The 133839-nt window shown below is 44.3% G+C and overlaps 4 protein-coding genes across 4 annotated transcripts; all 4 read right to left on the reverse strand.

Moving 5' to 3' along the window:
• Positions 1 to 10796: 10796 nt before the first annotated feature.
• Positions 10797 to 23362, reverse strand: LOC144497801 (granzyme K-like). The gene is made up of 5 exons (XM_078219240.1): positions 23293 to 23362; positions 20698 to 20860; positions 18917 to 19058; positions 17089 to 17364; positions 10797 to 11123 (listed from the first exon to the last, which is right to left on the reverse strand). Exons 1-5 carry the CDS (start codon positions 23351 to 23353, stop codon positions 10914 to 10916), a joined length of 852 nt encoding a protein of 283 aa, XP_078075366.1. The 5' UTR covers positions 23354 to 23362; the 3' UTR covers positions 10797 to 10913.
• Positions 23363 to 36467: 13105 nt separating this feature from the next.
• Positions 36468 to 45791, reverse strand: LOC144497841 (granzyme A-like). The gene is made up of 5 exons (XM_078219286.1): positions 45697 to 45791; positions 43682 to 43826; positions 42243 to 42396; positions 39636 to 39908; positions 36468 to 36978 (listed from the first exon to the last, which is right to left on the reverse strand). Exons 1-5 carry the CDS (start codon positions 45752 to 45754, stop codon positions 36832 to 36834), a joined length of 777 nt encoding a protein of 258 aa, XP_078075412.1. The 5' UTR covers positions 45755 to 45791; the 3' UTR covers positions 36468 to 36831.
• A 4878-nt stretch (positions 45792 to 50669) lies between these two features.
• LOC144510895 (transmembrane protease serine 9-like) lies at positions 50670 to 98248 on the reverse strand. Its single transcript, XM_078240985.1, has 16 exons — positions 98181 to 98248; positions 97827 to 97974; positions 95622 to 95775; positions 92481 to 92753; positions 88381 to 88562; positions 85796 to 85941; positions 83671 to 83882; positions 79246 to 79327; positions 79022 to 79166; positions 77209 to 77359; positions 73366 to 73638; positions 68757 to 68949; positions 61733 to 61877; positions 60213 to 60360; positions 55505 to 55768; positions 50670 to 51490 (listed from the first exon to the last, which is right to left on the reverse strand). Exons 1-16 carry the CDS (start codon positions 98242 to 98244, stop codon positions 51341 to 51343), a joined length of 2730 nt encoding a protein of 909 aa, XP_078097111.1. The 5' UTR covers positions 98245 to 98248; the 3' UTR covers positions 50670 to 51340.
• A 15292-nt stretch (positions 98249 to 113540) lies between these two features.
• Positions 113541 to 120305, reverse strand: LOC144497832 (granzyme K-like). Its single transcript, XM_078219276.1, has 5 exons — positions 120229 to 120305; positions 119939 to 120083; positions 118391 to 118538; positions 117034 to 117291; positions 113541 to 114553 (listed from the first exon to the last, which is right to left on the reverse strand). Exons 1-5 carry the CDS (start codon positions 120290 to 120292, stop codon positions 114386 to 114388), a joined length of 783 nt encoding a protein of 260 aa, XP_078075402.1. The 5' UTR covers positions 120293 to 120305; the 3' UTR covers positions 113541 to 114385.
• Between the last annotated feature and the right edge of the window lie 13534 nt (positions 120306 to 133839).

The following is a 133839-nucleotide window of genomic DNA, read 5'->3' on the forward strand; positions in this document are numbered from 1 at the left end:
GAAAATGAGCAGTTTCTTGTGGGCACAGAAAACCTTGCAGATATTGGACGCATTGCCCAGAAGATCTGAATCATTATTTTTATTAAACCTATTTTTTAGGCCTCGAAAATTACTTTGAAACAATCCTTGGATCATAAATTGTCCACAATATTGCATAATTTAATTTGATATAAATGATGTTGATAGACAGAGAGAGCTCAGAGACTGAATCAATGAGGCCAACAAGTGGCTGGAGCTTCCAACTGCACTGGGATCATTGATACAGCAAAACTGAACTGATCACTTAAGGGTCATTCCTCCTCCACCTTCATTTTTTTAGGCTGGCGGGAGGAATTCTAGGATATGGAGGAGCCCTAAAATAATTAGAATCAGGCCTCGGGCAGGAAGAGTGTGGTACCTCCATCAGTAGCCTCCAGTAACATTGCACACCTTCCCCCGCAAGGTCTGGTAACTGCAGGATCTGCGTTGTACCCGCTCATGCCCTTCACGCCAGCCTCTTCTGAATCCTCCACTGTGGACACCCCTAATCCTCCCCTACCCTCCCTGCCCTGCGACCCCAAGGTTACCCCATCCTGGAATCTCAGGAGTTAGCCTCTGGGGACTGTACGCAGTCCCAGCCCTAATCACTGCAGCTTCTGGCACTGCCAGCCAATCAGATTTTTCAGCAGCTCTCTGAGGTGGGACTTCCCCCCCAGGGAGGGATATAAGTCCCTGCCTCCAGCCAATGAATGCTTGTTGGAGCATGAAATTCCAGCATGCTCTTTGAATGACGGGAAAGGAAACCCCAAAATCCTAAAAACTTGACCCATGTCCCTACTGTCACTTTGATTCCATGAGATCTAATATTGCTCACAAGTCTATTGTGCAGCACTTATTGAATGCCTTTTGGAAGTCCCTATATACCACATCAGCAGCATTACCCTCCATGCTCTCTGCTTCCCTCATCAAAAATGTTCAGCAAGTTTTTCAAAACAATTTTCGCCTTTTCAAATCTATGTTGGCTTTCCTGTCGTGCTTTCCAGCATGGTGGTACAGTGGCTAGCACTGCTGGCTCACAGCGCCAGGAACTCGGGTTCAATTCTGATCTCAGGTCACTGTCTGTGTGGAGATTGCACACTCTCCCCGTGTCTGCGTGGGTTTCCTCCGAGTGCTCCGGTTTCCTCCCACAGTCCAAAGATGCGCAGGTTAGGTTGATTGGCCATGATAAATTGACCCTAGTGTCAAGGGACCAGCAGGGTAAATACGCAGGGTTACGGGAATAGGGCCTGGGTGGGATTGTCGTCAATGCAGACTCAATGGGCTGAATGGCCTCCTTCTGCACTGTAGGGATTCTATTCTATTCTATCCTATTAACCCACATTTGCCCTAAATCATCATTTCTAGAAAATTCCCCACCACATCAAGGTTATATTGACTGGCCTCTCTTTGATGGGCTTATCTTTAATCCTTTTTTGAAGGGTGTAACATTTGTAATTCTCCAGTCCACTGTCTTTTCTATGATGTAGCCTGATTTATGGCTGACATGATACAGCCCTTCATATATTGAGTGGTCAGTTTACCTGTTGATTATACAGGGCGGCACGGTAGCACAGTGGTTAGGGCGGCACGGTAGCACAGTGGTTAGGGCGGCACGGTAGCACAGTGGTTAGGGCGGCACGGTAGCACAGTGGTTAGCATTGCTGCTTCACAGCTTCAGGATCCCGGGTTCGATTCCCGGCTCGGGTCACTGTCTGTGTGGAGTTTGCACATTCCCCTCGTGTCTGCGTGGGTTTCCTCCGGGTGCTCCGGTTTCCTCCCACAGTCCAAAGATGTGCAGGTTAGGTTGATTGGCCAGGTTAAAAAAAATGCCCCTTAGAGTCCTGGGATGTGTAGGTTAGAGGGATTAGCGGGTAAAATATGTGGGGGTAGGGCCTGGGTGGGATTGTGGTCGGTGCAGACTCGATGGGCCGAATGGCCTCCTTCTGCACTGTAGGGTTTCTATGATTTCTATGATTCTTTGACAATTGTAAAAATATATGAAGTGTGTGGAGAATATCTGGAAATGTGAATTTTTGACAATGTGCTGACAAAATGCATTTGCCTTCTGTGTATAGTATCGTCTATCAGTAAATGGCTTTTTGAAGAGGCATTGTTAACTTGTCCAAAGGACTATCAACATGGCATTTGTTACATTAATTGACAACAACATTTATGTGGCTCCTTTGACATGGGAAAAAACATTCCAAGGAACTTCACAGAAATGTAATTATGTATAACAAAAAGTTGATGCTGAGTTACATACAGTGAGGCTCTAAAAATGTGTTCAACCATAGTTTCTATCAAGCAACTTAGTTTAATGGTATCTTTTACCAAGCTAGTGTCTGCTTGGAAAACGCAGAGACTTTAAACATAACCAGCAAATTGCTTGAACTACACTGCACATCTGCTGCCACTGAAGGAGAAAGATGAGTCACCTCTTTGGTTGGAAAACCTCATCAAGTTGTTTACAATGTTTCTCACCCAATAAAATATCACTTGGTTAAATTGACATAAAAGGTGAGGCAGCAAGTGGTTTTCGATACTTTGTCGAAAAACATTTCAGTTATATAGAAACCCACCAAACCAATGCTGCAGGCCTTCGTGAGTGAGTCTTAAACAACTGTGGTCAGAGATAATTCAGTCCCCCCCACCCCGCCACTGCTGCCAGCGAGAACAGAGAAAAACTCGGATAAAACTCCATTCACAGCAGCAGGACTGGAAAATCCCAGCTGCCGGCGATGTTGGAGAATTCCAGCCTTAACCTTTTAACTGTTGTTAGGAAGATTTTTCTAACCATGTTCACGTTTTCCTCATAACAGTCCCCTCAGAGCACGGATGAAATCTATATACCTTTATGGAGCTTAGAATCTTCGAGACCATTCCATTGAAGGCCAGCATCAGACTTACATACAAACATATGAATTAGGAGTAGGAGTAGACCACTCGGCCCCTCAATTGCCCCTTTATTGAAGAAGATCATGGCTGATCCCATTTTAACCTCAACTTCACTTCCCTGGTGATCTCCAGATAACCTTTCACTCCCTTACTTATCAAGAACCTTTGTCTTAAAGATAGTCAAAGACACTGCCTCACCCACATTTTGGGGAAGAGTATTCCAAAGACTGACAACCCTCTGAGAGAACATTTTTCCCCTTGTCTCTGTGTTAAAGGGGTGACCCTTTATTTTTAAACAGTGAGCCCCACCTCCATATTCTCCAACAAGTGGAAACATCCCCTCTACATACACCCTGCCAAGTCCTCTCAAAATTGTATATGTTCCAATCAAATCGCCTCTTACCCTCCTAAACTCATGGTCACCATGGTGTCCCTCTGGAATTTATTGCAGTGCCTCAGGTTTTTTCTGTGTTTATTCAATATTTTTATTGAAGTAATAAGAACATAAGAACATAAGAAATAGGAGCAGGAGTAGGCCATCTAGCCCCTCGAGCCTGCCCCGCCATTCAATAAGATCATGGCTGATCTGACGTGGATCAGTACCACTTACCCGCCTGATCCCCATAACCCTTAATTCCCTTACCGATCAGGAATCCATCCATCCGCGCTTTAAACATATTCAGCGAGGTAGCCTCCACCACCTCAGTGGGCAGAGAATTCCAGAGATTCACCACCCTCTGGGAGAAGAAGTTCCTCCTCAACTCTGTCTTAAACCGACCCCCCTTTATTTTGAGGCTGTGTCCTCTGGTTTTAACTTCCTTACTAAGTGGAAAGAATCTCTCCGCCTCCACCCTATCCAGCCCCCGCATTATCTTATAAGTCTCCATAAGATCCCCCCTCATCCTTCTAAACTCCAATGAGTACAAACCCAATCTCCTCAGCCTCTCCTCATAATCCAAACCCCTCATCTCCGGTATCAACCTGGTGAACCTTCTCTGCACTCCCTCCAATGCCAATACATCCTTCCTCATATAAGGGGACCAATACTGCACACAGTATTCCAGCTGCGGCCTCACCAATGTCCTGTACAGGTGCATTAAGACATCCCTGCTTTTATATTCTATCCCCCTCGCGATATAGGCCAACATCCCATTTGCCTTCTTGATCACCTGTTGTACCTGCAGACTGGGCTTTTGCGCCTCATGCACAAGGACCCCCAGGTCCCTTTGCACGGTAGCATGTTTTAATTTGTTTCCATTGAGATAGTAATCCCATTTGTTATTATTTCCTCCAAAGTGTATAACCTCGCATTTATCAACGTTATACTCCATTTGCCATATCCTCGCCCACTCACTCAGCCTGTCCAAATCTCTCTGCAGATCTTCTCCGTCCTCCACACGATTCACTTTTCCTGACTTTTAATGACTGTACACCCAAAATTACTGAAGGTACCAGGCGGGATTCTCCAATCTTGTTCGTTCCCACCCTGCTGCCAGAAAGAACGGAGAATTTGGCGCTCAGCCAAATCTCTATTCGCTGCAGCAGCACTGGAGAATCCCAGCTGCAGATGCGGTTGGAGGTTTTCAGCCACTAGGCTAGTTGGCACTGTAATTATTGTAGATGGGAATTGAAGGTTACAAGGAAACATTCATAGTTTCATTCAGTGGGGAAACTTTGACAGTTGAAGTTTGGTGCGGGAAGGTATGAGATCATCCACGTAGAGCCTAAGACAGATAGATCTGTGTATTTTCAAAGTGATGAGTGTTGTAGGGTTTAGGATACAGTTCAGTTAGGTTTTAATGAAGTTGTCATAATCTTATGACTAACTGTATTCATTAACTACAAGAACTATGTACAGAGTTCAAGTTAGGAGCTGTCCCATGAATGCTTGTGCACATGGCTCTGCCTAACACTAGACTGATCCCGAGGTGTGGGCCATTTGTTACCTTATAGCACTGCGTGGGCAGTACTCAGTCCCATATTAACACTATTGATGGAATTCTCCCATCTGGGACTAAGTCCCGTGGTAGAGAGAGGAGTGGAGATAGGGGCAGGGAATGTTTTCTGCTGCAGAGGGTTACAGGAAACCACACAATATCTTCCACCCCTGGACTAATTAATAATGCCTCTGGTGGTTTTGTGCCACCATCTGTGGCAGGGGTGGGGTGGGCTTGATGGTATGTCTCCTGCCGTCATATCCGGGCACTATATTTAAAAGGCGTCCAGAGATTCACAATGTCAGATCAAAGCCAGAGAGACGTCTGTGAGGTCACCTGCTGGCCCTGCTCCACAGTGTGGTGATTGGGTGATTGGGGGGAAAGGGGGATCTGGCGTAAGCACAGAGGGAATCAGCAACCTCTGCTAATCACATGCCTGTTCGAGCCTTCCCTTTGTATGTGGATGTGCTCAACGCTCCAGAGGGAGTTGGTCCACAATCTTTCAGTTCAATTTAAAGTTTAAGTTCATTTATTAGTCATAAGTAAGGCTTACATTAACACTGCAATGAAGTTACTGTGAAAATCCCCTAGTCGCCACACTCTGCGCCTGTTCGGGTCAATGCACTGAACCAGGACGTCTTTGGATTGTGGGAGGAAACCGGAGCATCCGGAGGAAACCCACACAGACACGGGGAGAATGTGCAGGCTCCGCACAGACAGTGACCCAAGCCAGGAATTGAGCCCGAGTCCCTGGTGCTGTGAGGCAGCAGTGCTAACCACTGTGCCACCGTGCAGCTGATGAGCTGCTTGACTGAAGTGGGCTATCTTACAAAGAGAGAGATGAAATTCCATTGCTCCAACCAATGTGACATACAACTCCCCTCAAACACGGTCTCTTCTTTGAGTAGAAGAAGCTTCGATACAATCGTGCTGACATCGGGAGAAGCCCGGAAGGGGTCGACCATTCCTGAAGGCTCTGACTGAATTTGAGTATCAGAGCTTACACGCGAGTGGAGTGTGGCAGAACCATTGGCAATGGAGAGATTGGCCTTGGATGTCCACCGAGTAAGGATTCATCCATTCAATAGAAACCTGAGGCTCAAATGTGCCTCCATGTTGGAGGCAGCTGATGCTGTCATTTGCCTCCCTTTTCTCATTTACAGGTGCCTCCAAAACTAGACCAAGTTCTGAGGAGGAGGAGGAGAGGGGGAGGAAGAAGAGGAGGGAGAGGAGGAGGAGGAGAAGGGGAGGAGGAGGAGAGAAGGAGGAGGAAGAGAGGGGGAGGAGGAGGAGCAGAGGGGGAGGAAGAAGAGGAGGGAGAGGAGGAGAAGGAGGAGGAGGAGAAGGGGAGGAGGAGGAGAGAAGGAAGAGGAAGAGAGGGGGAGGAGGAGGCGGAGAAGGGGGAGAGGAGGAGAGAAGGAGGAGGAAGAGAGGGGGAGGAGGAGGAGGAGGCGGAGAAGGGGAGGAGGAGGAGAGAAGGAGGAGGAAGAGAGGGGGAGGAGGAGGAGGAGGCGGAGAAGGGGGGAGGAGGAGGAGGAGGAGGTGGAGAAGGGGGACGATGAGGAGAGGAAGAGGAGGAGGAGAAGGAGGAGGAGGAAGATGAAGGTGAGATGGAGGAAGATGAGGTGAGGAGGAGGAGGCGGCAGAGAAGGGAGGGGAGGAGGAGAGGAGGAGAGGGAGGGGAGGAGGTGGAGGAGGATGAGGAGGGGGAGGAGGAGGAGGAGGAGAGGGAGGGGAGGAAGTGGAGGAGGATGAGGAGGGGGAGGAGGAGGAGGAGGAGAGGACTCAACATCCAGTCCCAGCGACAGCTCAGGGATGAGCCAGGAGGGAGCTGAAGAGGAGAGCTCCACATTTGTAAAGGTGTCACCCAGCTCACTTGCACCCTCCACCAGTTCAGGTACACACACCTTGTTAGGTATAAATGGTCATTCAGGCAGGGTCTCACATTCTGGTATTCACTGCATGAACATGTCTCCGCAGCAAGAGGAAGCAAGTTCAGCTGAGTTCTCCAATTTGAGGATGACTGCTGGGGAAGAGGCATCTGTGAGCTCCGGGTCAGATGTCGAGCCCATGGAATCAGCCTTCCAACTCATGGTGGAGAGTCAGCAAAATGCGGGAAACATTAGCAGCTACAGAGCGGCATGTGAGTCAGAGCAGTCTATCTGTCTGCTCTCTGGTGAAGTGGTGACCATGTATGCGTGCAGCGAGGTCACCAATGAAAGGATGGTGGACGTCACAGAGACACTCATCAAGAGAATGCCTAGACCTGCACTCCATCATTGTTGCTATGGGTGAGTTCATGGAGTGGCAATGGGAGAAGGGAATGGGGCAGATCAACATTGCACCACATGCCCCTTCCCCTCAAGGAGTTAGGCCGGTGCCCAGCTGGACACCTCTGGTCATCCACTCAAGACTCTCAGAAGTTGTCCACTCCCTCTGAATCCCCTTGGCCTGTGACTCCTTTAACCCAGTCCTCTGTCACCACAGAGGGAGTAGTTGACCCACCGATGATAAAACAAAGTAATCCAGGGCCCTCAGATTTCCAAAGGCCGGCTGCTGAAGTTATCAAAGACAACAGGGCTGACAACTGCACCGGCTGCTGCACCCCGGCTGCTGATGTCCTTGGAGCATCTCAGAGACATAATCGGCTACTTAAAAGCAAGAAATTACTTCTAAGTGGTTGCACGGGGAACGCTGTCACTGTATCATCTGTAAATATATTCACTCTCACTCAATAATGTCGAGTGTTGTCTTGCAGCATCATTATGTAGGCTTTGTGAGGCCTCTCGACCAACCTCCCCAATATTCTCAGTTCAGTTGCTCACAGCTGCTGATTGTGGAGGGAGATGTGTCTGTGGCCGGGCCTTTCAGAGCCTGGTGCAAGCATTCCCCCCCGTGCATGTGGGGCCTTCATGCATCACACACATCTGACTGCCCCGAGCTTTCCCAATGCTACTGCTGGGGTCCCCTTTCTGTTGTCCAGTTGAGCTCACCCACATCTCCACCCACTCACTGACTGAGCTCCCATGCGCCGAGGCACTTTTGCTCACTTGTGATTTCAAAGGAAATGGTCATCGTTCACTTCTTTGTCAGCTCCCTCCTCATTTCCCTTCCTCCATTCACCCATGTCCTTTCCTCAATAACTGTGGGCCTCACCCCTGCCAGCATCATCTTCCACCTCCTCACAGCTAGCCCCCTGCCTGAACCATTCTCCTTCAGGAATGTCCAGGTGAATGTACACATTATCTACCTGCCTGAACACCCCTCCCCATCCAGATTGATCACCCCAACCTCCTCCTTCCCACACTCCCTGTCTGCATTTACCTCCGTATCCCCACCAACCCCCCTCGCCATCCCTTCTACTGATACCAACACATCCTCACCCTCCCACCCTACTGACTCCCTTTGTCCCCCTCACACTTGCTACCCCATCAGCCCACACCGACTCTCAGTTCGCTCCCGGGAAGCAATCATTGACTCCACAAATCCTTCCCCTACGCATTCACCTGGACATTCTTTACATTGTAATGCATGCAGACACATATCATCACACACAGGAACAGGAAGTATTCATTTAGCCCAGGAACCTGTTCCACCATTTAATTAGATCATGGCTGATCTGCATCTCAACTCCATTTACCCTGTCTTACTCCAATTCTTAGTCGCTAACACAAATCTTTCTTGAAGATGGTCTCGATTATGACATCTCTAAGATCATCTGGCATGTTCTTCTCATGCAGATAAGGGAAGCAAGGCCATGTATTGGTGCCAATGGTTCTTTGGTGGGGATTCTATCTACTCCAGATCCCTTGCAGCTGTCGGGTGGCCTTTTCTACCACGTGCCGTGTTGGGGTTGTGCTGAGATGGTGTTTTTGGATTTCCAAAAGGCTTTTGATAAGGTGCCTCACAAAAGGTTGCTGAAGAAGATTGGGTCACACGGAGTTGGGGGTAGGGTGTTAGCATGGATTGGGCATTGGCTATCCGACAGGAAGCAGAGAGTCGGAATAAATGGGTGCTTTTCTGGTTGGCGGATGGTAACTAGTGGCGTGCCGCAGGGATCAGTACTGGGGCCTCAACTATTTACCATTTATATAGACGATCTGGAGGAGGGGACTTAGTGTAGGGTAACAAAGTTTGCAGACGACACAAAGATAAGTGGAAAAGTGAATCGTGTGGAGGACGTAGAAGGTCTGCAGAGAGATTTGGACAGGCTGAGTGAGTGGTCGAGGATCTGGCAGATGGAGTATAACGGTAACAAATGCGAGGTTATTCACTTTGGAAGAAATAATAGCAAATTGGATTATTATCTAAATGGAAAGAAATTACAACATGCTGCTGTGCAGAGGGACCTGGGGGTCCTTGTGCATGAGACGCAAAAACCCAGTCTGCAGGTGCAACAGGTGATCAAGAAGACAAATGGGATGTTGGCCTATATCGCAAGGGGGATAGAATATAAAAGCAGAGATGTCTTGCTGCATCTGTACAGGGCATTGGTGAGGCCGCAGCTGGAATACTGTGTGCAGTATTGGTCCCCTTATTTGCGGAAGGATATATTGGCCTTGGAGGGAGTGCAGAGAAGGTTCACCAGGTTGATACCAGAGATGAGGGGTGTTGATTATGAGGAGAGACTGAGCAGATTGGGTTTGTATTCGTTGGAATTTAGAAGGCTGAGGGGGGATCTTATAGAGACCTATAAGATAATGAAGGGGCTGGATAGGGTAGAGGTGGAGAGATTCTTTCCACTTAGATAGGAAACTAGAACTAGAGGGCACAGCCTCAAAATAAAGGGGGGTCAGTTTATCATAGAAACCCTACAGTGCAGAAGGAGGCCATTCGGCCCATCGAGTCTGCACCGACCACAATCCCACCCAGGCCCTACCCCCACATATTTACCCGCTAATCCACGCATCTCAGAACTCTAAGGGGCAATTTTTAACCTGGCCAATCAACCTAACCCGCACATCTTTGGACTGTGGGAGGAAACCGGAGCACCCGGAGGAAACCCACGCAGACACGAGGAGAATGTGCAAACTCCACACAGACAGTGACCCGAGCCGGGAATCGAACCCGGGACCCTGGAGTTGTGAAGCAGCAGTGCTAACCACTGTGCTACCGTACCGCCCTCTGTTTAGGACAGAGTTGAGGAGGAACTTCTTCTCTCAGAGGGTGGTGAATCTCTGGAATTCTCTGCCCACTGAAGTGGTGGAGGCTACCTCGTTGAATATGTTTAAATCACGGACAGATGGATTCCTGATCAGTAAGGGAATTAGGAGTTATGGGGCGTGGGTAAGTGGAACTGATCCACGTCAGATCAGCCATGATCTTATTGAATGGCGGGGCAGGCTCGAGGGGCTAGATGGCCTACTCCTGCTCCTATTTCTTATGTTCTTATGTTTTTATGTGACGGGTAGCATGCTGTGGGATGGAGTCAGGGACACTCACATTGAAAGCAGAGTCTCTGTTAAGGAGATCTTCAAAGTGCTCCTTACAGAGGGAGCTGGCTGCCTCTTTGCTCTTGATGAGTACATTTTTGTTCTTGGCCAGCAGTGAGGTGGGACCCTGGGTGTTTGGGCCATAGGTGGTCTTGACTGTGTTACAGAATGTCAGGTGTCAGAAGGAGCAACCACACTACCTCACACCATTTAGGATCTGGACATTAGCCCTTCGGTGTTTTGGAGAATTGTTAACCGCAGAATGGTAATTAGGCTGCTGGTGTTGAAAGCTTCGGCCTCTATTTAGAAGTTCAGTGCTTTACACGTTCTTTTGATGTAGAATCTCACAGCTTCTAACCTAGGTTGGGCTTTCTGTAATACAAAACATGTCTGCTCTGTTACTCAAATTTCACTTGAAAATCTCACTTACTCACAAAAACAGCTCAGCCCACTTTTACTCTTCATAACCTCCTGTGAGGATTAAAAGTTAATAAAGTATGACCCAATTCACAGTGAGAATTTCACATTTCAGCTGTTTATTATGTTTTATAACAGAATGCTGCACAATGTACTGAAGGTACGGGGGAAATCATGCTGAAACTTTCTGAGCAAAGCAATCCAAAACAAGTTATTAAAAGTAAAACAGAGTAGCAGGACTCTCAACATTCTCAACAGCCGTCATGTTGTAAGCTTGCACACCAATTGTTTTCTGAATCCAGTCCAGGTATTTCTTTGATATGAGAGTGTAAATCCCAGGCTTCTTGGGATCAGCGCATTCACGGCCGTATGACACAATCCCTTTGTACGCACCTTTGCAAATTAACGGGCCACCCGAATCACCCTGGAAAAGAGAAATGAGAAAGAGAGAATAATTAAGTAGAATTGGCTAATTAGTGGCGTGTTCAGATTGCCATATTAAACTGTGCACTGTACTGATGTACATGTCAAGACTTACAGGAATTTCAGTTTGTACTTGCTGAGAAAATACATCGTTGCAATTAATCTCCTTGGTCCAGGAAATATCATATCTCATCATCCCTCTCATATCCTACTATCAAACATTTTATCCAGTCCCAAACCAACCCACTCTTGAAATTGCTGCTAGAATTCGTCCTTACCACCCAGCAGTCCACTCCTGTTCCTCTCTTTTCGAATTTAGTGAAGCATAAATAATCTTTTCGCTACCAAAAGAGTGTTTCGAGATACAGGAAAAGAGGCTTTTAAATCAGATTTGAGTGGAAGATCTATCTCCATGATCTGGGCTACCCTGAACGTCTTCTATTGATTCAATTTCTAATCATGATTAGCTGCTACAAGCATGTGTCCCTGCATTAGGGCTTTCTAGAGTATCGGGGGAGCAGCTTGTGATAGAGCCTACCAGGGAACAGGCAATTCTGGGTTTGGTGACGTGTAATGAGGCAGACTTGATTAGGGAACTCAGGGTTAAGGAACCCTTAGGGAGCAGTGACCACAATATGATAGAATTTACCCTGCAGTTTGAGAGGGAGAAGCTGGAATCAGATGTGACGGTATTACAATTAAATAAAGGTAACCACAAAGACATGAGGGAGGAGCTGGCCATAGTTGATTGGAAAGGGAGCCCAGCAGGGAAGACAGTGGCAGGAGTTTTTGAGAGTTATTCGGGAGGCACAACAGAAATTCATCCCAAGGAGGACGAAACATGCTAAGGGGAGGACGAGGTATCCATGGCTGATGAGGGGAGTCAAAGACAGCATAAAAGCAAAAGAAAAAGCATACAAAGTGGCAAGGATTAGTGGGCAACCAGAGAATTGGGAAGCCTTTAAAAGCAAGCAGAGCACAACTAAAAAAACACTAAGCGGGGAGAAGATGGAATATGAGTGTAAGCTAGCTGGTAATATAAAAGAAGGTAGGAAGAGTTTTTTTCAATATATGAAAGGTAAGAGAGAGGCAAAAATAGCCATTGGACCACTGGAAAGTGAGGCTGGAGAAGTAATGATAGGAAACAAAGCAATGGCAGAGGAACTGAATAGTTACTTTGCATCAGTCTTCACGGTGGAAGAGGCCAGTGGGATGCCAGAACTCCAGGAGAGTCAGGGGGCACAGGTGAGTGTAGCGGCCATCACTAAGGAGAAGGTTCTGGGGAAACTGAAAGATCTGAAAGTGGATAAATCACCTGGACCAGATGGGCTACACCCCAGGGTTCTAAAAGAGATAGCTGAGGAAATTGTGGAGGCATTGGTGGTGATCTTTCAGGAATCACTGGAGGCAGGGAGGGTACCAGATGACTGGAAAGTAGCTAATGTAGCACCGCTGTTTAAGAAGGGAGGGAGGCAACAGACGAGAAATTATAGGCCGGTTAGCCTGACCTCAGTCATTGACAAGATTTTAGAGTCCCTTATTGAAGATGGGATCGCAGAGTACTTGGAAGTGCATGAAAAAATAGGACTAAGTCAGCACGGCTTTGCCAAGGGGAGGTCATGTCTGACAAATCTGTTAGAGTTCTTTGAGGAGATTACAAGGAAGTTAAATAAAGGAGAACCAGTGGATGTGATTTATTTAGATTTCCAGGAGACCTTTGACAAGATGCCGCATAGGAGACTATTAAATAAGTTAAGTGCCCATGGTGTTAAGGATAAGATCCTGGCATGGATAGAGGATTGGCTGACTGGCAGAAGGCAGAGAGTGGGGTTAAAGGGGTCTTTTTCAGGATGGCAGCCGGTGACTAATGGTGTGCCTCAGGGGTCGGTGCTGGGACCACAACTTTTCACAATATACATTAACGATTTGGAGGAAGGAACTGAAGACACTGTTGCTCAGTTTGCAGATGATACAAAGATATGTAGAGGACAGGTAGTATTGAGGAAGCAGGTGGGCTGCAGAAGGACTTGGACAGATTAGGAGAGTGGGCAAAGAAGTGGCAGATGGAATACAATGTGGAAAAGTACAAAATGAGGTTATGCACTTTGGAAGGAGGAATGGAGGCATAGATTATTTTCTAAATGGGAAAATGATTAGGAAATCAGAAACACAAAGGGACATTGTTCAAGCTTCTCTTAAGGTTAACGTGCAGGTTCAGTCGGCAGTTAGGAAGGCAAATGCAATGTTAGCACTCATGTCGAGAGGGCTAGAATACAATAGCAGGGACGTACTTCTGAGGCAGTATAAGGCTCTAGTCAGACCCTATTTAGAGTATTGTGAGCAGTTTTGAGCCCCATATCTAAGGAAGGGTGTGCTGACCTTGGAAAGGTTCACAAGAATGATCGCTGGAATGAAGACCTTGTTTTACGAGGAATGGTTGAGGACTCTGGGTCTGTACTCATTGGAGTTTAGAAGGATGATGGGGGATCTTATTGAAACTTAGAGGATACTGTGGATGTGGAGAGGATGTGGAGTGGATGTGGAGAGGATGTTTCCACCAGTAGGAAAAACTAGAACCAGAGGGCACAACCTCAGGCTAAAGGGATGATCCTTTAAAACAGGGATGAGGAGGAATTTCTTCAGCCAGAGAGTGGTGAATCTGTGGAACTCTTTGCCGCAGAAGGCCGTGGAGGCCAAGTCATTGAGTGTCTTTAAGACAGAGATTGATAGGTTCTTGATTAATAAGGGGATCAGTGGTTATGGGGAAAAGGCAGATGAATGGGGATGAGAAAAATATCAGCCATGATTGAATAGTGGAGCAGACTCGATGGGCCAAGTGGCCTAATTCTGCTCTTATGTCTTATGGTCTTACAGGTCTTTCACTACTCGCATGAACTATTACTTTCCAATGGTTGTAACAGGTTCAAGGACACGTGTTCTTTTATCAAATCATAGAAACTTACAACATGGAAGAAAATCAATCGACCATCATCACTTTGAAAAGGCAATTATGCTTAGCCCCATAACCTTGCTTTTTGTTGGTAATCCTGTCACTGCCTCATCGTTAAGCACCTGTCCAACTCCCTTTTAAAATTATTTATGGATTCAGCTTCCACCTTTTGAGTTAAAGCATTCCAGATCCTGACAACTTTCTGAGTGAATGAAATTTTCCTCAGCTGCCCTCTAGATTTATTGGACATGATTTAAATCTACAACCCCTGGCTGTACATCTACTTTCTCCACCTGATCTATGAAATTCTTCATTGTCTTGAAGACCTTTATTTGGCCACCTCTTAATGTTATATGTTCCAAAGAGAATAGTCTAATTTTTTCAACCTTTCCACATAGATATAAACCCTCATGCTTGGTAACATCCTGATAAACTTTTCTATCTCTTCTTGAGCCTTTGTAACTTCCCTGAAATGTGACGCCCAGCATTATACTCAGTACTCCGGCTCAAGCCTAACCAGTGAGTTATAAAGATTTTCCCTGATCACTTCACTTTTATATTTGATTCTTCTGCTTAGAAACCAAACTAATATGCTTTTTAAATTACCTTATCAACTTTCTGAACCGCCTTGAAAGATCTGGGCCCTGCTAGTTTACACTTTTCAAAATGATCTACTTTATGGAAGAATATTATCTTTCCATGTTAGTCCTCCCAATGTTTAATATGGAACATATAGTATCATAGAATGATTACAGCACAGAAGGAGGCCATTTGTCCCATCATGTCCATGCCAGCTCTCAGCAAAACCACTCAGCTAGTCCCACTTCCGTGCCTTTTTCAGGCAGGCCTGAATTTTTTACTTCTGAGATAATTATCCAATTCCTTTCTGAAAGTTGTGGTTAAATCTGCCTTCACTATCTTCTCAAGCAGTCTATTCCAGATACTGACCACTGATTACTTCACATTACTCTGCATTGAACTCCATTGCCGGAATTTTACCGGGGAGGACACGTCTCGCCGAATGGAATTCTCTGTTGGCCTCAGGCGGGATTTTATGAGCCTCGCCTGAGCGAGGTTGTAAAGTACCAGTACATCTGTCCACATTTTGGCCCATTTCACCATCCTACCTGTGTCCTCCTGAAGTTTACATCTATCTGCATCAAAAGCTACGGTCTTGCGAAGTTTTACATCTTCTGCAAGTTTTCTAAAGCGGTTCCATATGCCCAAGCTTATGTTGTTAATAAAAAAAATTTAAAAATAAATATCCCAAAATGCCTGGGGAACAATACTGCAAACCACTTGCCAGTCTGAAAATCATCCATCAAGCACTATCCTTTACTTCCTGTCACTGAACCAAATCTTTACCCATACCTTCCCCTTATTAACATGGACTTCAACTTCTCAACAAGCCACTGGTGATTAATGTTGTCTGAAAGCTTTTCAGGCATTCTTCTCGGCTCAGCTTGCTGTGTTGCCCTTTAGTGGGAGGTGTCACTTTGCTTGAGTTTTGAGTTGGGGCCATTTGAAACAGCCTAACATCTTGCCTTTGTTATATAGATCACAAACAATCCCTCTGGCATCCCCAGTAAAACCTTAGTAAGTCATTTTTAAATGACTTATTTGCTGTTGATCACTCACAGGCTTTAAATAAGTTACTCTGAATGAAATTTTAAGCATTCTGGATCACTGGGTCTTCGTCATGGGACTCGAAATCCAATACTTTTACCAGTGGGCAGTATCTACATCAACCAAAACTCTAATGAAGGGAAACCAACTTGATACAGAAGGCGTATGGTGTGCTGGCCTTTATCAATCGAGGGATTGAGTTTAGGAGTCCGGGGATAATGATGCAGCTATATAAGACCCTCGTCAGACCCCACTTGGAGTACTGCGCTCAGTTCTGGTCGCCTCACTATAGGAAGGATGTGGAAAAGATTGAAAGGGTGCAGAGGAGATTTACAAGGATGTTGCCTGGATTGAGTGGCATGCCTTATGAGGATGGGCTGAGGGAGCTCGGTCTTTTCTCCTTGGAGAGATGAAGGATGAGAGGAGACCTAATAGAGGTGTATAAGATGTTGAGAGGCATAGATCGGGTGGACTTTCAGAGGCTTTTTCCCAGGGTGGAAATGTCTGCTACGAGATGACACAGGTTTAAGGTGCTGGGGGGAAGGTACAGGGGAGATGTTAGGGGTAAGTTTTTCACACAGACGGTGGTGGGTGAGTGGAATCGGCTGCCGTCAGTGGTGGTGGAGGCAAACTCAATAGGGTCTTTTAAGAGACTCCTGGATGAGTACATGGAGCTTAATAGGATGGAGGGTTATAGGTAGGTCTAGAAGGTAGGGATGTGTTCGGCACAACTTGTGGGCCGAAGGGCCTGTTTGTGCAGTAGTTTTTCTATGTTCTATGTTCTATGATATAGGGCAAAGAGTTCCAGGAGCACAGGAAATACAGGGAGGATGGATTTTAAGTTTTTAAGGCAAAGGCAGATAGATTTTTGAATCGTAAAGGAATTAAGGGTTATAGTGAGCGGGCAGATAAGTGGAGATGAGTTTACGAAAGGATCAGCCATGATCTTATTGAATGGCGGAGGAGGCTCAAGGGGCCAAATGGCCTACTCCTGCTCCTAGCTCTTATGTTCTTATGGTTCTTCCACGATTAGGGTGACTTATATTTGTACAACTGTGGACCATTTGTTTATCATTTTAAAAAAATTGTTCTTGAGATGTGGGTGTTGCTTCCAAGGTTTATGCCCATGCAAGTTACCCTGAGAAGGTGGTGTTGGTGGGCTACCTTCTTGAAGCACTTTTATGATGCAACTGATGAGTGGTATCCCTGCCATTTCAAGGGCAATTAAGAGTCAACATTGATGATGATGCAAAATTGAAGGTGCATAGAGTGCATACTGGATAATGGCGGCAGATTTCCTTTTGTAAAAGAAACTAGTGAATCAGCTGGGATTTTAGAGACAATCCAAAAGCTCCCTAGTTACTGATACCAGCTAACACAGTATACTCACCAAGCATGTGTCTTCTCTGCCTTTGCTGTCACCAGCACAGATCATGTCCTGGGTTACCTCGGGTTTATGATTGTAATAATCCTTACTGTTGCATGTTTCACGATCTATTATAGATAGCTTCACTTCTTTAAGTGTGTCAGATGGAGATTTGGAACGTATAGTTGTTATTCCCCATCCCGCCGCTGTACAGCGAGTTCCGGGTTTCACATCCGCACCCTTAGCTTTCGGTAGTTTGTGCAGTTTCACAAATTTGTTGATCTTTGCTTCGTTGAACAGCTATGGGACAATAAGAATGAATTAATACTTTTGCCTTTCAAAAAGTGAAGACCTTGTAGGTCCGTAATCTTCTCCTTACAAGAAACCTGCTTTGCAAACATCTCCCCTCTAAGACTGAGTACTCTGACTTGGACTTGGATCAGTCAATGGCTCCATGGGCACTGACTGCTCTCTGCTCTGGCTCTCCAGATGTTGTTTATCATTTATGGGCCATGTTGGTTATTGCTGTTATCTGGAGGTTCACAACTCAGCCCAACCCAATTCACATCCAACACCCACACAGCAGCAATCAGCGGACAATCTGGAGCAGGATTCCCAGTTGATTATTATTGATTTGCTGTCAGAGGGTGATTGAAGCCATTTGTAGGAAAGTAATCGCTGTCCAAGCTGACAGTAATTAATGTGAATCTGGGATTTTCCTGACCTGTGTGTGTGATCTATTTACTCTCTTCATCAACATGTAGATATCCATGTGTATGACCACCGGAATTCTACCGCCCCATTCACCATGAAATTGGAGTGGACGAAGGGCTGACGATGCTCCATTAACCTCGGGCGGGATTTTCTGGCCTTGGGTCGAGCGAGCCAGAAAACCCCTCCCTTGTACATATCTCCCAATGGCACTCATTTTGCATGGTTTGAAGCATATACTGTTTTGTAATTCTTTTTAGACAACCAAAGAAGGGCTATGGGAATTGAGTAAAAAGTGACCAGGAGAACTCAATTTTAGTTAAGTTTCATTACATTTTGGTTTAAAAACTTAACCATATGGGCCATATTTTGAATGGGAGCAGGTGTGGTGCTGGAAAAGGGTGGAGGGGTTTTGTTCAGAGGGCATTAAAGGCAGTAATCCAGGCTGATAATGTGGTTAGAAAAATGCTAATAGAATTCTAGGTTCCATCACAAGAGATCTGGAAAATAAAAGGCAAGAGGTTATAGTGAGCCTATAGAAAACATGAATAAGACTTCAATTAGAGAACTATGTACCATTTTGAACTTCACATTGTCGGAAAAAAAGGTTTTGAGAGAGCACTTCATGTGGAGGAAAGATATACAATCATCCATGATAAGAATTCATAGCAACAGTCACTATGCTGGGAGTGTGATAGCATGGCACCTTTAATGGTGATCGTTCACGAGTCACAAGACCTGTCAGAATGAAGTACGCAAACCTTGGCCTATTGAGTGTTATGGAGTTCACAGGGAGGTGAAATCCTCAGTGTAAGCCACGGAGTCGGTGGGGCAAGAACCGTATCAGTGTTGAGCTTGTATATATAGTTTTTGCTGCTGTTGTTTAATAAATCACCATTGTTAAAGCTTCCTTGTTGTATTACCTCGCACTACAATGGGCGTTTAAATAGAAACTATCAATATACATGGCAAGAACTGTAGTACTTTGTGTGCTTAAGTCTGTTCCATAAACGTTATTCAAAGAGATTGAAGATGTGAAGCTGTAGCTTTTCAGTGAAATGATAAAACTTTTGCCTTTCTAAATTACAAGTTTCAAACATCACGAACAATCATGAATGAATGAAATAAATAAAGTTCATACTTCGAGCAGCATGATGTCATTTTCCTTAGTTTTTCTGTTGAAACCTGGGTGGGGATATTGCTCCTTCACCGGAAGCCTTTGTTGACTCTTCTCATTCCGTGAGAGAGAATGAGCTCCAAGAACTACTCGAATAGATCCTTTGCTGAGTTTCATCAGAAAGAGAGATAATTATTCTTTACATTCATTAAAGAAGACAATTTTCAGAACTTTGTCAACCAAATAACAACCAAGTTCACAAACAGTGGAAGAATATCAGACCAAACAAAATTAACCAAGCCCCACATCATTTGCTACTGTTTTCATTCCAGTCAAACATTGACTCTAGAATGCAGTAAAAGGCCACCTAGTTCAATTGGTTTATGCTGTGATAATCCTCCACATGAACTTGTTCCCACTCTAGCTCTTCCCATCCCGGTTCCATATATTCCTTTTTCCCTTCACCTTCATGAATGGAAAGCTTCTGCATTTGATGCAAACATATAGTAAGGCAGATTTTCCCAGTGGGCAGCATGGTGGCACAGTGATTAGCACAGCTGCCTCACAGCGCCAGGGACCTGGGTTCGATTCCCGGCTTGGGTCGCTGTCTGTGTGCAGTCGGCACGTTCCCTGTGTGGGTTTCCTCCGGGTGCTCTGGTTTCCTCCCACAGTCCGAAAGACGTGCTGGTTAGGTGCCTTGACCGTGCTAAATTCTCCCTCAGTGTACCCGAACAGGTGCTGGAGTGTGGCGGCTAGAGGATTTTCACAGTAACTTCATTGCAGTGTTAATGTAAGCCTACTTACGACTAATAAATAAACTTACTTATTATTCTATTAAGAAAAGCACAAATTGTGGGAAATCAGTAGCAGCTCAGTCAGTACCCGTAAAGTTGGCATTTTAGTGGAATATTCATCCTCAGATACTGACTGATCTATTTATCTACTCATCTGCTGTGCATTTCCAGAATTTTACCTCAGATTTCCAATCATTGCATTTGTTTATTTTGAACTCTAGTGTAACTACAGCAATTTAGTTATTTGTAAAGAAAAGAACAAACATCAGATGTGTGACTTTTAACAAGGGAATTAAAATAAAGTTCAAAACATTAGTAAGGTCTTCATTCCTGAAAACAAAGGGAGTTCTACTGGCGAAGGGGAGTACCTCCTGGCTAATAATTTGGCCATGGCTGTGAAATCAGATGGTAATTTTTTGTGCATATGGCACTGGTGCTCTGTCGCGGCATTAGGGGTGTACCTATGCTTAACCCATTCAATGCCGGATTCTCTCAGCTGTTGGGATCTTTCAACCTTCAGGCATGGTGCAAGACAGTGAGAATCACTACCGGTGAATCACCACAAGAGTGATGGCCATGCCGGGGGGCTCAGAGGCTATTGAAGCCTTTGGGTGGTTGGAGACATAGCTGGGTAGTGCCCATGTGGCAAGGCCGACTTGCAATACCTGCAGTAGATAGTATGGTTCTCTACTAGTAGGCCATAGTTAATAAATGAAATAATGTTTGCAACTGCAGAACTATACAATTATTTTCCATCTGACAACTAGATTGTATGAATGTAAATAATAATATATATTATAAATACACGTACATTGTTTTTATATCATATCAAAGATCATGCTGAAGAGATATATGCCAATAACACAATTCTGTGTGTAACAATAATGGTGTGGCTACAGTGTTTGAAACTGATTATTTCATGTGGGTTAGATGAGGGAGATAAGCACTTTATAAATTTCATTTAACAATCATTGCACAACTTCATGTAGACATGTTCACACGATAACTCACAATTTACAGTGTGCTGCAGTCAGTACCCATCTATTTCTGATCAAAGTCCCTCCACACACATGTCTATAGTTGTTTGTTCCACTGTCATATTTTTGGATAGACGCCATATAAGGTTTTGAATGGGGTTTAACTTCACGGCCTCCGATAATTTCCGCACCATAATCTGTATTTAAAATATGTAGAAGATGTGGAAAAACTATTCATCAGTTGAAACGAGTACTGAATTAGCATATGTAGATTTTTACATGTGTGAGTAACCATATATTTACATTTTATATAATTTGTAAAATAAGTAAATCATTCTAATGAAGATGAGATGATAGTGACTGCCCTTGACATCAAGGCAGCATTTGACCAAGTGCTGAAGTCTATTAGGAATCAGGAGAAAATCTCTTCACTGGTTGGAGTGAAACCAAACACGTCTCTGACAAAGGGTCATCCTGACTTGAAACTTTGGCTCTATTCTCTGTCCACAGATGCTGTCAGACTTGTTGAGATTTCCAGCATTTTCTGTTTTTGTTTCAAACACAAAGAAAAATGGCTCTGGTTGTTGGAGACCAATTATTCTAGCTCCAGCCCATTGTTACAGGAATTCCTTGAGATAGTGTCCTGGCCTAACCAGTTTCAGCTGCTTTATTATAGATCTTCCCTCATCATCAGGTCAAAAGTGGGGATGTTTGCTGCTGAACGCACAGTGTTCATTTCAACTCTAATTCCACAAATAATAAAGCGATCTGTGTCCACATACAGTAACGGCTGGACGCCATCCAGGCCTCCAGTTATTTCTAGGTTCCTGTTACATATCTAAAAAACAAACTATGAGAAGAGGCAGAAGAGCTCAGTATGAGCAATAGGAATGGTCCCTGGCAGGTGTTGTGGGAAATGTACCACTGAGTCAGGCTTGAAGGTTTCAAGAATACAGTTTTATTTTAATGAAGCTTCATGGAGTAAAGGCACTAACAAGCAGCAAACCTTCTCTCAATGAGACAATAGGAGCAGTCCATCTTTATACCCTTTACACAATAGATGGACCGGACATCTAGCCATTATCACATCGTTGTAATCAAGTAGGTGATTGATCGTTAACACATTGTTATAGACAAATACAGACAGATACAGACATGAACATGTTAACATCGCATTGTCTTATTAATGGTTACATTTCCTACGTCAGTGGCTATCAATGGTTTTAGTTTCGGCCTATCCATATAGTAATTTACAGTAATTGGTTTTCCTGCAGTTATGTATTCCCGATCCCACTGTAGCTAATCTCATTATCTACCGCTATTGTCCTTATCCTTAAGCCCTGGCTGGCTTCCTGTAGGATTTGATTCATGCATGTTTAACTTTGAATAGCTGTCTGTCCTTTATGTTTTAATCTCAGGTGGCTGTCTGTACTGAAAGTCAGTGCCTGCTTAATGTCTCTTTCCCAGGTGACTGTTTGTGTGCCAGGCAGCCGTCTTATGTGTACCCACCTGTATATTTTTCCCCCTTCACAGGTTATACAGGAAGGGGACTGGGGTGGGGATGGGAAGGGGTAACAGGAGTTTTTCCCTTTCAAATCTCAAAGGCAATCCTTTAGCAGTTCCTTGATTGCAATATAACACATATAAAGCTTTAAAAGAGCACATCTTAGAATCAGAGAATCCCTACAATGCAGAAGGAGGCCATTCGGCCCATCGAGTCTGCACCCACCACAATCCCACCCAGGCCCTATCACCATAACCCCATGCATGTACCCTAGCTAGTGCCCCTGACACTATGGGGCAATTTAGCACGGCCAGTCCACCTAACCTACATATCTTTGGACTGTGGGAGGAAACCAGAGCACCTGGAGTAAACCCAGACATGGGGAGAATGTGCAAACTCCACTCAGACAGTGACCCAAGCCGGGAATTGAACCCAGGTCCCTGGTGCTGTGAGGCAACAGTGCTAACCACTGTACCACCGTGCCGCCTGGTGGGGGGGTGATGGGGGGGGGCGGGGGGGTGGGGTGGAGGGTCGGTGGTTTGTGATGATCACAACAAGGGAAGGTGGGCACTCCTGACCCTCAAAGTCCACTAGGATTCCTAAACAAAAACTTAGCTTTTCTTGTCCTCGGATCCACTTTCTATATAGTTTGGCTTGGCAGGGAAACTGTCACAGCTCCCGGACTCTGGCCTCAGACTAACATTGCAGTCAGAGACACAATGATGAGACAAGGCTTTAAATAGGCTCCTAATTCCACATCACTTATTCTGCTTATCTCTTATCAGACACTTATTTTTATCAGTAAATATTATCAAGCAGATTAATTAGACTGTTTGGTAACAAAACATACATGTTTTCTCCACAAAATTACCTTAGATTTGTTACGTTAGTTAAAAAATGTTTTTGTGCAGCCTAAAGTGCCAAGGAATAACGTACATTATAATGCAGGAAGTAGACATCTAGTGTAATAAATACAGAAAGGGATAAATGTTAATATATTAACAATTAAAACATTGAGAACTTGTTATAAAAATAATTAAGACACACTGATTATTAATTCAATATTATTTATGATAAATGCTACTACAAACGCACCAAGTGTAAAAGTTACATTTTGTTACTTACAGGTTGGAGTTAAGGAGACAGCAATCAAAGAAATGAGCAGAGTATTTTGCAATGATTTCATTGTCGCTTCTACTGTGATTACAAGTGAAGTTCTCGAGTAATTTATAATAGGCTCAAAGGGATGCGGTCTGTTCCCTTTGATGTCATCTCTAAGGGGCTGAAACCTTTCTATTGTGAATTGATTCCATTTATGGAAAGCTACACAACAGCACCCAAGGCTGACCAGAGTATTGCGACAAATACCAAGGCATCAAGAACAGGGTACTGGGGTTTTAGTGAGGGTTCTTTCAGATTTTGGAATTGATAATTTTATATATAATTTGAATATTTCACTGTAATGTTCTGGTGGCACATATGCCATACGTATCAGGATTCTGTTGCTTATGCAAACTAAATGAAGAAATTAATGAGCACTGACTAAATCTGAGAAAATGTTAACCACTTTGATGTGGTTTACCATCAAATGACAGCTCTAACAGAAGAAAAGTCATAGATGCTAATAGTTTCAGTTGCATTCTGCTACATGTCTGCGTCAAACCATTGTTCATGTTCGCAAATTGAAATGGAAGAAAAAAAGTGTTAAGAATCTGGTCGGGGAACAAATGACCAAACCTATAGCCCAATAAGTGCCAGGTCATTCAGTGGTCTGCGGTGAATTAGTTGAAATTGTCTTAGAGCTAACAAAAAATGGTAAGATAATTGGCTCACTCTCAGGGTTTGGTTTCTGTTTGATATCCAATAACTCCAAGAATTAGGTCCACTATGATGCTGTGAACTATTTACATAACTAGTTGACTTAAAAATCAACATAGGCTCAATGGTAGCCTCAATCTGAGAGACTTTTGCATTTGTTGAAGGTAGCCTCTATTGGATGTAAGTTTAGACTGAACCTCTATCTTCCCTATCAGATGGTCATGTAAGAGCCAATGATACTATTCAAAGAAGAGCAATGGGGTTCTCCAGGTGTCCTGACCAATATTATGAAGCACTTTGGAACACTTTGAAATTGTGAAATGTGTTATCTAAATGCAATTCTTCCTTATGCTCACAGGTGAAGAGGTCACACTTGCAGCCAGATAAGTTAACAAGATTGATAGACGGCAAAAATGTTGGAGGCCGGGATCTTCAATCACCCATGGGCCAGAGGAGGGACACAGTGAGAAGTCTCACAACACCAGGTTAAAGTCCAACAGGTTTATTTGGTAGCAAATGGTATTTGCTACCAAATAAACCTGTTGGACTTTAACCTGGTGTTGTGAGACTTCTTACTGTGTTCACCCCAGTCCAACGCCGGCATCTCCACATCCAGAGGAGGGAAGCAGCTGTGTTTTGAAAATAGTGTTTCTGGTTGGCCTGTCAGTGTCCTGACAATTTCCAAACAGTTTTCTCCTCAGCTAAGCTGCAGTGCTTTGTAATTGCTTGCTTGGCCATTTCGATGCACCTTGAGACTGCTGGCCCTCCTGTTTGCATTCGTGCTGCCTCTTTTATTCAGCAAGATATCAAAAGACCCCCCCACTCCCTCATAGCTGCCATCTGTCTTTGGTGGCCATGCACAGCAGGCAATCCCCAACTCTTGGCGTAGCCTGACTCCACTAATTGTGCACTGAACTTGCTCAAGTGTGAGTGATGCAGGGATGCCGCAGGGTCGAGACCCAGGGGATTTCTGGCTGTCAGGTTCTCGCGCCTGGATTGAAGATCTAGCTCAGACATTCAATAGGATAGATATTGAAAAATTATTTCCTCTGGTTTATGGATTCAGAGTAACAAGAGATAACCTCAAAATTGGCGTGAGGACATTTAGATTTTCACTTTAATAGTAAGAACATAAGAACATAAGAAATAGGAGCAGGAGTAGGCCATCTAGCCCCTCGAACCTGCCCCGCCATTCAATAAGATCATGGCTGATCTGAAGTGGATCAGTTCCACTTACCCACCTGATCCCTAGAACCCCTAATTCCCTTGTCGATCAGGAATCCATCTATCCGTGATTTAAACATATTCAATGAGGTAGCCTCCACCACTTCAGTGGGCAGAGAATTCCAGAGATTCACCACCCTCTGAGAGAAGAAGTTCCTCCTCAACTCTGTCCTAAACTGACCCCCCTTTATTTTGAGGCTGTGCCCTTTAGTTCTCGTTTCCTTTCTAAGTGGAAAGAATCTCTCCATCTCTACCCTATCCAGCCCCTTCATTATCTTACAGGTCTCCACGAGATCCCCCCTCAGCCTTCTAAATTCCGACGAATACAAACCCAATCTGCTCAGTCTCTTCTCATAATCAACACCCCTCATCTCTGGTATCAACCTGGTGAACCTTCTCTGCACTCCCTCCAAGGCCAATATATCCTTCCGCAAATAAGGGGACCAATACTGCACACAGTATTCCAGCTGCGGCCTCACCAATGCCCTGTACAGATGCAGCAAGACATCTCTGCTTTTATATTCTATCCCCCTTGCGATATAGGCCAACATCCCATTTGCCTTCTTGATCACCTGTTGCACCTGCAGACTGGGTTTTTGCGTCTCATGCACAAGGACCCCCAGGTCCCTCTGCACAGCAGCATGTTGTAATTTCTTTCCATTTAGATAATAATCCAATTTGCTATTATTTCTTCCAAATTTCTTCCAAATAGTAGTGGGAACCCTGGAGCTCTCTCATACACAAAGCTGGATCAATTGAAATTTCAAGACTGAGATTGATTGATTTTTGTCAGTGAGGGTATCGAGGTGTGGGAAGCCACTGTTTTATTTTACTTTTTTTATGTAACATTTGTATAACATTTTCTACAGTATATTTTTGTTAACATTTTCACAGGGGATAAACCCCGCTGAATGCTGGTCATGTTACAATGTTACATATGCTGCTTTGCTCGTCATGTACTCACAGTGTGTGATTTCGCTAACCTTGGCAGAAGACCAATAACTCGTGCACAATGCATGATCAGAAGTCCAGACTAATCAGCATTGACCACCTTATGTGATGTGTTTAATTAAGCAATGAATGTAAATGGACGTTCTCTGGAATAATGAATAACAATACTGTGTAAGAACAAAAGAAAGGAGAAGATTGGTGACCATAAGACTGAGAGAGAGAGAGAGAGAGGGCGAGCACGACCGAAAAGCTGGTGTACATCTGTGTGGAAGAGACATTTTGAATGAACTCCTAATACACTTGTCCAAGACCACGAGGTGTCAGTGAACTCTTGAATCAGACAGAGGGATGTGGCTCAAAAGTGGATGAATAGACAAGAGGTACAGATCAGCCATGATCTGACTGAATTGGGGAACAGATGCAAGTCCAACGTGTTATATTTCTGGATAACTCAGTGACAGAGATAATTTCAAACAATTGTTTACCTGACAGATAGAGAAAAGTTAATGAATGAAAAAACTGAAATATATGAACATGTTTTGATTACTGCCTAACTCACTATTTATTAGTTTATTTCACATGATTCAGTTCTCTGCCATTTGCTATTAGGCTCATGGGTCATCTCTGCACCTCTTTCCAGAGCTTAGATTTTCACTTGTTTTGTAATGAGAACTGAATGCAACACACAGAGTTCAGGTATTCAAGTGGGACATAGGGCGGGTCTGGGAAAAATGCTCTTTCTGAGAGTTGGCGCAGGCTTGATGGGCCGAATGGTCTCCTTCTGCACTGTAGGGATTCTATGGCAATAAATGAATCCTTTGCACCTGCCTTTACCAAGGAAGAAATTGCTGCCATGTCATTGTGAAAGGGGAAGAAATTGAAACTAATGGGCTAAAAATGAATAAACTGGAAGTATTAATTGGCTGGTTTACGTAAAGTCAATAAATCACCATTGCATCATAGAATCAAACAGTGCAGAAGAGGCCCTTCGGCCCATCGAGTCTGCACTGACACATGAGAAACACTTGAATTCCCACCTAATCCCATCTATCAGCACTTGGCCCATAGCCCTGAATGTTATGATGTGCCAAGTGCTCATCCAGGTACATTTTAAAAGTTGTGAGGCAACCCGGCTCTACCACCCTCCCAGGGAACACATTCCAGGCCGTCACCCCCGCTGTAGATAAAAAAGTGTTTCCTCACATCTCCCCTCAATCTCCTGCCCCATACCATGAACCTATGTCCCCTCTTAACTGACCCTTTGACTAAGGGGAACAGCTGCTCCCGATCCACTTTGCCCATGCCCTCATAATCTTATATACCTCAATCAGATCACCCCTCAGTCTTCCCTAGTCAAACGAAAACAACCCAAGCCTGTCCAACCTCTCTTCATAACTGAAATGTTCCATCCCAGGCAGCATCCAGGTGAATCTCCTCTGCACCCCCTCCAGTGCAATCACATTCTACCAATAATGTGGCGACCAGAACTGCACACAGTGCTCTAGCTGTGGCTTCACCAAAGTCCTATGTAACTCCAACATGACCTCCTTGCTTTTGCAATCGATGCCTCGATTGATAAAGTCTCGTGACCCATATGCCTTTTTCGCCACCCTACTAACATGCCCTTCCGTTTTCAGAGATCTGTGGACAAACACGTCAAGGTCCCTTTGTTCCACAGAACTTCCTAGTCTCATGCCACTCATTGAATACTCCCTTGTCAAATTACTCCTTCCAAAGTGTATCACCTCACACTTTTCAGGGTTAAATTCCATCTGCCATTTATCTGCCCATTTGACCATTCTGTTTATATCTTTTTGTAGCCCAAGATATTCCGCCTCACTGTTAACCACCCGGGCAATCTTTGTGTCATCTGCAAACTTACTAATCCTCCCCCTCACATAGTCATCGATGTCGTTTATATAAATGATGAGTAATAGGGAGCCCAACATAGATCCCTATGTTATGCCACAGGACACTGACTTCCAAAACAGCCTTCTGTCATCACCCTTTGTCTCCAACAACTGAGCCAATTTTGAATCCACTTTATCAACTTACCCTGTATTCCATGTGCATTTACCTTCTTTACAAGTCTCCCATGTGGGACCTTGTTAAAGGCACTCGGGTTTGATACATCCAAGGATACTGAGTGAAGTAAGAGTGGAAATTGCAGAGGCACTGATCATAATCGTCCAATCCTCCTTTATTTACAGGGATGGTGCCAGTGGACTGGAGCATTGAATTGTTGCGAAAAAGGGTGTAAAGATACTCCTGGCAACTGCAGGCCTGTCAGTTTAACTGTGATGATGGGAAAGGTTTCAGAAATGATAATTCGGAACAAAGTTGGCAGTTACTTGGACAAATGTGGATTCATTAAGGAAAGCTAATGCAGATTTGTTAAGGGAATATCATGTTTAATAAACTTGCTTGAACTTTTTGATGAGGTAACAGAGAAAGTTGAGAGTAATGCGGTTGAACTTCTAAAAGGTTTATTTATTTACTAATGTCACAAGTAGGCTTACATTCACACTGAATGAATTACTGTGAAAATCCCCTCGTCGCCATTTGGATACACTGAGGGAGAATTTAGCATGGCCAATGCACCTAACCAGCACGTCTTTCCGACTGTGGGAGGAAACCGGAGCACCCAGAGGAAACCCACGCAGACACAGGGAGAGCATGTAGACTCTGCACAGACAGTGACCCAAGCCTGGAATCAAACCCGGGTCCCTAGCGCTGTGAGGCAGTAATGCTAACCACCATGTCACTGTGCCACCCCTAAAGCAATATCTGAGTTTCTGGATTAATAGCATAGTGATAATACCACTAGGCCATCGCCCCCCCCTTATAATTTAGGGATTAATACAATGCTAAACAACTGGTTCATCACGAGCCTATGTCCTCTTGAAATAGAAAATACACATTTATTGTCCTGTCAAAAATTCACTCTCCTCCTCACAGTTCACCATGCTTCCAAATTTTATATCGTCTGAAAATGTTGAAATTGTGCCTTCACACCCAACTCTGCAACATTAATATAAATCAGGAAAAGCAATATGAGGAGATGCTTTTTTAGAAAGCGAGTCGTTAGAATCTGGAATGGACTGTCTGCAAGTGTGGTGGAGGAAGATTCAAAAAAGGCCTTCAAGAGAAAATTAACTAATTCACTGAAGAGAACACATTTCCAGCCCTACAGGTAAAAACAGGCGAGTGAGACAAGGTGAGTTGTTGTTGTAGACAGCCGGCACACACACGCCAAATAACCTTTTGCAGTGCTGTAACCATTCTATGATTCTATAATACTCGATTCAAATGCTCACATTCTGAATGCTCCTTTTGAGAGTCAGATAGGGACAAGTTAGACATTCTCCAAATAAAGGAAATGAACACGAGGCTGCAGAATAATATAGCACATATTTTTGCTGCAGCAGATTGATATGTGAGCATCAAACATTCAACAAGACTGCAGTCATACCGCAGTTATATTTAGAACATGCTGCTTGAAGTCAAGTAGTGAGATGTACCACCAAAACAAGGATAAACTTCACTAATGTCAAAGCTTCTTGTGTCAGTTAGAGAGTTAAGCTATAGAACTAACCAACAGCGAGCTACACAGGGTGAGATGAATTGCAATGGGTGAAATTAGGCATTTGAAAATTTTAAGTAGTTGAATTTAATTATATTACCTTTCTGAACAGAAATGCAAATATGCTCACTGTTTCAATGAAAAAAATTTTTCAAAGCTAATACTTCTCTAGTAACACATGGCTTCAGGACATCTTTTTGGGAAGAATGATTCTGCGAGTCATTGACTAAAACCATAATTGTTAATCATATTCAAGTAGAGTAATTTGTTACATCAAAGCTCTGCTCCTACAAGTGTTAAATTCTCATTAATAACCACCATTTGCTTTCTGCCAAGAAAGCCACATATAGCTTTCCATCAAGAGAGACAACTGGGTTTTGTATGAGTCACTCATCCAGGGTTCATCATTTGCAGTCAGCTATGACAATTTGAGTCATGCTGCTCTCAAAGTTTTGTCACACTTTGGATGAATTCCGCATGCTTCCATTTTAATTATTCGGTAATTTATACAATTGTTATACATAATTGTTTTTCAGTTATTTGGGTGTCGTTCAGCGATATAAAACACACAGACAGAAGAGGAACAAGATTTCAGTGAAATTACAGAGGGGGGAATTTTACCATTTTGAGCCTAAGTGCCGAATCTGGGCGTCAAATTGATCCGCGCCTGGAATCCTCTTTCCAGCGCGCTCATACGCGTTTTGCTGATTCTGGTCCATTCCACGCTGTGGGTGGGGCTTAGCGCTGCCGGACCGATTGGAGCTCTGAACTGCGCATGCTCAGTTCGGAAAAAATCTGACAGAATGCGCCCAGGCTCGGCTCTCTGACGTTCATCGTCTGGTCGGGGAGGCGGGGTGTGGGGGGGGCGCGGGGGGGGGGGCGGATGTGTGTGACCGATCATCCTCTGGGGGGGAGGGGGTGTGACGTATCATCCCTTGGGGTGGGGGGTGGGGTGGTGGAGGGGAAGGGGTGTGACGTATCATCCCGGGGTGGGGGCGGAGGGGAGGGGGTGTGACCAATCATCCCCTGGGGGGGGGGGGGGGGGGCGGGGGGGGCGGAGGGAGAGGGGGTGTGATGTATCATCCCCTGGGGGGGATGGGAGGGGAGGGGGTGTGACCAATCATCCTCTGGGGGGGGTGGGAGGGGAGGGGGTGTGACATCTCATCTTCTGGTCGGTGGCGGGGGGGGGGGGGGGGGGGGGGGGTCGGCTGCCAGTCTGCGGCCAATCCCTCCTGCCAGAGGCCGGAGTGGACGTGCGGCCATGCCATCCCACGAAACCTTCAGGATGAAGCGATTCCTCGCTAAGAAGACCAAGCGGAACCGGCCGATTCCCCTCAACCAGAGGATGAGACGTCGCACCCCCTCTCCTCCCCCCCACCCCAGGGGATGTTACATCACACCCCCTCTCCTCCCACCCCACCCAGGGGATGAGACATCACACCCCCTCCCCTCCCACCCCCCCCCTCCCCCCAGGGGATGAGACGTCACACCCCCTCTCCTCCTCCCACCCCCCTCCTGCCCCGACCAGAGGGTGACCTGGGTCAGAGAGCCGTTGCAGTCTCTGACCTCGCTCTTCGGAGGCTGCTGCGGCGACTTCAGACTTTTATTCGGCAGGTCGGTAACAGCGCGGACGCGGATTGGGCCAGAAGACGGTAAAGTGGGATTGGGTGGTAGAGTGGGATTGGGCGCGCGGTTCATTAAGTTGGTTTAAATGCATGCAAATGCATTTAAATCGTCGGGCCGCCCGAGTCGGGCACGGGCCAGACCCGGGCCCGAATCGGGTGTCGGTAAAGGCACGATCTGCTCGGATTCGGGTGCAGATCGCGTTAAAGGCCTGACGCCCAACTTTACCGCGATTTCGCGCCCGTTTTCAGGCGTGAAGCTTTGGTAAAATCAGGCCCAGAGGTGCAAAAACTACAAAGTTGTTTTAATGGTGGACTTTGATTGTCCCAGTATATTCTGGAATAACAAGAGTGTAGAGAGTAGAGAGGGGCAAGATGATTTGAAATTTCTTCAGGAGAATTTTCTTGATCTGCATTTCTGGCCCAAGGAAGGAGATATTGCTGGATCTGGTTTGAGGTGATGAAATAAGAACACAACAACAGGAAAAATAAGAGTTAGAATGTACTATTCAGCCCACTCCTCATTCAATGAGATAATGGCTGATTTTCTGGTTCAACAACATTTTCCTACACTATCCCCATATCCCCTGGTGTTTTTAATCTATGGATCTCAATTTTGAACATACACAATGACTGAGCTTCCACAACCCTCTGAGGCAGATAATTCCAAAGATTCACTCCCCTCTAGTGAAGAAATTCCTCTGCATCTAGGTCCTAATAACCTGTCATTTATTCTGAGACTGTGTTCCCTGGTTCTAGATAACCAGGGGTAACATCTTACTTGCATCTACCATGCCAAACCCTGTAAGAATTTTGTATGTTTGAATGAGATCACCTCTCATACTTTCAAACTCCAGAGACTCAATCTATCCATCTTTTCTCATTGGACAATTCCTCCATCTCAGGGATTAATTTAGTGAACATTTGCTGCCCTCCCACCATGGTAAGAATATCTTTCGTGAAGTATGGAGATCAAAATCGCACACAATACCCCAGATGCAGTCTCACCAATAATTGCAGTCAGACAATTTTTACTCCTATACTCTAACCGTCCTTCAAAAAATGACAACATGCCATTTGCCTTCTTAATTGTTTGCTGTACCTGCAATTAACTTTCAGTGACTCATGAACAAGAACACCCAAGACCTTTGAAGGTCAATGCATTCCAGCTTCTCTCCCAGGGCCAGGGAGAGAAAGATAGAAACATGGAAGATAGAAGCAGGAGGAGGCCATTTGGCCCTTCGAGTCTGCTCCGTCATTCATTACAATCATGGCTGATCGTCCAACTCAATAGCCTAATCCTGCTTTCTCCCCATAAACTTTAATTCCATTCTACCTCTTGAATACATTCAATGTTTTGGCGTCAACTACTTCCTGTGGTAATGAATTCCATAGGCTCACCACACTTTGGGTGAAGAAATGTCTCCTCATCTCCGTCCTAAATGGTCTACGCACAGAAATTGTGGGTCTTGATGCTTCATCTGTTTCTTGACCACATTGTCACATTTTTAAATCGTTGAATTTAAAAAACTTTGACAATTTGGTTTCTTCTGGAATTCCAATTTCTTTGCTTACAATATCATTTTCTTGCAACTGAACATGCCATGTTAAACTTTCCATATATGTTAAATAGCAATGATTGTACAATCAGCTCATCAAAACACTGAGCAAGTAAATTCTCTTGAACAAATTTCAAAAATGATTCCTCCTCTCTACTCTTACTCAAAAGTCTTTCCAGAAATCACTTGAACAGCTAGATCTTTCATCTCATATAAAGAACAAAGAACAAAGAACAGTACAGCACAGGAAACAGGCCCTTCGGCCCTCCAAGCCTGTGCCGCTCCTTGGTCCAACTAGACCAATCGTTTGTATCCCTCCATTCCCAGGCTGCTCATGTGACTATCCAGGTAAGTCTTAAACGATGTCAGCGTGCCTGCCTGCACCACCCTACTTGGCAGCGCATTCCAGGCCCCCACCACCCTCTGTGTAAAAAACGTCCCTCTGATGTCTGAGTTATACTTCGCCCCTCTCAGCTTGAGCCCGTGACCCCTCGTGATCGTCACCTCCGACCTGGGAAAAAGCTTCCCACTGTTCGCCCTATCTATACCCTTCATAATCTTGTACACCTCTATTAGATCTCCCCTCATTCTCTGTCTTTCCAAGGAGAACAACCCCAGTCTACCCAATCTCTCCTCATAGCTAAGACCCTCCATACCAGGCAACATCCTGGTAAACCTTCTCTGCACTCTCTCCAATGCCTCCACGTCCTTCTGGTAGTGCGGCGACCAGAACTGGACACAGTACTCCAAATGTGGCCTAACCAGCGTTCTATACAGCTGCATCATCAGACTCCAGCTTTTATACTCTATACCCCGTCCTATAAAGGCAAGCATACCATATGCCTTCTTCACCACCTTCTCCACCTGTGTTGCCACCTTCAAGGATTTGTGGACTTGCACACCTAGGTCCCTCTGTGTTTCTATACTCCTGATGACTCTGCCATTTATTGTATAACTGCTCCCTACATTATTTCTTCCAAAATGCATCACTTCGCATTTATCCGGATTAAACTCCATCTGCCACCTCTCCGTCCAATTTTCCAGCCTATCTATATCCTGCTGTATTGCCTGACAATGCTCTTCACTATCCGCAATTCCAGCCATCTTCGTGTCATCCGCAAACTTGCTGATTACACCAGTTACACCTTCTTCCAAATCATTTATATATATCACAAATAGCAGAGGTCCCAGTACAGAGCCCTGCGGAACACCACTGGTCACAGACCTCCAGCCGGAAAAAGACCCTTCGACCACTACCCTCTGTCTCCTATGGCCAAGCCAGTTCTCCACCCATCTAGCCACTTCTCCTTGTATCCCATGAGCCTTAACCTTCTTAACCAACCTGCCATGTGGGACTTTGTCAAATGCCTTACTGAAATCCATATAGACGACATCCACGGCCCTTCCTTCATCGACTGTTTTTGTCACTTCCTCAAAAAACTCCACCAAATTTGTAAGGCACGACCTCCCTCTTACAAAACCATGCTGTCTGTCACTAATGAGATTGTTTCGTTCTAAATGCACATACATCCTGTCTCTAAGAATCCTCTCCAACAACTTCCCTACCACGGACGTCAAGCTCACCGGCCTATAATTTCCTGGGTTATCCCTGGTACCCTTCTTAAACAACGGGACCACATTCGCTATCCTCCAATCCTCAGGGACCTCACCCATGTCCAAAGAAGCGACAAAGATTTCCGTCAGAGGCCCAGCAATTTCACCTCTCGTCTCCCTGAGCAGTCGAGGAAAGATGCCATCAGGCCCTGGGGCTTTGTCAGTTTTAATGTTCCCTAAAAAACCTAACACTTCCTCTCTTGTAATGGAGATTTTCTCTAACGGGTCAACACCTCCCTCCGAGACACACCCGGTTAACACGCCCCTCTCCTTTGTGAATACCGATGCAAAGTATTCATTTAGGATCTCCCCTATTCCCTTGGGTTCTAAGCATAATTCTCCTCCTTTGTCCCTGAGAGGTCCGATTTTCTCCCTGACAACTCTTTTGTTCCTAACGTATGAATAGAATGCCTTAGGATTCTCCTTAATCCTGCCTGCCAAGAACATCTCGTGACCTCTTTTTGCCCTTCTAACTCCCCGTTTGAGATCTTCTGAAGACGGTGAATCCTCTGAAGACGGTGAATAGCAGTCCGTCTGTCATTTGTAAGATTTTGTGCCTTGTGATTTGGAGTCAGGAACCAGCCTTCCACATCGGGAGACATGCTGGGATTTCCCAGTCCTGTCAGCTGCAGGACCAGAAATTTCCGTCCAAAGTCAACAGGTCCGTGAAATTTCCCCTCCTGCCGGCAACTATTCCTCTGGGGGACCTGACTGGAAAATCCCATTCATGGAATCTAAAAAGTGGATAGAATAGTATAGCATAACAGGAGGCCATTTGACCCATCAGGTCTGGGCAGTCTTTTTCAAAGAGCAATCCAGTTGGTACCACCCTTTCCCCATATCCCTGCAAATTGTTTCTTCTTCCAAATACTTATCCAATTTCCCTTTGCAAACTTCTTTTGAACCTGTTCCCATCACTTTGCCAGGCAGAGCATTCCAACCATTCATCGCAAATACCTCTTTTCATGTCGCTTCTGTTCTTTTGTCAGTCACTTTAAATTTGTGTCATCTGGTTCACCATGCTTCACCTACAGGAAATAATTACTCTGAATTTTCTCTGTCTAAACCTTTCACATTTTTAAATACATCTATCAAATCTTCTCTTGGTATTTTCTTCTCTAAAGGAAACAACCCCAGCTTTGAATCCATCATCCCTGGAACCAGTCAGTAAATCTCAACTACATCTTCTTCAACATTTTCCCATCCTCCCTGGGGTGGTGTCCCAGGTGAATGCAATACTCTGACATGGTGGCACGGTGGTTAGCATTGCTGCCTCACAGTGCCAGGGACCCGGGTTCGATTGAGGCCTTGGGTGACTGTGTGGAATTTGCACGTTCTCCCCATTTAGCATGGGTTCTCTCTGGGTGCTCCAGTTTCCCCCCACAGTCCAAAGATGTGTTGGTTAGGTAGATTGGCCAGGCTTCATTGACCCTTAATGTCCCTAGATGTATGGGTTAGGGGATTAGAGGGGAAAATATATGGGGTAATGAGGATAGGACAAATCACATGGCTACAGGGAATGAGACTGATTGAGTAGCTCTGAGAGAGAGAGCTAGCACAGACACGATGGTCCAAATGGCCTCCTTCTGGTGTTATCATTCCACAATTCTATTCTCTTTGTGTGATCCCATCAACAAGGGCAAGGAATGTTTCAGAATACTTTTTCCTTTATTGGTCTCTTCCAAATATTATGTGGTTGGGCCCAGGGTCAGGCTGTGTTTTTCCTGATGTTCTAACTATCATGAATGTGGAGGAGACTTGATAGATCAGCTGGTCTTTTCCTGATCATCCGTTTTGTATGTTTGTAAAGACGACACCTCAACAACACTGAACTCCTATTGTCTGGTGTCTTGGAGCAGCATTAGCCGCAATAAGGAAGAAAAGTACAACTAACTCACTCAACTTGATACTTCAAATCAGACACAAGATATGATCATTTATTTATTGAAGCATTAAAGATTTGAACTGTTACGCGTGAAAATATTGTTCTACTTTGCTGTTTATACAAAGCACCTACAAATATTTCACCAATTCAGTTACACAGCTGTGAGCATTCACAATGTTTCAGTTTTTTGAACTAGAGGTTCTATTGCCTAACTTGCCTGAGCCTTTCGCAAGGAATACACACATGGTCCTACCTTAAATTTAAATTACAGCATGTTATCTTAAAATAATCTCAATATATTTAAATTTAAAATGTAAATACAATTTCTTTAACCGCCCAAGGTACAGCCATCCACAGAGGACAAAGATAATGCATAAAACTTATTATAATCTAAACATTTTGTTCGGTTCAATCTGTTATTTTCCGAATCCACTTAATATACTCATTTGTGATCCTTGTATAAATTCCAGGCTTGTCGCGAAGTCCACAGTTTTTCTCGAGAGATACAATTCCTCTGAGCTCATTCTTACATATCAATGGCCCACCTGAATCCCCCTGAAACAACAAGCAACATTGATTCATCTAAACCTACAGGAAAAGCATCAAGATTCCCGCTCAACGATTGTATGCATTAAAGAGTTATTAAGAGCATTCCCTGAAGGTTGTATAGAGAATAAACAAGGATTGAGATTCATCCTGCAATACGTAGGGCAGTGGTGGTGGATGATACATAAACCTCAAACATCATTACAGTCATCAGAATCCCAAGAGGGTGTTGCTTAAACTCAGATAGTGATGGACTGCAGGAGAGAACACAGAGCCTTGTCTTTATATACTTATGAGGTTGAAGTTTCTCGCCCTGCCCGCTGGTGGGATGTTCCAGACTTGCTGAATGTGACACCACCCCGCACCCCCCCATGGCAGATTCCCTGGCAGTCTGGTCGGTGAAGAATGCAAAATGCTGTAAACATTGGAGGGACTGAAAGATCTCACCAGTGACCAATGGCGAGCCACTTCCTATGGTGGAAGACCCACCATGGGGAGGCAGCGGGGAGGGGCACAGAAAATCCACCCACAAACTTGTCTTTTAAAATAGAGGCACATTACATTCTCACACCTCTCAAAGCATCAAAATTCTTTCAGCCTGCTCCTATATATACTCTTTTGGATTAGACCAATTAAACCAATTGAAACTGAGGGAGAAATCTAAAGGGATTCTGCATCAAACAAAAACAGATTGCAAAGGAAACACAAAACATCAAATCAAAATATAATTCAAGGGATCAATAAAGAACCCCAATCCCCATGGTGCCCATCGAGCATGAAAGGCTTCATTGGTACCAGCAGACACCGTCTCCTATATATATTATGTATATATGACCACCTGTGAGTCCCAATTAATACCCACCCTTCAATACAATTAAAATCAATTGTTAAGTGTGCCAGATTGGAAGCTCTTGTAAACACTTAACTCCCACTACCATTCACCAGCTGCCATATTTTCTAACAGCAGCATGGATTGAATCACTGTAGGTATTTTTCTGAGTGGTTTTGTTTCATGCAATACACATGCTTTACACTCTGCATTAATTGAAGATAATGATGGGCTCTCCCACCTTGGTTGGCCTGGTAACTTCAGTAAATATGGTACCCAGATATGATGGTGGGATGAGCATCAGCAAGCCCGCCCCACCATGGAATACAGTGCTAAACCTCTGGATGCATAATTGATGATGCTGGGGCTGGAAGACATGGCATGGTTTCCCATCGACCTCTGCAGTGGGAAGCATTCCCTGTTCCTCTCTTAACCATGGAGAATTTCATCCTATATTTAACTAATGTCGTCTATATGGATTTCAGTAAGGCATTTGACAAAGTCCCACATGGCAGGTTGGTTAAGAAGGTTAAGGCTCATGGGATACAAGGAGAAGTGGCTAGATGGGTGGAGAACTGGCTTGGCCATAGGAGACAGAGGGTAGTGGTCGAAGGGTCTTTTTCCGGCTGGAGGTCTGTGACCAGTGGTGTTCCGCAGGGCTCTGTACTGGGACCTCTGCTATTTGTGATATATATAAATGATTTGGAAGAAGGTGTAACTGGTGTAATCAGCAAGTTTGCGGATGACACGAAGATGGCTGGACTTGCGGATAGCGAAGAGCATTGTCGGGCAATACAGCAGGATATAAATAGGCTGGAAAATTGGGCGGAGAGGTGGCAGATGGAGTTTAATCCGGATAAATGCGAAGTGATGCATTTTGGAAGAAATAATGTAGGGAGGAGTCATACAATAAATGGCAGAGTCATCAGGAGTATAGAAACACAGAGGGACCTAGGTGTGCAAGTCCACAAATCCTTGAAGGTGGCAACACAGGTGGAGAAGGTGGTGAAGAAGGCATATGGTATGCTTGCCTTTATAGGACGGGGTATAGAGTATAAAAGCTGGAGTCTGATGATGCAGCTGTATAGAACGCTGGTTAGGCCACATTTGGAGTACTGTGTCCAGTTCTGGTCGCCGCACTACCAGAAGGACGTGGAGGCATTGGAGAGAGTGCAGAGAAGGTTTACCAGGATGTTGCCTGGTATGGAGGGTCTTAGCTATGAGGAGAGATTGGGTAGACTGGGGTTGTTCTCCTTGGAAAGACAGAGAATGAGGGGAGATCTAATAGAGGTGTACAAGATTATGAAGGGTATAGATAGGGCGAACAGTGGGAAGCTTTTTCCCAGGTCGGAGGTGACGATCACGAGGGGTCACGGGCTCAAGCTGAGAGGGGCGAAGTATAACTCAGACATCAGAGGGACGTTTTTTACACAGAGGGTGGTGGGGGCCTGGAATGCGCTGCCAAGTAGGGTGGTGCAGGCAGGCACGCTGACATCGTTTAAGACTTACCTGGATAGTCACATGAGCAGCCTGGGAATGGAGGGATACAAACGATTGGTCTAGTTGGACCAAGGAGCGGCACAGGCTTGGAGGGCCGAAGGGCCTGTTTCCTGTACTGTACTGTTCTTTGTTCTTTGTTCTTAATTTCAGATGCATTGACATCCTCACAATAGAGAATTTAAGTACATGATATCAACTAAATAGATTAAATTTATTATTCCTTTTAATCGCTCAAAAGTAAATCAATGAAGTACATTTCATGCAGCACTAACTAAAACAGTTAATCCTAATAGTTGTGTTCCGATATTGCAGTCACTTTTTACCCAATCTAGCTCACCTGGCATGCATCCTTTCCACCTTTGCTGTCACCAGCACAGAGCATGTTCCTGGTTATTACAGGGTTGTTGTTGTAATAATTCTTACTGTTGCACTTTGCTCTGTTTATGATGGTTACGTTCACTTCCTTGAGGTTGTCAGAAAGCTTGTTTGACTTTACATTTGTCTTTCCCCATCCCACAACTGTGCAGATAGTTCCATCATTCACATCCCAAGCATTTTTGGGCTGAGGGAGGACATTCACAAACTTGTTAAGTTTTGCCTCAGTCTGCAGCTGTAAGAAGTAAACATTTTTTTTAATGTTTTCTTTCATACATTAAAAGTCCCTAAAATGAATGATTTACCTTCCACCTTCTCCTTAATATGACATGAAGAAAGTGCTGGAGACACTCACAGCTCAGTTAACAGCTGTGGAGGGATCGGGCAGGTTAACGTTTCGAGTGTGGAAGCTTCACTAGAACTGGAGGCTGTGACAGAGAAGCAAACAGGATGGAACAAAGGGAAGATGGATGGGAAATAAACAGATTTTTAAATGCTGTTTATCTGTAAATTCCACCAGTTCTGCTTCCTCCATAGATGCTGCCTGACCTCCTGAGATTTTCCAGAATTTTCAGTTGTTTTTGATTTCCATCCTCCGTACATCTGTTTCTTGTTCATGTTCTTAAATAATGTGGCCTATTTTCATAAAATGCATAATAATATTTTGTGTTTCATATATATTTTCTGAATTTCTGATTCAGTTCTTCCTAACTTTTTAAAAATATAAACATGAAACTTTGATGGATTAAATTCCCTTAATTGCCTTAAACATTTACCTATGAAAGGATCAAATCTAATTTGACCTTTTCTGCCCCAGTGATTTTAAATTTTGTATGATCTGTCCATATCTGTCTCTGGACTTGAAACCTGTTTCTCTCCCCATCGATGCTTCCAGACCTAATGAGTTTTCCCAACATTTTCTGATTTTATCCCATGACTTTGGCTTCTCCATCTAACTTGCACTGTCATGTATGTTCTTGGTGGTGACATGCTTATGCCCACAGCACGCGGAAATATGTAAGAGCTATGTAAGTGAGGTGGGAAGAACTTTGCAGCATTTCCCAGTCTCAAAGCCAGGTTGATTAGAATGCTCCTGAGGAAAAGATTGAAGGATCAGAGGAGAACAGGTTCATGAAGAGCCTAAAAAGGTAAGTTGCTCCCTTTGCTTTTGACTGGAGCTTCAGCACTGGGCCTTCTGGCAACTTGAGCACCAACCATGCAGCGCATGATTAAACTAAGACGACGTGTTAATTAAGAATGCTTCAGTTTTGAGTTAACTTTATTAGGAACAAAAAAATAATCAGAGGGATTTGAATGGGTAATTGAATAAAATTATAAAGAAGTCTGTAAAATAATTATAGGAATTGACTTGGTTAGTTTTTTAAAATATATTCACTTGTTGGATGTGGACACTACTGACTAGTCAGCTAGCATTTATTACCCATAACTAATTGTTCTTTAGAAGGTGGTGGTGAGCTGTCTTCTTGAACTGCTGTAGCCCATGTGTTGTAGGTAAATGGACAATTCTGTTGGGATGGGAATTCCAGGATTTTGACCCAGTAACCGTGAATGAACGGTGATATATTTCCAAATGAGGATGGTGTGTGACATGGAGGGAAACTTCCAGGTGGTGGTGTTTCCATGTATCTGCTGCCCTTGACTTCTAAATGGTAGAGGTTGTGGGTTTGGAAGGTGCTGTAGAAGGAGCCTTGGTGTGTTGCTACAATGCATCTTGTAGATGATACACACTGCTGCTACTGTGTGTTGATGGTGAGGGAGTGAATGTTTATTGTGGTGGAGTGGGGTGTCAATCATGTGGGCTGCTTTGTCTAGGATGGTGTTGAGCATCTTGAGTGCTGTTGGAGCCACACTCATCCAGACAAGTGGACAGTATTCAATCATACTCCTGACTTGTGCCTTGTAGATGATGGACAGGCTTTGGGGAGTCAGGAGGTGAATTACCACAGAATTCCCAGCCTCTGACCTGGTCTCACAGCCACAGTATTTATATGGATAACCCAGTTCCATTTCTGGGCATTGGTAACCCCAGAATGCTGATACTGGGGAATTCAGTAATGGGAATGCCATTGAATGTCAAGGGGCGATGGAGATGGTCATTGCCTGGCACTTGTGTGGCATGAATGTTAATTGCCCACGTATCAGCCCAATCCTAGATATTGTCCAGTTCTTACTGCACATGGACATGGACTGCTTCAGTATCTGAGGAGTTGGAAATGGCGCTGAACATTGTGCAATCATCAGCAAACATCCCCTGGCACACAAAAGCATTAAAAATAATTTGAATATAGACATCCCATGCAAAAATCAGCATTTAGGAAAGAAAGAAAATAAACAATGGCTTTTGACTCATGTATCTGGGAACATTAAACAATAAAATATCATGCATTTTAAGAAAAAGACAAGGTACACAGAATATTGGTAATAGTTATATTTTAGATGTTTTACCCGGTAGTACAAACAACACAAAGGATAAGGTGCCACATTGTGTCTATTTCAACCATAACACAATGAGAGTGAATATGGAAATAATTTATTAAATCTCACTTACTTGGAGCAGCATGATGTCGTGTTCACGGCTTTCACTGTCAAAGCAAATATGAGGAAATTTCTGCTTCACCATGAGTTTTTGTACTGAGTTGTCTTTGTCTCTGCTCAGTGAATCTGTCCCAAGAACCACCTGAATATTTTGGTCTTTAAATTTGCTATGTGTGATATGAAGAAGACACATTAAGTACATAAACTGTTAAATTCACTTCAGAATGTCACCTTAAAATCCCAGAGTCACTCAACATGGATTCCAAATTATTTCAATTGCAGTAAATGCCTTGAAGAATAATCATGAAAAGATCTCCATTTTGATGTTTGAGCTTTACAGGATTACAGCACCAAAGGAGGCCATTCAGCCTATCATGTCCGCACCGGCTCACTGAGCAATTCACTTGGTGCCATTCCCCTGCCTTCTCCCCTGGTTAGGAGTCTCCTAACTTATATAATGACGAGTGCAGCCTCCTCCATTTCTGGGATACTCAGCACAGTTTACTGAATAACCAGGGTGGCCACTAGACCTGTCACCAACTGATCAGTGGGTGCAGATCCAGGGCCTTGTGAATTGGCAACAGCTTGAATCCTTGGTACAGTCAGTCCCAGTCTCCTACACAATACAATGGCAGTGTAGAGTGGCGAGCAATAGCAGACTGCCAAGGGGCTCCCACCACAGACGCAGCAACAGCAGCGGCTCTCTGTTCGGACCGGCTGACCTGAGTCAAGGGTCAATTTAATCCCATCATCTTTTAGTATTAGAGGAGCAACCTACCCCAGTCACTGCAGGCCTTTCGGGAGCATTTAAATGTAGGTAGCAGGAAAGCACAGTTAGGTACAGGGACAAACAGAGCACTGAGGTAATGTGAACAGTCTTATAATTTGGACACATCTTTCTATACATAAAAGTAATGTAAGCATCTCACACTGTGTCACACGATCATGAAAACCTTTGAAGGAAGGAGCACTAATTTGGGTAAGTTTCTTTTTCACTCAGTTGACGTTTATGGCAAAGTCTCATTGGGCCAAAGGGAGCGGCTGTGGTGACACTGGGAAGGGGGGCTCGGGAAGGATAAGGCTGAGATGCTGCCACTGCAGTTGATCAGCCAGTGAAAGGGTCCTGCAGCATCTGCTCTCCAAAGCTGAGTTTATATCATAGATAAATTGAAGGTGTTCTCACTTGCATAATTTATTATTCACAAATATTAGTGGCTGTTGAGTTGTCAGCCAAATAACAGCCTGACAGCAGTGTATGTACTGAAGGTAATGAGGAAATTCAGGGCTATTATGAGAAACGTTAACAATAGACTGCCAGATAGAAGATATAAACTACTTCTAGATCCCCAAAAACTGTGTCAACCTTGACTGATTCCATCATAGGGAAAAGATCCAAAACACTCAACTGTTCTGAAAATGGTTCATACACAGATTACAGCTTCTGTAACTTACAGATTGCAGTGTGCTGCAGTCAATACCCATCCTGGTTTGATTAATATTCCTCCACACACATGACGTCGATGAAGTTGGATTGATGCCATGTAAGGTTTGGAATGAGGTTTAACATCTTTACCCCCAATGATTTCCACAGCGTCATCTGAAAGAGCAGACACAGAGAAACTGTATATTGGCTGAGCAGAGAAATGTGACTGATACAGAGAACACACAAGTGCTGAAGTGTATATGGTCTGGTCAGGATCACTAATTTTTCCAATACTTGGTTAAATCTGGAGACTAAAAATGGAGCGTGCACCTGGAAGTTAGCACTGGTCTTTATCTCTGTGGAAGGGAGAGCTATGGGTGCCGCTTGGCATGGGAAAACAGACCTTCCAACTCCACAAAAAGAGATATTTTCACAGTTTGCTGCCATTTCTCAGTGGCCTTCAGCATTCTCTCTCGGTAACACTGGTAACACTACTTCAGACCTGGTACACGTGTACGGCAGAAACTCTGTCCAATTATACTCCGTGTAGAAAAGGCAAAATAGTCTTGTTGTAAATTTGGGGATATGGAGCTACTCACTTGTTTTGGAATTGAAATGACAGCTGGATGATAGAAACGGAGGGAAGAAGATCAGGTGATCCAGAGACCACCTGTCAGAAACAAGAGAGACTTTCCAGGAGCAGGGTATATAGGAATGGGGCTGGGAGGGCTGGGAGTTTAAGGGTGGTTAAAGGTGTGAGTGTGGGTAAATTAAAACAGAAGAAGCCTTCATGTTTCTTGTCAGGCCGAGCACTCTTTGTTCTGTCTCTTTCATGAACCACGCTGATGTTATCAGCGAGGATGTGCCAACTTAGAACAGTGGTTTGTGGTGATGTTTTGTTTTTTGAAATGGTGTGAGGAGTCTTGTCCCACCATCGCTATATAATTAGTAAAGACTATTTATTAAATTAAAGACAAATACACACGAACAGGAACGCAATACTCCAAGACAATTAAGTATATAAAAAACTAACTACAGATACATTTTATGTCGAAATTACCCCTTGTTTGAAAATATATCTATGATCCCTGACCTCTTTAAGATTTCCCTCTCCCAGACAATATCCAAATTTATAAATCTATAAGTCAAATCCAGCTTATGAGGATCAAGTATGGGAAATGCCTTTTCCTAGTCCAGTGAAGATACTTAAACTGCCTTTGCATAATTTTCTGCACCATCTTGGCTCAAAGATGTAAATGCTGGTCTAGCCTCCTGGCTGTGAGTTATGGACCGGTCTCTTGGCTGTTCGATGTAAACTGGCCTGCCTGCTTCTGATGGTGCTGGCAATTGCACCATTTTTGATTCGCCATTCCGTGTATTTGACTGTCTACATCTCTCAAATTCCTTGGGAACGATCTTATGAAAGAAATTCTAAGCTCAGAATGAACGTGAAAACGGGAAAGTTTCGGATCCGTTTTTTTTTCGGCGAGTCCAAATGTCGAATCTTATGCACTTTGTGCGTGAAAAAAACCCGGAAATCTGTTTCTCACCTGTAAGGGGAGTGGGTGGGGCCTAAATCACCTGAAAGCTAACTGAGAGCGGCAGAGGGTACAATTGTGCATGTACAGGTCTCTGCCTCTGCTAGATATTGCCAGGCTCTGTGGCATTTTGAGACCGCATGTGGCCGGACCAATCGCCCCCCCCCCCCGGGACCATTTGCCATTCCCTCTCCCCTCCTACCGTTCACTATGCAGTGCGGCAGCGTTTCCCCCTCACAGAGTGCACAGTGGCTCCCCCACTACCGATCGGCCCGCCCCCGGGTCTTGACCCGCTCCCTCAGGTCCCATCTCCTTGGTACTGCCCAGTGCCCACCTCTTTTTATTAAAATGCCTCTTTTCATTTTCATTATATTTCTGGCAGATATGCTGTTCATAGCTCATACTAATTGGAATTCTCTGTGTGCCCAGAATACAAACTCACAAATACATTTCAACATATAATTCCTATCAGTATAGGTAAGGTCAAAATACTTTGGCATACTTACCGCCTGGTGTTAGGAAGTAAATAATCATTGCAGATCTGAAGAAAGCCTGAAATATCATTGTTGCAGTCAAGTTGTGAGTGGAGTTTACACACTTTCTGTCTATTTATAACAAAGACTGAGGATGTGGTTTGTCAGTTTGATATGTCCTCTCACATATTTCAGCAACTTGCGAATCATGGGGACAATTTCTCAGAAATTTCTCATGTTTAAAACATGTTAATTCCTCATTTCTGACTGGCACTGACAGCAGTGAGTGATGTGAATGACAGTTTGATCAGTGAAGATTGGTGGAAATAACTGATGGGGCAGAAAAATTAAAATAAATAAATAATAAGACAAAGTCAAGTGTAGGTCAAAAGAATGTGAATAGTTCACAGTACTTTATGTTTGCTGAGGGTATGTGCTCTTTATTGAACACTCATTACATTATTTTCCTAGTGTTAGTCCGTCCTGCCGAGGTTTCCTGTTTCTAACAATTGCAGTTTGAGCTGAGCATCTGGAATGTTCTAGAATCATCACCACCACCAGCTCCAAGCCCAGCACCAATAGAACAGGGGGTGGAGGTCAATTCTAACTGACCACTTGGCAGGAATGGGCTGTAGTGATCTGAATATGACCTCAGGCCGGTTACCGTCCAGTCTGCAATCCAGTCGTCCACCAAAAGGCCCTGATCGAGGTGACAGAGTCTAGACTGTCTGGTTCAGCACAAGAGCATTTTTTATATGTTAATTGGATTGCTGTGGTGCAATTCCGAGGCACCAATGGGCAGGAATTCTGTTCTTAGTCCCACAAAAATATTCCAGACACTTTAACAAGCTTTTCCACCTATTGTCTGCTGTTGGATCTTTTAGGTGCCATTTTCTTTTGCTCAGCCTGTCTGATACTTGAACCAAACTGTTGCCCAATACCATTAAGAAGGAAGAACATGCATACATTTATATAATGAAATAAAAGCAAATTACTGCGGATGCTGGAATTTGAAACAAAAACAGAAAATGCTGAAAAGTCTCAACAGGTTTGATAACATCTGTGGAGAGCGAAACAGAGCTAACGTTTCGGGTCTGAATTACTCTTTGTCAGAGTTAAAGAGAACTGGAAATAGGATGAGAGTTATACTGTTGATAGGGGTGGGGGGAGGTTGGTGGAACAGGAGGGGATGGATAGAGGGCCAACATTGGAAGGAGACAAGGGGACGATTGACAAAGATATCATGGACAAACAGACAAAGGGAACGTAAATGGTGGTGATCATGGCTAAGAAGGCTGTTCATAGCGGCACATTAAGAGATCAGAATGTGTTAATGGCAGAACAATGGTAAGCAGTGTGTCAAAGGACAACCTGGGATGGGTAACAGATGGCTCTAGTGGGGTGGGATGAGTATGAGGGAAAAAAACATGGAAAGCAGGATAAAAAAAAAAGGTTGGGGAGGAGAATGGAAAAATAAATCAATGGAAGAATTTTTTTAAAAAGGTAGAAATGGGGTGAAGGTAGAGGAGAGAGTTCATGGTCTGAAGTCTGGAAGGCAGTGCCTAATACGAAGATCAGGTGCTGTTCCTCCAGTTTGCATTGTGCTTCACTGGAACATTGCAACAGGCCAAGGATGGAGCAGGATGGTGTGTTGAAATGGCAAACAACAGGAAGGTCTTGGTCATGCTTGCAGATGGACTGAAGATGTTCTGCAAAGCGATCACACAATCTGCGTTTAGTCTCTTCAATGTAGAGTAGGTCGCATTGGGAGCAGTGAATGCAATAGATCAGATTAAAGGAGGTGCACATGAAGCGTTGCTTCACCTGAATAGTGTGTTGAGGTTCTTGGATGGTGAGCAGGGAGGAGGTAAAGGGGCAGGTGTTGCTCCTTCTGCGCTTACATGGCAAGGTATTGTGGGAAGGGGTGAGGTGTTGGGCATGATGGAGGAGTGGATCAGGGTATCCCGGAGGGAATGTTTCCTGTGGAATGCTGAAAGGGGAGAGTGAGGGGAAGATGTGTTTGGTGGTGGCATCATGCTGGAGTTGGTGGAAATGGCAGAGGATAATCGTTTGAATGCAGAGGCTCCCACACTTACCTCAACTCTTAGTGTTTCACTCTCTGCAGCTTGCACCCTGTGCTGGTTGCACTTTAGCCTTGCTTAGGCTTGTCCTGCTTCAAAACCCAGATTTAACTGCTTTACTTAATTAGCTGCCCCCTATAAATTACAACACCAGGAGAGTTTTTTTTTTACTTTCCTTAGGCCTGAAAGAAGCTTAAATGTCGATCCTTCAATTATCAGCAGTTTGTTAGATTTTAAGAAAGCAAAAGATTAAGATTTATTTTCTTAAACTCCCACACTTAGTTCAACTCTCAGTGTTTCACTCTGTGCAGTTTGCATGCACCGGGACCTATCTTCCTGGCCCTGGCTTTCCCCTAACCAAACTTACATCTGTTTAAGGATGCCCCATATGTGGAGTTGCAGCTCTAGTATTGGCCACAACTAGTGAAGGGATGGTAGATCCTGGGAGAGGGCTGCTCCTCTTGTTGAATGATGTGGAGATGCCGGCGTTGGACTGGACAGTAAGAAGTTTAACAACACCAGGTTAAAGTCCAACAGGTTTATTTGGTAGCAAAAGCCACAGCTTTCGGAGCCTTAAGCTCCTTCTTCAGGTGAGTGGGAATTCTGTTCACAAACAGGGCATATAAAGACACAAACTCAATTTACAGAATCATGGTTGGAATGCGAATCCTTACAGCTAATCAAGTCTTAAAGGTACAAACAATGTGAGTGCAGAGAGCATTAAGACAGGTTAAAGAGATGTGTATTGTCTCCAGACAGGACGGGTTGTTGGATTACAGCCCTGTCAGCAGTGGCCTCTTAACTGACCACCACTAGAAATCTGCCGTCGCAGGTCTTACCAAGGCTCGATCATCTCCTCCTTCCAGCCCCGCCCTGGGCCTTCCAGCTCAGCAGATAAATTAAGCCAGTATCATAGAATCATACAGCAGAGAAGAGGCCCTTCAGCCCATCGAGTCTGCACTGACATGCAAGAAACACCTGAGCTGCCACCTCATTCCATCGACCAGCACTTAGCCTACATAGCCTTGAATGTTATGATGTGTCAAATGCTCATCCAGGTACCTTTTAAAGGTTCCTCCCAGGCAGCGCATTCCAGACTGTCACCACCCGCTGAGTAAAAACGTTTTTCCTCACATCCTCCCTAAACCCTCTGCCCCTCCTCTTGAACCTATGTCTGGTAGAATGGACAATGTGTTCCATTCAAATTTTGAGCTTTAATTGAAATTAAAAGTTAAAGTTTATTTATTAGTCACAAGTAAGGCTTTCATTAATACTGCAATGAAGTTACTGTGAAATTTCCCCAGTTGCCACATTCTGGCACCTGTTCGGATCGATACACCTAACCAGCACGTCTTTCAGACTGTGGAAGGAAACTGGAAACCCACGTAGGCACGGGGAGAACGTGCAAATTCTACACAGACAGTGACCCGATCCGGGAATCGAACCCGGGTCCCTGGTGCTGTGAGGCAGCTGTGCTAACCACTGTGCCACCGTGCCGCCCCAATAAAATTATGGAGATTAATTTTATGGTAGCCTCTAATGGTGAACTTGAAGGTGGGGTGGCACGTAAGATAAAGTGGGTGGCCATCCTTCTGCCGATTCGCCCACCCCTGACCGGTCACCCATATTACGGAGGGTGGGTGATGCATCAGGCAGCCAAACTTAGGCCTATCTGAGGCTCTTATGTGGTTAATTAACTGCTACTTAAGGGCCTCATTCTGCCTCTGCTGCAATTTTTCAGTCTGCTGGCTGAGATGGAAAAAAGGGAGCTTTGACAATGTCAGCTTCTGTTGAGCAGGAAGGGTGGGTAGCTTCTTTGAGATGAGGGCTTTGTGCCCATCAGGCTCCCTCCTCCAAAATGTCTCCCCTTTCTCCCTCCTCTCCCAGCCCTTCGAAACACAACCCCCCCCCTCCCCCGCACTCCCTTCCCCATTGCTGGGGTCTCCCAGTTTTGTCCACCCAAAATCCCCAAACTTGCTTCAAGTCTGGGAGACAATGGGTGAAATTTTCCCATCCCGCCCACCATGGTAACCATAGCAGGCGGGACATGCAGTATGCAAAGGCCTATTGATCTCGGACGGGATTGTCCGACCTTGGGAGGTGCACGGCCGGAAAAGCCCACCCAACTGCTGGAATTTTACCACCTTGCTCGTCCAAGGCCAACAGAGAATGTCATTTCTGCGAGCCTCGCCCGCCCCGATTCTGGGGCAGCCATGCCAGTAAGATTTCGACCAACATTTTGGGAGCTGATTGTAATCCCAGCTGTGTCCACTACACTCTTCTGGCGCTGCGAGACTATAGAACTGGCAATCAGTCAGATTGGTTTGAGGGGTTGCAGTTCCTGTCCTAACCTATTCAGTAAGAAGTCTCACAACACCAGGTTAAAGTCCAACAGGTTTATTTGGTAGCAAATACCATAAGCTTTCGGTGCGCTGCTCCTTCGTCAGATGGGGTGGAAATGTGCTCTCAAACAGTGCACAGAGACACAAAATCAAGTTGCAGAATACTGATTAGAATGCGAATCATCACACATCTCCACATCATTAACCTATTCACGCAGACTCCAGTGTAAGGGCAGGCAACCTGATTTCATGTTGGTGAGATGCCGATCGAATTTCCGATCAGGGAGAAATCAGTCCCCTCCCGTAAGATGTATCCAAAAATCAGTTATGATTTAAATATGTAGGGTTATGGGGATAGGGCAGGAGGATGGGCCTGGATAAGATGCTCTGTCAGAAAGTCAGTGCAAATTCAATGGGCCAAATGGCCTCCTTATGCGCTGTCGGGATTCTATGATTCTGTGAAGTTCAGTCAGTCGGACATGCGGTACTAAGCTGATATCAGACAGTGCTGGTATGGGGGGTAACAAGCTGAGCTGTTGGATTCCAGTGGTGTATAGAATACAAAACAATACACTTTAAGTCATAAACTCATTTTTATTTTGCAAAGAAGGATATATTGCAACTTATTCCTCAGAGCTGAAATGCAGCATCTTAAAGCTTACTACCAGCAGATATTTAAACAGAGTTAATATGTCGGCAAATGATGAAGTTTGAATTATGTCACCTGGCTTGTGGTAAAGATTCTACTTCTGAGCCCGTGTAAAGGATGATAATTATGGCTGATATGTGCAGAATCAGAATTTCTACCTCTCTGCTTCTTGCTTCCGATCTCCTGTAAATTCCCTCTATTTTAAGAAATTATGGAGAGATGGCGAATTTTAATTACCGAGAGGTTTCAGTCAGTAATGCGAGAATTAAACCTATCTGACACCATCAGGCTGTGGTCTAGGCTTCCTTAACTCCTGTCTCTCTCCTGTGTCTCATTAAAACATCCCATTCACCATCTAACCCCCTGGAGAAGGGTGAAAGGGGCAGAGAGGCAGCTTTCAGGCAACTAGAGTTCAGTTCTGCTCTAGATATAAAAGGATGTATGAATTTTTTTTTCAGTGTAATTGTTGAATAGGAAATAACTTTTTGGCAAACACTTAACTTCTCACTGCGGCTATTCCATTTCTATGTTTTACTATTTGAGCTGCAACAATTAATAGGGCACAAATAATATATCAGGCAAAGCTTCAGCTATGACTGGAAGTCTCATGATTGAATTATCCTCTTAATCCAGGGAAGGTAGCTCTCCGAAAGACGTGTGTAAACACCTGGTTTATGGGCGATTGCACAACCGCATCCGAAAGAAACAATTCCGTTGTAATTTCCATTGCATAACAATGGACCGCCCGAATCTCCCTGAAACAGAAGTAACACAGAATGATTTCAAGTGACTGGATTTTCTTTCCAAGCTTGTGTGACTGTCACTGTGGGAATAGTTCTGTTTAAGATAACCCGAACCAAATTATGAACAGAGGAATTGCCAATTTTGAAAAAAGGATCAAGGCCTTCTAATTTACCATCCACCATCCAGGTTGTCACGCGATGCCACAAGGATGAGGTTGTTGACTAATTATTGCATCCCCCATATTTGTCTATTTGTCTTGGTCTGGTAGTAAACCATAATGGCTCGTCAATTATTTGAAGCAGTGTGAATTATTGCCAACCTACCTGGCTGGGAAATCAGATAATGTCAATGGTAAGCTGGCCAGAGGTCCTTTATCAGGCAGTCTATTTTTTAGTTGGCCTGGCCACTGTCTGGCACCGAATGGCTTCACAACCAGCATGTTAATGCTTAGTCCACTTACCTCAATACAGCATGGGCAGGGGCCTGTACTCGTTCTTTCCAACTCCCCCACTCCACCCGCCCCATGCAGCAACTCAATGTGATGGGAATGTGGAAAACAGCATTTTTTTTTCATACTTCGCCCACCACCGCACCCTTTCCATTCCGAGCAGCCCAACCAGCGCCATTCCCACCCTTCCTCTCTGTTACCCCTTGTGTGGCACTGACTCTCCAGACATGATTCGCAATGGTGCCTGATATTTGTACCCTTCAAAATTGGCCTTTCTAACAATGCATCAACTTACCCACAACCTCTTAATGATTGCCATTAATCTTGAGTTCAAATTACACATTCAACAAAATAAAAGTGTTAAATTGTCACTAAAAATGCTTTTTCAGAAAGATATCTGCAAAATCTGATGGTCTATATCAGTAATATTTGTCAAGAAAAACTGAAATCCACTTGAAAATGTAGCAAGTGCACAGGAAACCTGAATGGGATGTCACCACTACTTTTGAACTATCTAAATGACTGGAGATCATCCAGAATGTCGTTCACCCAGGGTTTCCATTACATCAGTGGTGTTGTGGTAGGCTGTTACTGGATGTTAATTTCTCTTTTACATGCTGTATCACCTCCTCCTCCCCTCCCCACCTTTTTCAATGAGAACTCAAACTGAGTAACTAAAGGTGGTATTGATGCTGGATTTGTTGCCAGATTGAATTAATAGGTCCATTTAATGGGAAGCCAAATAAGTACATAAGAGAGAAAAGAATATAAAATGTGGTGGAAGGTGGCTTATGTGAAGTATAAACACTGCAAAGGACTATTGAACCGGTTTCTGTGCTGTAAACCTCTGGGTCATTCTATTTAATGAGGGATTTTAGCTGCAAAGTTAGGCTGGAGAAACTGGGGTTATTTCCGGTGAAGCAAAGGATACTGAGGGGAGATTTGATGGAAATGTCCAAAATTATGACAAGTTTAGATAAGGTAGACAAAGAAAAGTTGTTCCCAGTAGCTGATAAACAAGAACTCGGGGACAGAGATGTAAGGTTTTGGGCAACAGATACAGAGCGGATATGAGGAAGAATATTTTTTACACAGCAAATGGTAATGATCTAGAACTTGCAGCCTATGGGGTGGAGACACTGAATGCTGTCCAAAATAAATTGGATGGCACTTGAGGGAAATAAACTTGCAGGGCAACTGGAATCGAGTGAGTGAATGGGATGGACTAGATTGCTTTACAGAGAGCAGGCAAGGACTCAGTAGGTTGAATAGTCCCTTTCAGTGCTATTATCAATATGCAAGCCAGGAAGATTTAGACAGTGATTCCCCAGTCTGTAGAGCAAACTAGCCCCAATGTGGGCTTTAGAGTTGATGAGGAGAATTTTAACCCTCAAGATAGGAGTTTGACCAGGTGGCCATATGAAAATGTACAAAATCTGAAGCCAAATCAAAGCTCTTTTTGAGTTTAATGAAACTACAGGGCAATTCCTTTAAAATTATGAGGTTGCCTGCCTTACAATCAATCATCATTTTCCTCCTCCATCACCAACTCTTCTGATTTCCCTCCTGAGGCCCTTCCAATTCTGAAGCACTTTGAATTTCCTCCATTATTGTCTACTCTGATCTCTGACTCTTCCCTTGGCCTTTCTGATCACAGGTTGACTTGTCCAACACGCAGTCCATCTCTCAATCTGGCTAGTTGTGGCCAGGAAATGGAAACAAAAGGTACCAATCAGGTTCTGTCATTATCATTAGCCGGACCTAAGGAAATTAATTCTTCCATGTTTCCTCACCTGAAAACAAGGGAGGTCGTGACGTAATGGTCCTGTCACTGGACTAATAATCCAGTGACCCAGGGCAATTCTCTGGTGATCGAACCCAGGTTCGAATCCCACCATGGCAGGTGGGAATTCAATGAAAATTTGGAATTAAATGTCTAATGATGACCAGGGAGTCACTACCAATCGTTGTTTAAAAACCCATCTGATTCACCAATGTCCTTTAGAGAAGGAAATCTGCCATCTTTACCTGGTCTGGCCTACAGTGCCTCTAAATCCACAGCAATGCTGACTGTTAATGCTCTCAGTTGGTTGGCAGTCAGCCAATGAGCAATAAATGCTGGCCTAGTCAGCGATGCCGCCATCCCATGAAAGGTATTTTTTTAAAAACAGCTCCTGCTCCCACCTCACCTAATACATTGCTATCCTTGGGTTTGGGAGGTGTAAATTCACTGGGGTTCCTGCTTCTGACCCTCATTTAATAGGCCCTGATACAAGTGGCACATTGTAAACTTCGGTTCAGTGCAACATTGGTTGAGTAGCCTGCCAACACTCATTGTATAGGTTCACATACAAAGAATGATCACTTGCACAAGGTACTTCGAGGGCAGCTACAGAATTGTAACCCAGTGAAAAGTCAATACATTCAGAAGAGGGAAGGGGGAGTACATAGAAAAATAAAGACGGTATTTTTTTCTGTCGCAGTGACCTCATGTGCATAAGCCATGGCATTTTATAATGCAATGCTGTTTTCTTTATACAGTGTATTGCCACACCTCCATGGTAGATGGTGCGCTTTTTGACAAACAATGGTTTAAAACATGTTGCGGGATGACAAGTCACTGTGGGAACTATAGAGCTGGTGGCCATTTGATTGACCTGCAGCGCTCTCAGGCTGGACCTCCTCCTGAGATCAGGGTGGAATTCTTTCATAGAAACATAGAAGATAGTAGCAGGAGGAGGCCATTTGGCCCTTCGAGCCTGCTCCACCATTCATTACGATCATGGCTGATCATCCAACTCAATAGCCTAATCCTGCTTTCTCCCCATAACCTTTGATTCCATTCGCCCCCAAGTGCTATATCCAGCCACCTCTTGAACACATTCAATGTTTTGGCATCAACTACTTCCTGCGGTAATGAATCCCACAGGCTCACCACTCTTTGGGTGAAGAAATGTCTCCTCACCTCTGTTAAAGTAACTAATATTGCTTCCAGCATTAAATTGCTGTGGGGCCCATTAGAACAGTGGGCGAGCTCCTCTGAACTTTTAACTGTCAGGAAAGGGACTGTGGCATCCCATCAAATTCCTGCTCCTGCAGCTGTCGGATTGTTTTGTATTTTATCTTTGTAAATTTACTTTTTGGCACATGGTGTAAATGCCTGGCCCCTGGGAAGCTGGAAGAACAATTTCACTGGGCAGCTGCCCCTTGAAGTCCTCTCTCCTTTCCCCATGGGGCTGACCTCTGTCCAGCACACATCACAAAACAGAGATTGGAGGACTTGTCAGCATAAATTCAGTTATGCTCCCAGCGGGCAGGTGGACTTCCCAGGAGCATGGAACAAGAGAAGCAGCATTGCAGATTGTAGGCCAATGCCCATGGGAATTGTGAGATCAGTGAATTCGCCTCACTGTCTGATGGCCAAGGCTTTTGAAGCTTCTTCCACTGCTGGACAATACAGAGCTCGGAATCTGCTAAACACAGCAACAGCTTCTTTTTTTTGTAGAAGTTCTCAGCTTGCATTCAGCTATCTATTAACCTAGAATTTTGGAGTAACTTTTACCTCATGGATACTTACTTTGCAAGAGTCTCTCCCTCCCATTTTGTCACCAGCACAAAGCACATCCCATGATATTGCAGGGTGGTAGGTGTAATATTCCGAGCACACGTCCCTGTCTATGACAGTCACATTCACTTCCTGTAATGTGTCAGAAGCACAGGCCGGAAGCTTGGAGTATCCCCAACCTGCAACATTACAAATGGCTCCTTTCTTAACATCCTTTCCATTTGTAGGCAGTTTCAGGACATTCACAAACTTGTTCAGAGTCGCGGTGCCCTTGAGCTGGAATTACATTTAAAAAGCACAAGAATCATTTTTACATGCGATTTGAGTTTTCTCAAATTCCATCTTCAGTTACCGGACGTGCAGTCGATTTTGTGAAATACACACAGGGGTATTTACTGAGTCAGGTTTGAGCAGCCACTGACTTAAAGTAAAAAATTATTTATTAGTGTCACAAGTAGGCTTACATTAACACTGCAATGAAGTTCCGGCACCTGTTTGGGTACACTGAGGGAGAATTTAGCACAGCCAATGCACCTTACCAGCATGTCTTTCGGACCGTGGGAAGAAATCAGAGCACCCGGAGGAAACCCGCACAGACACGTAGAACGTGCAGACTCCGCACAGTCACCCAAGTTGGGAATCAAACCCAGGCCCCTGGCACTGTGAAGCAGCAGTGCTAACCACTGTGCCACCTTGGCGACTACATAGCTTTGTAGTGTTTTTTGTTGCACATATTGCTACATTGGTATTTCTCGAGCAATTTATTCCAAGGAAACAAATTAAACATCACACAGTTAAGTTAATCATGGCTTTGAACTTTTGCTGGATTAGCACCCATAGATAGTGTTCCACGGCACTTTGTAGGTTATTGGACTCATTTAGAATAAACAATCAATATTAGAATAGTTAAAATAAGCCCACCTGACTGCATTTGGGAAAGCCAAGGTTACATGCAGCCCAACAGATGGTCCTTAAAGAGATTGCAGCAAACATCCATCAAAATGATGTGTATTACAAATACTTTCCTGAACGTGGATCCAGGCTAGAATTCCACAGTTGGCGAGTGCTCAACACCCTACCTCATTTCCTGAACTTATTTTGATTTTTTCCTTCAATTGCCCTGTGCTCCTCTTCCCAGTCACCCTGCACAATGACATCCCCTGTCCTTTTAATGACCTCCCTGGGGCAGGTTAGGAAAACAAAGGGATTTGCATTGGTAAACATTAGAAATAAGGCATAAGAAGGTAAGAACATAAGAACTAGGAGCAGGAGTAGGCCATCTGGCCCCTCGAGCCTGCTCCGCCATTCAATAAGATCATGGTTGATCTTTTTGTGGACTCAGCTCCACTTACCTGCCCACTCACCATAACCCCTAATTCCTTTACAGTTCAAAAATTTATCTATCCTTGCCTTGAGGTAGCCTCAACTGCTTCACTGGGCAGGGAATTCCACAGATTCACAACCCTTTGTGTGAAGAAGTTCCTCCTCAACTCAGTACTAAATCGGCTTCCCCTTATTTTGAGGCTAGGCCCCCTAGTTCTAGTTTCACCCGCCAGTGAAAATAACTTCCCTGCTTCTATCTTATCTATTCCCTTCATAATCTTATATGTTTCAATAAGATCTCCCCTCATTCTTCTGAATTCCAATGAGTATAGCCCCAGTCTACTCAGTCTCTCCTCATAAGCCAACCCTCTCAACTCCGGAATCAACCTAGTGAATCTCCTCTGCGCCCCCTCCAGTGCCAGTATATCTTTCTCAAGTAAGGAGACCAAAACTGTACACAGACTCCAGGTGTGGCCTCACCTGCACCTTATACAGCTGCAACATAATCTCGTTGTTTTTAAACTCCATCCCTCTAGCAATGAAGGACAAAATTCCATTTGCCTTCTTAATTACCTGCTGCACCTGCAAACCATCTCCTTGAGATTCCTGCACAAGGACACCCAGATCCCTCTGCACAGCAGCATGCTGCAATTTTTTACCATTTAAATAATAGTCCAATAGTAGTTTTAAGTGTGTTCAATTTAGTGTTTCCATGTAAGGAAGGGCAAACCTATAGTTAGCTCAAGATAGACCAAGGTGTTTGTATGTGTGGGGGTTGGCTCAGTTCCAACTGTGCTTTCATTGTGCTTTGAGCAGCTTACAGCATGAAGAATAAATCAAGGTAGTAGAAGCATGTGGTCATTGCTTAGCAATTGGGGGCTGCACAGTTAGGAAGGCTACACATCACCATCATGCCTTGCATAGTGGTACACACCAGTGTGATCTGTGTAGTGTTGAAGCTTGTAAGAAGTCTTGGGTTCCAAAGGGTGAACGGCTAGATTCTAACTCTTTTGTTTGAGACCAAACCCAAATAAACTAAAACAAATAAACTGAGGGACAAAGTAAAAGGGCACATCCTTAAAAGAATACTGCCTTAAACAAAAAACAAATCACAAATGAAATTGATAACATTAAACCAAAATGTGATTATAGGGGTCAATAATACACTCCAGTCCCTGTGGTGCTTATTGAGTAAGAAGTTTAACAACACCAGGTTAAAGTCCAACAGGTTTATTTGGTAGCAAAAGCCACAAGCTTTCAGAGCCTTAAGCTCCTTCTTCAGGTGAGTGGGAATTCTTATGCCCTGTTTGTGAACAGAATTCCCAATCACCTGAAGGAGGAGTTTAAGGCTCCGAAAGCTAGTGGCTTCTGCTACCAAATAAACCTGTTGGACTTTAACCTGGTGTTGTTAAACGTCTTACTGTGTTTACCCCAGTCCAACGCCGGCATCTCCACATCGTGCTTATTGAGCACAGAAGGCCTCAAGGGTGTCAGTGGACTCTGCATGCTCCCTCTCCAGGGACACCCAGCTGTGAATAGAACATAGAACATAGAACAGTACAGCACAGAACAGGCCCTTCGGCCCACGATGTTGTGCCGAGCTTTATCTGAAACCAAGATCAAGCTATCCCACTCCCTATCATCCTGGTGTGCTCCATGTGCCTATCCAATAACCGCTTAAATGTTCCTAAAGTGTCTGACTCCACTATCACTGCAGGCAGTCCATTCCACACCCCAACCACTCTCTGCGTAAAGAACCTACCTCTGATATCCTTCCTATATCTCTGCAATATAGCTGCAATAGAGGGGTAGACTGTCGGATGACCCTCCCCCGACCCCACACTGCCTGGACTTATTGATGGCAAGTTTGACCAGGCTCAGGAGCAGGTTCATGAGGAAATGCTCCTCCAACCCCGTCCCTCTCTGCACCGGGTGAATGGCTTGGCTCCAACCTGTGCCATTAATGTTTAGCTCTGGAGAGTTAACCAGTAGTATTGACTAGTCTCGGGAGGGTGAAGATGTTGCTCTGGCAACTGGCTTCCTCTTCTGGTTGATGAGACACAGCTGATTCTTGAGAAAACGGCAATTAGCATGTCCAGCACTTCCCCAGAGGGCAACCAGGTGACAAGAGCTGTACAGTGAATCAGCCTACTATGGCACCATGCTCCTTCTGATAGTCAAACTTCTCAGAGAAGTGGATTTGAACTTCCATTATACTAATCCCCTTTGGCTCACACTATTGCCTGAGTCTGTTCAGGACACACTCCAGTCGCCCTTCCCCAAGTGAGAGTCTTTGTGCCTCTTGAGGCAGGGAAACTCCACATTATTATGAGCCCCACTCTGCTCTTTGCCACCTGGCTTCTCATAATCCCACACCCAGGGACCTCATAGTCACCCCCAGCACTGCCCCTCTGGTACAGTGGTTAGCACTGCTGCCTCACAGCTCTAGGGACCCGGGTTCAATTCCCAGCTTGGGTCACTGTCTGTGTGGCATCTTCACGTTCTCACCGTATCTGCATGGGTTTCCTCTGGGTGCCCCGGTTTCCTCTCACAGTCCGAAAGACGTGCTGGTTAGGTGCATTGACCATGCTAAATTCTCCCTCATTGTACCCGAACAGGCGCCGGAGTGTGACAGCAAAGGGATTTTCACAGTAACTTCATTGCAGTGTTAATGTAGGCCTACTTGTGACTAATAAATAAACTTTAACTTTTTCCACCCATTTTGAAGCTCCCACAAAAGAAGGGCAATCACTCAGCGATGATCTGGACACAAGCCCAGCATGGAGGACATGCGGAGCCATGCTTGCATGTCAGTCACCAGACCCCCTGAGAGGAAGGAGCAACTTGACATGAAGGGAAAGTAAGGCCTGTAAACGACCCCTCCCCCCAAAATCACGACAGTGACCCTCACTCTGAGCTGAACCTACATGTGTCCCCTGTGTCCTCTCTGGTGCTACCTGAGCACTGAACACCCTGAAGGATGATGGCGACCTGAGCACTCAGAATTTCTGGAGCGAGTGCTTGATAATGAAATGCTGATGTATTAAAATGAGTTTCCCGGGCACCTGCGGTGAGTTTCACGTTCCTCCACCTGTGTGGAGTGTTGAAAATTGGAATTTGCAATCTTGCCGCCAACATTTGCGTTTTCCGATTCTCTCCGGATTTTACACCCGCAGCAGCGATCCCGCGCATGGAGTGTTTGGGCACAAAATCACCCCCTATACCTTTTCACTGCTGAGCTGTGTTGGAATGAAGCTTGAGGTCTAATATTGGGTACAGTTCAAGCCAAGCTGTTCAGATACAGCGATCATTCCCTGCACCCAGTCTATAGCTACAGTCTGAAACAGATGAATCTCTACACAATCTAATTAGAAATATTAAGCATTAATGTTTTTACCTCAAGAAGCATGATGTCATTTGTTAGCAATTTTGAGTCATACAGTTGATGTGGGATCATCCTTTGAACAGTAAATATTTGTTGTTCCTTCCCTCTTTTTGAAAGTGAGTGAGCTCCAAGGACGACTTGAATCCTATATTTTGGAAATCTTTTGTTGTAAAAGACATGAAGGAAATTAGATCAATTACTGTTGTTAACATTTTTTGTAGTTCATATAGTACCACAGGAGGAATAAGTGTAGCAATATAACAGAGACTTGGAAAGAATGCAAATGCCATCATTTGAGTTGAAGTCACAACTTGTAATAATAACAGCAAATGTGTTTCTTTCCAAATTCTCTGTCCTTTGTTTGGCTGGAATTGTGAACTTGGATTAAGACCTTTATTTAAACAAGAAGCAAATAAATACACATATCAATTCCTGAAATGAGCTTCTAACCACAAAGCTGCACCATAACAAAAACTACCGGCTTCCATCTCCAAAATATTGCCTGCTTTTCATCCCTGTCTCAACTAATCTGCTGCTGAAAAACTCATCCATGCCTTACTTGCCTCCAGAATTAACCATCCTCATGGACTTGGGGCTGACCCATGTTCTGTAGCTGGAATTCACGCCATTCACCATTCACGCCGGTGGGATTTTCCCATCCCGCTGCAGTGAACGGAGATTTGGCTGAGCGCCAAGTTGTCCGACCTCGCTGCAGCGGGAGCATGCCTTGAACGGCCGATAAGATCATGCCAGATGTTTCATAAACAAGTCATCCAACTCTCTCCTGCCCTTGTCCTAAATCACAATGAGCTCCACCCACCCATCACCCCGTGCTCGCTGAGCTACAATGGCTCCCAGTCAAGCAGCACCTTGAGCATCACCTTCAAATTTGCATTCTTGTTTCCAAGTCCCTCCGTGGTCTGCCTCCTTCCTATTTCTGTAATCGTCTCCAGCCATACAACACTGCTGAGATATCTTTGTGCCTCTAGTTCAGGCCTCTTGAGCATCCCTGATTTGAATTGCTCAACCATTGGTAGCTATGCCTTCACCTCCCCAGATCCCAGGCTCTGGAATTTCCTCCCTAAACCTTTCTTCCTCTCTACCTTAGTTACTTCCTTGTGTGGCTTCGTATCAGATTTTGCTTCATAATGTTTCTGTGAAGTTCTTTGGGACATTTTGTTATGTTAAAGATGCTATACGTATATAATATGTATGTATAAATGCACAAATTGGTATCGTGCTCTCTTGGATATAGCTTTCTTGCACTTGCGGGTTGGAGAGAAATTTCTTGGAGATTCTTCCTAAATAGCTAAGGTTTTTGGTTACCTTTTCCTCTGTTTCCAGGAGGTTGCATGACAGAACGGGGAGTTTTGGGGTGGTGATATGCATAAGTTATATCATAATGTGACGGGAGAAGCTCAGTGCAGCAAAGATACCATGTATCTTAGAGATATTGTTCCAAACATAACTTTTAATATTTTTACCCGTAGTGCACTTACTTTTTAAAAAGGTATTCATCTATTGTAACTTACATCTGGCAGTGTGCAGCTGTCAGCACCCAGTTAGTTTGGATTAAAGCTCCTCCACACTTATGTCTTCTGTTAAACTGGATGGACGCCATGTAAGGTTTGGAATGGGGCACGGCCTCCTGGCCTCCAATAATCTCCATACAGTTGTCTACAATAATAAAAATATAGATGTTCTCAGAGTGTGACAATGTAGAATCGAAAAATCACAGATAATGCATTACAATGACATTTTACCCCTCTGTATTTTTCTTCAATTTGTTCATTAAACATGGACAACGCTGGCAAGTGGTAACTAGTACCCATCCCGAGTTGCCTTGAGGGTATTAAGAGTAAATCACACAGTGTGGGACTGGAGTTACATGTAGGCCAGACTAGTAGTGGCTGCAGTCTCCTGCACAGGGGAACATGACTGAACATGTGGGTTTATTACATGTTTATGTTTCCAGGGTCAGTGTACAAATTATGATTAATATTACCAACAGTACTTTCTAAGCCTGAATTTGCAGATGACACAAATCATCACAGAACTGTGATGATGGTAGTGCAGAACTTCAAAAGTGCATCAACAAATTGGTGGAATAAGCAGTCAGAGAGCAGGTGAAGTTTTTTAAGTTTTATAGTTTATTTATTAGTGTGACAAGAAGGTTTACATTAACACTGAAATGAAGTTACTGTGAAAATCTCCTAGTCGCCATACTCCGGCGCCGGTTCGGGTACACACTGAGGAAGAATTTAGCATGGCCAATGCAGCTAACCAGCACGTCTTTCGGACTGTGGGAGGAAACCGGAGCACCCAGAGGAGTTCACACAGACACAGGGAGAACGTGTGGACTCTGCACAGACAGTGACCCAAGCCGGGCATTGAACCCGGGTCCCTGGCACTGTGAGGCAGCAGTGCTAACCACTGTGCCACCGTGCTGCCCTCGTGCCATCATGCCACTGTGGCAGATTGGAGAAGTGAGGCTTGTTATCCTGAGAGAAAAGAAGGCTGAGAGGAAATTTGACAGAGGGATTCAAAATCATGAGGAGTCTGGGCAGAGCAGCTAGGGAGAAAACGTTCCCACTTGTGAAAGGATCGAGAACGAGAGGGCTCAGATCGAAAGCAATTATTTTAAAAAGCAGCAATGAGGTGAAGAAGAGCTTTTCCATGCAGAGAGTGTTTAGAGTCTGGAATGTACTGCCTGAGAGTATGGTGGAAGCTGGTTCAACTGAAATATTCAAATGACAATTAAAATGTTATCTGAAAAGGAAGAATGTGCAGGGTTATGGGGAGAAGACAGGAGAATGGCATTAGGTGAGTTGCTCATTTGGAGTCCTAGTGCACATGATGGGTCAAATAGTCTCCTTCTGCAGCATAACAACTCAGTGATTCTGTGAATTATATTGGAGATTGTCACAACCAGTAACACACAGTCGTTGGGGAAAACATTAAGTACGGGTGCAACTAGGGGCGGCACATTGGCTCAGTGGTTAGCACTGTTGCCTCACAGTGCCAGGGGCCCGGATTCAATTCTAGCCTTGGGTGACTGTCTGTGTGGAGTTTGCACATTCTCCTCACGTCTGCCTGGATTTCCTCCAGGTGCTCCGGTTCCCTCCCACAGTCCAAAGATGTGTGGGTTGGATGCATTAGCCGTGGTAAATGTATGGGTTTATGGTGATAGAACAGGGGATATGGTCTGGGTAAAATGCTCTGTCAGAGAGTTGCTGCAAACTCGATGAGCCGAATGGCCCCTTCTGCATTGTAGGGATTCTATGATTCTCTGGCTGCGCATGACCCAAGACTGGAAAATCCCACCCGAGTGCAACAGACCTTTAAATTTCACCAAATTTTCTGTCTCGCCTGCTACAATTCCTGCAGCGGGCGAGAAGGAAGATTTTCAGCCTACATTAACATCAAAAACAAAACCTCATGATTTTGATGATTTAATTAATTATAATCAACAAAGGCAGAGAATAGTCAAATCATCTACCAGAGGGATATGCACGGAGAGTCTCTGAAAATTAGATGTAAACATCGCAAGCTTACCTTCAACTGGTTGCAATTCTTTAAGATGATCTCATTCTATGTGGTAAACTATAAAGCGCCTTCATTTTGCAGAATTTATACAAATGAACAGAGCACATTGTAAAATAAAGACAAAATACTTACATTTAATGCAAAATGTCTCACGTAACTGGCCTTTTACTGAAGCTGTTAGATGCTTAGAAATATTAAACCAACCATACACAACATGGTGAGAAGTCTCACAACACCGGGTTAAAGTCCAACAGGTTTATTTGGAATCACAAGCTTTCAGTGCGCTGCTCCTTCATCAGGTGAGTGGGAGATTTTCAGCTTACATTAACATCAAAAGCAAAACCGCATAGTTTGGATGAGTTAATTAATTACACTCACCTGAGGAAGGAGCAGTGCTCTGAAAGCTCGTGATTCCAAATAAACCTGTTGGACTTTAACCTGGTGTTGTGAGACTTCTTACTCTGCCCACCCCAGTCCAACGCTGGCATTTCCACGTTATGGCTACCATACACAACATGCACATACACTTTGTATGAAATAAAAACAGAAAATTCGGGAAATACTCAGCACTTTATATAAGTTTACCTGATTTCTGATTTTCATTACATTTGCAGTATGGTAATTTAATAGTAAATCTTCAAATATACAAAATTAAGTTTGAGGCCACAAGATAAAAGAGTTGAAACTCTATGGTTTTACTTACAGCCTGGCATTAGTAAGAAAATAATCGCCACCAAGCTGGACAGAGCTGGGAACAGCATCTTCACCAGTCAGTGTCTGGGTGAGGACTGAGTCAGTGAATATGTTTTCTATCTTTAAGTTTGGTTAGAGAATGTGGTTAGACATGTGACTGTGAACATTTAATCAAGATCAAGATTCCTTGAAATCTAATGTGTGCATAAACTATCAATCCAGAAACAAAATAAGTTACATATTGGGTTATATATTATACATTCTCCTTGTGTCTGCGTGGGTTTCCTCCGGGTGCTCCCGCTTCCTCCCACAGTCCAAAGATGTGCAGGTTAGGTCGATTGGCCATGCTAAATTGCTCCTTAGTGTCAGGGGCTATGGGGATAAGGGCTGGGTGGGATTGTTGTCAGTGCAGACTCGATGGGCCAAATGGCCTCCTTCTGCACTGTAGGGATTCTATGATCTTCCATGGATTCTATATCCACTCTTTCTGCAGTATCCAACTGGCTTCTAATATCTGTGTTCATAATTCCTCCCTTACACCTCAAAGTTGAGTTTGTAATTTTATTTTGTACAGTCTGGGCATAAAAGCAGTGCTGAAAATCCATTAAAGAAACTGTCCAATTTTAGTTTTTACTCATTGCAACATCCGTTAGCCTCAATAAGGCCTCTGGTTTGTTTGAAATGTATTCAAATCAACACATCAGACAATTCAGCAGCATTGTGGAGAGGTAGTGTCAATGCTTCAGTTCGAGATAATCTTTCATCAGAGCTGATGAAAGGCCGTATCGGCCTGAAACACTGTTTCTCTCCACAGATGCTGCCTGGCCTGCTGGAGCATTTCTAGCACTTCTTTGTTTTCATTTTCGGTTTCCAGCGTCTTTCTTTTTTCCTTCAGCGTCTATTTGGAATGGAAGCAGGAAAAGCTCTGTGAGCAAACGGTAAGTTGCTTTATGGTGTTATTTTTGCACGGTACCTTTTAGTACACCTTCTTTCCAGACATGTTTTCATTTTTAATTTTTCTGAAAGAATTGTGGAGGAAATTAATTTTACGCTATAGAGATTTCAGCAGCAATGATGGGACAAGATGACCATTGCTCGCATTTGTTACACTGATGGTTCATTCCTGCTAACACTGCAATGTCAGGCAATGGGCCACCCACATACAAATCAAACAAACAACGAATGCACTAAGCAACATGGCCTACCTTTTCACTCTCTTTCTCAGTGGAGCTCTTCTAATGAATGTCTCCCAAAGCTCAAGATGTGTTTTTCATGGGCAGTAAGGTACTATGTGGGACATTTGTTGGGGGTGGGGGTTGGGGATGGTATAACAGATGAACATTTATATTGGATGCTTACTTTATCAGAAGGATTAATACATTTATCTTCACATTTCAGCTGGTGTCATTGAACTTCTCATTTACTTCCAAGCGTGGTGAATCTTGGAAACTGCAGTGATGTATTGAAACAATTAACTCTATCCAGCTTGTACATGGCATTTGTTTTTCTTTATTCTTTCATGGGATGTGGGCATTACTGGCAAGGTCAGTATTTGATGCTCATCCCTAATGGCCCTTGAACTGAGTGCTTTGCTTGGTCATTGAAGGGGGCAGTTAAGAGTCAACCACATTGCTGTGCACCTGAAGTCAGATTTCCTTCCCTAAAGGATATTAATTTGTCAGGTGGGTTTCTACAGCAATCGTTGATACCTTCATGGCCACAATTACTGAGGTTAGTTTTAAATTCCAGATTTCTTAATTTAATTCAAATTCCACCAGCGGCCGTGGTGCAATTTGAGGCAGAATATTAATCTGGCTCTCCAGGTTACATTATCCTTACATCAATATCATTGATTTACATTAATGATTTGGATAAGAATTTAATAGGCATGGTTAGGAAGTTTGCAGATGACACCAACATTGGTGTGGACAGTGAAGAAAGATTTTTAGGGTTGCAACAGCATCTTGATCAACTGGGCCAGTGGGCTGACGAATGGCAGATGGAGTTTAATTTAGATAAATGTGAGGTGATGCATTTTGGTCAATTGAACCAGGGCAGGACTTACTCAGTTAATAGCAGGGCGTTGGGGAGAGTTACAGAACAAAGGGATCTAGGGGTACATGTTTATAGCTCCTTAAAAGTGGAGTCACAGGTGGACAGAGTGGTGAAGAAGGCATTCGGCATGCTTGGTTTCATTGGTCAGAACATTGAATACAGGAGTTGGGACGTCTTGTTGAAGTTGTACAAGACATTGGTAAGGCCACACTTGGAATACTGTGTACAGTTCTGGTCACCCTATTATAGAAAGGATATTACTAAACTAGAAAGAGTGCAGAAAAGATTTACTAGAATGCTACCGGGACTTGTTGGTTTGAGTTATAAGGAGAGGCTGGATAGACTGGGACTTTTTTCTTTGGAGCGTAGGAGACTTAGGGGTGATCTTATAGAGGTCTATAAAATAATGAGGGACATAGACCAGCTAGATAGTCAATATCTTTTCCCAAAGGTAGGGGATTCTAAAACTAGAGGGCATAGGTTTAAGGTGAGAGGGGCAATTTTTTCACACAGAGGGTGGTGAGTATCTGGAATGAGCAGCCAGAGGTAGTAGTAGAGGCGGGTACAATTTTGTCTTTTAAAAAGCATTTAGACAGTTACATGGATAAGATGGGTATAGAGAGATATGGGCCAATCGCGGGCAATTGAGACTAGCTTAGGGGTTAAAAAAAGAGGTGGCATGGACAAGTTGGGCCAAAGGGCCTGTTTCCATGCTGTAAACATCTATGACTCTATAACTCTAATATCCCTCTTGTAGGTGGATGCCCTTTGGCAAGGGGACTAACTTTCTTTGTTACCCATCTGGTAGCAACATCCCTCATGGCATTTTATTGGAGTTGGGACTCATTGAATTGCACATTAACCTCCAATTGAACAATTGTAAAGAAAAAACACCTTTCTGAGTAACAGCCCTTCAAGACCTTCTGGCTAACCCAGATTTTCATGTATCAGCGATCCAACTTTCAGGCCAGACTCCATGGATGTGAATCCTATCCAAATATAGAGAGGGACTTACCTCACAAAAAGAGACCAGCTTCTCCTGGCTGCCAGCACGAATATCTCCATTGCCACCAGCAAATGCAGCTCCAATTTACCTGGTCTCACATGTTTTGTAGAATCATAGAATCCGTACACTGCAGAAGGCGGTCATTTGGCCCATCGAGCCTGCACCGACACCAATCCCACCCAGGCCATGTCCCCATAACCCCACGCATTTACCCCACTAACCCTCTTGATTCTAAGGGCCAATCCACCTACCCCGCACATCTTTGGACTGTGGGAGGAAACTGGAGCACCCGGAGGAAACCCATGCAGACACGGGGAGAACATGCAAACTCCGCACAGACAGTCACCCAAGACTGGAATTGAACCCGGGTCCCTGGCGCTGTGAGGCAGCAGTGCTAACCACTGTGTCGCCGTGCCACCTGTGTACTCCACTGTGCTGACTATATTATTTTGTATTTTGCCTTTTGAACAGCCTATTGATCTGTGCAAAGGTATTTAATGCTTAAAGGCCATGGTGTCTTTGCAAAAAAATTAGTTTCCTGCAAATCACAAATGTAAAAAAAGACTATCACATCAGACTGGTGTCCTTCATCTCACTGTACATCACCAAGAAACGATGGGTCTGGGGGTCCTGAATTCTAAAGGAAGAGTGGAAGGTGAGAATTGCTTTGTCACAGATGAATGAGGCAAAGAGTGCAGTAAAAAATATTCTGTTCCACTTTTAATCATAATGGATGAATTTCCCAAATTAAAAGCCATTGTGTTACTTTGAACCTAACTGCACAGGACCTACAGGATAGAAGCACATCATCTGTGTGTGGACGTCTCAGAGTGAGTTGAAACCTACTTATGCCTTTTGGACATCTAAATTTACATGAGGCCTGTAGGTGCTCAGGATGTTTAGACTTTCTCCTTGTGTAGGAGATCAGATAGGGAATAAACCCCAATCTGAACTGACATGAAATCAGTTGACTTGGCTCCAGATCTGGCTCGGTGCAACCCTTAGTTTTTTCAGAAGCATTATATCATGTAGGATGAGCAGGAACGCTCCAATATAATGAATGGTTTGCACCCAAATTAACCAAGAGTACAAGATTTAATTATTTAAAATAATACATGTTTAATTATTCTGAGCCTCTGTCCAATTTGACTTTTTATAATTCAGGTTGCTGAATTCTACAACCAATCATGATAACTTCCAAAGGCGAATGTCAATATAAGGGAAAGGCATTGCAAGTTACATGTAAATCAACCATCAGATCTGATCCTTTGTCATGTTGTAGTTCTTAATTCTGATAAGCTTTGTTATCCAGTTGAGATATTGCTTTGATAACCGGGTATAGATGCCAGGTTTGGTGGGCTCTCCGCAGTCACCACCACCTGAAACAATGCCCTTGTACTCTTTCTTCTTGTTTTTCATTGTACATATTAATGGTCCACCAGAGTCGCCCTGCAACAGATAAGTAAATAACAAGTTATTGATTAAAAATACACCTCAGAAGTATTTAATACAGCACATGTTAATGTATCTAAACTAAAATACTGCAGCGACTGGCAATTTGAAACAAAAACAGAAAATGCTGGAAATACCTGGCAGGTCAGACAGTATCTGTGAATAGGAACAAGAGTTAAACGATGGAATTTAATCATTGTGGTGATGGGCCTGTTCACCAACTGGAGAGCTACTGGCAAATCCTCACCCACCCCGTGCCTCCCTTCCCCTCCCCTCTGGCTATTTTGGGCTCGCTGATCTAATTTAAAACCAATCAGACACTTCTTTAGTTAGCAATGGGGTACACACTGCCTTAGATTTGGTGGGTGTGGGGGAGGGGGAATTTCCACCTCTGAGAGCTTCTGAGCAATCAGATGTCCAGGACCATGCATGCCCTGCGATCCAGATTGTCCCTCGGTTCCTCATGCTGACGAGTCAGAAGTTTGAAGTTTATTTATTAATGTCACATTAACACTGCAATGAAGTTACTGTGAAAATCCCCCAGTCGCCACACTCCACGCCTGTTCAGGCACACTAAGGGGCAATGGCCAATCCACCTAACCTGCACATCTTTGGTTTGTGGAAGGAAACCGGAGGAAACCCACGCAGACACAGGGAGAACTTGCAGACTCCACACAGACAGTGACCCAAGCCGGGAATCGAACCTGGGTCCCTGGCGCTGTGAGGCAGCAGTGCTAACCACTGTGCCACTTCTCATTCAATAGACTCTGGAACATATGATGCACAGCTTTGGCATTAACTCCAAGCTACTTAAAGAGAAAACTTTTGAGGAAAATGAATTAGAAAGCAATTAGATCAAACAAGCCCATTCCTTTTCACCCCTTCTTGCCCAGTTTTCTGCTCTTCCTTGCTCGGATACAGATCCTTGGCTCACTTGACCTCGAGTAGCTGTTCAATGTGGCCACTGTTTGGGTGCCAGTGACTACAAGAAGACATCACAGCCAATGCCAAGATTATACTTAACCAACAGCCATTTACTTCAAAAACAGAAAGTGCTGGAATATCTCAGCAGGTCTGACAGCATCTGTGAAGAGAGATTAGAGCCAACGTTTCGAGTCTGGATGACCCTTCGACTCTATTTTCTGTTCACAGATGCTGTCAGACCTGCTGAGATTTTCCTGCATTTTCTGTTTTGTTTCAGATTGCAGCAATCGCAGTATGCCACATAATTCTAATGGGAGTTGGTTTAGCTCAGTTGGCTGGTCGACTGATTCATGATGCAGTGAGACCAACAGTGTGGGTTCAGCTGAAGTTATTCATGAAGGCCCTGCCTTCTCGACCTTACCCCCTCATTTGGGTGGCACGGTGAGCACTGCTGCCTCACAGCGTCAGGGACTCAGGTTCGATTCCCGGCTTGGGTCACTATCTGTGCGGAGTCTGCACGTTCTCCCCATGTCTGCGTGGGTTTCCTCCAGGTGCTCTGGTTTCCCCCCACAGTCCAAAAGATGTGCAGGTTAGGTAAATTGGCCATGCTAAATTCTCCCTTAGTGTACCCAAACAGGCGCCGGAGTGTGGCGACTAGGGGATTTTCACAGTAACTTCATTGCAGTGTTAATGTAAGCCTACTTGTGACTAATTAAAAAAAACTAAACTAAAAGGTATGGTGATCCTCAGGTTAAAATCACCACCAGTCAGCTCTCCCCTTCGAAAGCTCATCTGGGACTAAGGTGATTTTACCTACATTGGTTTCTCAAAAAGTATTTCAAGGCAACAGCTTTTTTCAGCGTACTTCTCGTCTGCTGTTGTGCCTGGCTGTACTCCAGGTGGAGATCTTCCAACTCAACTTTGATACAAACATTCTCTGATTGTACCTCTGCTTTTTCTTGCTCTGCCTGCCACTGGGCTTTTTCTTGTCATTCACTACTATCTACTTGTACAGTTCTGGAAACATGTCTGTGTCATCAGAAAGGAAATTATTTGGGACTTCTGTCTTGGGCTTCCCATAAAGATGCATTACTGGGACTTCTGGCAAGTTTTATGCCTCTCTAGCACCCTCATGTGGTAGATTCGGGTGTTGTCTTTTGCTCTTTTTCCACTTTGCTGGGGCGTTTCTGTGCTTTTTTTTAGGTCTGAACTCTTCTTAGCTTGAAGATTAACATATTCGTCAAAGACAGTTTATAGTTCCTGGAGGCTGATTAAGGATACATTAATTCTTTACATCAAGACAATGTGGTGCACAAGATCACCAAATCAATACTTAATTTGCAAAATCTCACTAACTGTCCTGGCTTGAGACAATTCACACCTCTTTAACCTGTGCTTAACCCTTTCTCCACTCGCATTGTCTGCACCTGTAAAGACTTGATTACCTTTTAAGACTCGCATACCAACCATTATCTTGTAATTGAGTTTGTGTCTATATATGCCCTGTTTGTGAAACAAATCCTGTACTTACCTGATGAAGGAGCGGCGCTCCGAAAGCTCATGCTACCAAATAAACCTGTTAGACTTTAACCTGGTGTTGTGAGACTACTTACTGTGCCTACCCCAGTCCAACGCCGGCAACTCCACATCAATACTTAATTCTTAACTTGGTCTTTCTCTGAATCTTTACTGAGACCTGATTTAAAATAATTTATGGGATGTGGGTATCGCTGGCTAGGCCAGCATTTATTACCCATTCCATTTGCCCTTGAGAAGGTGGTGGTAGCTGCCTTCTTGAACCGCTGCAGTCCCTGTAGGGTATGTAGGGAGGGAATTACAGAATGTTGACCCAGTGACAGTGACGAAATGGCGATACGTTTCCAAGGCAGGATGCTGAGTGACTTGGAGGGGAACTTCCAGGTGGTGGTGTTCCCCTGTGTTTGCTGTGCTTTTTCTTCTAGATGACAGCAGTCATGGGCTTGGAAGATGCTGGCTAAGGAACCATGGTGATTTTCTGCAGTTCATATTGTAGATGGTACTCACTGCTGCCACTGTTCACTGTGGTGGAGGGAGTGAATGTTTGTGCAAGGGGCAGCAATCAAGCGGACTGCTTGTACTTGATGGCATCAAGCTCCTTAAGTGTTGTTGGAGCTGCGCTCATCCAGGCAATGGGAGAGTATTCCATCACACTCTTGACTTGTGCCTTGTAGATTGTGGACAGGCTTTGGGAGTAAGGAGGTGAGTTACGCACCACATGATTGCTAGCCTCTGACTCTCTCTTGTAGCCTCAGTATTTATGTGGCTAAGCCTGTTCAGTTTCTGGTCAATGGTAACCCCCAGGGTGTTGATAGTGGGGAATTCAGTTATAGTAATGCCTTTGAATGTCATTGGGAGATGGTTTGTTCCTCTCTTGTTGGAGGTGGTCATTGTCTGGCACAAATGTTACTTGCCAGTTGTCAGCACAAGTCTGGATATTGTCCAGATCTTGTTGCATTGAGACATGAACTGCTTCAGTACCTGGAGAGTTGTGAATGGTGCTGGACATTGTGCATCATCACTGACCATCCCCACTTCTGACCTTATGATGAAGGGAAGGTCACTGATGAAGCAGTTGAAGATGGTTGGGCCTAGGACCCTCCCCTGAGGAACTCTTGGAGTGATGTCCTGAAGTTGAGATGATTGATCTCCAACAACCACAACATTTGTGCAAGATATGGCGCCAACCACTGGAAAGTTTTACCGATTTTGATTGACTTCAGTTTTGCTAGGGCTTCTTGATACCACACTTGGTCAAGTGCGGCCTTGATGTCAAGGGCAGTCACTCTCACCTCACTTGTCAAGTTCAGCTCCATGTTGGAACCTAGACTGTAATGAGGTCAGGAGCTGAATGATCCTGGCAGAACCTAAACTGATCGTCAGTGAGCGGGTTGTTGCTAAGCAAATGCCACTTGTACTCAAATAATATGAAAAGTCGCTTCTCAAGGATGCTAAATTTCCTGATGGATTTAGCCTTTGATTTGTTCCAAGTGGAGTAGACAGTGTGAAATGGCAGCCCACGTTAAAAATGTTTAGAGTGTGGGGACAGCTTTAAGAGGATTCAGGCTTTCAAAATGCCATCAGTGTTCATTGCAGACAAAAGGCTTGCTGGTTTTGGTGGGCTCCACAAAATGGTAGCAGTAAGTCTCAGTAAAGATTCAGAGGAAGACCAGATTAAGTTTTATTTTAACTGCTTTGGTGATCTTGCGAATCATGTTGTCCTGAAACAAGGCAGTGATCTTGGACATGCGAGAATAGGCCACCGAATTTTCTATGTGTAGTCCACTGATGGGGCCTCTGTGATTTCCACATAAATAACGGGGAGCACCCTTAATTGCCCTGCAGAGCCCAATGCAACTTTAAATGAAAGAAGACAGCTCGCAATCTGCCTTGTAATGCATGTACTTTAACAATCTTAGAAGTTTAATTTTAATTTAGAGAACTGTAGCTTACCGCACAAGAATCCTTCCTAGCTCTACTGTCACCAGCACATAACATGTCCTTTGTTATGAAGGGATCATAATTATAGTATTTCTCACTGTTGCATCGTTTCCTGGGAACGATGGTTATATTTACTTCCCTCAGGGTATCAGATGCTTTCAGAACTTCAGGATCTGTTGTTCCCCATCCTGCAACACTACACTTGGTTCCGGCTTTGACATCTCCTGTTGATTTAGGCAGCTCCAGAGTTGACACGTACTTATTCAAAACAGCCGCTTGGACCAACTGTCCCAAATGAAAATGGAAAATAGAATGTATTATTAGATTTAGTGCAAATGTCACTGGTCAACTATGATGCATTAAACTGAAAATATCTTAGTTTAAGTTTTCAGCTGTAAATCTTTTGAGCTTTCAAGAGCTCGGCCATGTCAACACGATTGCTCGTGATTATCTTTTTTCTGCATAACCTAATGTGATTAGCTGCATTGTGTTTCTGAATTATTTAGTCTGCTTGTTCAGCCTCTGGGAAAAGAAATTTATTTCTGGGATCACTATCTGTTTGTCTATCATATCGGTGCCAATATGCTGCCACCTTTATCTTCAGTTTGTTAAAATGCATGAAAACAGCTGTTCACAAGACTGCCAATTCTAATTCCACTTCTAATGTGACATCAAAGACAGCAAACAAATTAAGAGACTAAATCGGGCAAATACGTATGAATTACTGCCAGACTGCAAACACCTAACCCAGTAATTAAGCTGGTTTTTGAAAACAGGAATAAATGTCAATAAATATTGGACATAGTGGGTGGGATTTAACAGCCTCGCTCATCCCGAAACCATAAAATCCCACCTGAGGTCGACGGACCTTTTCATGTTCCGCCCCTCGCCCCCACTCCGATTCCCGTGGCGGGTGGGGCGGTAAAATTCTGGCCGGTTTCTTTTCATAGTTATCTACTGATGAATAAGGCGGCATTGCTGCCCCATATAGGACACCATTCCTTCATTTAACACCTCCCTTAAAGCACTATTTGTCATCCAATTCACAACAAATGTAATCATTTTTGCTTCCATTATTCTCTTCCATTCCTTTGGAATTATAAATTTATCTATATCTGTGGCATTAAACCAATGCCTGGCAAATTGGTGGAACCCTGGTGAAATTGCATAAATGACTATAATCATAGAATCCCTACAGTGCAGAAGGTGGCCATTCAGCCCATTGAGTCTGCACTGACTCTGACAGAACGTCATACCCAAGCCCTAACCCTGTAACCCCACATATTTACCTCGCTAATCCCCTGAACCAACACATCTTCGGATGCTAATGGAAATTTACCGCGAGCAGTTCACCTAACCAACAGATCTTTGGACTTTGGAGGAAACCGGAGCACCCGGAGAAAACCCACGTAGACACGGGGAGAATGTGCAAACTCCACACAGACAGTGACCCGAGCCAGGAATTGAACCCGGGTCCCTGGTGCTGTGAGGCAGTAGTGCTAACCACTGTGCTACCGTGCCACCCCAAATAAATGCAAATTGCTCTTGGAGTTTCCACTGAATTCCCAACAAATTTGTAGCAAGAGTTTGGCAGAGCAATGTAGAAATACTCGCTTTATTCCGTAGCACAGATAACCAGATCCATGGGCTTCTGGTATTTGCATATTTAAATGTAATCAGGGGAAATTATTTCTAGGAATATTTTTTGAAACATTAGCGAACAGTTACAGCATTGATAGCGTAATTGATAACCTCATCATCCAAATATTGACACACCCAAGATATTAACCGTTTTTTTTACATTTGCCCATTACTTTGCTGTGAATTTTTAATTTTGGTTCATTCACCATTCGAGATATTTGTCATGAAGAACATCTACCAGTAGCTGACAGTCTAACAAAATGGTAGACTTTATTCATTAGATTTATTTTTTCCAGGGTTTCTCATCAGAGGCAATTTGGCAAACCATGGCCAGGAATTGAAACTTTTCCTGAGGTGCTGCACATCATTCTTTTTTATTTATTTGTGGGACATGCATGTCGCTGGCTGGGCAGCATTTATTGCCCATCCCTTGTTGCCCAAGGGCAGTTGAGAATCAACCACATTGCCACATGTAGGCCAGACCAGGTAAGGACGGCAGATTTCCTTCCTGAAGGACATTAGTGAACCAGGTGGGTTTTTCCGACAATCCACAATGGTTTCATGGTCGTCAGTAGATTCTTAATTCCAGATTGTTTTTAGTGATTTCAAACTCCACCATCTGCAGTGGCAAGATTCGAACCCGGGTCCCCAGAACATTAGCTGAATTTCTGGATTAAAGGGAAGACTATTGAGGATAATGCGCTTTAGATAGCCTATATGGGCTTTCAAAAATGTGTGTGGTTAAGTAATATGTAATAAATCTGTTAGCAAAATGAAAGGCCATGGATTTGGAGGGGCAATGGCACCATGGATGTAAAATTGGCAAGAGAAAGAAAGCAGAGAGTGGTGGTGAATGGTGGTTTCCAGATTGGAGATAAATATACAGTGGTGTTCCCCACAACTGGTATCAGGACCACTGCTCTTTTTAATATATATTATTGACCTGATCTTGGTATGTATGTGTTGTAATTTCAAAGTTTGCAGATGATAGGAAATTTGGAAATGTACTAAACAATGGGGTGGATTGTACAAACAGGACAATAGTAGGGAAAATGGGCCGACATATAACAGATGAAATTTAATGCAGAGAAATGTGAGATGATAGATTTTGACAGAAAGAATGAACAGAGGCAACATCAAAATGAGTGCAGGAGCAGAAGGATTGTATATGTACCCAAATTAGCTAGACAAGCTGAGAATGCTGTTCAAAAGCATATGGAATTCTTGGCTTTGTTAGCAGAGAAACATGGTACCAGAGCAAGATAATTATGTTAAACCTTTCCAAAGCTCAGACTGATTTTCAGCTGGAATATTATCTCATTCTGAGAAATACACTTTAGGAAAGATGTCAAGGCTTTGGTTAGGATGAAGAAGAGATTTACGAGAATGATACCAGGGATGTGGGTCTTCAGTAGCGTGGACAGACAGAAGAAGCTGGGATTGTTCCCCTTTGAGCAGTGAGCTTAAGAGGAATTTTGATTCAAAATCATGAATGGTTTTTATAGGGTATTAGGAGAATCTGCTTCTAGTAGCAGAAGGTATTGTTACACAAAGGCCACAAATCTAAGGTGCCTGAAATGGAACCAGAGGTGTTTAAGGATTTTTTTCAACTCATTGAGTTGCTGTGATATGGAATGCGCTGCCAGAATTGGTGATGAAAGCAGATTCAGAAGTAACATCCAAAAACAAATGAAAGGGGGAAAACAAGTTACAAGAACTATGGATAAAAGCAGAAGATTAATTGGATAACTCTACCAAAAGAGTCTGGACAGATAAAGTGGGCTGAAGAGTCTCCTTCGCGGGATTTGAGCTAACATTCAGCCTCCTGCTAAGCTCGCCGCCAAACATGACTTCACAACAGAGGATGACTGGGTGGAACAAGAGCACTTCAAGCTATTGTCAGAGTTTATCAATGGGACCAGAAAGGGTCAGAAACATATTGATCTGGACTTTACAGGGAGATGGTAGTATCATCTGCAAATTTTGCTATGTTACACTCTGTCCCTGCTTGCATATCATTTATATCGATTGTAAACAATTGAGGTCCAAAGACTGACCCCTGCGGCACCCTACTAGTTTGCCAGCCAGAGAAGGACCCATTTAGCCCGACCTTCTGCTTTCTGTCAGTCAACCAATCCCCAATCCAATCTAGTCCTTTACCCCCAATCCCCTGCGACCTCACCTTCTGGATCTCGCCGAACAAACATTCAGTACCTGAAGCAGCATGAGGTCATTTTTTGCAGTTTCCTCATCAAAGTTGGGGTGAGGAAATGTCTTCAACACTTTGATTGTCTTTTTCCCTTTTTGCAGCTTAGTAAGTGAATGTGCACCAAGGAGCACTTTACAATGGCCTACTTGACTGAACCTGCAATTGGAAAGGTGAATGAGTTGTCCAAAGTTTCAGAAAACATTTTGTTAAAAAGTATATATTTTAATTGTCCAGGTTGTATAAGTTTACTTTTGACTTTCTATCAGCATGAAGTAGTATTATATTGCTAACAAAAAACAGAATAATTATAATGAGCCTGTAAATATTGGCAACCGTCTTGAATTCAATCACATCTACTCATGTAAACAAATAGTCCTAACTATATAACATAAGCATCAAAGTTCCAAAGTTCATTAAGGAACTTTTTCTTTTATGAATTTTATACTCTTCAAAATAGGGTATAAGTAGTCAAAGTAGGCTTACATTAACACTGCAATGAAGTTACTGTGAAAATCCCCTAGTCATATCACTCTGGTGCCTGTTCAGGTACACTGAGGGGGAATTTAGCATGACCAGTACACCTAACCAGCACGTCTTTCGGACTGTGGGAAGAAATCGGAGCACCCGGAGGAAATCCACACAGACATGGGGAGAGCGTGCAAACTCCGCACAGTGACCCAAGCCGGGAATCGAACCCGGGTTCCTGGCACTGTGAGGCAGCAGCTAACCACTCTGCCACCATGCTGCCCCTGAGTATAAGTTTTGGGGAATGGTAAAAAATTGCATTTTTGGCACCTCTTGTCGACACAAACCATTATTAGGTCAGTTGTAAAAAAGGCCAGAGATAGTATAGCTCTTTCTATCACATATACCAGTCTAGAAAACATTATTGTTTATTTTCTACCTTTATGATACTCTTTTATTGTGAAGTGTCAAAAATAGCTCATATACCATCAGGTGTTGTCATGAGCCAAGATGAAAGCCATCTTATAGCAAGACTATATGCGCACAAGTTCCCCACAAGCTTTCCTCACTACATTCTGAGATTTTGCCACAGCAAATCCCATCATGAACCTCTCAGAGAGTTAGCGGCCATATTGTGATTTGTATCCGTGGCGAACAGGGCTGGAAAATGGCCTTCTATGTAAGGTAGTAGCTAGTGGAGTGCCTCAGCTATCAATGCTGGGGACATTTACAGTGCGCATACAAATGAAAATAAACTCAAAGTTTGTATGTGATACTAAACTGGGAGAGGCTACAAAGACCATGACACAGCTGATCACACACATACAGAATGACCTGGGTAGATTGGAGAACCAAACAGTCTTTTACTAAAAGTATTTGCATAGACAGAAATAAGCCTAATGACATTAGCAATTTTTAATAAAAGATGTAAACATTTGCTGTGGTCACAGCCTTTCAGAAAAGTACAGCTTTCCCATTCCCTGTAAGTGAGCTTCCAATACAAATAAAGTTGACCCGAGCAAATCAAATGGGTGAGCTCACAAGTTGGTAAACCAGGGCTGAGAAGGGATCAGCTGACCAATGCCCGATCAAACATCTGATTAGAAACTCAATTTATGGTTGAGGAAGGAAAGGGGATAAACATCTTCGCAGTCATATTTTTGCAAAATCGTCTCGGAAATTTTCAGACAGTGTTGTCCCTGGTTCTGTGCCCATACGCTTCACACGAAAATGACTGGTGGTGCTAATCCTCAATATTCCTTTGAAAATACCATTCACATCTCACGAAATAAGAAAGAGATATTAACCTGAAAATAACACACACATCACACAAAGTGAAATATAGTAACTCACACATCACAGTGTGCTGCAGTCAATACCCATCTTGGTGTGATCAAAGCTCCTCCACAAATATGTTGTTTATTCACCTGAATAGAGACCATGTATGGTCGAGAGTGAGGTTTAATCACACGGCCTCCAATAATTTCAGTGCAGACACCTACAGAAATAGATAATAGAGAATTAGTTATTGAACAGTAAGCCTGGCTAATATAACCATTGGCTCTTTACATACTCACAGACTTGCAGAGTGAAAAAAAGAATCGTTAGAACTAGAAGCACCATACAAGATAAATTGAGCATTTTCTTCATGTTGTTACAGTGAACAGAATGGCAGATTCACGGCATGGTTTTTTTCAGAAGGAAGTGGTTTTACTAAGCTCTAGAGCAAAGCACTGAAAAGTTTCCAACACCTCTGGGCTCCATACAGTTGCAATAAAAGTTGCTAGGTGGCGGTTTGCCGTGCCTGTCGATCAATGTGATGGGCAAGGAAAATAGCGGGTGAGGATAAAAATGTGATTCACAACTGTCCTCCAGGCCCTGTTTTGCTGACGAGAAACAGCGAGAAGCCAAATAGCAAGAGTTAGAACGACTTACCTTGGTCCCGCACAGCATCTTCCGGCCTCCTGAAATCTTCCCCCTCACCGGCGAGATGTCCCGCTGGCAAGAATCACTACTGGTCTCCACCAGCAGGGATAAGGGACCATGGCCACACCGGGGAGATAACTGTGCCAGGGGCAGTGCCCAGGCGATGGGACCTTAGTGGGTTGGAACCTGTGAAGGGACGGGGGGGGGGGGAGGCAAAGGGGGAAGCTCTGCAGGGCAGGGAGGGAGCTCTGCAAAGGGGGAGACAAGGGGGGAGTTCTGCGGGAGGGACAGCTCTGCAAGGGGGGTGATCGGCAGGGAGGGTATGCAAGGGGGGCTGATTGGCAGAGGGGGGAGCCGGCACAGGGAGCGATCAGCAAGTTGGGGGGATGAAAGACCAGCATAGGGGGCAATTGGTGGGGAGGAGGACTGGCATCGGCAGGGGGGTGGTGGGGACCAACACAGGAGGGGGACATGCAGGGTGGGCTGCAGTGGAGGTCATGACTTCCTGCCAGTTTTACTCATACAGGTTTCTTGTATGCAAACTTTGCAGTTACCTCAGTTTACTTATTTACTATAGCCAGCTCCAGAATCTATTGTCAGTGTATCTTTTACCCACTAACTAACTGATTTTCTCCATAGACAACAATGCACATGTGAATAGTATCCCCTTTTCTGACATTTCTTTGCTTAAACATCTTCCAAGTGGTTTAGCAAGCACACATTTATTATCCTCGTCGCCAGTTTTGTTGTGTCTTTGGAGAATGACATTCAGGAACACTCAATAAAGGAACGTAACTTTATTATGGTGTGTTCCCTTGAATACCTGCTGTTTCTCGGTTTCCCGCTCTACATTGCATTACAGGTTAGTGAGGAGGTAAGTGCTGCGCATCTGATAGCTCTCTGCTTGAGATCGGTGGGGTGGGGGGGGGGGTGGGAGGGGGAGTGGGTCTGCTGCCACTCTGCCTGAGATCGATGGGGAGAAGGGGCAGGGGCCCATGATCAGTCTGGGTGGTGGGGGATGGGGGGGATAAGGGGGTCAGTAATGTTGTGGAGATGGGGCAATGTCTGTGGGGGCCAAGGGGAGGCATTATCCGGCCCGGGATGGATGTGGCAGGGGAGCAGTGTTCTATAATTTTTTTTCTGCATATGCACAGTTGAAGGTGCCGATCGGAGATGCAGGGTTTCGGGCGCGTTAAGCCCCGCCCACAGGCTTGTGCAACGTGATTTGGAATCGCTGATTCTTTTGCAGGCAGAGTGCGTATGGGGGCGCCTGATAATGGGTCTAAAAGTCGGATCTGAAACACTCCCAGTTTCAAGTCCACCCAGCACTTAGAATCAAAATGGTAAAATAGGGCCCATAGTCACTGTTGAAATATAGGAAAAATGACAGCAAGGTCTCAAAATGACACTGAGAACATTCCCAGATCATTCTTTTTTGTGTGCTGTTTATTGAAGGATAAGGATTGGCCGCTCCCCCTTTCTTTGAAATAATGCCGTGGGATCTTTTCTATCCACCTGAGAAGGCAGATGAGGCCTTGGTTTCATAAGTGATGTAAAAAACGCTTCCTCTGACAATGCAGCATTTCATTACAACATTGAGGTACCAGCCGGGATTTCTTGTGTGCTGAACTCTCTGGAGAGGGCCATGAACCAACAACCTTTTGACTCAGAGGCAGCTGAGCCACATTTAACACGATTGAAGAGTCTCTGGTATCAGTTGTTTCCCTATTACTCACGCTCCTCCTTGGGGAAAAGGTGGTACTGCTATGGTAGACTTGGTAATGAATGTCTGTACTGAACACATCTGCAACACAGCAGGATGGTATTCATCAGCATGAACAGTTACCCTGATTCATTAATGAGACTTGCAGAGAGATTGGGGGCTGGAATATTTTCAAGTTGGCTCCAGGTAAGCATGCAAACCATTGCTTAACAGCCAGCGATCAATACAGAAAATGCTGCAAGTACTCAGTAGGTCTGGCAATAACTTTGGAGACAGAAGCATTAGCATAGAACCATACAATAGAATCCTTACAGTGCAGAAGGAGGCCATTCAGCCCATTGAACCTGCATCAACTTTCATCAAAACTCCACCCCACTGCCCTATCCCCGTAGCCACCGGTCATCTACCTAACCCACACAATTTTTGGAAACTAAGGGGCAATTCAGCATGGCCAATCCACCTAACTTGCACATCTTTGGATTGTAGGAGGAAACTGGAGCACCCGGAGGAAACCCACACAGACACAGGGAGAACGTGCAAATTCCACACAGACAGCCATCCAAGGCTGGAATTGAGCCCGGGTCCCTGGCACTGTGAGGCTATAGTGCTAACCTCTGTGCCACCTTGCCAACTGCTGCAGGGTTAATGGCTGGGATTCCAGGTGCTTGGTGCAACTTGGCCTCCTCTAGGCCTGGAAGTCACAAAGTAATTTTGTACACCTCTGGGGCAGCAAATCCCACCTCCTAGAGCTGCAGGCTAATCAGAGGGCCGACAGCTCCTTGATGGTCACTGCTGAAGCTGGAGCAGTCCCTAAACCAGCAGCCATCGAGGACACCCAGAGTAATAGTAAATGAGCTTGGGGAATGCTGGGGCCAATCACTATGGCTTCAACGAATGGAGGGATTGGTCACAAGGGCAGAGGGATGCTTCCAGCTGGGGTGGCCTTAGGGCAGCTTTCCTTGGGCCACAGGCTGACTGAACAGAGGGAGTCTCCCACCCCTCTCTCCCTCCCCCCACCACCACCAGGGACCAACATGAATGCCACCAGGTTTTACTGAGGCTTCCCCAGGTGGCAAGATGCTCATCTGCCGCTGGTAAAATACGTGACAAGGCCAGAGGTTGATGGGTAATGACATCCCTGCAATCCCACCCTATTTTACACAACCCCTGCCTGTTTCTGGGAGTTCCGGAGAGAGGGGAATAAAATTCTCTTCACATTTCAGTTTAATAACCTTTTTGTTCTGAGGCCATTGATCTGAAACAATTGGGCCTGATTATAACTCAATGCCATTGGATGGGATTTGACTGGGTTAAATTCAACCTCATTAACTCTGTTTATTGCCTCACAGATGCTGCTAGACCTGTTGAGTATTTCCAGCATTTTCTATGTTGATATCTGATTTCCAGCTTTGGCAGTATTTTTGCTTTCCTCATAAACAGGGCTTCCCCTGACTGAACAAACAACAAAACCTTCCCAGTGCTCAGTGTCCTGAGACAGTGTGCACTCACTGTCAGGCAATTACATGTGGATATCTTTCCTCCTTTCAAGCACTCCTCAAAACCTATCTCTTTGACCAAGCTATTGGTCATTTGCCCTAATAATTCCTTATATGTCTTGGTTTCACCTTTTCCTTTATAATGCCCCTGTGAAACATCTTTAGAAGCTTTCAGTAAAGCTGCTCTATAAGTGCCAGTTGTTGCTCTTGCATTATAGGGTTTCAAACTTTGTCCAAGTCAAACCTTTGTTGATTTACATGCTGAGCCATATTACTAATCCATGGTGATGCTATCCTGCCTTGTGCAACTGTGAGATTTTACACCCACTTTATGTTCCAGTTCCCCCCTCTGAGGCAAAACCCTAACAGTCACAGCACAGGCCACAGAGCAGATATAGGTAAAGCCTTTTGACACATCACATAGTTTGTGTGGCTGATTCTGAGAAATGATACAGTTTGAGCAATTAGATTATATTTTTTTTTACACATCCCAGGTTTATGTAGAAGCATGAACTGAATTTAGCACATAGTCAATTGTAATATTTGCAATGGACAGAAATTAGTCAAATTGCTAGTGAGTGATTACTATGTGGATGATACTCTGACTTACAGGCTCCCAAAACCGTTCAACACTCTGTAGCAGCAAACATCCTGATACACCTCAGGTGGAAATTCTGGCCTTCTTAAAATTAGTCACTTTTGAACACTAGCAGCTTAAAACAATTCAGGCTTTTAGGATTGTGAATTTGAAAAGAAATATGGCTGCACACTTGCTAAAACAAATCATGGATAGTGATGGTAAAGGCTCCAAAATTATTTCCAGCCCATGGTTGACTAAGAATCTCTCTCACTCTTACTGCTTGCCATGGGCCTCCGTTGGAAGGGTTTGCACGTCGATATCCAGCCTGTTGGGCTGCGTTATGAACACACTTTCTTTGGCCATCAGGGGGACAATTCTCCGGCCCTGCAGGCGCGGCGCAAATCATGTTATAGCCGAAGAATCCCGCGAGAGGAGCCGAACACGATTTGAGCGGAGGAGAGCTCACTTTGAGATTCTCCCCGGCCCTCACTGGGCATGAACCAGATTAGCATATTAAAATCATGATTTAATTATGCAAAATCAGCTGAATTCAGCCGGCTCCTTAAATGCACTAACACGCTGACGCAACACGAAGCTGGCAGGAATCCACAAACAGAGACCAGATGTGACGGCCATGCTGGGGGAGGTGGGATCAGAGGCCATTGGAGCTCTTGGGTGGTCAAGGACTTCCACCATGGTACTGCCAGGTTGACACTGCAAAGGGGCAGGGCCTAACCAGGGATTAAGAAGGAAGGCATAAAAGGAGCTTCTGAATGGGGATTCTTTTGCTGACTCCATGGTGGGATTTCACTCACTTCGGGGCTGTGCTGGTGGTGGGGGCGATTGTGGGGGAGGGCGGGGGGGCCTAATGGCAGTGAGTGGAGGAGGGTGGTTTCTTTGCCGGCAAGTAGGAGAGGAGGGGGAGTGGTTTTCTGGAGATTGGGGTGCCCTTTAAAAAAGGCGCCACAATCTCTGAGGAGCTGGCGCCATTATGTCCGACACATCTCTTTCCCAGTGGGAATCACCGCTCCAAAGAAATGTCTAAGTGTGGGTGGATTGTGATCTGGATCATACCGACCCCACCTGGTGAAAATCGCACTGCTTGTTCTGCTGGGGAAACACTGTTTCGGGAGAATTGTGCCCCAGGTCTTGGAGTGGGACCTGAAACTGAAGCTTCTGTCTTGGTGCCAGGGATGACCCACAGTGCCCAAGACCTCCTTCTGACACCATAATACACCTCAATACCCAGAAAGAGATTTCTTACTATAACTAATATATAACATTTAAAATTACATTGTTTAAGATTGTCTTTAATATTCTTTTCGGCTGTTTTTTCATTTTTCATGGTTAGCACTGCTGCTTCACAGCGCCAGGGACCTGGGTTCGATTCCCGGCTTGGGTCACTGTCTGTGCAGAGTCTGCATGTTCCCCCCCGTGTCTGCGTGGATTTCCTTCGGGTGATCCGATTTCCTCCCACAGTCTGAAAGACGTGCTGGTTAGGTGCATTGACCCGAACAGGCGCTGGACTGTGGCGACTAGGGGAATTTCACAGTAACTTTGTTGCAGTGTTAATGTAAGCCTGACTTGTGACTAATAAATAAACTTTAACTTTAACTTTATTTTCTAATTTTATTGAAAAGCCATAAACAGTGGAGTTCTGAAGAGATCTAGGATCCAGCCAGGAGATCATCAAAATGTCACGGGCTGACAATAAAAATAACCAAAAGTGCTGAAGGAATGCTGGCCTTTATAACTAGAGGACCAGCCTGCTGCAGCTTTATAAATCCCTGGTTGGACCACATTGAGCAATTCTAGGCACAACACCACTGGAAGAATACCTTGACCTTGATGGGAGTGGAACAAAGGTTTACCAGAAAGATGCCTGGACTCCGAGAATTAAATTACAAAGGGGCAATACAAAAATTCTCTTGAATTAGGGATGACTTGATTGAATGTTTCAAGATATTAAAGGGTGTTGCCAGGACGTATGGTGTCCAAGTTTGCTAACGTAGCATCACTTTGGAGGATGATGGGACAAGCAAGTTCAAAAAAGCTTAAAAGACAATCTACAATTGTCCTAGTTAAATGTCAAAGACAAAGGCCATCGTTTAACATAAGAACATATGAATTTGGAGCAGGCGCAGGCCACCCCTGTGGATACAAACCAACCTGTCCAACCTTTCCTTATAAGACACCCATCCTGTTCCAGGTATTAATTTATTCAACCTTCTCTGAACTGCCTCGAATGCATTTACATCCTCCCTTAAGTAAGGAGACCAATACTGTACCCAGTACTCTGGACATGGTCTCACCAATGCCCTGTATAACTGAAGCATAACCTCCCTACTTTTGTATTCAATTCTCCTTGCAACAAATGATAACAAATGATCTTTCCTAATTACTTTTGGACCCACATAGTAGCTGTCCACGATTCATGCACAAGGACAGCTGGAACCTCTGCATCTCAGACCTCTGCAGTTTCTCACAATTCAGGTAATATGCTTCTTTTTTATTCTTCCTGCCAGAGTGGACAAAACTGAAGGTGGCACTGTCAAACACAAAATGAGGTATAATTTAGAGATTTAAAATATGTAATAATGATATCATTGATGCTTCAGACTGTCAGCATTCAAAATCAATACAACCAAAACCCGACAAAACATTGTTTATCTACAGCAGCTGCAAGTTTAGATATTTTGGATGGAGGTGAGAGACTAATCTAAGATGAGGAAAGAGACAACGCAAAGGGAAGAGATGGTGTGAGATATTCAAACCTGCAAAGATGCAATGTGGTTATATGTTTAGGAGCTAGTGAAGCATAGAGGAGAATATGCCCCTGTCTACATCAACAGGGATGAAGTAGAAAGGGTCGAGAGTTTCAAGTTTTTAGACGTCCAGATCACCAACAACCTGTTCTGGTCCCACCATGCTGACACGATAGTTAAGAAAGCCCACCAATGCCTCTACTTTCTCAGAAGACTAAGGAAATTTGGTATGTCTGCTGTGACTCTCATCAACCTTTACAGATGCACCATAGAAAGCATTCTTTCTGGTTGTATCACAGCTTGGTATGGCTCCTGCTCTGCCCAAGACCACAAGAAACTACAAAAGGACATGAATGTAGCCCAATCCATCACGCAAACCAGCCTCTCACCATTGACTCTGTCTACACTTCCCGCTGCCTTGGAAAAGCAGCCAGCATAATTAAGGACCCCACGCACCCTGGATATCCTCTCTTCCACCTTCTTCCGTCGGGAAGAAGATACAAAAGTCTGAGGTCACGTACCAACCGACTCAAGAGCAGCTTCTTCTCTGCTTCCATTAGACTTAAATGGACCTACCTTGCATTAAGTTGATCTTTCCCTACACACTAGCTATGACTGTAACACTACATTCTTCACTCTCTCGTTTCCTTCTCTATGAACGGTATGCTTTGTCTGTATAGCGCACAAGAAACAATATTTTTCACTGTATACTAATAGATATGACAATAATAAATCAAATCTATTTCAAATCTAAATTTAATCTAAATTTATCAGACATAAAAAAATTCCTTGCAATCTTGAATTTATTAAACATTAAACAGTCCAGTCTTCTGATACCTGATGCTACCTATCTAATCCAACTAGCTGTCGATCTAAAGGTAGTATAGGTTACATTAGTAGGGATAAACTGTCACCATATACTCGTTTAGTTATTGAAACTAAGGGCTGGATATTTGCAGCCAGAATAGCAGAATTATTACAGCACAGAAGGAGACAATTTGGTCTGTCATGTCAGTGCCTGTTTAAAGTAAAGTTTAAAGTATATTTATTAGTCACAAGTAAGGCTTACATTAACACTGCAATGAAGTTACTGTGAAATTCCCCTAGTCGCCACAGTCTGGCGCCTGTTCGGGTCAGTGCACCTAACCAGCACGTCTTTCAGAATGTGGGAGAAAACCGGAGGAAACCCACACAGACACGGGGAGAAGGTACAAACTCCACACAGACAGTGACCCAAGCCGGGAATCGAGCCTGGGTCCCTGGCACTGTGAAGAAGCAGTGCTAACCACTGTGCTACCGTGCTACCCCATGCCTGCTCTCTGTACGAGCAATTTACCTAGTGCCAGTGGGTGGTGTGGGACTTCCTTGCGGGGCATGCCATGCCTGATGCAGGCACCCACAAGCAGGAATGGAGGAATCTGAAGTAAGACACCCTTTGCCCTTTAAATCAACCTCCAACCATCCTCCACCCCTAACCTCTCTCTGTCTCACCCCAGCAAACCTGCCCCACTAACACTTTCCTTGGACTCCATTATTGATCACTGGTGCAGGCCACACTGCACAATGAGCTGTGGACATCACACCCTCTGGCACTGCCAATGCTGGAGAATTGCTGACCACTGCATGTTGACAGCTCTTGGGATCAGGACATCTGCTCTGCCCACAGGCACCAGGAAGTCTAGCACTGGGCAGATAAGTGCCCGATTGAGATTTAATCACACTGGCCCTCCCACAAGTGTTCGTGGTGGGCTTCCCAATTTCCCAACCAGCAGATGGGCTTCTAACTGACTGCTAAATTCGGTCTCTTGACTGAGTGACTGTACATGTATCTAGAGGTCACAAGCTAGGGACATTAGGTACAGCAATTCTGGTGGTTGGCAGATGGACAAAAAATTGTCTTTAATATCAAGAAATAAATCAAGAAAAATTGAACGGGCATCAAAGGTATGTGTGTCAGGCCTTAGAAAATTAAATTGTTCACAACAGATCAGCCAAACTCAAAACAGTACAGTAGCTCATTCAGAAAGAAAATGACAAATCTTATTTTGCAAAGCAATGTATTTGCATTATTCTATTTTATAATGTTCTGCAGTGGATATTCATATTGAAAATTAATTATTCGAATGTTACATGTGAAAAATGTTAAACATCACAAGATAGATTTTTCAAGCAAACCAGCGCCAGGAGTGGAGGGCAAAACATTGTTATTTCTAGAAGAAGTTTAATCAATTGTTCTGACTTTCATGGTCTTGTTTATCCATTTCAAGAATCTTTCAGATAAACGAGTATAAATGCCAGGTTTCTTCGGTTTAGCGCAATCATCTCCTGCTGAAACAATGCCTCTGTATATATATTTTTTACTGAACATGTTGGCTCTGCACATGAGTGGACCACCAGAATCCCACTGAAAAAAAGTAAAGAAACGTAATGTCAGTCAAAAGGTACCTAATTTCAAATTTCATTTATTTCAAATTTGGAAAATCATGATCAATCCATCATGGTGTTGTATACTGGTGGTCAAGATCAAACGTAGTTGCTTGGGGAAAATGGTGAAATTATGAGTGGGGCATGTATAATAAGTTAATAATATGTAAGATTTGAAGAGTGAAAAACAGAGATAAAGAAAGTGTTTAAAGATGTAATAACAAAGAAAAACTCTACACAAATATATATGAACTATGTAACAAAAGCTTTGCATTGTAAAATGTAAAATGATTATGTTAACATCAAGATAAAGGCATTAAATTTTCCTCAGTGCTCAGCCAGCCACTGTAAGCTTGGCAGAAGATTGACAGAAATCCCATTTAATTGTCGACCCCAGGTTCCAAAATGATGGTGACTGATTGGGTAAACCCTCAGGAATATTCCACTGAAAGAATATACATGCAACTGAAGAGTTTACAACAGAGCTAGAAAAATATGAAACTATAAACGATTTGTAGCAAAGAGATAAAAATTGAACTCCATTCTAGATTATTTTGTCATGAGGGATATAAAGCTGTAATTTCTCCAGCTAACTAAACATATACTGAACTGTTTAACAGGGACTTTTTATAGCCAAAACTGACCAAAGATGGCTGCCACCTGTCACTTGATGTCTGGTATTGTAAGTTGACTGCTTTTTTGGAAAAGTTTCAGCACTGCAGATATGCCCCAACATGTTGCTTTTGGAATGTCATATCTGAAGGTGTCAACGTCCACTTAAAAAAGGAACCATTAAAGGAATGGGACACAGCATTTATGTCGCTATAAGACCACCTCTCCAATGGAGACTGAAAGTCTTCCAGGACAATGGTTACCTGAAAGTGGGGGAGGGGGGGGTCATAAAATGGATAATAGCTCCTTCAGAAGCTAATGATTTGGACATTATAAGCCATAGAACAAAAGCCAGATTGAAATTTCAGATAAATAAACCCTTTCTGAAATCATTGTGAGAAAGCAGGTCATATGACTAATTACCATTCTGCAATCCCTTTATACAGTCACTAAACTCAGATACTAGAGTAGCCTGGAGAAGTTGTTAATGGAGCAGTAAAGGAGTTCCCTTCTCTCTTACTTCTCAAGTTAAAGACCTATCTTTTACAATCCAGGCAGCACAGTAGCACAGTGGTTAGCACTGCTGCCTCACAGTGCCAGGGACCCAGGTTCGATTCCCAGGTAGGGTCACTGTCTGTGTGGAGTTTGCACGTTCTCCCAGTGTCTGTGTGTGTTTCCTCCCGGTGCTCCGGTTTCCTCCCACAGTCTGAAAGATGTGCTGGTTAGATGCATTGACCCGAACAGGCGCCTAAGTGTGTCGACTAGGGGAATTTCACAGTGACCTCATTGCAGTGTTAATGTAAACCTTATTTGTGACTAATACATAAACTTTAATCTGAAAATCAAGCATATAGATCGTGAATTTTCATCAAAAGAAGTCTCAGGAGCAAAATTCATAGATTTCTGGAAAAGACGGATTACAGATTAAAAAGGAAATTGTCTGGCAATTGCAGTTACATAGGCTTCGACTCAACTCCTGGGACTTAAAGAAACCTGGAAAAGTCTCTGCCACATCAAAGAACTCATAAACCATGAACTCTCTTTTTACCTTTTGGAATTGAATTTTCAATTTGGCTAAGAAAGTAACTACCTCCAGTATAACTTGTAAAACTTTGCACGCTTGTGTTTGTGTGAATGTGCCTCATGAAACTTTGAGAAATGTGGGTTTACCTTTCTTAAATATTTTGCTATCTTTACCTGGGTGGGTTTTTAACTCAGTAAAAACAAATCCTTTTTGTGTTAAAATTTCCAAGAAAGCCTGCCAGACTCGTTTCTTTGCAATCAGTACATGAATGGTTAATTACAGACATTGAGAAAATGTCTTCATCTTCCTAAATTCACAAGGTCAGACCTGGAGTGGTAAATTAGTGTCGTCAGTTTTTACCCCTTCTCACGCAGTCATAACAAGATTAAACCAAAACTCCTCTAGACATAGCTTGTTTATAGCATCTAAAAAGTGCCTGTAGTTTGGGTAAATGTGAGAAGACAAAATGAGGTGAGAAAAGAGACAACATAAAGGAAGAGATAGTGTGAACTGTTCATCACGAATACAATACAATGCATGCTGTAGTTACATGTTTAAAGAATGGTGTGTAACAGCACTTTCTTTACAACATTTAATTTTATAAAACTTGGCACGAGTTCCTTCCATTTATATCTATAAATAAATACATGTTGTTTTTGTATTCTGATATCTGATGCTACCCAAATCCATTCTGAACAGTTGTTGATCTAAAACCATGTCTCAGTCGAGGGTGAGTTGGTGAAGTGTAGGGGAACTCAACAAGCCTGCTATTTAGGCAGCTCAGCTACTATTCAGGACCAAAGTGGCATTTACTATGTGTGCACACACTCCTGTTATTTATTACGCCCAACACTAATTAGACTGATTTTAATTTTATGTAAGCAATTGGGTTTTCAGTGGGTTAAATTGGGCCCATTGGTGAAAGCATTAGCACATCACAATTAAAATCCGCTGAACGTACGCAGGATTATCACAATGTCAATCAGCATGCAAAACTGATCTGAAACTGAAAGTGCCATGTTGGAGCTCCCATCCCTGCCAATACCCTCTCTTCACCTCAGTGGGTGGGATGAAAAATAAAGAAAGACGATAAAGAAGTGAAAGGTAGAGAACAGTTAAAAATTAAATAAAATGAAAAGGGGTCGAGGTGAGGTAAAGCTAATCAACCTATCCAAGGTCCAAAACACTCATTCCAGGTTAAACAACGTTCCACTTGCACCTCTTTCAATTTGGTCTATTGCATTTGCTGCTCCCAATGTGGTCTCCTCTGTATCAGACAGACCAAGCGTAGACTGGGTGATCGCTTTGCTGAGCACCTTTGGTCTGTGTGCAATCAGGACCCTGACCTTCCCGTTGCTTGCCATTTAAACACACAATCCTGCTCCCATGCCCACACGTCTGTCTATGGCCTGCTGCAATGTTCCAGTGAAGCTCAACGCAAACTGGAGGAACAGTATCTCATCTTCCTCCTAGGCACTTTACAACCTTCCAGTTTCATTATCGAATTCAACAACTTCAGATGATTAGCTCTACCCCACCTCGACTCCTTTGTTTTCATTTTATTTAATTTTTTATTCTTCTCTACCTTTTAATTCTTTATTGTTTTTCTTTATTTTTCTTACCCCCACTCTTTCCCCCTATTTTGTCCCTCCTTTCCTTACCTTTCCTCCCCTTTGCTTCCCCTTCCCCCTTTTTATTAATTTTACCTCTCTCCCATCCATCCCCTCCCCCCCTTCCCTTGCATCTTAATCTGTCACAGTTTACCCTCTGATTTCAGCTTCTCTGCCATTTGGCCATTTACACCCTTTATTCTCTCTATGGACTGCCATTAGCAGCCTTTCCCCTTGTTTCTGTGGCTATGACTCATCTTTCATTCCCTCACCCTGCAGTATAAACATCTCCCACTTTCTATGCCGTTCAGCTTTGACAAAGGGTCATCAGCTCTTTTCTCAGCTCTTTTCTCTCCTTACAGATGCTGCCAGCCCTGGTGAGACTTTCTAGCATTTTCTCTTTTGGTTTCAGATTTCCGCATCCGCAGTAATTTGCTTTTATCCAGCATTATTTTAATAGCATAGTTAATCACAGATCAGAACATTATTCATCTTCAGAATAGGACCTGTTATTTAGTTATTTCTACATCACATTTGTACCAGTGTGTCACTAACATTGAAGCACAGTGCATCAACAGTTGGGAATATTAATTACATTTAACTAACTTTAAAATCAAGGCAACAGGAGGTGAAAAAATTCTGTTTAACTTACCTTACATGAATCCTTTCTAGCTTTTTCATCACCAGCGCACAACATGTCCTTTGTTATGAAGGGATCATAATTATAGTATTTCTCACTGTTGCATCGTTTCCTGCGAACGATGGTTATATTTACTTCCCTCAGGGTATCAGATACTTTCAGAACTTCAGGATCTGTTGTTCCCCATCCGGCAACACTACACTTGGTTCCGGCTTTGACATCTCCTGTTGATTTAGGCAGCTCCAGAGTTGACACGTACTTATTCAAAACAGCCGCTTGGTCCAACTGTCCCAAATGAACATTGAAAATAGCATGTATTATTAGAACTATTAGATTATTAGAACTAAGAACTGAATACCAAGATCATTGATATCATTCATCATTGATTCGATTTTGATTTGATTTGATTTGATTTGATTTATTATTGTCATATGTATTAGTATACAGTGAAAAGTATTGTTTCTTGCGCACTATACAGACATAGCATACCATTCATAGAGAAGGAAAGGAGAGAGTGCAGAATGTAGTGTTACAGAAATTGCTAGGGTGGAGAGAAAGATCAACTTAATGCGAGGTACGTCCATTCAAAAGCCTGATGGCAGCAGGGAAGAAGCTGTTCTTGAGTCATTAATATAACCTCCAGCATTGTACACTCTTCCAGACTTGACATTATTCATTTGGCAGCATTAGTTGGAAGTAAGTTTCTTCTGAATAATCTCGGTAGCCAGTCATTTGTTTATTAGACTTATTTCAGTTAGTTAAAAGATGTTGGGTAAATGTTGGTTCCTCCCACTGAACACATTTTTACCATAATTATTCTAACTGTTTTCAATTAAGGTTCAGTATCGCTTCTCGGCCTTTTGGCTAAGATCAAATGTAGTATGGTCGGCAGCCCATTGTCGGCCGCACTTGGTTGAGGTCATTAGGTTACACTGAAGCTTCATATGTTTCATATGAAGCAATTTTTTAAAGCGGCATCTCGGCCTTTTGGCTAAGATGCAAATGAGCTCAAGTCTTGGAGGAGGAACCTCCCCCTCCTCCAATCAGCTTGGCTCATGTAGATCAGGCCCAGGACAGGGTGATTTTGGTTGCTCGCCCTGTCTTGTCAGCCTGGATCTGAAATGTCTCAACTTGTTGAGACTCTGAATTGGATGTGATTTGATTGAATTGGAAAAGTATTTTTAAAAATTTTTTAAATTTGTTTACATTGTCTTCTCGGCCTTTTGGCTAAGATCAAGTGTAGTTATGCGGATGCTGCACTTGGTTGAGGTCATTGGGTTGCATTTGAGCTTCATTTTCATATGAAGCAATTTTTAAAAGCGGCATCTCGGCCTTTTGGCTAAGATGCAAATGAGATCAAGCCTTGGAGGAGGAAACCTCCGCCTACTCCAATCAGCTTGGCTCATGTAGATCAGGAGCTCCGAAAGCTTGTGTGGCTTTTGCTACCAAATAAACCTGTTTGATCAGGCCCAAGACAGGGTAGAGGATTGCATGCCCTGTCTTGTCAGCCTGGATCGGAAATGTCTCGACTTGTTGAGACTCTGAATTGGATTTGATTTGATTGAATTGGAAAAGTACAAAAAAAAAAATTTGTTTACATTATCAAGCAGTGATTGACTGGAATGCTTTCTAAAAGAAAGGTTATTTGAATGATAATTACTGCTCAGCATACCTGCTGCTATTTTTGCTTGGAAAATTGTGAATTTTTTTTTAACGCTGCAAGCATTTTTAGAGAAAATTATTTTGAATACATTAATTCCAGCTGTATGTTATAAACGTGGCCATGCCTGTTAAATATCAGGCACATTTTCCCTTCTCGAGTCATTCCATTCATCAATTACTTCCTCTGAATGTTGAAGCGAGTTTCCTTACTGTGATGTTTCCCTTAAACATATGACCCAGTCACCATCAAAAAAAGCTTCTACTTTTGTTGAAGCTAAGGAACAAATGTAGCTTGAGGCATTGACCAGAATTTTAAGCTCTCCCACTGGCAGCTCCTCTGGTGAGAGGGTTAGAGTGTAACATTGAAAGGATGGGATTCCCTCCAGGTTCCTGCCCATACCGATCAGTGATTTTACACTGGGGTTGGCAAGGCCTCAGATGGGAAGTCCATCCTTAGAATCATAGAATCCCTACAATGCAGAAGGAGGCCATTTGGCCCATCGAGCCTGCATCGACAATAATCCTACCAGTACCCTACCTCATTAACCCCACGCATTTACCCTGCTAGTCCCCTTGACACTAAGGAGCAATTTATCATGGCCAATCAACCTAACCCGCACATATTTGGACATCCTTGCCTCCTTGCCCCATTTAAGGTCCTTAAGTGATCAATTATTGGCCATTTAAGGGTTATTTTCCAGCCAGTCTCAATTTTTAGGCTAGCAGGAGGATTGAACTCATGTGGGAAAAGGCCGAACAATAAAAGAGTTACACCTTGGGCAGGATATTTCCGGGGGTGGCAGTAGTGGGGGGGGGGGGCTCCCTCAGAAGCCCCTAGTGAAGGCAGGCACCACCCCTAAGGTCAAGTGGCCACCAGTTCTCTCTCCCACATGGCCTCTCCTCAGAGACCCTGATTATCCCTTTTGGGCTTCCCTGAGGCCTTTCCTACCCTCCCACCTTGGGATCCCTTGAGCTTACCTGGGTAAGTTCTCCTAGCTAACACCACACCAGGACAATCCCAATCAGGGAAAGGATCAGGAAAGGCCCAGGGTTTAACCTGAGGCACAGAAGTGCATTGCTGCTTCCTTTGGCCTGCAAGGAAACCTGTAAAATATTTAACTGACATTACTGGGCCTCTTCTTGCCCTGCAGCTTGTTCCCAGCAAGTTTGGCCTTGTGGGAAGTCACGACCTCCCACCTGCTTAGTCCTCAAGTTAAAATAGCAGATGATTGGCATATTAAACTTGGGGGTATGTCCCAGTGGCTTGCAGTATAATATTGCTGCTGGCCACAACAGGGTGGGAAAGTAATGTGTAAGTGTTGTGTTTCATATTGATTGGCATCCCACCCAGTTTCCGGCAGGTGGGGAGATTTAAAACTCTCCCCCCCACCCGCCCCCCGCCCCCCTAAACCGTGACGCAGACTGGGAATTTGGTCCTCTGGTATAGTCATTAAACCTGCGCGATTACTGCTGTGATGCAGCCAAAAGTACCTGAACCAGCATAATATCATCTTCTTTCCTTTTCCAGTTGAAGTTTGGGTGAGGGAAACACTTCCAGACTTTCAACACCTGCTGTTTCTCTTCTTTTCTCTTAGAAAATGAATGAGCTCCAAGTATCACTTCAATCTCCCTATTTTTCCAAAATCTGGAACAGTTCCAAAAAAAAACAATTCCATTGCAGAAAGCATCTGAAATACAAGGTATTTGACATTTGTCCTAATTGAAAGATTCATCCATGAAATTACAAGAATATGGTGTTGTTAGTGACAAGGGAAACGCGTAATGAATCACATAAGAATCTTTAACACTCCTCAAGTAACTAACAAGCCACTAAACTAATAGAAATGTTAAAAACTATTATTTAATATTCGAGTGGCGATAGGAAAAGTTTGCAGTAAGTTTTTAGAAGTGCATGCTTATGTCACACCATAGTAACAGAAATAACGGCCGTGATTCTCCCAAAAGCTCTGAATTGGTGGGAAAACTGTTCTAGATCCCAACTGTTTTGTCAGTTCAACTTCTCACTTGAATCTCCGCACTTTGTAGACTGCAGAAGTTCCAGTCGTGGAATCTCAATAAAAGCCCGGGTTGTGGGGCCTATTCGCGCCGGAGTTTGACAGTTCTGGAACTCTGCACATGCGCAGTGATCCCGATCTGGCAGTCTCCCTGTTTGCTGGCCAGCTCGATCACTGGCCAGCCCAGGACCCCCACAGTGCTGCCCCTCCAGCCCCCCACAGCCCGATCGCAGCCCCCACAACAATCCCTGGGCCAGGACCCCGGCACTGCTGCTCCTCCTTCAACCTCCCCACGGCCCAATCGCAGCCCCCTGTCCATTTGCGGGCCAGCCCCAAACCCCCATCTGGGCCGGGCCTGCCCCGATCTCGAGCCGCCCTCAGAGATGATGAACCCTGCAGGCAGACACCCCCCGGCAGACACCACACCACACCCCCAGCAGACCCCCACCCCACCCCAGTTGACCACCAGCCCGCCCTGATCGCTGGCCTCCCTCCAGCCCCGATCGGATCCCAATGCAGAGTGGCAGTGGGACCCCCCATCCCCACCTATTGCCCCCAAGGCCCCGCCACCAACAGGCCCTGCCCCCAGGCCTTGCCCCAATATGCCCCACCCCCTTGGCACTGCCCTGTGCCTGGTGGGCAGTGCCAAGGTGCCCCTGGGCATGGACACTTTGCCCCTTGGGGCACTGCCAGGGTGCCCATGCCCAGGGGGCACCACCTCCCCACTGCCCGACCCCCTGGGATCCTCACTTGCCCGCCTTTCACTCAAGTGGGGTCACCTCGCTAGTTTTCCCGAAAGTGGGGAGCTAGTCTGAACCCCACTGGAGTGAAACACTCCTGGCAGGGTGGGAGTTGCTAGCAGGGCCAGAGAATTCAGTCCCAGGCCTGCTAATCATGTTAATATAACATTAAAATAAGATGTAAAGGACCTAACTGGTGTTCCCGCTGGTTTCCAGTGCGAATCAGACGGCGCCAGAAATCCGGTGCTGGAGGATGCGCGCATGGCAGGAATGCATGTGTGAATCCCACACATGCCCGAACGTGAGATTCTCCCACTACTCTGTGCTAGAAAATTAGCACAGCGGGGTGGGAGAATCGCTCTCCCCCCCCCCTCCCCCTGCTGCCCCCGCCGCCCCCGCCGCCCCCAAAATTCTTAGTGAGGAGGCCCGGTTTCTGGGATTGTACAAAGCCAGAAGCATACCACTACGTCATTGTAGGAGCGAGCCTGAATGGAATCTTATAGATTTTGTCGTTGCCGGGTTGGTAGGGCCATTTTCTGGTTGACAATCCATTATCCTAATGGGCAGGCTTGGCCACAGCTCTTGCCCAGAGCAAAGGCATCAGCATCCAGGCTTGCTGCCAATTAGGGAGGATGGGCAGGATGACATACCCATTGTGTCAAAGGAAAAGTTACTAGGGCTCACCAGCATTTGGATTTTGGGGGTTGCATCAATCACAGGAATGGGAAGGAGACCTGGAAGACTTTTTGGACAAGGTAAGTCCTTTTTAACCACTGTAGTGGGGATTATAAATTTCAATAGAGTTCTCAGACATACCATCTAACGTTCCAGAAACGTTTAACTTATTACATTAGACAACATGATTAAATTTAAACCAAAATTAGAATTTACAATGTTCCTGCTTAATTATGTTATGCAGCAAGAGGGTTATATTTACTTACGCTTCACAGTGTGCTGCAGTTAACACCCATCTCGGTCTGATCAAAGCTCCTCCGCAAATATGTTGCTTGTTCATCTGGATAGACGCCATGTATGGCCGAGAGTGGGGTTTAACTTCATGACCCCCAATAATTTCTGTGCCCCAGGCACCTGTGGTAAAAGATAATAATTTGCTATGAAAGTTCTGAAAAAACTGCAAAAATTGAAAATCGGAACAAAAATAAAAAACTGCAGGGATCGCTGTTCTGGTAATATTTCTCATTTTCGGTGGAGTTTCATCAAAACTGAACATGAAAAGAAGGGGAAGCCCTTTTAGCATAATAGATTCGTTTGTTAATTAGAGATATTCAACTTACACCCTTGCCATGTCAAAAAAATAATTCTGAAAGCAAGAAACGACACCCAAATTAAGCTGTCCATTTTGTTAGATAAACAAAAGCAAAAAATTTGTTTCAATTTATAGCATTGATGCAAGGATGTGGTTACATTTTTATGTGCAAAACAATTGGCAACTTTTGTGAGATCAAACACTTTGCAGTACGCTGACATTCAAATATCATCAGCCTACTTTTTAATCATCGCAAAAAGTGTCATCGACTATCTTGCAATACTTACTCACGGACAACTTGTTCACCAATGCTCAGTTTGGGTTTCACCAGGCCTACTTGGTTTCAGACCTCACAACAGCCTTGCTTGTAATGTGGACATGAGCTGAATTCAGAAGTGAGATAAAAGTAACTTTGATTTTGATTTGATTTGATCTGATTTATTATTGTCACATGTATTAACATACAGTGAAAAGTATTGTTTCTCGCACGCTATACAGGCAAAGCATACTGTTCTTAGAGAAGGAAACGAGAGAGTGCAGAATGTAGTGTTACAGTCATAGCTAGGGTGTAGAGAAAGATCAACTTAATGTGAGGTAGGTCCATTCAAAAGTCTGACAGCAGCAGGGAAGAAGCTGTTCTTAAGTCAAACTGCCCTTGACATCTGACCAAGTGAGCCACCAAAAGCACTGTAATACTGAGGTTAATGAGAACCTGAGGACAATTCTCCACTGGCTGGAGTCATACCTAGCATAAAGGAAGATGGTGTAACTGTTGGAGACCATCATTTCTGACCTAGAACCTCATTGCAGGAGTTCCTCAGAATATCATCAGCACAAATGTCTTCAACTTTTCCATTAATGATTCTCCTCTCTGGACAAGGTCCAAATTATAGTTGCTCATTGATGATTACACAGTTTTATATAAAGTTGATCTTTCTCCATCCACACCCTAGCTATGACTGTAACACTACATCTGCATCCTCTCCTTTCATTCTCTATGTACGGTATGCTTTAGCTGTATAATGCAAGAAACAATTTTCACTGTCTACTAATACACGTGATAATAATAAATCAAATTAAAAGTTTTTAGCCTTGTTCACAATTCCTCAGATAATGAAGCAATGCATGCTCACACGCAGCAAGTCCTGGATGACACTCAGGATCTAGCTGATAGGTGACAATATCGCATCACACAAGTGCAAGGCAATGGCTTTCTCTGACAAGAGACAGCCTAATAATCTTGTCTCGGTTTTCAATTGCATTACTATTGAACAACCCCTCCCTGTCAAGCTTACCATCAACTGTTATGGAAATAGAAATCAGCAGAAGTGTAAATTGGCCACTTAAGGGCCATGGGTGGACAGGGAAAGGTAATGGTTGATGGCTGCTCTTGTGAATGGAAAGTTGTTTCAAGTGATGTCAGAGAAAGCCATTGCCTTGCACTTGTGTGATACAGTAGTACTTGTCACCTGTAAAATTTTATACAAGTTAGGACATGTGGCAGGGGACAGCATGGTGGCACACTGATTAGCACTGTTGACTCACAGCACCAGGGACCTCGGTTTGATTCCGGGCTTGTGTCACTGTGCGGCATTTGCCCATTCTCCCCGTGCCTGTGTGGGTCTCCTCCGGGCTCTTCGGCTTCTTCCCACAGTCCGGAAGACCTTTTGGTTAGATGCATTGGCCATGCTAAATTCTCCCTCAGTGTACCTGAACAGGCCACCGAAATGTGGTGACTAGGGGATTTTCACATTGCAGTGTTAGCATCAGCCTACTTGTAACACTAATAAATAAACTTTAAACTTTAAAACTTTAAGTAAGGCCGAGGACTGGATTTTATGAATACCTTTTGCTTTTAAACCTGCCAGTGGTGAGCATAACATCCATCCCATAAACCAGGCAGTTTAATATCATTGTTAGGAAAAATAATGGAATCCCTGCGAAAGAGGAGAATAGAAGAACATCTCAAAATGAAAAATAATGCAGTCTAAGCATGGATTGCAAAAGGAAAAATCTTGTTTGATCATGATCATTGGATATTTTGAGGAAGTTATAGAAACAGTAGGTGGTCTTGTGGTGCAGTGGGTAATGACCCTACCTCTGAACCAGAAGCTCTGGGTTCAAGTCCCACTTCAGGACTCAATGCCTTACAAGCTTGACTGAGTTCTTTGAGGAAGTGTCAAGAGGGTTGATGAAGGTAGTGCAGTGGAGGTTGTGTACATGGACAAATCCCCAGGGCCTGATGGAATCTATCCAAGGCTGCTCAGGGAGACGAGAGGTGAAATCGTTGGGCCTCTGACGCAAATCTTTGTCTCGTCACTGGACGCAGATGAGGTCCCAGAGGATTGGAGGATAGCTAATGTGGTCCCGTTATTTAAGAAGGGTAGGAAGGATAACCCGGGTAATTATAGGCTGGTGAGCTTGACGTCCGTGGTGGGGAAGTTGTTGGAGAAGATTCTTAGAGATAGGATGTATGCGCATTTAGAAAGGAATAAACTCATTAACGATAGTCAGCATGGTTTTGTGAGAGGGAGGTCATGCCTCACTAACCTGGTGGTGTTTTTTGAAGAAGTGACCAAAATGGTTGACGAAGGAAGGGCCGTGGATGTTGTCTATATGGACTTTAGTAAAGCGTTTGACAAAGTCCCTCATGGTAGGCTAGTGAAAAAGGTTGGATCTCATGGGATAAAGGGGGAGGTGGCTAGATGGGTGGAGAACTGGCTTGGTCATAGAAGACAGAGGGTGGTAGTGGAAGGGTCTTTTTCCGGCTGGAGGCCTGTGACTAGTGGTGTTCCGCAGGGCTCTGTATTGGGACCTCTGCTGTTTGTGATTTATATAAATGATCTGGAAGAAGGAGTAACTGGGGTGATCAGTAAGTTTGCGGACGACACAAAACTGGCAGGACTTGCAGATAGTGAGGAACATTGTCAGAGGCTACAGAAGGATATAGATAGGCTGGAAATTTGGGCAAGGAAATGGCAGATGGAGTTCAATCCTGATAAATGCGAAGTGATGCATTTTGGTGGGAATAATGTAGGGAGGAGCTACACGATAAATGGAAGAACCATAAAGGGTGTAGAGACGCAGAGGGACCTGGGTGTGCAAGTCCACAGATCTTTGAAGGTGACGTCACAGGTGGAGAAGGTGGTGAAGAAGGCATATGGCATGCTTGCCTTTATAGGACGGGGCATAGAGTATAAAAGTTGGGGTCTGATGTTGCAGATGTATAGAACGTTGGTTCGGCCGCATTTGGAATACTGCGTCCAGTTCTGGTCGCCACACTACCAGAAGAACGTGGAGGCTTTGGAGAGAGTACAGAGGAGGTTTACCAGGATGTTGCCTGGTATGGAGGGGCTTGGTTATGAGGAGAGATTGGGGAAACTGGGGTTGTTCTCCTTGGAAAGACGGAGGATGAGGGGAGACTTAATAGAGGTGTATAAAATTATGAAAGGCATAGATAGGGTGAACGGTGGGAAGCTTTTCCCCGGGTCGGTGGTGACGTTCACGAGGGGTCATAGGTTCAAGGTGAAGGGGGGGAGGTTTAACACAGATATCAGAAGGACATATTTTACACAGAGGGTCGTGGGGGCCTGGAATGTGTTGCCGGGCAAGGTGGTGGAGGCGGACACACTGGGAACGTTTAAGACTTATCTAGACAGCTATATGAACGGAGTGGGAATGGAGGGATACAAAAGAGTGGTCTAGTTTGGACCAGGGAGCGGCGCGGGCTAATTGTTCTTTGTTTCTCGTTTCAAGGCTTCATTCTATGATCATCTTGCTGGTGCCAGTACAGAGCGAGACTGCGGATAGTTGGGAACCTGTCTCGGGGGCAGGGAATTCAGATGGTGTTCGTAAAGCAGAAGTGGAAATGAATAGGGTTGGGAAGCATTTTCTGATCAGGGCCAGTGTGATCTCCTGGACTCGTTTCGATCGCCTCAGGGGGTCGGAGAGGAATTTCCCAGATTTTTCTTTCCCCATATTGGCCCTGGGGTTTTCACTCTGGGTTTTCGCCTCTCCCTGGAGATCACATGGTCTGGAATGGGGGGGTGGGGGTGAGTTAATAGGTTGTGATGAACAAAGCATCGTAGCTGTGAGGGACAGCTCGGTGGATAGGATATTAGGATGTAGATAGGCGGGGATCCTGGATTCAGGATTCAATCCTGGACCGGGGAGCGGCTCGGGCTTGGAGGGCCAAAGGGCCTGTTCCTGTGCTGTATTGTTCTTTGTTCTTTGTTCTTTGTTGATTTTAGCAGGGCGTTTGACAAGGTCCCATGTAGCAGATTGGTCAAAACAGTAAAAGCCAATGGGATACAGGATAATGTGGCAAACTGGATCAAACGTTGGCTAAGTAACAGGAAAGAAAGGTAATGGTTGATGGCTGCTCTTGCGAATGGAAAGTTGTTTCAAGTGATATTCCACAGGGTTCAGTGTTGGGACACATCGGGCCTGATTCCCCCATTGCGACACATTAGTTTTTTGGCAGGTTGGGTTTGGAGATGCGCATGTTGGTCATTTTGCGGGATTCACGCATGCGTTCCCGCATGTGCGTCTCCCACCGCCAGAGAGCAGGCCCAGTTGAGACCACACTGGAAACCAGCGGGATGCCTAGGTAAGTGATCATTTAAATGTCATTATCGGGCCCGGGACTGAATTCTCTGACTCGATAGCATCTCCCATTCCACCAGGAGTATTTCACTCCGGTGGGGTTTAGAGTGTCTCCTCACATTTGGGGAACTAGCGGGAGACCTTTCTGGAGTGAAGGGGGGGCAATCAGGGCCCTCCCAGGAGTCGGGTGGCAAGGGGATGGTGCCCCTGGTCATGGGCACCCTGGCAGTGCCCAAGGGGCAAAGTGCCCATGCCCAGGGGACACCTTGGCACTGCCCACCAGGCATGGGGCAGTGCCAAAGGGGCAGGGGCTATTGTGGGTGGGGCTTAGGGGCGATCGGTGGGGATGGGGGGGTCCCGCTGCCACTCTGCATGGGGATTTGGCTGGGGCTGGAGGAAGGCCAGCGACCAGGGCGGGTTGGCGGGGTGGTGGTCTGCTGGGGGCTGTCTGCCTCCCGGGGGTATCTGCCTCCCCGGGGAGCGGGTGGGGGTCTGCCTCCCATGGGTGGGGTCTGCTGGGGTGGGGGGTGAGGGGATCATCACTGCTAGGGGTGGGGCTGGAGATCGGGGTGCTCTGGAACGGGTGGAGTTTGGGGCTGGCCGTGGGAGCCGTGATCAGGCCATGGGGGGGCTGGAGGGGCAGCACTGTGTGGTCCCGGGCTGGCCAGCGATCGGGCTGGTCAGCAAACAGGAAGCTGACATATCGGGGCCACTGCGTATGCACAGAGTTCCAGAACTGTCAGACTCTGGCGCGAATAGGCCCCGCCCCCTGAGCTTTTAATGATATTCACGTATGGGATCTCGAGTCTGAACTCCCACTGTAAAAAACAACCTGAATTACATCATTTTTCCTGTCAATCCAGCACTTAGAATTTTTTTGGGAGAATTGGGCCCATCCTATTTGCCTTATATATTAATGATTTGGATGGGAATGTGGGGACACAATTGGAAAATTTGCAGATGACACAAGGATTGGCTGAGTAGTGGGAATTGTAGAGGATAGCGATAATCTACAAAATGATATAAATGTGTTGGTGGAGTAGGCAGTAAAGTGGCAGATGGATTTTAACACAGAGAAGTGTGAGGTAATGCATTCAGGGAGGTCTAACAGTTATAGGGAATACACAATAAATGGGAATACGCTAAGAAGGGTAGATGAAGTGAAAGATCTTGACGTACAAGTACACAGGTCCCTAAAGGCAGGAGTTGAAGTAGATAAGGTTGTAAAGAAGGGACATGGTATGCTCTCCTTCATGGCAGAGATATAGAATATAAAAGTAAGAATATAATGTTGGAATTGTATAATGATAGAAACATAGAAAAACTACAGCACAAACAGGCCCTTCGGCCCACAAGTTGTGCCGAACACATCCCTACCTTCTAGACCTACCTATAACCCTCCATCCTATTAAGCTCCATGTACTCATCCAGGAGTCTCTTAAAAGACCCTATTGAGTTCGCAACTGGAGTATTGTGTGCAGTTCTGGTCATCATGTTACAGGAAGGACGTAATTGCTCTGGAGAGAGTGCAAAGGAGGTACAGAAGAATGTTGCTGGGGCTCAAAAAATATACCTATGAGGAGAGATTGGATAGATTGGGATATTTTCCTTGGAACAAAGAAGGTTGAGGGGTGACTTGATGGAGGTGTACAACATTTTGAGGGGAAGAGAGTGGAAAGGCCAAGGTTGTTTCCCTTGATGGAGAATTCTAGAACCAGGGGACATAGATTCAAGATAAGTGGCAGTAGGTATAAAGGGGACATGAGGAAGAACCTTTTTACGCTAAGGGTAGTGGGTGTCTGAAATCCACTGTCCAAGTTGGTGATGGAGGCAGAGACCCTAAACTCTTTTAAAAGTACCTGGATCTACACCTTAAGTGCTGTAAGCTACAGGGCTATGGGCCGGGTGAAGGATTAGAAAGGGCACCTGGTGTCCTTGGGCTGGCATGGACAAGATGGGCTGAATGGCCTCCTTCTGTACTGTAACTTTTCTATGGTTCTATGGAAGGTGCGTTCATAACATGGTCAACAGGTTGAGTATCAATTTGTAAATCCTTCCAGTGTATGCCAATGGCAGGTGGTGAGAAATTGCTGGGCAGCCATGTGGGTCTCCAAGCATGTACAACTGCATTGTGCTCCAGCAACCCAGACTCCTTGGGGGAATTGGTTGTTTCAGTTGGTTGGACGGCCAGTATGGATCAGGTTGGTGCCAAGATCTTGGGGTTTAATTCACATCCTGGCTGGCATGAATTTGGGACCTGCCTCCCTGCCATACCTTTGGTGGGGGTTGTGACTCTGTAGGTCAGACTTTTTTTGGGCAGTGAATTGAAGAAGAATAGAGACAGTGGTGATGTAATTTATCTGAATTTAATAAACAAATGAATGCAGCATTAAGGGACGAATGGAAGAATGCATTGGTGGCTGACTTCAAGACAGAAAGCAAAGAATATAAATGAAAGGTAGTCATTCAGAGTGTCTGATGATTGGAAGCGGTGATCCACAATGATCACTGCTGCTGCTCACAATTTATATTAACAGTTTGGGTGTTGGAATCAAAAGCACATTCCAAATTTGTGGATGGCACCAAATTGGGTGTGTGGAGACAGTCAATATTGCAGCATGGTCAAATAATTGGCAAATTAAGTTTAACACAGATAAATCTGAGGTCGCACATATTGGTAGGAATGATTAGGAAGGTCATTTATTCCCTGGTAGATGCAAGTCTTAGTAATGTACAGGCTCAAGCAATCTCAGAGGATAGATACGTCAATCACACAGTGCAACAGTGGTTAGTGCTGCTGCCTCACAGGGCCAGGGACCCAAGTCTGATTCCCAGCTTGGGTCACAGTCTGTGCAGAGTCTGCACATTCTCCCCGTGTCCCTGCGGGTTTCCTCCGGGTGCTCCGGTTTCCTCCCACAGTCCGAAAGATGTTGTGGTTAGGTGCACCGGCCATGCTAAATTCTCCCTCAGTGTGCCCGAACAGATGCCAAAGTGTGGCGACTAGGGATTTTTACAGTAACTTCATTGCAGTGTTAATGTAAGCCTACTTGTGACACTAATAAATAAACTTTAAAACTGAAAGTTGTGCAATGGGCATGCAAAGCCTTAAAAAAAAGTGCCAACCAAGGACAATGATTTATTTCTAGAGGGATAGAATTCAAAGGTCAGGAAGCTGTACTAAACCTGAATTGATTAGACCACACTGCGTGCAGTCTGGTTATCATCTTACAAAACAGATATAGAGGCACTGGAATGGGTACAGGGAAAATTTACAAGGATGATACCAGGAATGTGTGGCTCTAAATAAGAGGAATGGATTGCCAGGTTGGATATCTTTTCTCTTGAAAATAGAAACACGAGGGGTGATCTAATAGAGGTCTTTAACATGAGAATGCTTTTGATGAGTGGATACAGAGAAAATGTTTTCTCTTCTGCTGAAAAGCATAAATTGAGGCTACCAAATAGTTACCGAGAAATCTAATAGGGAACTCTTTACCCAAATAGTAAAAATGTGGAATTCGCTTCCGCAGGGAGTGATTGAGCTCAGAATGGAGACAGCACGATCTGAGGGTAATGAGGAATGAATGCTGACTTTGATGCAAGTGGGAATTTGTTGAAGAGCTGGAAAGAGGTGCTGCTTTTTATAACTTTTTTCATCCTCTAGTAGCTGCTGAGTGTTCAAAAGCATTAACGAGGTGAGAAGGGGACCTGGGGCAGGAGTGGGAGGAGTTGGGGCAGGGGGGGAACGGTTTCTCAATCAACTGCAGACCATTCTGCAAATCAATGTTTTGATGTGTAGGTGCATTTTTATGGAAATTTACCAACGTTCTGTGCTGGGTAGTTGTATTGTTTTTGTGGGTTCAATTTCAAAGGTGTCTCTCCTTATACTTGAAGACTCCTGGGCAATGTCCTTGCCAAAGTTCTCCATGTTCCGAAAAGAAAAGTGTTTAACCTAACATAAACAGAGAGTGTGAACTTCAAATACAGTGAACAGATATGCTATTATTGTGGATATCTCAGTCATTTGGTATTTGGAGACTTTTTGACATGTTGATTGTTCTAATCCATGTCAGACCCAGGTAGACAAATGATTATTTTTAGTCTACTATAACTCCTCTCACTTACCTTGTGTTCACTTGTTAAACTGTTCAATTTGAATAATTTCAAACAAAATCCCATAAATGATTGAATTTATGTCTGGCTCTAAATTCAAATTCAGCTGATGGAAGATTAGGTTTCTGCACCTTCTCAGTAATTGTACGTGGCCCTCCCCACAAACAGTATAACATCTTTGTGTCCAACAACCTGAAAATGAGCCAAATAGTCTGTTGGTGCACATTTCTGACCATTTGCAGACACCCATTGGAACTGTTACATTGTGGTTGGTTCTTCAGCGAAGCGATAGCATTAATACATATATCTATAAATAAGCATATTGAACAACTAGGAACAGAAAGAGAATAAAATATTCTGCAAGTAAAGAGTTAAAAAGTAGCAAAAAGTTGGCAACTGAACGTGTAAGAATGTAACAGGAAATCAAATTAAGAGCAGCTCTTAGATTATCATCTTAATGCCATTGTGAAGTGGCAGTAGCTGTGTGTCAATACGAAAGTGAATCACCCAGAATCACATACTAGTTACAGCACAAAGAAGGCCATTCAGCCCATCGTGTCTGCACTGGCTCTCCAAAGGAGCATTATGACTTTGTACCATTGCCCTGCCTGTTTCCCATACCCCTGCACATTGTTTCGACTCAAATAAGCATTGCCAGTGCAGACACGATGGGCTAAATGGCCTCCTTATGAACCATAATAATTCGTAATTCTGTAATGCCCTCTTGAATGCCTCAGTTGAATGTGCCTCCATCACACCTCCAGGCAGTGTATGCTAGACTTGAACAACTCACTGTGTGAAAAAGTATTTTCTCACATCACATTTATTCTTTTGCAAATGACTTTTAAATCCTTTTATGAGTGGGAGCAATTTCTTCCTGTCTACTGTGTCTAGCCTCTTCATGATTTTGAACATCTCTTATTAAATCTCCTCTTAGCTGCCTTCTCTCCAAGGAGAACAGTCCCAACATCTCCAATCTATCCTCAGAACTGAAGTTTCTCACCCCAGAACTATTCATGTAAACCTCTTCTGCACTCTCTCCAATGTGTTCACATCCTTCCTAGAGTATGGTGCCCAAAACTTTACACAATATTCCAGCTGATGTATAACTAGTGTCTTGTATGAATTCAGTGTAACCTCCTTATTCTTGTACTCTATGTCCCTTTTTATAAAGCCCAGGATACTATGTGCTTTATTAACTGCTCTCCACTTGTCCTGCCACCTTTAATGATTTATGCACATATCATCCAAGTCCCTCTGCTCCTGCACCAACTGAAGGATGTTCCCTGTTATTTAAAATTGTCTCTTCATTTTTTTCCTACCAAAATGTATCACCTCTCACTTCTCGCATTGAACTTCATCTACCACCTGTCTGCCCACTCCACCTTGTCTATTGTCCTTTTAAAATTCTGTAGCTGCACAGTCACATCTTCACAGTTTACAAAACCTCCAAATTTAGTATCATTCACAAACTTTGAAATGATTCCCTGCACACCAAGATCTACATAATTAACATACATCAGGAAAAGCAAGGGTGCATTTACTGACCCCTGGGGAGCACCACTACAAACATTCCTCCAGCCTGAAAAATATCCATTGACTATTACTTTCTGCTTCTTATTATTCAGCAAATTTTGCATTCATGATACTACCGTCCCTTTTACTTCATGAGCTATAACCTTTATCTCAAATTTGTTGTGTGGCACTGTATCAACTGCCTTTTGAAAGTCCATATACACCACATCAACAGCATTATGCTCAGTGGCCCTTTCTGTTACCTCTGTAAAAAAACTCCAGCAAGTTGGTTAAACACAATTTCCCCTTTAGAAATCCATGCTAGGTCTTCTTAATCAACCCACATTTTTCCATCTGACCACTGATCCTATCCTGAATAATTGTTTCTAGAAGCTTGCCCATGACTGATGTTAAACTGACTGGCCTGGAATTGCTGGGGCTATCCTTAGAACCTTTTTTATACAAGGGCGCAACATTTGCAATTCTCCAATCCTCTGGCACCTCCCTTGAGTCTAGAGAAGACTGAAGGAGCATGGCCAGTGCCCCTGCGATTTCCATTCTCACTTCCTTCGATATCCTTGAATGCATCTCATCTGGTCCTGATGTCTTGTCAACTTTAAGAACTAATGATCTATTCAACTCTTCCTCCTTATCAATCTTGAACTATTCTAGGGACAGTGTAGTTTGATAATGCAATTTGGGAGCTATCTGACTCAAAGTAAGACCTGCTCACACCACTTGGGGTTTTTCCCAGTGCACTTTATTAAAGATTGGCACAGCACCACTTTAAAGTGTTGGGTGCTCCATTAGTTTTCCTGCACATTTCAGAAACCTAATTTTGAATCACTTTAACATCGATAAACTTAAAATACTCCAATTTCAAAATAGAAAATACTGTAAATACTAAGTAGGTTTGGCGGCATCTGTGAACAGGGAAATATATTTAAACACTTCAAACCTTTCATTAAAACTGTCATTGATATAAAACAGTGTTTCCCAATTTTTGACTTTGCGAGAGTATTGATGGAATCCCAAAGAAAGAGTTAAACCACAAAAGATTTTTTTGTACAACAGGTACAAACATTTAATAAAAGTTTACCAAAGTCTTTTCTATTTCTTATACGTATACATTTATTATAATTAAAAAGTTATCTTATTCAACAAATACTTAAGTCTTACCTTCCTTTTGCTATTTTTAATGGGAGGAGTGATGCTGCTTCTTCGGCTCACAAGTACGTTTAATATTAGGAATGCTGATGGAGAGTGGATTCTCATATCACACACACGCAAACGCACGCAAACGCACGCACACACACAACACGCGCACACACATACTCTCACACACACATACACACTCACCTCTCACACACTCTTCATCTCTTCCACGCACACTCTTACCTCTCATACACACACATTCTCACCTTTCACACACATGCACGCAAATGTGCTGAATTGGTGGGAAAACTGTTCTAGATCACAACTGTTTTTTCAGACCTGAATCTCTGCACTCTGTGCACTGCAGAGGTCACAATCGTGAATATCATTAAAAACCCGGGGGGCGGGGCCTATTCATGCCAGAGTAGACAGTTCTGGAACTCTGTGCATGCGCAGTGGTCCCAATCTGTCAGTCTCCCCATTTGCTGGCCGGTTTGATCGCTGGCCAGCCCAGGACCCCCGCAATGCTGCCCCTCCAGCCTGATTGCAGCCCCAGAACAATTCCCGAGCCAGCCCTGAACCCTCTTGCCCCAGAGCGCCCCGATGTCCAGTCCACCTCCTCCAGCAGGTGGTGATCTCCCCACTCCTCTCACCCCAGCAGACCTCCCCTGCCGACCTCCCCACCCCAGCAGACCACCACCCACCCAGCCCGCCCTGATCACTGGCCTCCCTCCAGCCCAGACCAATCCCAATACAGTGGCAGCGGGACCCCATCACTTCCACCAATTGCCCTAGGCCCTGCCCACAATAGGTCCCGCCCCTTGGCACTGCCCAATGCCCAGTGGGCAGTGCCAAGGTGTCCCCTGGGCATGGGCACTTTGCCCATTGGGCAAGGCCAAGGGGCACAGGCTGGCACTGTCAGGGTGCCCATGCCCAGGGGGCACCACCCTCCGCCGCCCGACTCCCTGGGGGGCCCCGATTGCCCCCCCCCCTTCACTCCGGCGGGGTCTCCCACTCGTTCCCCAAAACTTGGGGAGCTACTGTAAACCCCGCAGGAATGAAGTACTTCTGGCGGGGTGGGAGATGCCATCGGGCCCGGCAAGTGCCGTGCCAGGCCCGATAATCACTTTTAAAATACATTTAAAATATATGTAAAACATATTCAAATGACTTACCTCAATTCCCGCCGGTTTTCTGCGCATTCCCGGCGGCGCCATTTTCTTCCAGTTGGAAGATGTGGGCAGGTCATAAACACTCGCGGGGAACCCGCGAAATGGCCGACATGTGCATCTCCTGACCCAACCCGCCAAAAAGGTTGCTGGTCGCAATGGGAGAATCGGGCCCACAATTTCTCACCTCTCTCTCACACACATTCATGAGTTTCCCAGGCTATGTTTTTTGGCTGATTACAACATGGAAATTCCAATTTCCATATCATTAGCGAGGGCCCAGGATGGTATTCTCTGGGCTTGCCAATGTCTCCCACGCCGCTGGGAGTGGTTCCCACCAGCGGCAATTAAAGTTGGCCCCCATAAATGGGGATCAGGCATGATCACCCCATTGGTGGGGACAGAAGCCATTGAGGCTCCCCCCTGGATGTCGGGGCAGGAGGGGCCTCAATGGGGGGGGGGGGCTTGGCACCCTGGCACTGCCCATCTGGCACCCTGGCACTGCTCGAATATTGTCAGGGCCTATTGCCTTTGCAGTATCCAGTGCCTTCAGCCATTTCTTGATATCACGTGGAGTGAATCGAATGGGCTGAAAACTGACATCTGTGATGCTGAGGATCTCAGGTGGAGCCAAGATGGATCATCCACTTGGCACTTCTGGCTAAAGATGGCCACAAATACTTCAGCCTTATCATTTGCACTGGAATGCTGGGCTCCTTCATCAGTGAAGATGGGGATATTTGTGAAGCCTCCTTTTCCTCTTCATTGTTTTTTTTCCACCACCATTCACATCAAGATGTGGCAGAACTGCAGAGTTTAGATCTGATATATTGGTTTTGGGATTGCTTTGTTTTGTCTATTGCATACTGCTTTCACTGTGTGGCATGCATGTAGTGCTGTGTTGTATTTTCACCAGGTTGACAACTAATTTTTAGATATGTGTGGTGCAGTTTTATGACAACTGACAATCATTACAATGGTGTCATGGTCACTATTACCGAGATCAGCTTTTAATTCCAAATTTATTAATTTAAACTAATTCCAGGAGCTGCTGTGGGATTTGAACTTTTGCCCCCAGAGCTGCATTACTGGTACAACCAGGACAGGACTGTACATCTCCAATTGTACTGGTACATCTCCACATCATTACTGGTACAATGACATAACCAGAATACCACTGCCTCTCTGGACCTCCTGGAAATTGATGTCTTCAACTGATGGGAATGTTGCAGTGCTGGCTACTTCTCTGACAATGATGGCACCTCCATTGGGTCTGTATCACTAGTGTATCTTTAAGAAATGTTTTTTAAAATCATATTCTCTGCAGTTTCAAGCTTTTTGGTTTCGATGTTGCCGAACTGTCTGCTCGAAGTCCTTTTATTGCTACTTCAAGAGTTTAAATGGGGTTTTGTTTATTTTTATTCTGGGCCTCAGGTACTTTCTGGGATTTTATGACCTTTTGCATTGTGAGGGGGGAAGATTGATTGACAAATCAAAGTCAGGTGGTTCCTCCCCATTAGAATCCAAGGATTCATTTTCAGTTTTGGTTTCGAGTCAGAATCTGTCCTGGTTGTCAAGTGGCAGGCAGGGTTTTCTCGCTCTCCCTGGTCTTGTAAATTCTGCTGGCGAGCTGGAAGCAGGTCCTGGCCTTCTTGGAGTGAAAATTCTGCTGTTGGTGGTTGCTAGCTAGTAACTTGAGTCTCTCTCTCTCTCTCTGTCCCTGGTGTTTTGGGAAGCTGTTCTGATTTCAAGGTTGTCTGTGTCTGTATCAAGAAAACTGCAGCATCAAACCAAAGAACTAAGTTCTAGCATCACGTGAGCATTCGTATTTTCTGTGTTAAACCTGAGGCAAGGGTTTTGTTTATGGGATTTGTTTGATTGGAACGGTGTTTAGCTGTTAAGGGTTATACAATATCATGGGGGTTTTTTTCTTGCCTGTAATTAGTAAAAGTTATTGCTCATTTTCTTTCTACACATGTTAACTGTATTCTTAATAAGCTTTGTTTGATAAAAGCTCCTTAGTGGGTAATTTCAATCATGCCTAAAGTGAACCATCTCATGCTTACCCTAGTCAAATTCAAATAGCAAAACTTATGATCCAGGCGGACTTCACAAAATACTTTGGAGTTTCTGACCTGAATTATAACAGGTCTTAGCCATTTTGGCTGCATGGCCCTCAGCTGCACTATCTCTAATAACCCAGTGAAGGCTGACAGCTGTACTAGCAATGGGCTGTATGCACCTCTCACCTCCTGACTCCCCACGCCAACCCTGATTGGAACGCTTCTGGAGGTGGGTCTCAGTTCATTGATGATCCAATCTCCGACAATCCCCTAATTCTCACCCAAGCCTCTAATTTCCCATGCTACCCTGGCATTTGATCCCAAAGACCATCCATCTTCCATCACTCCCTTCTCCTCCCACCCCGTCAATCAGCATCCCTCCGCACCCCCCCCCCCCCCCCCCCCCCATCTCCCATCACCTCCCGCCATCTCCCCTGACCCTGCCCTCACTCACTTCTCTCTGCTGCCTGGATGCAGCCTGATAATGAAGCCTGGCTGCCCAGCATTCAGATAGCCTCTCATCCTGGCTGACTGGGACTGGAAACAGAGAAAAGCAAGTTATAATCAGGCAAGTTATAGACAGCTCATTGGGTTTCCCAAACTCAATCCTGTCACAACCTTGCCACCGATCTATAATTTCCGCCCTTTTGTTTTTAATTATTTGATCAATGCTACAGACATTAGACCAGTGTATGAAATGTACGATAGTTAAGGTATGGACTTTGCAAAGGATTTTTAAAATGAAATACTGTACTGTAAAAGCATTTTAAAGTTTAAAGTTTATTTATTAGTGTCACAAGTCGGCTTACATTAACACTACAATGAAGTTACTGTGAAAATCCGCTCTGACGAAGGGTCATCTAGACTTGAAATGTTGGCTCTATTCTCTCTCCGCAGATGCTGTCAGACCTGCTGAGATTTTCCAGCATTCTCCGTTTTTGTTGTGTGTGAAAATCCCCCAGTTGCCACACTCCTGCACCTGTTCGGGTACACTGAGGAAGAATTTAGCATGGCCAATGCACTTAACCAGCATGTCTTTTGGACTGTGGGAGGAAATTGGAGCTCCCGGAGGAAAACCACACAGGCATGGGGAGAACCTGCAAACTCCGCACAGACAGTGACCCAAGCCGTGTATTGAAGCCGGGTCCCTGGCACTGTGAGGCAACAGTGCTAACCACTGTGCCGCCCTCATTCTGATAATTGCATTTTGATTAAAGCACAAAATCAAATATTTGCAAAATCATGTTGACATTTTCCACTTGAGAAACATTTATTCATAACAAATCAATTGTCAGTCACAATGCAACTGTTAAACTAGAGATAGAAAGAACACATCCGTTTAAAAATAGAACGACTATGCATTGAAATTGTACAGTGGATTGTTTAGCTGATATTTTATTGGAGGCGTTAATATAACATTTAAGCTCTTTTATGGCACAATTTTCAAAGAATAAACATTTTAAAAATTCTACTTAAGGCAGGTTTTTTCAATTACAGGCTTTGAACCAGCTCAGTCGATATAGAAGTTAAGGACTACTAAGAAAATTTGTAATATTCCACAAACATAAACAGTGGTTTTCCTAATAAAGTTGATCCTTTGTCATACCATGACTTTAATTTCGCATTACATCCTTGATCCAAGAGAGATACTTTTTTGATAAACGTGTGTAAACACCAGGTTTGGTGGAAACATTGCAGGGACTTCCACGTGAAACAATGCCCCTGTACACCTCTTGATGAGACCACTTCTTTTTACACAATAATGGACCACCAGAATCACCCTGTTAAAACAAATGTTAGCAAAAGCGTAAAACCACCAGGCAATGGTCATAATTATAGGAAATATTAGCAGATCTCTCATGCTATCTCTCACTGTAATTACGCCTGCATTTTCTGAGATGGAGGAGGTTCTTGTGATCACCTACCATATCTCCAGCGGAGGTTTGGCATAAACCCTGGAGAAATAATTCTTCTTTACTTGCGCAAATCTTTCGCTGAAGGTATGATGCAATATTGTGACCTTTGCATATATTGTGCCTGATTATTTCATGAAGCCAGAAGCATTATAGAATTGTTACTCTGATATTTGACTCTCAGAGGCCACTTTCATTCCCATAAGTAAACCTTCACTCCTTAAGAACAAACGTATGTTAATACATACACAATTTCTTGTGGAGTAGCAAAAGGTGCGCAAGTAAAAATAATATATATTTAAAGCAAGAATGCTCCTAATTTCTCAAAATCAATAAGGTCACAATCAGTGACCAATTACTGGATCAGTATTTTGCAGAACAGTTTTGTAATTACACAGATTCTCTTTTCTTATATTTCTTTATTTCTTACTAATCTTGGCAGTAAAGTGAAATGAAGGATAAACCGTTTCACTTATCAGGGGAAATATCTTTTAGTTAGGTGTAGGCTTGCGGCTCATGAGAAGAAAGATGATTGGGCAAAGGTAGAGATGATTGGGCAAAGGTCTTGAACAGGAAATGCTGGAGGACATTTAGCCTAAGGTGTGATTGGAAACATTAAAGAATAAAATGTCTGTGGTGATGGTGGGGGAGGTAATGGTTAGAGAATTGACTTTGCAACTTTATCAGTAACAGCATGTCTATTTTACACCATGCTCGCAACTTGGGCAATACAAGAACTATGGGTGCTGCCCATTCTGAGAATTGAACTGGCTGGATAATGCCTATGTTTCCTAACTCTTTAATTCACTATCTACTTTCTCTCGTAAAGCATAAAGCATCTCACCCTAAAGAATCGAGGGGTTCCCTCTAGGTTCTCATAGATCTTCACTTGCAGGCCTTTTATTTTGTCTAATTCATCCTTGAGGACGTTTTCATATTTTTTCATCAGTTCGAGCAGTCCTCTTTCCTGCACTTGGTAAATCTCAGCCCAATTTAACTAGATTTCCTTCAGCCAATCATAGCCAAGAAGGCTTGGTCCTTCCCCTGTCACTCTGATCACTAGGAGTTGGGCAGACTGTTGCTCATAGCTTACAGGTACCATTGCAGTGCCCACTGTTTTTAACGCTTCTCCAAGATAAGTTGTTAACTTGGCCACAGTACTCTTCAAATTCAATATTCAATTCCTTCTCTCGAGTACCTATATATATGCTCACCCATCACGCCCCTTTAACAACTTCCATCTTAAGAGGCTTCCCATTTACCCAGAACATTACAGTAATAGGGGTTATCTTGCCTGCTTTTATATTGAACAGTGAGTGAGCATTTAAATCATTGGTGCTGGACTGCTACATTGTATATTGGTGATGCATTATTTATTTGGCTACTCGGTAGACTTGACTTGGCTTTACACCTGTGCCTCAAGTAGCCTCCTGTGAAAAAAAAATCACTCATCTTCCTTGTACCTGCAGGATTCAGGGGAATGGTTACCTCCACACAGGTAGCTTTCTGGTTCAATCGTTGCTGATTGATTGCCTCTTCTAAATCTTCTTGTCTTAGTTGTAGCTGAACTCGTTTCCCACCTCGCGGCTACTACTTTGGCTTTGACGCCACTTCTAACTGCAGATTCTCGCCCTAACTGGTGAATGGCACCATTTTGTGGGCTCTGTAACTCTTGTGCTCCTTTTCCAGCATTTTCCATTGCCTGTGCTATCACCATTGCTTGTTTAAATTTTATATTGATCTCTGTCGAATCGCCTTGTTATTCATCCCGGAGACTGATTTAAAGATGCTCATTCACCAGGTTAGGGAAGTGCAACTCATTTATTTACAGGTTAAAACTATACAGAGGCTTATAGTTTTTTATTCATTTGTTGGACATGGGCGTCGCTGGCTGGCCAGCATTTATTGCCCAACGCTATATGCCATTGAACTGAGTGTCTCGCTTGGCCATTTCAGAAGGCAGTTGAGAATCAACCACATTGCCGTGGCTCTGGAGTCACATGTAGGCCAGGCTAGGTAAGGACAACAGATCTCCTTCCCTAAAGGACATTAGTGAACAGATGGGTTTTTCCAACAATGGTTTCATGGTGATCAATAGATTCTTAATTCTGGATATTATTTTATTGAATTCAAATTCCACCATCTGCCATGGTGGGATTCGAACCCAAGTCTCCAGAACGTTAGCTGAGTTTCTGGATTAATAGTCTAGCGATAATACCACCAGGCCACTGTCTGCCCCAGCAGAGGGAATTTTCCTCATCTTAACAATCACAGAAAAAAATAGAAAAGAAAGGAAGCTTAAGTTGCTTTCTTTAAGTCAATTGTTCTAACAAAAGCTGTCAACTTACGTAACATGCATCCTGCTTTTGATTTTTATCACCAGCACAAATCACGTTTTTTGCGAGTCCAAGCGAATATATTTTCTTGCAGATTTTGATGTCCAGGACAGTCACATTAGCTTCCTTAAGGGTATCAGAGTGTGAGCGAGATGCATCAGTTGCTCCCCATCCTGCAACGCTGCATTTTGTTCCAGGACTGACTCTTTTTCTTGATTTAGGCAACTTTAAAGTCAAGACCGACGTGTTTAGAATGGCTTTATTCTTCAACTGCAAAAGGTCAAGGTGAAATTTCAGCTAAGTTATTTATTCTAATTTTTAGTTTAAAGACTATACAATAGAAATGCTCACCAGGTCCTACTTACGAAGACCAGTGCCCCTATTGCACTGGTTCTGGTTCCCACTCAATGAACTTAAGTTTTCCATGTGCTGCCATTCTTGGATGTTTTCAAAATACACCCCCCCTGTGCACCTTTCATTTTTCTTTTATCCACGCAATCCTTTAGGTTCTGCCGACTGCCTGTCTTGAGGTGCTCCTCTCACCGTCTAAGTACTGCTGGTAGCCTGTCTCAGGGGCCTCCTCGCACCCTTTCTGCTAGATACTACCAGGCTCAGGGTCCTCCTCTTGCACTCTCCTCAAGGTGCTGCTGACTACCTGTCCCTGGATACCCCTCACGCCTGCTCCTCTAGGTGCCGCTGACTAGTTAGGTCAAGATCCTCCTCTGGTACTCTCCTCTACATGCTTCTGGCTGCTTGGCTTGGGGTCTTCCTCTTGCACTCTCTTCTAGATTCCACTGATTACCTGTCCCAGGGTCCTCCCCTTGTACTCTCCTCATGGTGGAAGTGTCAGTGGTGGATACAGTCAATGTTGGCGGGGACAAGGATGCCTTCATTGCCTGAGCCATAGAGTGAAAATGATTCACTGCATCACCCCATCTCATCCATTTTCCTTCTCAACAGCTTTCCCCTTCTGAGCTACTGCTTTCAGACACTTAAGAACTACACCTGCCCTAACACAGCAATTGTGGAGGAAAGAAATTAACAGCACAGAACAGATGAAGAGGCCTTATCACTTGATCTGATATTCGCAGCAACTAGCTGCAACAATAACACTGCATTAATATTGAATGCTAGTACGTGGTGAGTCACTGACCATGAGTGGGCTGTTGACAGATCAGGAGTAAAGGATGGTTCATTTGTCAGCTCACCAGAAACGAGAAGGGATAGGAGTGCAGAAGAATAAACAGTGCACGCAGCTAGTTGTCTATGATGTCACGCGCCAGCAGGGAATCAGGGGAAGCCTGCATGATGGTGTTCACTGAATGAATTTACAACCCATCAGACTTGTTACTAAACATGAAGATTCTACCTGGAGTAGCATGATGTCATTTTCAGGAGGTGACCATTTGAAGTCTGGATGTGGAACCATCTTCATCACCTTTATTCTCTGTTCGTTTTTTTGCTTGGAAAGTGAATGAACTCCAAGAACCACTTCTAGACCTTCCACTTTTATCTTTCTGCAATTGTTCCAAGTACAATTTAATTACTTTCAAGTCAAAAATGATTACAAGTGGTTTAGTACAAGAAAAGTAACCTTAACCCACACTATAGCACAATGGAGTTAATTTCTATTCTAATATTTCAGTAAGGTTGGCTACTTTATGCATTTATGCTATTGCTGGGTTAGATTGGGCCAAGAATCACATGTCACATACAAAGAATTTACTAGGATGCTACCGGGACTTGATTGTTTGAGTTATAAGGAGAGGCTGGATAGACTGGGACATTTTTCTCTCAAGCGTAGGAGGCTGAGGGGTGATCTTACAGAGGTCTATAAAATAATGAGGGGCACAGATCAGCTAGATAGTCAATATCTTTTCCCAAAGGTAAGGGAGTCTAAAACTAGAGGGCATAGGTTTAAGGTGAGAGGGGAAAGAAACAAGAGGGTCCTTTTTTCACACCGAGGGAGGTGAGTGTCTGGAAAAAGCTGCCAGAGGTAATAGTAGAGGCGGGTACAATTTTGTCTTTTAAAAAGCGTTTAGACAGTTACATGGGTAAGATGGGTATAGAGGGATATGGGCTAAACACAGGCAATTGGGAATAGCTTCAGGGTTTTAAAAAAAGGGGGGCATGGACAAGTTGAACCAAAGGACCTGTTTCCATGCTGTAAACCTCTATGACTCTATGAGTCTAACTTAATGAATGAATTTTTAAAAATACCATCGTTAATACATAGAGTGACTGAATCATAGAAACCTTACAGTGCAGAAGGAGGCCATTCGGCCCATCGAGTCTGCACTGACCACAATCCCACCCAGGCCCTACCCCCACATATTTACCAGCTAATCCCTCTTAACGTACGCATCTCAGGACTCTAAGGGGCATTTTTTAACCTGGCCAATCAACCTAACCCGCACATCTTTGGACTGTGGGAGGAAACCGGAGCACCTGGAGGAAACCCACGCAGACACGAGGAGAATGTGCAAACTCCACACAGATAGTGACCCGAGCCGGGAATCGAACCTGGGACCCTGGAGCTGTGAAGCAGTAGTGCTAACCACTGTGCCACCGTGCCGCCCAACTATCAACTATAGAGGGAAGCAAACAACTTTGTCAGGCACCTGCTAACAGCACTTTGAAATGGATTACATGAGAACATCCTGATTTATTCTTGCACAAGGAACAAATGCATCTGAAAAGAGGTTTCAGTTTAAAATCACACCTAGGAGTTAGTGCCTGTGCTGAATTGTCAGCCTAGGTGCTGTGGCTTCCTCTCTTGAAATGAGCATCAATGCACAATCATCTGACTCTGATAAGTGAACTACCACTGAGCCAAATCTGACAAGTTTTATTGTAAATTTGAGTTTCCCTTGCAAATGGAACATAAGCACGATTTAAGGGAATGACAGTGTCTTACTTGATGCAGTGTGCTGCAGTCAATATCCACTGAGGTTCGATCAATGCTCCACCACAGAAATGTTGTCCATTATGCTGAATAGATGCCATGTAAAGTCTTGAATGACTGTTAACATCTTGACCCCCGATGATATCCAAAAAATCATCTGCAGTGGAGAAACAGAGACTAGATTATAGAATGTGAGCAACTACAGTTTGATCTGTTTTCTTTCTCAGTGTCAATGCAAGATGCAGTAATAAAATACAGACAAAAGATTTATGAATACCAAATTACTTATTTCGCATACTTACATCCTTGTATGGACAGGTAGATGACTGCAGTAATGTTCAACACCACTGACCGTAAATTACTCATTTTGACAGTTCTGTTATGTTCAGCACAAAGGCAACAACACCTTTTATATAACTGAACAGGAAGTGGGAAGAATAGGTTATTGACCACGATGGTCAATGCTTCTGACACTACTGGTAACAAATGAGTGATTGCAATTCAGTAACAAATGATAGTTTATAAGTGTCTGAGATTATCATAGAATCATAGAAACCCTACAGTGCAGAAAGAGGCCATTCGGCCCATCGAGTCTGCACCAACCACAATCCCACCCAGGCCCTACCCCCATATCCCTACATATTTTACCCGCTAATCCCTCTAACCTATGCATCCCGGGACACTAAGGGGCAATTTTAGCATGGCCAATCAACCTAACCCTGACCTAACCTAACCCAAAACTTGTCATTATGCTGTCACGGTAGCACAGTGGTTAGCACTGCTGCTTCACAGCTCCAGGGTCCCGGGTTCGATTCCCGTGCTCGGGTCACTGTCTGTGTGGAGTTTGCACATTCTCCCTGTGTCTGCGTGGGTTTCCTCCGGGTGCTCCGGTTTCCTCCCACAGTCCAAAGATGTGCGGGTTAGGTTGATTGGCCAGGTTAAAAAATTGCCCCTTAGAGTCCTGGGATGTGTAGGTTAGAGGGATTAGTGGGTAAAATATGTGGGGGTAGGGCCTGGGTGGGATTATGGTCGGTGCAGACTCGATGGGCCGAATGGCCTCCTTCTGCACTGTAGGGTTTCTATGATTCTATTTCTATGATTCTAACCCGTGCATCTTTGGACTGTGGGAGGAAACCGGAGCACCCGGAGGAAACCCACGCAGACACGGGGAGAATGTGCAAACTCCACACAGACAGTGACCCGAGCCGGGAATCGAACCCAGGTCCTTGGAGCTGTGAAGCAGCAGTGCTAACCTCTGTGCTACCGTGCCGCCCTATTATGCCAAGGAATATTAATATATGATTCTGGATTCATCCAAATATCAATGGAAATTAAAACAGTGTGGTTTGTATGACAGATATGGTGCAATCTGATTGGTAATGGTCAACAGAGGTCCCATCAGGTCTGAAAATGGTTTACTCCTCAGGGAGAGTAGAGAGAGCCTGGTCAGGACCATCGTAAGGTCACAAGTGGGGACATTTACTGATGATTGCATAATGTTCAGCAGCATTCACAACTCTTCAGACACCAAAGCAGTCTGTATTCATTTGCAGCAAACATGGGCAACATTCTGTTAATATGGCATCACCCTCATCAACCCTCATGTCACCTCTTCAAAAAACTCCAGCACATTAATAAGTTAGCAAGTGGCAAGTAACATTCACACCACACAAGTGCCAGGCAATGACCATCTCCAACAAGAGAGAATCTAACCATCTTTCATTGACATTCAGTGACATTACCAAGCTGAATCTCCCAATAACTTTGTGGAGGCTACTGTGGAGTAGAATTCTGCAGTGAGTAACTTACCACCTGAAACATGCACTTTCTCCAGTATCGACCCACAATGCGTACCATTTACAAGATGGACAACAGCAATTCACCAAGCCTCCTTTGGCAGCACCTTCTGACTGCTCCTCCTGCTCTATGTGGGAAGCCGGGAACATTTCCAGTGCCCGGGGCCAGCATTTGCGTAGAAGGTGCCTCCAGCTGCCAGTTCCTGGAAGCCTGTGTTTTGGAACTGAAGTGGCAGCTGGGAGCATTGTAAAGCATCTGCAAGGCAGGGAGTATCATGGATAGAATGTATAGAGAAGTGGTCACACCACAGACTAAGACTCCACAGGCGGAGAGGGAATGGATGACCACCAGGCAGAGCAGGAAACTCATGTGACCATTCCCCTGCAAAACAGATATACCAATTTGGATATTATTCGATTGAATGACCTCTCAGGGGAAAGCAGCAATAATCAAATTTGTTGCACCATGGTTGCATGGGAGAGCATGAGAAAGTGGGGGAATGCAATATTTATAGGATTGAATTGTAATGGGAATAGGAAGGCGTTTCCGTGGCCACAAAAGAGACTCCAGGATGGCATGTTGCCTCCCTGGTGCTAGGGTCAATGATGTTTCAGAGAGGCTGCAGGACGTTCTGCAGGAGGAGTGAATAGAAGAATGCTTCTGTGTCTCACCTACCTCAATTTGAACAGGCCCGGGACATCGTGAATCATGGCCCCCATGTCCAAAAATCAGGGCAGATATATTTCTAGCCCCCTATCATTATGTGCAGTGATTTAATCATGCAAATAAAAGAAAGGAGTCAATTATTCTTTCACTGTGGAGCAAAATATTGCGGTTGGGGGAGGAGGCAGTCAACACAATAACAGTGTTAGACAAGCTTAATACGTCAATAAATAAAAGTGCGACAAAAATGTTCGATCTGTAACTTTGTAATTCGCCAAAACTGATTTACCTTTTCCAGAAAAAAACTTATCTCAACAGTCGAACACTGTAAATTACAACCAAAATATATTCATACCACACGTCTTTAACCCCAAGTACAAAGGCTTTGACAACCTAAAATTGAATTAACATGCAATATCTTTAATTATGTCATTTAAACTCTCATAACGACTTTAGGAATTTTAATGCATCCAAGGATTATGAGGCAAGTGAGAATGGAAATTTCAGAAGCACTGGCCATAATCTTTCAGTATTCCCTAGGCTTAGTGCTGTTCCCAGGGGGCGAGAGAATTGCAACCGTTACATCCTTGATCATCCTTGATCCTTGATCCAGAGGCCCAAAACATCCGAGACCACTGCTGCACAAATATCAAACATGCCTACCGCCCTATCGCCCGCCCACACTTTGGCAAATCAGACCACAAGGCTGTGCCCCTGCTCCCGGCTTACAAGCAAAAACTGGAGCGGGAGAATCCATCAAAGAGAGTCGTGCAATGTTGGTCTGAGGAATCGGATGACCTCCCACGGGGCTGCTTGGAGTCAGTGGATTTGTCAATATTTAAAAACTCTGCGACCAGCCTGAACGAGTACACCACTACAGTAACTGACTTCATTAGTAAGTGTGTAGAAGACTGTGTGCCAAAGAAGCAAATCCACGTGTTTCCCAACCGGAAACCATGGATGAACAGGGATATCCACTGCTTGCTGAAGTCCAGGTCTGAGGCGTTCAAATCAGGCGACCCTGACCTATACAAGAAAGCCGGATACAATCTAAGGAGATCCATCAAAGATGCCATAAGACAAGACCGGGCCAAGCTAGAGTCCCAGGCTAGCCACACCAACCCCCGCTGACTATGGCAAAGTCTGCAAGACATTGCAGACTACAAGATGAAGGCACGTAAAATGACCGGCTCCAACTCACCCCTCCCTGATTAGCTCAATGCATTCTACGCCCGTTTTGAGCAAGAGGTCAGCGAGAGCATGTCCTCCATCATGGAAGCCCTGGATGAACCTGTATCTGGGGTCGCCATTGCAGTTGTCAGAGCAGCCTTCTCAAAGGCCAACCGACAGAAAGCGACTGGCCTTGATGGCATACCTGGACGAACTCTCAGATCCTGCGCAGACCAGCTGGCGGGGGTATTCACAGACATTTTCAACCTCTCTTTACAACAATCTGAGGTCCCTATCTGCTTCAAGAAGATGACCATCATCCCGGTACCTAAGAAAAACCAAGCAGTGTGCCTTAATGACTACAGCCGGTGGCTCTGACATCCATCATTATGAAGTGCTTCGAAAGGCTAGTCATGGCACGAATCAATTCCAGCCTCCCGGACTACCTGGGTCCACTACAGTTTGCCTACCGCCGCAACAGGTCCACAGCAGACACCATCTCCCTGGCCCTGCACTCAACGCTGGAACACCTAGTTAACAAGGGCACCTATGTCAGACTCCTATTTATTGACTATAGCTCGGCCTTCAACACTATTATTGCTACGAAACTCATCTCCAAACTCCATGGCCTGGACCTCGGCACCTCCTTCGGTGACTGGATCCTGAACTTCCTAACTCACGCACCACAGTCAGTAAGGATAGGCAACAACACCTCCTCCACGATCATCCTCAACACTGGTGCTCCACAAGGCTGTGTTCTTAGCCCCCTACTATACTCCTTATACACCTATGACTGTGTGGCCAAATTCCCCTCCAATTCGATTTTCAAGTTTGCTGACGACACCACCGTAGTGGGTCAGATCTCAAACAATGAGGAGACAGAGTACAGGAGTGAGATAGAACAAAGAACAAAGAACAATACAGCACAGGAACAGGCCCTTCGGCCCTCCAAGCCTGCGCTGCTCATGTGCCCAACCAGACCATTTGTTTGTATCCCTCTATTTCCAGTCTGTTCATGTGGCTATCTAGATAAGTCTTAAACGATCCCAGCGTGTCCGCCTCAATCACCTTGCTTGGCAGTGCATTCCAGGCCCCCACCACCCTCTGTGTAAAATATGTCCCCCTGACATCTGCGTTGAACCTTGCCCCCCTCACCTTGAACCTGTGACCCCTTGTGTTCGTCACCTCCGACCTGGGAAAAAGCTTCTGACTGTTCACCCTATCTATGCCCTTCATAATTTTATACACCTCTATTAGGTCGCCCCTCATCCTCCGTCTTTCCAGGGAGAACATCCCCAGTTTACCCAATCTCTCCTCATAGCTAAGACCCTCCATACCAGGCAACATCCTGGTAAACCTTTTCTGTACTCTCTCCAAAGCCTCCACGTCCTTCTGGTAGTGTGGCGACCAGAACTGGATGCAGTATTCCAAATGTGGCCGAACCAACGTTCTATACAGCCGCAACATCATATGCCAACTTTTATATTCTATGCCCCGTCCAATAAAGGCAAGCATGCCATATGCCTTCTTCACCACCCTCTCCACCTGTGCTGCCACCTTTAAGGATCTGTGGACTTGTACACCTAGGTCTATGTGTCTATGTTCCTGATGGTTCTGCCATTTATTGTATAGCTCCCCCTTACATTAGATCTACCAAAATGCTTCACTTACCAGGATGCTGCCTGGTTTGGAGGGTAGGTCATATGAGGAAAGGTTGAGGGAGCTAGGGCTATTCTCTCTGGAGCGGAGGCGGCTGAGGGGAGACTTGATAGAGGTGTATAAAATGATGAAGGGGATAGATAGAGTGAACGTTCAAAGACTATTTCCTCGGGTGGATGGAGCTATTACAAGGGGGCATAACTATAGGGTTCGTGGTGGGAGATACAGGACGGATATCAGAGGTAGGTTCTTTACGCAGAGAGTGGTTGGGGTGTGGAATGGACTGCCTGCAGTGATAGTGGAGTCAGACACTTTAGAAACATTTAAGCGGTTATTGGATAGGCACATGGAGCACACCAGGATGATAGGGAGTGGGATAGCTTGATCTTGGTTTCAGATAAAGCTCGGCACAACATCGTGGGCCGAAGGGCCTGTTCTGTGCTGTACTGTTCTATGTTCTATGTTCACATTTATCTGGATTAAATTCCATCTGCCATTTCTCCACCCAATGTTCCAGCCTATCTATATCCTGCTGTATTCTCTGACAATGTTCATTGCTATCCGCAACTCCAGCAATCTTCGTGTCGTCCGCAAACTTACTGATCACACCAGCTACATCTTCCTCCAAATCATTTATATATATCACAAACAGCAGAGGTCCCAGTACAGAGCCCTGCGGAACTCCACTAGTCACAGACCTCCAATCGGAAAAAGACCCCTCCACTGCTACCCTCTGTCTTCTATGGCTAAGCCTGTTCTCCACCCATCTAGCTAGCTCACCTTTTATCCTGTGAGATTTAACCTTTTGCACCAGCCTGCCAGGAGGGACCTTGTCAAACGCTTTACTAAAATCCATATAGACGACATCCATGGCCCTTCCCTCGTCAATCGTTTTTGTCACCTCCTCAAAAAACTAGAGAATCTGGTGAACGGGTGTGGCAGCAATAATCTCTCCCTCAATGTCAACAAAACGAAGGAGATTGTCATCGACTTCAGAAAGCATAAAGGAGAACATGCCCCTATCTACATCAACGGGGACGAAGTAGAAAGAGTTGAGAGCTTCAAGTTTTTAGGTGTCCAGATCACCAACAACCTAACCTGGTCCCCCCATGCCGACACTATAGTTAAGAAAGTCCACCAACGCCTCTACTTCTCAGAAGACTAAGAAAATATGGCATGTTAGCTACAACTCTCACCAACTTTTACAGACGCACCGTAGAACGCATTCTTTCTGGTTGCATCACAGCTTGGTATGGCTCTTGCTCTGCCCAAGACCACAAAGATCTACAAAAGGTCATGAAAGTAGCCCAATCCATCACTTAAACCAGCCTCCCATCCATTGACTCTGTCTACACTTCCCACTGCCTCGGCAAAGCAGCCAGCATAATTAAGGACCCATGCACCCTGGACATTCTCTCTTCCACCTTCTTCCGTTGGGAAAAAGATACAAAAGTCTGAGGGTCACGCACCAACCGACTCAAGAACAGCTTCTTCCCTGTTGCTGTCAGATTTTTGAATAGACTTACCTTGCATTAAGTTGATCTTTCTCTGCACCCTAGCTATGACTGTAACACTACATTCTGCACTCTCTCATTTCCTTCTCTATGAATGGTATGTTTTGTCTGTACAGCGCGCAAGAAACAATACTTTTCACTGTATGTTAGTACATGTGACAATTATAAATCAAATTTTTAAAAATCAAAAAAGGTGTGAAGATAAACCTAGCAACTACATGCCAGTCTGTTTAACTTCAGCAGTGGGAAAACTTCTAGAAAAGTGGACAAGATTTTCTATGCAACCTGTTGTGTGTTTCACCAGGGTGGAGGTGGTCCGACATCGGCCGGCGGCGAGATCTTCTGGTCTCACCTTGTCAGTAGGGTTTCCCGTTGAATGAACCCCTCATTACTGTGAACACTGTGGCTGAGGTGGGCTGTGAAAGACCCCACCATGGATTGGCGGAAAATTCCAGCCAATATTTCAGGACAGAATTAATAGTCATAGGGACAAATTCAGATTAATGAAGGAAAGCGAGCGCATATTTCTTAAGGGAAAATTGTGTTTAACTAGTGTGCAGGAGTTTTCTGAAGAGTCGGCAGTGAGGGTTGATGAGGGTGATGTTGTTGATATGGTGTACCAGGACTTCCCAAAGGGAATTTGATACAGTGCCGCACAACAGACTTGTGAACAAAGTTATAGCTCATGAAGGAAAAGGAACAATAGCAACTTGGATACAAAATTGGCTGAGTGACAGAAAATAGCAAATATTAGCTATAGGATGTTTTTTGGGAGGAAGGTTTAAGGTGGAGGTCCCCAGGGGCAAGTGTTAAGGTCCTTGCACTTCCTGATACATATTAATAATCTACACCTTGGAGTACAGTGCACAAGTTCAAAATTTGCGAATATGAAACTTGGAAGCATTGCAAACTGTGAGGAAGATAATGTACATCTTCAAAGGACATAGATAAGTTGGTAGAATGGGTGGACAAGTGGCAGATTAAGTTTGATGTGGAGAAGTGTGAAATGATTCATTTTGGGCTGCACGGGGGCACAATGGTTAGCACTGCTGCCTCACAGCGCCAGGGACCCGGGTTCAATTCCAGCCTCGGGTCACTGTCTGTGTGGAGTTTGCACATTCTCCCCGTGTCTGTGTGGGTTTCCTCCAGGTGCTCTTGTTTCCTCCCACAGTCCAAAGATGTGTGGGTTAGGTGGATTGGCCACGCTAAATTGCCCCTTAATGTCAGGGGGATTAGCAGGGTAAATAGGTGGGGTTATGGGGATGGGGCCTTGGTGGGATTGTGGTAGGTGCAGACTCAATGGGCTGAATGGCCTCCTCCTGCACTGTAGGAATTCTATGATTCTATGGTCGAAAGAACAGGGAGAGACAAAATAAAACAAAAGGTTCAACTCTAAATGGGGTACAGGAATGGTGGGGGGGGGAGGCGGTGCAGAAACGTGGTACAGTGGTTAGCACCGCTGTCTCACAGTGCCAGGAACCCGGGTTCGATTCCTGGCTTGGGTGACTGTCTGAGCGGAGTCTGCACATTCTCCCCGTGTCTGCGTGGGTTTCCTCCGGATGCTTTGGTTTCTTCCCACAGCCCAAAGACGTGCTAATTAGGTGTATTGGCCATGCTAAATTCTCTCTCAGTGTACCTGGACAGGTGCCAGAGTGTGGCGACTAGGGAATTTTCACAGCACCTTCATTGCAAGTTAGTGCACGCCCACTTGTGACATTAATAAATAAACAAACAAACAGGAACAGAGGAACGTACGTGTATAAACATGTGAGTCTTGAAAGTGGCAGGACAGGTTGAGAGAGCAATCTTAAAAAGTGTACAATATCATAGTCATTATCAATGGGGCAGAGGGTATGAGAACAAGGAGGTTATGTTGACCTTGTATAAGACATTAATGCAGTCTCAGCATTAGTTCTGGGCACTTTAGGAAGGATGTGAAGGCATTAGAGATAGTGAAAAAAGGATTCATCAGAATGGTTCCAGGGACGTGGAACTTCAGTTATGAAGATAGACTGAAGAAGTTGAGAGTGTTTTCCTTGGAGAAGAGAAGGTTAAGAGGGAATTTGATAGAGGTATTCAAAATCATGAGGAGTCTGGACAGAATAGATAGAGAAACTGCTCTCATTGGTGAAAGGATCAAGAATGAGGGGGCACAGATTGAAGGTAATTTGCAAAATAAATGAAAGTAATAAGAGAAAAATCCTTTTCACGCAGCGAGTGGTTAGGATTTGGAATGCTCTGCCTGAAGGTTTGGTGGAGGTAGCAAGGCATTCAAAAGACTGTTATTTGAAAAGGGAACAATATGCAGGGCCAAACGCAGGCAATTGGGACTAGCTTCGAGGTTTTTAAAAAAAGGGCAGCATGGATAAGTTGGCTCGAAGGGCCTGTTTCTATGCTGTAAACCTCTATGTCTCTATGGGGAGAAGGTGAGAAAATGGCGCCAAGTAAATTGCTCATTGAGAGAGCCAATGGTGATGTGATGGAAATTCTGTCATTCAATCATTCATACTTTATTTGATCTCACCCACCTTAAAAACTGGTCCCTTGGTAGGATGTTTCAAGTCAAAAATGCCAAATGTTATGTAACAACTTCAACACAACCTGGAGATTGTTCACGTTAATCAAACATGGCATAGCCAAAATGAGTTTTGAACTTGTGGGACCATAAAAAGTCATGCCAAGGAAAGCAATTGGTTTAGGATATATCATATGGAATGTAAGGTTAGACAATCACTCTGGAATTTTACTGAATTCACCACCTGGGACAGAGAGAAACGTTCCAGAAACTTTCTTCAGAATATTAAGTAGTGTGCATAATGTTCATGATTGAATACTGTGCATTATCTGTGCAAACTGTGGCCTCTCCTTATATTCAATTCATTACCTGTTAGCCATGAAAGGTTCTGTGATATTTCTGTCTTCTAGGAAATTAAAAAATAGAGTATAAAAATATTTAAAACAATACAGAAACTATTTGGCATTGAATATTTTTATCTCAGGATCCGCTGTTCGAATTGCCTTCGCTCTGCACTTGTTTGCCACCAGGGGTCCTCATATGAGCATGTTAGAGTTTGTTTTACCAGCAGTAATGGAACATAGGAAATCAGATGAATCTAAAGTTAAAATTTGTATATATTAAGACAAAATAGAATCAGTTCATAGTATATAGGGCATGAAAAGTGTCAAAAACAGCAATGTGCAGCATTGCACAAAGTCTGCATGAAATAACAGTGAATGTACATGGGAGTATCATTTCTGTGCATGAAGGGTCTTAACCTCAATCTACATGCAAGCAAGCATTGTATCATTGAATATTACAGCACAGTACAAGGCCATTTGGTCCTTCGAGTCTGCATCGGTTCTTTTGAAGAACAACCTGGTTTTTCCCCTTGTTCTTTCCCCATACTCCGACCACATTTCTCCTTCAAGTTTTTATCCAGTTCCCATTTGAAAGCTATTATTGAATCTGTTTCCACCACCCTATCAGGCAGTGCATTCTGAACTTTTGTTGCATTAAAATATTTTCCCTCATGTCACTTCTAGTTCTTTTGCTAATGGATTTAAATCTGTCTGAACAGGTTATTAGCTCTGCAGCCACTGGAATGACTTTCCCTATACTTACTCGAAGCACTTCCTGATCTTAAACACCTCTATCAAATCACCACTGAACCTCCCCTACTCTAAGTGAACAACTCGAACTTCTCCAATCAATCCACCCTTTAATAATATGCAGATTTATTAAAATGTATGTAAATTAATTTCCCGCCCAGCTGAGTAGGAATCTCATTACACCACTGGCAAGGGATAGGGAAAATTAGGAAATGAGATCTCGCCTGCGAGAATCTTGTTTCCCAACTCTCGCTGATGGCAAATGCAGGCTCAAAATCGACCCTAGAAAGATAACTTGTGTATGGAGGAACACAATGCAAATATGGTTCTTAATGAACATCTTTAGTTTGTTTTCATGAAAGCAGAATCAAAGCGATTTGCATCGATAATGCCATCTCCAGCAACACTATGGATCTAAGATCAAGTGTAGTTTTGCTGTCCTGCACTTGATAGAAGTTAATGATGTTACACTGAGGCTTCATTTGAAACAATTTTTTAAAATGGCATCTTGGCCTTTTGGCTAAGATGCAAATGAGATCGAGCACTGGAGGGGGTGCAATGCCTTATTCCTATCAGCTTGGATCATGTAGATTTACCCAAGACAGAAAGAGGGTAGCCTGTCTTGTCAGCTTGGATCTGTAATGTCTCGATGTTTGAGACTTTAAATTGGACTTCGATTGGATTTGATTGGATATAACTAAAAAAATACTATGGATCTAAATTTTATTCCAATTCTCTGTTTCTAATGCTGTAATACATTTCTTAATCAAAAGTGTTAAACATTTGCCTTTCTATTTCTTCACTACCTTTCCTTAATACCTTGCAGCTAGGAATATAAAGCACCCAACCCCCTGCCACATTTCCCACTCCCGTTTGCATTGCACAGGTTCCGCGACAGGAGTAGAAAATATGGTGAAAACTGCAAAGTTGCATTTTGCCTAATGCAATTAGTCCCTCCCCCTAGCAGGGTGTGTTTCCTGATTTTTCAACACTGGGAATTCCATTATAATAAATTATCAGCCCCTAAGCCAGAAACATCCATTCCCCCAACCTCCAGTCAGAAAATCTGTCAGCGTGATGGCAGAATAACGTGAATCATGACTGGTGCGGAAGGTGAAGTCGCATGGGATCAGAGGTCAGCTGGCAAGGTGGATACAAAACTGGCTTGGTCAAAGAAGATAGAGGGTAGCAGTGGAAGGGTGCATTTCTGAATGGAGGGCTGTGACAAGTGGCGTTCCTCAGGGATCAGTGCTGGGACCTTTGCTGTTTGTAATATATATAAATGATTTGGAGGAAAATGTAACTGGAAGAGTAAGTTTGCGGACGACACAAAGATTGGTGGATTTACGGATAGCGATGAGGACCATCAGAGGATACAGCAGGATATAGATCAATTGGAGACTTGAGCAGAGAGATGACAGATGGAGTTTAATCCAGACAAATGTGAGGTAATGCATTTTGGAAGGCCTAATACAGATAGGAAATATACAGTAATTGGCAGAACTCTTAAGAGTATTGATAGGCAAAGGGATCTGGGTGTACAGATATACAGGTCACTGAAAGTGGCAAGGCAGGTGGAGAAGGTAGTCAAGAAGACATACGGCATGCTTGCCTTCATCAGTCAGGGTATTAAGTTTAAAAATTGGCAAGTCATGTTGCAGCTTTATAGGACCTTAGTTAGGCCGCACTTGGAATATAGTGTTCAATTCTGGTCGCCACATTACCAGAAGGATGTGGAGGCTTTGGAGAGGGTACAGAAAAGATTTACCAGGATGTTGCCTGGTATAGCATTAGCTATGAGGAGAGGTTGGAGAAACTTGGTTTATTCTCATTAGAGCAACGGAGGTTGAGGGGAGACCTAATAGCAGTCTACAAGATTATGAGAGGCATGGACAGAGTGAATAGTCAGAAGCTTTTTCCCAGGGTGGAAGAGTCAATTACTAGGGGGCATAAGTTTAAGGTGCGAGGGGAAAGGTTTAAAGGAGGTGGAGAAGGCAGATTTTTTACACAGAGAGTAGTGGGTGCCTGGAACTCGTTGCCGGGGGAGGTAGTGGAAGCGGATACGGTAGTGACTTTTAAGGGGCATCTTGACAAGTACATGAATAGGATGGGAATAGAGCGATATGGTCCCTGGAAGGGTAGAGGGTTTTAGTTAAGTCAGGCAACACGGTCAGTGCGGGCTTGGAGGGCCGAAGGGCCTGTTCCTGTGGTGCAATTTTCTTTGTTCTTTGTTCTTTGGTTTCCAAAGGCGTGCACCTGGCAGACTTTACCAGAAGAGCTCAGGTGAGTGCAGTGCTCAGAGGGGAATGGGTCATTCCTGGGCAATACCCAGGCACTCCCTGACACAGCCCAGGGTTACCTGGGTTCCAGGGTTAACTGGTTTGCAAGCTCTGCACTGCGGTGCCTTGATCCTCATGTTGCTATGTTGTTGACGGGGTGGGCAAATCAGAGGCCACCCCACCAGTGATACAATTGGGACCCAATCCTTGAGCGTTTTTTTCCAAAGCGCTGCCCAATGCATTGAAAACAGCTGCCATTGCTGCCAATGGCTTCAATGCCACTATTCCTGCCTGCTTTTGCTGATTTCTGGGAAAATCTCACCCATCATATTACCACGTGGCTACTCGTGCCTGCAGCTCACCAAAACTTCCACCACCACTGGGATTTACCACTGGCAAGAAAGGTGGCAGGCAGTTCACCCACCCTAAGGCCAATTGAAACCCTTAAATGGCCAAATAAATGCCACTTAAGAGCCTCTTCCCACCAACACTCTTATTTGCCAGCGGCAGCTGGGCACTTCACCGCATCAAGAGGGCCGTAAGATATAATCTCCCTGAGGGCTTAGTGGGGGCCCTGCTGATCAGGTTCACTATGGCCCACAGAGGCCTAACCCCCTTCAACAGCAAGTGCCACCCCTGCTGGAAGATCTCTCCTTCTCCTAACGATTGACCCCTCCCAATGTTGCTGAGGCCTGACAGATTAACCACGTAGTGTTCCAACCCCATTTACCTGCACTCCGGGCCTCCTCAACAGTTGTTGGTCTGGGACCTGCTGCTGTCTCAGCAGTGTCCACCCCTCCCGGTGATGCTGCTGAGGCTGAAGATCACCTGCGACTCTGAGCTGTTGTGTGTCGTGAAGGCCTTGGATCTTCAGGTAAGCATTCTCCAAGGCGGCCTTCACGACACACGACAGTGCAGAGTCGCTGAGCAGAAACTGATAGCCAAGTTCCGCACACATGAGGATGGCCTAAACCGGGATGTTGGATTTATGTCACATTATCAGTAACCCCCACAGCTTGCCCCTGGTCTTGCATAATCTCACCAGCCGTTCTGTCTGGAGACAATACACATCTCTTTAACCTGTGTTTAATGTTCCCTCCAACCACATTATCTGTACCTTTTAAGACCTGGCTGGCTGTAGAGATTTGCATTCTAATTAGTATTCTGTAACTTGATTTCTGTGTCTGTGCACTGTTGGAGAACAGAGACCACTCCATCTGAC

This window comes from Mustelus asterias, chromosome 1 (genome assembly GCF_964213995.1).
Source record: "Mustelus asterias chromosome 1, sMusAst1.hap1.1, whole genome shotgun sequence".
Classification (NCBI taxonomy): domain Eukaryota; kingdom Metazoa; phylum Chordata; class Chondrichthyes; order Carcharhiniformes; family Triakidae; genus Mustelus; species Mustelus asterias.

Coding starts and splice junctions, on each gene's coding strand:
- LOC144497801 (XM_078219240.1), bottom strand. CDS start 23,353: ATGAAATCATTGCAAAATACTCTGCTCATTTCTTTGATTGCTGTCTCC. Junction 20,861..23,292: donor TGTCTCCTTAACTCCAACCT/GTAAGTAACAAA, acceptor TTTTAAATACAG/ATTATGGTGCGGAAATTATC. Junction 17,365..18,916: donor ATGACATCATGCTGCTCGAA/GTATGAACTTTA, acceptor ATTGTCCCATAG/CTGTTCAACGAAGCAAAGAT.
- LOC144497841 (XM_078219286.1), bottom strand. CDS start 45,754: ATGATATTTCAGGCTTTCTTCAGATCTGCAATGATTATTTACTTCCTA. Junction 42,397..43,681: donor ACTGCAGCACACTGCAATCT/GTAAGTTACAGA, acceptor TATCACACATAG/CAAATTTAAAGACCAAAATA. Junction 36,979..39,635: donor GTGGAAAGGATGCATGCCAG/GTGAGCTAGATT, acceptor TTGTTGTTTCAG/GGGGATTCAGGTGGGCCATT.
- LOC144510895 (XM_078240985.1), bottom strand. CDS start 98,244: ATGGACAGCTTAATTTGGGTGTCGTTTCTTGCTTTCAGAATTATTTTT. Junction 77,360..79,021: donor ACTGCAGCACACTGTGATGT/GTGAGTTACTAT, acceptor TTCCAATTGCAG/GTTCAGTCAAGTAGGCCATT. Junction 61,878..68,756: donor CATGACAAAGGATCAGATCT/GATGGTTGATTT, acceptor TTATTATTGTAG/ACAACTGTATGGAGATTATT.
- LOC144497832 (XM_078219276.1), bottom strand. CDS start 120,292: ATGAGTAATTTACGGTCAGTGGTGTTGAACATTACTGCAGTCATCTAC. Junction 117,292..118,390: donor ATGACATCATGCTACTCCAG/GTAGAATCTTCA, acceptor GACCTTTTGCAG/TTGAAGAATAAAGCCATTCT. Junction 114,554..117,033: donor AAAAGCAGGATGCATGTTAC/GTAAGTTGACAG, acceptor TTGTTTTAACAG/GGTGATTCTGGTGGTCCATT.